This window comes from Mytilus trossulus, chromosome 6, assembly GCF_036588685.1.
Source record: "Mytilus trossulus isolate FHL-02 chromosome 6, PNRI_Mtr1.1.1.hap1, whole genome shotgun sequence".
Lineage (NCBI taxonomy): Eukaryota > Metazoa > Mollusca > Bivalvia > Mytilida > Mytilidae > Mytilus > Mytilus trossulus.
In genome coordinates this window covers 57,475,597-57,619,775 of record NC_086378.1, presented here as the reverse complement: position 1 = coordinate 57,619,775, position 144,179 = coordinate 57,475,597, and the positions used below count along the sequence as shown (strand labels likewise).

The following is a 144,179-nucleotide window of genomic DNA, read 5'->3' as shown; positions in this document are numbered from 1 at the left end:
ACAGGTGTGATTCATTCTTTGAACAAATACTGGTATGGTGTCGTTTATTACAATTTTTACAAGTTTTATCGGATTTGCAATCGGCAACTCTGTGATTTCCTAAGCAATTGAAACATGCCTGTTTCTCCTTAACAATGCGTTTTCGAGCTTCAATTTCCGTAACAGTTTTACAAGCTAATGGGGCGTGAACTCCTTGACAAAAGATGCACGGCTTCTTGGTTATGTCTCTTTTCCCTTTCTGATTTGTGTAGTTGCGATTGTACCCGTAAAGAATGCTGATGTGGGTGTGTAATTTGGCTCTATATCATCACCGTTTACCGACTGACCCGCTTCCTTAATCGTTATATCATGTTGAATAGCTTGCCGTAACGACGGCAAGTTCCAGTGGTCCCCTCCGTGGGCACGTACCATGTTTTCTCGTATATTCCCGGGTAGTTTATTTAATATTATGGGCACTAAAAGGCTTCCGAATGACTCGTGAGACTCCCCTATACTTTCAAGGCCACGGATGTAGTTTTCCATGCTGTCGTAGAATTTTTTCAAATGTGTAATATTTGACGTTGGACTAGGAAGGCTGATTAAACTCTGCCTGTATGTTTGTACTATCTTGTGTGGTTGACCGAATCTTTGTTTCAGTACATGTAATGCTTATCCGTAATTTGTGTTAGTTATTTGTAGACCTGCTATGCATTGGGTGGCTTCTCCGAACAGTTGAGAATTCAAGTAATTAAATTTCTGTACATCGTTTAAAGACAGGTTATCGTGTACGGCAGCACTAAACGAATCCCAAAAGGGTTGCCATTCTAACATATTCCCACCGAACGTTGGTAAGTTTAATTTGGGAAGTTTGTGGTACATGCTGGAGTTTGAAAAAACGGACGCTGATGTATTTGCGTGCATGAAACTGGACTGATTTTCTTGATGATTTGTATAATTAATAAACTCGTGTGCATTTGGGTTAAGCAATGACTTACTTGACTCTTTGACTGTGATTTCCGATTCCTTAATGATTTTTGAAAGTTTAGTTACACTCATTTCTATGTCATATGTGTATCTGTCGGCTTCCTCTATTTCTTCGCTCACTTCCTCTTCCGATAGTTCCTCCACAATCTTCTCGTTCAGTTGGTCGATCATTTCCTGCTTCTTCACAATAAGTCCTCGAATAGTTGAAAGTTCACTAACGTCATATTCCTGCAAAAGTTCCTCGGAACTCGGTTCCACTTTCTTCAGTAATTTTGTAAGAACTCCCCGATGTCCAGCTCGTCTGGTCTTCATCTTCGCGGTACTCATCTTTCTTCTGTTTTTGTCACGGCACCAATGTTTTGACGTTTCGATAATAGTAAACACAAAAGCGTCTTCAATGTTTCGTATGCTTTACTAGTCTATGATATACAAGAGTGACGTCGCCAAGTGACGACGTTGCGGGCCTATAGTTACGTAAATGGCGGTAAAACGTTAAACAAATAAATGAGTATAAAGAAACTATAACTAATTCACAACAGTGTGCATTGTAAAATTGTTAATTCGAAACTATTAAGTGAGAAAGGTCACTTTATCTGCGTAACTCAAAAGAACTAAATAGTATATTCTGTTGTATGTTAGATAAACCAAAGTTTGCTGTAATTCTCTTTATTATATCTAAAGGAATTGGTTCTTTCTTGTTAACTGATTTTGATAATAGGTTCAATCCTCTTTCTACAACTCTTGACCATAATTTAATGAATCAAGTCATCATAGATACCATGATCAAACATTTATATTTACGTCAGACGCACGTAGCGTTTACAAAAGACTCGTCAATGACGCTCAGATCAAAGAGTGTTATAAAGGTCAAATATAGAACAAAGTTGAAGATTAGTACTTTACAATTGTACCATAATTCAATGAGAACACATTAATATACAGCTGGTTTTAATTAATCATATCCCCATTTTATACCATATAGTGCTCGATTTTAAACAATATTATGCTGACAATTTCAATTGTACCAAACGTGATGAAAAAGACAGTTGTCATTGAAGCTAGCAGAGGACATCAATGGTATTTAGAACACCAAAACTAAATCATTTAAAATCATAACTGTACCTGTGTAATTGCCATTGCATTTCTGTTATTCTTGACAGTTTACTTTCAATGTCTCGTAATGACAGATTTTGGACTGCTTGTGACTATTCTCAACAAGACATTGAATCATCTGAAAATATATTACAAAACGTTTTACACAAACGTTAAAACAGGAATAAAACGAAAGAGGTGCGACAAAAAAATAGTATTTCAAAACCTAAAAGGTCTTACTTAAACAGTAAATTTCAGCAAAAATAAATGTATTCAAAAATAAATAAAACTAACAGGCAAATTTACTATTTCAATTTAGACACCTACACATCTCAGGAAAATAGACCTGATCACAGTGACAAAACTTATAAATATAGATTCCACAACTGGAACAAGTGTGTTACGATATTTCTCCACTCGAGACAGTTAAATTTTGATATTTCAAGCGCGAGGCTTTGGCTAGATTTTTTAAAAGTTAAAATTTAACTGTCGAGAATGGAGCAATATCATAATACACGAGTTATAGTGGTGGAATCTGTTTCTCTAATGACTTTATCCTTCTTTTTCAAGGATTCGAAGAAAGTTGTGTACATTTATGTGACGTCATCAGGCATGGTCGCCTTTTATCATGACGTCACAATAGGAAAATTCAGAAGAAACAAAGAAAATTAAACGTAACAATATAATTTCGACCCATCTTTGCTGAGAACAAATTTTTCACTAGAGATTAGAAATATTTTTCGCTGCAAATGTTTGCACCTGTCCTAAGTCAGGAATCTGATGTACAGTAGTTGTCGTTTGTTTATGTAATATTTACGTGTTTCTCGTTTCTCGTTTTGTTTATATAGATTAGACCGTTGGTTTTCCCGTTTGAATGGTTTTACACTAGTAATTTTGGGGCCCTTTATAGCTTGTTGTTCGGTGTGAGCCAAGGCTCCATGTTGAAGGCCGTACTTTAACCTATAATGGTTTCATTTTTAAATTGTTATTTGGATGGAGAGTTGTCTCATTGGCACTCACACCACATCTTCCTATATCTATTCTCACACCGGTCAGGAAATGTGAAAATAGCATGAAAATTAGAGAAATATAAACCCATCACGGGATACAAATAATTTGCTGATCTCAACACACGAAATTAGATTTCTTTAGGTGCACAATCTTAGACTATACGTAAGGCCTTCTTTCAGAACCATATACAGGAACACCTATAACGGGTAAATCAGGAATACAATGTCTATCCTTTCACGGGCAAACTAATCACATGATTCACATCTCAAATACCAAGAACAGGACCGGTGTAACTTCTGGTCTCTGTCACTATGGTAAGAACTGAACCCTATTACCTAGGTTAATCTAAATTTGACACAAGAACATTTAAGGCCAAACGATCAGCTTCAAAAATATTTTAAGAATCTGATATTTCATGAAATAAGCCACTTGTTTGTTTGCAATCGATGATTGTTTTGACAAATACACCAACAGGGTTTTTCTTTTACATAGATATCAGAAGATGTCGCATACGTGCCAATGACACATCTCTCAATCGAAGTCACAGTGTGTAAAAGTAAACAATTAAAGGTCAAAATACGGAGCATTGTCTGACACCGAACAGCAAGCTATAAAGGGCCCTAATCATGACAAGTGTAGACAATCCAAACACGCAAACCAACAGTCTTATCTATAACAAAAAACGAGAAACTCTAATGAACCACATCAACAAACGACAACCACTAAACAAACACTTTATGATTGGCAAAAAACACCTAATGATGTCCTCTCTTGTACAATCAATACAACTTTCCTTTGGCACTTTTTTTAAATGCACTGTTTACTTACTAATCAATCTAAAATCGTTACAATCATATCTATTTATATTAAGACAAGTAATATGCGGAAACGTCTATACCTCCCAATCCGGGATGCCAATGAGAAAAAAACTTGAGTAATTATTCTGATTTGTATCCACGAATACATCACAAGGAATTGAAAACTGTAAACTGTATTATATCTACTAATGATTATCTAAAATGTCCAAATCAACGAAGTCAAAATGATAGAAATGAAGTCATATATTTGGTTTTGGTCTCTTCCAACCGATTTGACTTCTATTGAAACAGCGTTGACACACGTGAATCATACTTTTTTATTGCTAAAGTTAAAATTCAGCCTATAACTCCAAGCTTAAATAATCTTGATGACATTATTATTGTCTGTATAAATTTTAATGAAATGACCATGAAAGTCTTGTATCAAAACATAATTGTTATCAAAACATTCTCTATAGCTTAAACTCTTTTGCTTTTCATCAGTTGTCTACAGTTTGTGAACAACTTTCGTAAATATTATAACTGCATAACTTATTGATGCAAATCTACTGGCATCAGTGAAAACCATTTTATATGGCAACACGGTATTTGAAAAGAGTTTTTTGGGATATAATAAATCACAATTATTGTGCCAAAAATATATAACAAATTGCGTGGGATGCTTCCACATTTTTTTGGTATCAAAATACCGGCTTGTAGGTATTTTAAAACATTTGTATATATATTTGGTAATTTTTTAGCAAATATTTCCTTGACATAAATAAAAATAGATTTTATCAGTAATTGTAAGTTGTTTTCTGACTGAAGTTAAAACAATGCAATGTACGTCAAGTTTTTGCAAAATTTATTTTTTTATCACTTATGACTGACCTTATACCGATATAACAACATAACTGTAGACCTAGCTTTGTAGTCCATCAGCTAGATCTCAAAAGCGCGTTAGTTAAGGAGTTTGTGTTACACCCCAGGGTACCGCGATTTTTTTTTTATATAATTTAACTTCATTATCTTATTGATAAAATACAAGGTGTTAGACTAAAGAAAAAGTGTCCAAAAGAGGTTTAAAAACGTCCCTTTCAATAGTCCCCTCATTTAGCAATCACGACTAAGTAATTTTTAATTTAATTTTTTAATATAAAGCGATCAAAAAAAAAATAAAGTCTAGGTTTAAACAACTAAAACAGATACAAAACTATGATATTAAATGTAACTTGGAAGATTTTTGTTTTAACAAAAATGTTTTTTGCATTACAAACAATCTGATTTTTTGGCTTCAAATTAAGGCATATTTTCTCCTTTCATAAAGAAATTCGTTATACAATTACCCGTTTTAGTTAATTAAACTTGAGAATTAATCATTATGCAATGTTTAAATCATTTGCAGTTTTTATCTATCGTCTGAAATATGAATTATTTGATAACATATAAGTACGTGCAAATACTCGTGAAATACCGGAAATCATCAAATTACCGTCTTTGATTCAGTATATAACATGTACAATGTATTCACACATAAGCATTATCAAATTGCAACTAAAAACAAAAATTTATTTGTCGCTTTATGATGTTTTTGTGAGACAACTTATTTTATAAAGTGAATGTGTAACGAAATATTTATGGGAAAATACAAATTAATGTGATTTTTTTGGCGTTCGGAAAAGGTGCACTCTATTGAACTCAATAAAGGTGTGCTTGATAACATTTTGTGTTTTAGCTATGTAGTGTTTGGCTTAATTAAGATTGTTAAGTCATACAATCGACAAGCATCGCTTTGAACGAACGTCAAATAGTCCGTTGTGGGATTTGGCAATACTTTTTACTGTCTTATGTTTCTTAGAGATACAAAATAAAAATGGCTTTGTTAGTTTAAGTTTCAATAAATATTCTGATAAACGTTGGTTGCTAAATGCACATGAAAGAGCTTAAATATTCTCAAAATGTCAAGATTTGGTAGGAATGGATAACCCTGAAACATCCGCCCAAAGAGAACTCTGAAAAACTCAAATAATGTGAGACGAAACTGATCTTTTGAAATTGTTTCAGACACTACAAAGCTGGCCAAATCAATTTAAAAAATCTCAACAGTTACATGGCTTGTTCTCAAGTTATGTTGCTTCTTTGGAATTAACGTGAGACCTTCTAAACGCGTATGGAAAGGTAGAATTTGCTTCAGAAATTTTCATTACGCAACGGCCTATCAAAAAGTCAACCAATATCTTCAAAACACTTAAAAGAAAATCATTTCTTACATTTTTAAAAAAGGAAATAAAAAGCAAGCTGTTAATGGCTGATTAGAACAACAAAACATTGAGAGCAGATAGAAAAAATGTCGCCAGCTTGTCATAGCCCAGACAAGATAGTTGGTTATGCGATAGGTTCTCCAGTTTGAATAAGGTCCTCTTTTAATGTCTCTTGCAAACTTTGATGGTACACATGTAATGAAAAAATCAAATCTGTCCTGGATGGTCTTTTAGAAAAAGGTCATTCCTTAGGAAAGCATGTGGATATTTGATGACTTGGCAGTTATTTAATCCATTATTAGGATACCAAGCATCTTTTTCGATTTGCCAATTATTATTTTAAAAACCATCCGTTTAGTTTCGAAAAGAGGTCCCGCATTGATTTTGTCACTGATTAGTTTCCCACATTATTCATAAAGAAATTAGTACGGCAGGTTCTTGGGAGGGCAAATCGTTACGATAAGTTCTAGACCATCACAATCGTGTTCTTGGGAATGACAGAAATGTTTGTTAGTTGGGGGAAACAAAGTTGCTCTTGTTGATTTTTTTGGTTTGGAAAAGAGTAAACAATCCTATAGATTTACACTTGAAGGTATTGATTTATTTGTATCCTATGGAAGTATGTGCCACAAAATATATGTTGAAAATGAAATAGCGTAGAATGGTTTTAGCTTATAATCAAACGGGAAGAAGCTGATTAAAAAATGTTTCTAAATGCAAAAAACATGCAGCTGACAAAAGTTACGACTCCATTGTTAAAAAACCTTCTGACACTGATGTGGAAGTATTGGCCTATTATTTTCACAGTTGCATATCAATTCTAACATTGTTAGACGGGAAGATACATCTTCCAAATGCAGATTATTAAATGTGCAATCAATGTGTGCGAAATTTGGTAAGCATGTTTGTAGAAAACTGCCAGGATTTCACACCAATACAGGTTGTGATTCAGTTAGTGTTTTGTCTGGTAAAGAAAAAAACAAAGCATTCGGCTTTTTGACGCGTTTTTGGGGAGTTTTCAGAAGGTCTATTCCATATTAGTGAAACCTTTGAAGAGGTTGGCGAAAAGTTGTCAAAACACTCGAGAGTTTTTTGTGTTATATGGCTACGAAATTAAAAATATCGATGAATAAAAATCAGAATAAAGATTGAAATGCAAAAGATGCAATGTTAAAGCACATTAAACTAGCCAACTTTCAGACGAAGATTGGGAAATCTGCTCTTAAACACAACACTGGTCTGTTGCCAAACAACTATGGTTGGATTGTTTAGAACGCTTTGATCAATATCAATTGGCTCGACCAACCACCATCGTTAGATGCTTTGATAATTCTGATGTGCTGTTTATGTAAAGCTGGTTGTGTCAACAAAAGATGTGCATGTGTTCAACAAGGTTTATTCTGAACAGATAGCTGAATGTTGATGCTCGAAAGCGTGTAGATATAAGGATTATCAAATCGTTGATATTGCTAACAATGACGACGAAGATGATGGAAATGATGATAATGATAATTCGGTAGATGCAGGTGACCAAACTGATGATGATTCTATGGATTGACCTTCTGCGTGACCTTAAAATGTGGTGATTCGGTTGTTAATTTTTTTTTTAAATAGAGATCTAGAAACCCTGAGTTTTGTGTGTTTTAATATGTGAGTTATTTCATGAATGTGATGTATAAATTTGTGACAGAATCGTGCGTTTCTGATTGCTTATGTTTGTGTTTGTCGTTGATTCCATGTTTTTGTTTCTTTCCTTTTAATGTTTTTTCAACTGCCTTTAGTTACTTTATGCTCTATGTTTCAATGTAAAATGAAATACCATTTTATCAAGAAAGTTAGTACGTATGCTTCTTTTTATTCAAAATCATGATATTTGGAACGACCCTCCCCCTTTTTTTCTTGGTCCTCTACGATTTAAAAAAAAAAAAGAAAATAAGCCTGTGTTTTAATAAGATATGATGTGTTCCATTTAATAAAAAGAATAGTACTGAATACTTGGTTATTTTTACATTTTTCTGTAAATATGTGCAAAACATAAAACATTAAATAAGTCCCTTTTAACCCCTTTTGGACACTTTTTCAAAAGTCTAACACCTCTTAAAATATTCTTCCGATATAACTCTTTAAATTTATACAAAAAAAATTGCGGTACCCTGGGGTGTAACACGGAATTGAAATTTTGCCCTACCAGCTGATGGACTATTGACGTTTTCTCGATAATAAAATAAAGTCGCTTGACGACTTGTATTAAGGTCTAAAACAGAATTACTTCTTATTATGTAAAGGAATAAAGTTTTAAAGATGATGATTAGATTAGACATGTCATTATTATAGCATATATCATTTGTTGATTGCTTTTGGGACGATCTTTAAATCTTCTTATGCAAATACATATATCAGTCATCGCGTAAATTACTTGGTGATAAAGATGAAGGCCTTTATATTTTCTGTGGGAAAGACCGATTGCATGTCTTCTGATAATTTTTCGCGCAAAACCATTTTCTTGCGGTATATAGTTTTGCAAGATGTTGCTTAGAAATTTTGGATATTATATTTAACAGTTATTACGCTTTTAAAACTCATATTGTGTATCCGAAGACATTTTTATAGTAAGAATTGTCTCCCAAAACACAACGTGTTTGTGTATTTCCACCATAAATAACAATCAATTCTCTTTCATATTTGTTCGTTACATAATTATTTGCTGATTTTAATAGAAGCGACCCGGTAAATTTTATAGAAGTTATTTTCCCGAATGTCGTCATCCGTATAAGAGCATTTCATACAAACTCTAATTGAGCGGATGTTTGATGTGTATGTATTTCTATAATGAGTATTAGTATTTTATATAGAAGTAACAAAGTTACAAAACGTCAAATAAGTTATTACAGAATCACAAAGAGATGTGTTAGTGTGATTTCCATTTACATAGCCATTGCCAAAATGACAATCCTGTCTGTTTTCAATATGTTAAGGTCAAGGAACATTTAATAGGCTATGTCGCAGATGTTGCTATAATTTAACATATAACCGTGGCTCGTTGAACTACTAGTACCACTGAAAATCGAAGAAAAATAATGCATTTATCTCTGTTATAACTTGAAATGTTGCAGATTGATTTCTTTGGATTTGGAGGAACATTGTCCGTTTATAAATTTTTAAATTATTAAACAATTAAGTTTTTAAAACTGCTCTTAAAAAACGTTTTCATGGACGTAATAAACATCACAATCAAACAAAATTTCGGACCAACCATACAAATATTTCGGACCTACTTTCTATTTCAAAAAACAACGACAGCCGTTATCTGTTAACCAAGCTCTGTTCTTTACCTATAAATAAAACTTTAGAGGATTGCAACACAATTTCATATTGCAGTCCTAAGTATGAAATCGTTCAAATTATAATGGCATATTGTTTTTCTTAACTGTTTCCTAAAATTGATCGCCCTGAAGATTATAAAAACAATTCATTAAAATAAAGTATGTCAATCGCTCGAATCCAAAAAAGTTAAAAAGGCCAAATAAAGTACGAAGTTAAAGAGCATTGAGGGCCAACATTTTAAAAAGTTTTGCCAAATATAGCTAAAGTAATCTATGCCTGAGGTAGAAAAGCCTTAGTTTTTTTCAAAAAAATCAAAAATTTGTAGTAAAGAGTAAATTTATAAATATAACCATATTAATGACTATTCATGTCAGCATAACAAGTGCTGACTACTGGGCTTGTGATACCCTCGGGGAAATAAATATCCACCAGCAGTGGCATCGACAATTACTCCGTGTCATGTAAATGCAGTAATTCTGAATATACTCTGAATATACTTATGGCCCTTCCCAAGTCGTAATAGGAGACATAAACATCGTATGCGACCGAGAGAGCAAATCATTCTTCAGTAAAGGACCTAAACATCGTCCCGCGTCAATTATTAATTGGAATGAGTGTCGTGATATTATCCACAACTCACTCCGTACTTACGGTTTGAAATGTGTAAAACGGGAAAAAGCTGACAAAAAATCTTTCGACTCTTTTTTTTAATTCAGTAATAAAGATAGTTGATATTCGTATACAACACTTTAAAGAACATTTTACTCTTAAAAACAACAATAAAACCATATTTCGCGTATCTAACATAAACTAAAAGAACTAGCAAAGGAATTCGTTGAAGTCCCGGCAGATAAAGCTGCCAATAATATCATTATTTTTATCGTAAATTTTACATTGAGGTTCTACAAAAGGAATTCACTCATTCGCCAACATTTCAACTGACTGCATTTTCAAAAAAACGACATCTGTAACTAAAAGGTAAAATCACAAAAATACAGAACTTACAGGAAAATCTAATCGGAAAGTCCATCATCACATGGCAAAATCAAATAGCAAAGCACACCAAAAACAAATGGACAAGAACTGTCATATTTCTGACTTGGTACAGGCATTTTCAAATGTAGAAAAACACAATCTTAAAGCTTTATCTTTACAAGCAGAACCAAATACATATTCAATGAACTATATGTACTGGCTTCCGAAGCTACTCATAACACCTTACAAATATAGATTTATTTCATCTTCAAGCCATTGTTCCACTACTAAATTGTCTATTCTACTTACTAGTACACATGGTACAATCACAAACCGGATAATAAATTGTTCTACCCTATATACCACTTTGCCTCATATTCTTATTAAGAAAAAACTCACATCCCTAATAAATTGGGCATTTAAAAAGTCATAATGCCAATACAAGTGTTCAAACTCTTTTATGTCAAACTTTAGTAGCAACAAACAATATAACTATGTCAATTGGACATGCTTTGATACTACCATGACTATATTTGCTCTTGAATTTTTACTTGATAACATTTTTGGTTTGCTTTGACGATTGGAATTCCAATGGGGAATAACTGTGTGCCACTTACTGCGGACCTGTTTTTGTATTGTTATGAGTTACAATTTATGAATTTCATCAGCAAACCCCATCAAAACAACATTTGATACAAAAATTTAACAAGACTTTAAGATATTTGGAAGATGTATTTGCTCTCAATAATGACGACTTCAGAATGTATACTAAAGAAATTTACCCTGTTGAATTTACTTTAAATAAAGCTAATACTAACAATGACCGCTGACTTTTCATCGATCTTGATATCTTTATCATTAACAGGAAGCTTGATACAAACATTTATGATAAAAGAGATGATTTTTCCTATCGTTAAATATCCATTTTTAGATGGCGGCGTTCCCTTATCACCATCTTATTGTATTTATATATCTTAGCGTTTACGATTCGCTCGTGTATGTAACAACGTATTAGATTTGAGCGAGAGAAATTTATGAATTACTGAAAAATTATTACACCAGGGTTTTCGATATCATAAACTAGGCAAAACATTTACTAAATCTTATCAATGGTAATAAAAGCTAACAAAACAGACTTATTAGAAGGGATATAGTAACGATACTGTTGTCAAGTCATTAAAGATTGCAGATGTTGGCTTTAATATTGATTCACTTACAGGGTCTTTGCATTGGAATTAAACAAATTCATTCTAAAACCAGTTATTGGAATTACACGGGTTATGTTCTTCTCATGTATTTCATGATGGTATAATACTTAACCCCTAACAGGAAGGATTGTGCTTGATATTCATATGATGAAGACACAATCTTCCAATCAGTTTACGAGTCTTACGCTGGCATGTCAGTAAGTGCTAGTAGTTTGTTGTTATTTATCATGTTTATGTACTATTGGTATTTTGTTTATTTTCTGTTGTTTCATATTCCTTCATCAGACTCGGACTTCTTTAAACTGAGTTTTACTGACGTATTGTTTTGCCTCTGTTTTTCTACATTGGCTAGAGGTACAAGGGGAGGGTTGAGATCTAAAAAAAAAGTTTTACCCCGTCCCTAGTTAGGAGCCTCCCGCCTATGTTAGTCTGGTATGCTTTTTAATTTTAGTTTCTTGTTTATAATTCGGAGTTTAGCATGACGTCCATTATCAATGAACTAGTATTCATTCTTGTTTATGGGCCAGCTAAAGGACGCTTCTGGGTGCGGGAGTTTCTCGTTACACTAAAAATCTATTGGTGGCCATCCGCTGTTGTCTGCTATAAGGTAGGATTTTTGTCTTTTGACACATTCCCCCATTTCAATTTTCAATTTTATTATGGAAGGTCAAAGACATTGTGTTCTTTTAATTTGTAATTTTTATCATATTTTTATAACGACAGAAGACTTCCTGATAGGATAACATTTTTCGGACTTGCATAATGTCGTCAGTGCTTAATTATTATTACCGTTTATATTGTGAAAACCAAACCTGTTACAAGGATATAAACTGAACCTACATTAAAATCCCATTAACATGTCTTATATTTAGCTGTAGTTGATAACCTTAATCGTGTTAAACCTAAGAACTTAAATATAAGGAAGTAAAGTCACAGCTTAGTCTTTTATTTAATGATTGTATTTGTATGTATAGACCTAAATATCTGTGTCAATAAACAGTTTAGGTTAAAATGGGATGTAAAAAAAAATAAGTAACTTAATATACATAATCAACTGGAGATGGTTTTCTAGCCTGAACGAAAATCCACATTAACAAAGTACTTAAGCTGTATTTAACAACACTTTCAAGAATTTTGGTACTCAATGCTCTTCAACTATGTACTTCATTTGGCCGTTTTAACCTTTTTGGATCCGAGCGCCACTCGTGAATCTTTTTTTTGACGAAACGCGCGTCGGGCGTGAATACAGAATTCAATCCTGGTGTCTATGATGGGTTTATTCTGTAGGTATAACTTTCTCGTATATTTAATGAAGTATAGAATATTAATAATTTATCACAATACATGAAGTAGTTTAAGTTTACCAGAATGAACACTTTCTCATCTAATCTAGCATTATATAATGATTCTAATTCAGCAAATATCTAATACCGTATTGCGGGTTATTTTCGCGGGTGTAAAATTTCGCGATTTTCATTGAACAAGGTATACGAAATATTTTAGCGGTTATTATTTTGGCGGATGAAAACTTTTATTAATACCTTTGCATGTACACCGTTAATTTGGCTGAATTTATTTTGGCGATTTTCTTCTATCCGCGAAAATAAGCGAAAATTTACATCCCGCGAAAATAACCCGCTATAGGGTATTTATATCATGCATATCTGCTGTTTTAAAGTAACACCACACTATATTTTACCTTCGGATTTTTTGTGTTTCAGATACCTGGTATCTATAATGAGTCGGGCCACTGGGCCGATTCCACTGCTTGTGGAGATTTCTTTCCCCGAGGTTTTGTGCTGACATGAATTGTCATTGATATGGTTATATTTATAAATTTACTGTTTACAATTTTTTTATTTTTTTTAAATACTTTTCTACCTCAGGCATAGATTACCTCAGCTGTATCTGGCAAAACTTTTAGTAATTTTGGTCCTCAATGCTCTTCAACTTGTACTTCATTTGGCCTTTTTTATTTTTGGATTCGAGCGTCACTGATGAGTCTTTTGCAGACGAAACGCGCGTAAGCTGGCGTATATACAAAATTAAGTCCTGGTATATATGATGAGTTCATCTACTTCTCTCGATACACATCTAGAACTCGAAAAAACATTGTTTAGTCACACTTTACCGAAAACAACGCCTCGCATTTCAGAGCAGCAGATATATGAATGTATTTTTGAGATGGGTATCTCATAAATAGACACATATAGTCAAAATTGAGACATTAATTATGATGTGTTGTAAACGATCGAATCATTATTCCGAACCTATATAGGAAGATGTGGTGTGAGTGCCAATGAGACAACTCTCCATCCAAATAACAATTTAAAAAGTAAACCATTATAGGTTAAAGTACGGCATTCAACACGGAGCCTTGGCTCACACCGAACAACAAGCTATAAAGGGCCCCAAAATTACTAGTATAAAACCATTCAAACGGGAAAACCAACGGTCTAATCTATATAAACAAAACGAGAAACGAGAAACACGTGTATATTACATAGACAAACGACAACTACTGTACATCAGATTCCTGAATTAGGACAGGTGCAAACATTTGTATGTGTCTCTATACATCTCGCCTCAAAAGATAATGAAATTTAGTTATGTTTTAATTTGCTAATGACAAAATCAATATTAGTGCCAATGTGAACTATATTCAGAGATCTAATTACAATATTGGTACGATTACCCTTACTTATAAGTTTGTTTAAAGGTTCGATGAGTTTACAAGGATCACATAGTGATTTCCTCGCTTTAAGTACAATATTACCATAAAATTTAGGATGTGAAATACCATTTTTAATAAGCTTTCTACACAGACTTGCAAAAATAATATGTTTTGCTTTTAATAAACTCCAAAGTTTGATGGATATGTAGATATAATCATTCTCAACGTCTCCCATCAAGCAGTTATTCCATGAAATTGAGCGTCTGTTCGTTGAGCTGTGCAAATTGTATGATTACGCATCCAAGTCCGATCAGAATAGGATCGAGCAATCTGTTGACTCCTAAACGTTGAGTTTTGCATTATCTACAAATTAAAGGAATCTTTTAACAAATCTTTTTAGAGACTGACGATGACAAGGTGATTGAAAATAATTTGGCTCTTTTTTATCTCCATTTGCATTCGAAATTCCAGCCGTTTATTCTAGTTTCCAATTCTGTTTCACTAGATAAAGGAAACAAAGATAAAAAATATCGAAATAAGAATCTAAGTACGCCACAGTGATGGAATACGTCATTTGCTTATAAGTATTCGCCTGAATGTAAACAATCTTATTAATATGATCATGCAAATCATGCAGTTATTTAAATATTTGAACTAAATGAAAACAACATCAATTAAGTTTCAGAAAAAGACCAAGTGATATATCAAAGTGTGGAGTAAATTGAAAATTCTCATTTTTTTTTTTTATTTCTTCAGGTACACAATTAATGAAATTGATGTATATTTGGATTGGGCATGAAAATTACCAGATTATTTCATTATGAACACGAATGAACATTGTATTATTCTTTCGGGTGTACTTTCACCCTCCAGTTTTTTTTTAATTGTTTGCTTACTGGGACGAATGCATCTAAACGTTTAGGGATATATTTTAAAGACAAGAAATCAATTTGTTACACTTATATTATTCAAACCAAGTAGTATAATAGTTTTAATACGGAATTTATATTTGATCTGATCATATAGTTCAATAACTCTGCAATGAGCATCTGTTACACTGTCGACCTATATAACCCAGGATTTGCCTACAAAAAGGTGATCTTCATCAATGGAACTTGAAGAGGTGCTCAATTAACAGTCACAAACATTTAGGTAAAAGAATATAGGCGTACCAAGTCGACACACACAGAACACTTGGTAAGAATATATATGTATTACTTCTTTGAAAATATATTGTATGTTTACAGCTATAATTTAAAGTTAATGAAAATAGTTCAAAATATTTAATTTAAATTCACGATAATGTCTTCTATGTTCTTTATTATATGTTTTTTTTTCTCAATACCTTTACTGCGTGAACATGAAACTAAAACCAAGTAATGAACATATACATCATATATGTTTATAATTAATGAAGTATAAATATTACAAAGTATATATGACTTTAAGTTATTATGTGTTTATCTAACTATCGCTTTTAAACATTTTGTAAAGTAAAATAAAAATAGCATTTTGTTTTCTTCGCTTATTATTTTTAAGCAAAGACCTCAATGTATATAATACTAACGGCAAATTAGTGTAGTTAATGTAGTAAGATTATTTTCAGAAGCTAATACCTTTTCATTGACAAAACGGTACATATTTGATGAAAAAATAATTCCCATATAGATATAACGTTTATATTTCCCCTTACGTATTTATGCTGCTACGAAACCACTCAGTTGACTATGAAATGTCCATCATTTTGTTCTTTCTTTTTTATTGTGCTGTAAATAAATATCCATTTCCATGTTATTGAAAACAGTTTGGGAAGGGATTTTAACATCTTTTATCATTTTGCCATGTGAATCTGTTGTATCTTAGAGGGAAAAAAAATCTCTACATTTTATATATTTTTGATATGCACCCCACATATATATGTTACAGTGAATTTGTATAATCAGGGATTATGTAGAATCCCTGATTTTTCAGGGAATATGTAGAATCACTAAAATCATTAGTAATTATATATAATCCCTAAAAATGGCCAGTGATTTTACATAATCACTGAACATTTTAATAATTATTTTACAAATTCCCTAATATGATTTCAGGGATTATAAATAATTTAATTGTCCTTTGTTTGATAAACAAAATTAATATAGACAAATTACGATTTGAAGTTTCTTTCATTTTCCTTGCCAGATGAAATAATTTTGCCTTTAAACACAGAGGATGATCTAAAAGATATAACCAACGCAAGGTTTCAAGATATAATTGAAGACTTCAAAATTAATAATATTAACCTTCCCATTATACCGATAGCTTTACATGTATTGGTTGTTTATTAAAAGCCAGCGTCAAATGGATATTCATGCTCTATTTGTAAATCCACAAGCATATTATGTGTGATACATGTAAAGGAAATGGTGAAGTAGATTATGGAACAACTATTTTGTGTGGTTTTTTTTTGGTTCAAAGAACAATTTGCAAGAAATTCAAACTGTGTGAGAACTTAGGCATCTAAATGTATAGAAAAACAGGCAGAACTTGGGATTGACAAATAGAACAAACTTAAAGAGGAAGCTTGCATATTCTCATAGCAATTCGACAGGATAAAAAAGAAAAGGAAAACCCAAAAAACGTAATGGCAATTGTTTAAAAAAAAAAAAAGGTCTGAAGAAGGATATTGCCTGACCACAAAACAATAGTATCTTTCTTGCTCGAACCTGTTCAAGGTTGCAAATTCCTATTTTTTTTTATGGGGGGAAAGGGGGGGGGGGGTACCTTCAGATATTTTTACTGAACTTTTTATTTTTCTTAGGCCAGTTGTTAAAATCTGATTCATTACGTGTAGGAAAAAGATTTTTTTAAATGTGGATATTGTAGTAAAAACCGATGTGAAGCATTTCATTTTAATGTGTTGTGTTTAACATTTAATATAGTGTGCCTAACTTTTAAAAATATTGGGTTGATAATTTTGATATATTGTGCTTAACATTTTACAAGTTTTGTTACTTTATTATGATGTTTTTATGTGATTTTATAGAATAGATTATTCTACTTTTATTAATTTTTTTATAAATAAAACTATTTTTTCATTTCAGTTATTATGTAGAATCCCTGACATTTTTTCTAGTGATTATACATAATCACTAAACTAGCCAGTGATTCTACATAATCCCTGAAAAATTCAGGGATTCTACATAATCACTGATTATACAAATTCACTGTAACATATCTACGTTTAAAACTTTATTAAACCAATATGGTCGTATTTCACTACCTGCATGTTAGTTTCCTTACTGTTTATAAGTTATTTTGATTTGCTAAATGTATGTTTTGTTCTGAGTCTCATAACCCGGGGACATTTCAACACGAGGTCTTGAATTAATATAAAACTTGATATTGAAATTTTAAAAATTGTTTTGGAATCTGTTGCTTCAAAATCATTGAGGATTATCTACATGTTGAAAAGAATGTCATTACTTTTTATTTGCCTTTGACATTGCAAAAATTACGAAATTTTAGTGTAAAAAATTCAAACAAGCAATACTGTCGTCTACTGAGGTTCGTTCAACTAACTATACCGTTATTAAGGAGATTTGCTACTCTGTTTTTTTTACATTTTGTCAGATTTTCGTAATCCTCTGTTCTTATCCATCAAATTGCCTCTAAACAATGTCCCTATCAACCTCATAAAACCTTTGTTATTTGTTCATAGCTTTTTAAAAGAAGTAGTGGCCAATGTTAAATGAATGAAAAGTCTAGAGATAATTTTTCCTGCCACACTTTCAATGGCCTATAGCCCAAAAGCAAGCACACGCACCAATAATTGTTTCAGCTTTTTTGGTTTCTCTATTTAGGTTCTATATATATATACCTATTTATAACAATCATTTCCCGTTTGAATGGTTTTACACTAGTAATTTTTGGGCCCTTTATAGCTTGTTGTTCAGTGTGAGCCAAGGCTCCGTGTTGAAGGCCGTACTTTAACCTATAATGGTTTACTTTTTAAATTGTTATTTGGATGGAGAGTTGTCTCATTGGCACTCACACCACATCTTCTTATATCTATTTGAAATCCTTGTTATTTTGAACATTTTGGAATTAAGTAGTCAACCTCCTTAACTGATGATTGTCCAATCATCGACTTAGTAGTTTATAACTGAGGCTTGTCAAGCCATGCAACTCTACAGCTCTAAAAAAAAACTAAAAAAAACATGTTGAATAATTATATGCGTGAAACGCGGTATTCCAGATTAACCTTCATCAGGAAAATTCAAAGCCGAAAATCTGAATGTGAAATGAAATCTGCATCTCTTCTTTTTTTCAGATATCAAAATGTTCTTCTTAAATATTGTTAAGGTAAGTTTAAATTTTAAAGAAGGAGGTTGTCGTAGAAAACCAAATTAAAATTACAAGAATTGCAACTATTATAGCTGATAAACATGATAAACGTACATGTCATACATTGTCTTCTAGAAATAAAATCTTGTGAATTTTACAAGAAAACATAATGACATTAGGTCTTTGTTTTATAGATAAAAATGTCATGAGTCTTAATCGAGATTTAATTGCAAAAAATTGGCTACCATATTTCCTTCACCAACTTGGTTTGCAACACTGGCCCCAGCTTGTTAAAAGGTTTGAGATCATAGTTGTGGTTTTAAAAACATCATTCTCCTAAAATTGTTCTAAATAGGGGATGTCATTCAAAATTTGATGAAAGTTTGTTTTTGTTTCAACTTTTCTATGTTTGAATTTAATATATCTCTGTTCAGAAATACGTCATCGTTCAACGCAATATCAACATTACAAACAAACAAGTACGTAGAAGTTGGCAAAAGACAATTATAGAAAGGGTCGTTTTACCTTATCAGTCGAGTCTCTTATATGCAACAGGTCTGAAATAAATTGGTTTTATTTATATTGGTGTTTTCTTTATTATTAGTGTTTAGTTTATATCTTTTATCTTCGCAATCCAAGGGTTTCGATCAACTTCCCTCCTCTTTACCCTTGGCATAATTTGGGAGACACAATGTAATGATTTTCATTGGTTGCAGTCGTACCTGGCTGCATCCAATCAAAAAGCATGATCATGATATACAACATGATAAAAAAATTGTGTAAAAATTGATAATGTAGGTAAACAATTGTCACGTACTGATTGTGCAACAAGTCTTTTCATCCCAAAACATTCGACGACATTTAATGACAATTTAAATGTTTTCAATCGATAATAGAAGTTCCTGTGTATGTTTCTTACACAAATGTTGAAATGTCAACGTAGGCCTTTTTGTTCCTGCTTCACCAACTTTGTAGGTCTAAACGCTATCGTGTTTTTACCTCCACACCGAAAAGAGTTCAAGTATACTATTGGAAAATAATAATGTGTTCATAGCGTGTGGGCGTGACTTTAACCAACCGACAGATGGCGTAACATTGCTATCACAAATGTTGGCTGAAGCTGCCAAGGATTGAAAGGAGGGAATTTGAACGTAACCCTTGGCTAGCGAAAATGTATATGTATATGCTGCACAGCTCAAGTAAACAACCAATTCAATTAAACAAAATTGACATAAACTAAAGCACCATCACAATTATGTTTGTCGTAGAGCTAACGTTTCTATTTTAAATACGTAACTTTTTTCAAATAATTGAAATAAGCCAAACTTAAATGTTGAGTTTTGACTTCTTAGCAAAACGCATTTTAAACCCAGAACTAAACAATTGTTTTCAAAATCTACTAAAAAAAGTCAAGGCCAAATAGGTAAACTTATTAGATGTTTTACGTTCTAAACTTTTTTATGACAAATTTAGACTTTACAGTTCATTGACTTTTATCTAATGAAATCACAATTTTCGCAACCAAAAACAAAATTTCATTTTAAACACGTGATTTGATTGCAATGTTAAGAGTGCATTGTTCTATGGTTTTGCTATTTGTTTTGCAACTACTATGTATAGGAGATAAATTGTGCGATATTTGTGTGCTTGGGTATAATTAAGTGATATTTACTTGCAAAGTTTACTGATACTTTTAATGCTGACTATGATTTTCAAGATTTTATTCATAACATCAGACACATACTTGTGTACAAGAGGACAATATATACATACATATTAAGATAAAACATAGCGAGACAGGACAAACGGAACACAAATACATAGTATATTTTAAAAGACAATTGGTATAATTAAATAAAGTATTTTATGATTTTCTTCACAAAAATTGATAAATTCCTTTGAACTTGTACGTTACAAATAGACAACAAGCCAGTGAACTTGTTCTTGCTTGGATTCATTACATAGTAATTTGGTATAAACTTTGATCTAAGAGCAGAAACATCAGCATTTTTACAGGTAAACAATATATGAAACTCATCCCCTATTCCCTCATTACATGATGTGCATATTCTATTTTCCCTAGCAATCCCCGCCCATCTACCCGTCTCAATAGGTAACTTCAAATTCGAGCATCGAAGTTTAGATATTGTGATATTGGTTTGGCTCATTGTTGAAGGACTTTAGAAACGTATGTTTGATAAACCCTACGTCAGTTAATGAATAGTACATACTTGTATAATTGTCAATCAAACCACATCTTCTTATCTTATATAAACTACAATATGTATTATAACAGCTTCGAGAAATGAAAATATCTTTGATTTTACTTATCTTATAGGTGTTTGTTATACTTGTCGCAGTCGAAGCACATTACTATTACAAACACAAGAAATCAGGTAATATCAGAATTTTTGATCTTGATTTATAATTTAATCTTAATTATATGTCAGCTTAAATGAGAGGCAACATATACCAGGGGGTCTTTAACTGAAATATCAAACATAAACCGACAATTCCATGGCTGACAATGACAAACAACAGTACACAAGATACAACATAGAATGATAAAGACTAAAAGCATAAATAACCCCTGTAAAAAATTGTGGTGATCTCATTTGCTCCAGAAGGGTTAGCAGATCCTGCGCCATATGTGGCACCCATCTTGTTGTTCATGTTATTACACATCCTAGTTAATAGTCTCATTCGGTAGTTCACATTCGTGAAAAGGGAACGGGATGATAATTATCCTTAGAATATTAATACATTTATTTCATTATCAATTGATTACGCTTGAGCATTCGAAATAATTACTGTTAAGAAAAAAAGCTATACACACTCATTAATTTTGTACATTGTACGGTATGATAGCGTTAATTTGTGGTAGTGTTACAGTAGACATCAATACGGTGGCCTAATATTTTTGATTTTTACGGTAAACTTCAAATTTCCAAGGACATTGCTTGAAAGCTAAAAAAAACATTCTGTGAACCAACGAATAGGAAAATTTTGAGAAGGTGAACATTATCTGCTGATTTTTAAGATATTTTATTTATCCTTTTTATTTTTGGCGTACCATACAGTTTGTATCTGAATAATGAAAACGGTTCCCCCTTTTTTATTTTATTTTCTGATGTATCAAGATTCCACACGTAAAATTTAAGAATGTTCTGTAGAGTAGTTAAGGACAATAGTAAAAAAAAGATGTGGTATGATTGCAAATGAGACAAATCGCCACAAGAGACCAGAATAACTCAGGAATTAACACTTTATCTAAGCCGTTTTCATTGCCACATAAACAAAAATCACAGGAAAGTGCACTACCTCTTTTCTTCTTCTTCTTTTAAAGAAAACAGCAATTTTGTCTGCCATACTTTGAACGAAATAAAAACAGGTAAAAAAACAAATTATATATTTTTAGACGAAAAACCGAAATGTGATACATGTGATGCAGTTGCAGACATAATTTTTGTATACGATAAAAGTGGAAGTATAGCCGTTAACCAAACGAATTTTGTACTGATGCAACAATTCATGATAGCTATTGTGGATTCGTTTAACCCAGTAGGAGCCACTGGAACCCAGTTTGCAGCTCTGTGTTTTGATCATAATCCACAAACACATTTCTATTTGAATGAAAATAACAATGCACCTGATCCTAAACAGGCAACAATAGATGCCATCAATACTTTCTCAACTGATCAAAATGGTGGTACAAATATCGGATCTGCTTTACAAGTATGAAATTAAATTATAGTGAATATTTATAACAATTCATTAAGTACATATGTTATTCAGGTCTCAGACAGGGTATATACTGTGACATTCCCGGCTTAGAGTTTATTTCCCCTGAGCCGAACATATACATTACCAACAAAAGAAGAATGGCATACATGAACATCAGATCTATCTAACTTTCTTATCTTCTCTATGCAATGCAATGTAATACCCGACTGTACTTATATCCTTAAAACTTCATTTACAGATGAGTATACAATACCCTTTGATCATTGACGTTAGTTGTTTTCATGTAGAATATTTGTTGACTTGTCTGATTTATCTCAGTAAACTTTTTGCATTTACAATTGTGCCTTTATTCTGATTATTACTGGTATAACATTTCAGGAAGTGAGGATTGAATTCTTAAAAACAGAGAATGGAATAGGCAGGCCTTGTGCTCAGTGCTTTGTTATTTTGATGACGGATGGTAAATCGGGAAACAACCCTGATCCCGTAGACGAAGCTAATATGCTAAGGGCAGAGAACTGCATTGTCTACGTAGTACCAATCGGACTAAATACAAATAGTGCTCAAATAGAGGCAATAGCCGGAGGTCCAGATAACGTCTTCAGTGTTCAAAATTTTGATCTGTTTAGTACCATTGTACAAGGAATTGTGCGAGCTGCTTGCAATAGTTCGGCATGTAGTAAGTTTTACGATCTCATGAATATAAAGATCAAAATAAGTAACGATTAGCGTCAATTGTGAATTATGAACTACAGCTAGATTGCGTTGTTTTTTCATATGAAAAATATAACAACATCTTCTAACAAAATAACACAGGCGGCAATAATGGTGTAGGTGATAAAGTTAGTCAATGTTGAAAAGAAGAGAAAAGAAGGGTGAACAATGAAAAAAAATCCCTTCTCAAAGAACGCATTTTTGTCAGACAATGCTTCTTACTGACATGAAAACACAATGAAATACTTAAGTACGTTTAAGTGAATTTAAAATGGGATACATTTTATTTGCGATACGAGATAATATAACTTGCGCTATACGTTATAAATTCATGTTTGACAAAAAAATACTACTTTTGTATAAGTTGCATATATTGACATGTAAAGCTATTTGTTGCAGTCCTGACTTCAGTATACAAGGGGGCAAACGATACCAGAGGGAGGGTCAAACAATTAGATCGAAAATAAACTGTCAACTCAATGGCTAAAAAATAAAAGACAAACAGACAAAATATAATACACAAGGCACAGCATAGAAAAATAAAAACTAAGCAATACGAACCCAACAAAAAACTGGGGAGTAATCTCAGGTGCCCCGAAATAGTACGCAGATTCTGCTCCACAGTTGTAGATGTTTACCTAATAACATCGAAGTGGATTTTAAGTCAAAGTGACCTGCACATTCGATGTAAATAACTACTATTCAGGACACTATTTAAGAAAAAACGGTATCATGGATCCTAATGATATTTTGGAACAGAGGAGTTGTTTTTGTTTTTGGTTATTTTGTCTGTTCTTAAATATTTATTTTTAGCTGCTTTGCCTGATCTAGATGATGTCAATTACGTTTCTTTTGAACATGACATACATGTATGATTCTGACACATATTGTACGTACTTGGCATGTATAACATGTAGACTTCTTTTTGTGTTTTTGTATGTTGTATTATATTTGATAGATGTTTTCATAATGTAACACACACACACCATTTTCCCACTTTTTGTTCACATACTCATCTCTTTTTTTCATTCTTATGTCAGGTCAACATTTCTTTGTTGTGTTTTTAAGCATCTGGAACTGATAATAATGATGGATACAGTAACAACTACAAGAAGAGTTACTCCTATGGAGGAGGTTTGTATTATTTGTTATTTATCTTTATTTCATTCTTAAATAATCATACCATGCATACAGATTAATTGGTCTCTCACATTGATTAAAAAGTAAAATCACAAAAATACCGAATTCCGAAGAAGATTCAAAACGGAAAGTCCCTAATCAAATGGCAAATTCAAATCTCAAACACATCAAACGAATGGATAACAACTGTCAATTTCCTGACATGGTACAGGCATTACAATTATTGTATCCTTATATTGCCAGGTAATGCGAGTCATTTGAATTTTCTTTAATTCATCTGTATTCAGATATTATAATAGAATTCGTAAAATAAAGGGCGATGCATGATTGGAATAAACATGATAAAAGGAATAATAATTGCCAACCCAACGCCAGAAATCAATTCCCTAATGATAAGAATATTTATCAAATCAATTATTATACTGTTTGCTGTTTGGTCGTTTCATCCTTGACATAAAATCGATAATGGAAATGGGCAATGTATCAAAGAAATATCAACCCGACCATAAAACAAAAAAAAAACAACAACAGCAGGAGGTCACCAACAGGTCTTCAATATAACGAGAAATTCCCGGAGGCGTCCTTCGACTGGCCCCTAAACAAATCTATAATATTAAAATTACGAGGTCCAATATGTTAGCCGCCATCACGTAAAAACGATGAATCGAAGAATTCAACTTTATATATATCTAATATAGTACAAAGGTGTAGATTAAAAATTACACCACTCCAGGCCTTTTTGTTTCCCACGTAATTAATACTGCCAATAATTAAGAAGTTCCGGGTCGAGTCCGATACCGATACCAATAGTATATTCACCTGTTACCTATTACCTTATATGTACGTTCCACATCTGACAGGCGCACCACTAAACGGTGTATTCAGGATTAATATGTTATATACATGTATCATAATCACAGGGTTGACACTACTAAATTGTCAAATTGTTACCTATTGTAGTATTTCAATCAGTAAGACTTTCTAAGATAACAATACGAATACTAAAAATCCGGACTAAAAATAAGGAGTATAGGTACAGTTTTCAATTTGTTAGCAGGCATAACGTAAAACAGCGAATCAAAGAATTTAACTTAATTTATAACTACTATAGGACAATGCTCCATTCCAGGACCTTTTGTTTTCCAAATAATTAATATTACCAATAATTGATAAGTTCCATTTCGACGGGTTCAAACAGAAAGATTTGAACGCAGAGAAAACTGTGTATCTTATAATCGGCATGACTTTTGCAGATAAAAAAAATAATACTAAAATAAGGCTCGCGCATAGTTATATACTTTAATTCAGTCACGGACCTGCGATATCACGGGTGTGTTCTAGTATATACCAGTTTTGTGATAATGAACGCCATACTAATTTCCAAATTGTACACAAGAAACTACAATTAAAATAATACAAGACTAACAAAGACCAGAGGCTCCTGACTTGGGACAGGCGCAAAAATGTGGCGGGGTTAAACATGTTTATGAGATCTCAACCATCCCCCTATACCTCTAGCCAATGTAGAAAAGTACACGCATAACAATACGTACATTTAAAATTCAATTCAAGAGAAGTCCGAGTCTGATGTCAGAAGATGTAACCAAAGAAAACAAACAAAATGACAATTTTACATAGATAACAACAGACTAATAGCAGTTAACTGACATGCCAGCTCCAGACTTCAATTAAACTGATTGAAAGATTATGATTTCATCATATGAATATCAGGCCCAAAGCTTCCCGTTAGGGGTTTAGTATCATACCATCATAACATATATGAGAAGAACATAACCCGTGTCATGCCAACAACTGATTTTTGAATAAATGTGTTTAGTTCCGATGCAAAGAGCCTATAAGTGAATCAATATTAATGCCAAAATATGCAATCTTTAATTACCTGACAACAGTATCGGAACTATATCCCTTCTTAATAAGTCTATTTAAAGGTTTTTTTTAGTTTACTACCTCCATCACTTATAATTATGCCAGACATTTGTTGTTTGTATTTTAGCAACTTACCCTAGTCATAATAGTGGATATCGCAACAATTACGAAAAGAGTTACTTTGTATACTACGTTATTTTTAAATAATTTATTTCACAAACGATTTAAGTTGACAATTAAATTCAGATGTTTCATTTTTCTTTCCCCCTTGCATTGTTTTTGTATATCATATATATATATATTTGTTTGACATGCACACGTATAAAAACTGCGGTTTTTATCCAACGCAGTCATAGGTTTGAACGTAGTTTTCAATTTAGACTCGTTTATATTTTTTGTTTGGGCATGTATCATATTTTCCCTCCGGTTTATATGATCCGTTCATCCTATATATTGACTCTTAAAATTCAAGAGTTAATCTAAAAATGAGGGTACTTTCTCTAAAAATGAGGGTACTTTTTATATGGCCTTCCAAATACCGTTTCGATCCCTAACATCACTGAAGAGACATTTATTGTCGAAATCCGGATATGGTGTACTAAAGAAATATTGACACCGAATGTTTGTGGCACAACATCCTGTCCACAAGTTAACAATTTTTTTTTCTGTGACGTATTAAATTTATATTAGGATCCATTTTGTTACATCTTGTGATCAATTTTATTTGGCAATCGCCAATGGCAGTCAGCAGGGTTAAAGAACATCAGTTGTTCGACCTGTTAGTCAAATGCGTTTTGTTTAAATATACTTTTTCACTCTTTTGGTCTTTTGGAAAATGTTGTTTGTGCTGTTTTTAGACCCTTCTACAACGAAATTTGTTTGACATGCACACGTATAAAAACTGCGGTTTTTATCCAACGCAGTCATAGGTTTGAACGAAGTTTTCAATTTAGACTCGTTTATATATATATATATATATATATAAACATCAACCCAACAATGTTAGATCTGTAAATTAGCTTTTGCAAATTTTTTGTTCTTCCCTCGCCGGGATTCGAACCCCTTCTACTAAGATATCGTGACACCAAACCGCCTGCACTGTAGCCGTCCCGCTAGACCACACGACCACCTGGGCTTCATATAAATGAAGCTTTTGGTGGCCGGGTATTACCTTTCCACGTCAAATTTAATCTAGCGTCGTACTACAGTACATAATATATAGGTATGAAGATGTTATTCTTACAGATCAGATAAATTATCTATAGTTACGGTCTTACAAATTGATATAAGATACTGTCACAGAAAATAATTATATTTATAAGAACGTCTAAGCGGGAGATAACTCTACAACATATTTATCCATCGGATCACCAGCAGTGATGGTGATACATAGCTGTGTACATTATGTATATACAACTCGTCTAAACATCAACCACACAATGTTAGATCTGTAAATTTGCTTTCGCAAATTTTTCTTTTTGTAGTGTTGCTTTATTTTCATTTTTATAGATGGTATTCGTCCATAAAGGAATTTGTTATTGATGAAAGCTGCATGGTAACCTCTGTTATATTTTTTCACTTTCAATTCTGATCTATACTGAGCTTGGCATATGCTACTGACAGTTATTAAAGACTTCAAGTCTAACTAAAAGAAATACTGTTTGTTCATTACATTGTTTGATGTTTCATTGTTTTGTTCTTGATGTTACCCCTTTTTTATACACATGCACACACATTTCTTTACTTTCTTTCTTATATCATGTCAAACATTTATTGTTTGTACTTTAAGATACCAAACCTAATTACAATGGTGGCTATAGCAATAACAACCGAAAGAGTTACTCAAATGGAGGAGGTAGATATTATCTGTTATTCATATTTTATTTCATACTTTAAAATCAAACTGATAAATTCTTACATTCATAAAAACTTTTAATCTGAGTTCAGTAATTTCAAGAATGTATTTAACGTATGAAGCTATTATGATAAAAATCGTTATAAACAAGCACAGAAAGAGTTTCGTTATAAAAGAAGAATGATAACATTTATAATAAGACAACACTACCCGACAGACCAAATACTTAAATTTATCATAAGTTTATCTACTATGTTAATTCAAATTATAACTATATATGTATAGAAGAAATATCAACCAGTGTTTTATTCGATGAAAATATAAGGGATTTGCATACAAATATATATTTAAGCTTTTACGAACGCCTATCTTGTTGGCATGTATTAATCACGAGCGCGTAGCAGAGTTGATATTTCGTAATTATAAATAAAATGAAGGAAAGGTGAGGGAGTAACAATGAATGTGATTCAACAAAGGGATACATTAATTATTACTTTAACACAAATATTATAGGAATGTTCATTTATGTAAGATTTTTCTGAAAAGTATTCAATGTATTGTGAAGACTGCTTGCATTAATTCGGGATCTAGAAAATGGAAACCCTCAATTTACATTCATTCTCATCAATATATAGGGTGAATAAGGACTAACAGGAGTTTATTACCGACATTTGAATAGTGTTTCTTTTTTAATTAGAAATATTAAAGCTTAATGAAACACCATTAAAATGAAGACAGGAGGAAAACATGTTAATGTCCATTTAGTAACAGGAGAGGGGAATGGTGGCAATTGTGCCAGATCTAATGTAGGGAATAAAAACAATTGTAATACATTGCTTTCAGACAAAACGTTAAATGCAACATATTTTGTCGATTTTTTTTGTCATGACGTTATCAGTTTATTTTAGACTTATAGGTATGAATGTTCCTCCGAAATAGTTTACCTCTCTTTAATATGTATTACCATTGTTTACCCTTAGCCTACGTTGGGTCTATATATCTAAAAATATAATAAGGAATACAAGAGCTATTAAGGATGTACTTAGGTAAGGTTTTGAAATATGTGACAGATGTTCGAATTCGGACCCCTTGTGTTTTCACCATACGATACAAGCTAAAATATGTTGCCCCAAAACACCCATTTATCTTTTGATATAAGACTTAATAGCGCATAAAAGGTCATGTGCTAAAATTTAAGCAGATTCTTGATTTTATTTTATTTTGATTCTAGACTCAAATAATACCAATGCATATACTACTTTAAGGGAAAATCCGAGTCATTCCTTTTTTCTTATGACTAAGTTCTATTTTAATCTATTTTTTTTAATTTCACTTAGTAAGTCCATCCTTAAATCAACAATTTCTGTACTTTCCTTGTATTAAAATGATTATCATGATGTACCCAATCAAGGAGAGAGTTATATATACCGTTGGTCTTGATGTTTGTTTGTGAAATTATTTTTTGTCAACTTTTCTGTTGAGAAGACTAATTTTTCAACAAATTATTATAAGTATTAATAACTTTTTATTCAAGCTTTTTCGGATAAAAAGAAGGCGGTTCAGTGCCAATGTAGAATAATATCTTCACAACTTCTTCTTCCAACTACAATCCAGGGTTTTTAACTAACGTTTGCATGTGCGTCTTTCAGTTTAGTCATCCCGCAGTGTACGTTGTAATTTATATTTTGTGTTCGTCCATAAAGGAATGTGTTATTGAAAACATTTCTTTGATGATCTCTCCAAACTGCATTCCCGTTCAATTTCTACCGACTCAATGACCTTGCTATATAATACTGGCATTTATTGAAGACTGCATGAGTAACCTCTTGACACATTTTTAGCGCACCTGTACCGAAGGGCCAAGTGAGCTTTTCTCATCACTTGGCGTCCGTCGTCGTCGTTGTTATTTTTTTACATTTTGAGCTTCTACTAGAGAACCACTGAATGGAATGAAACCAAACATATCATGAATGGTCCTGATGAGGTGTTGACAAAGTGTTGTTACTTTGTAGCCGATCCGTCACCCAAGATGGCCGCCAGCGGGGAACTTAGTTTAACATAGGACCCTTAGGGAAATGCATTCAAATGACTTCTTTTAGAGAACCAACGAATGGAATGAAACTAAACATAGCATGAATATCCCTTATGAGGTGCTGACCAAGTGTTGTTACTTTGTAGCCGATCCATCAGCCAAGATGGCCACCAATAAGAGACTTAGTTTAACATTGTACCCTATGGAAAATGCATACGAATGACTTCTTTTAGAGAACCACTGAATGGAATGAAACCAAACATAGCATGAATGTTCATTATGATGTGCTGACCAAGTGTTGTTTCTTTGTAGCCTGTCCATCATCTAAGATGGCTACAAGTTGGGGACTTAGTTTAACATAGAACCCTACGGGAAATGCATACAAATGACTTCTTTTAGAGAACCACTGAATGGAATAAAACCAAACATAGCATGAATGTTCATTATGATGTGCTGACCAAGTATTGTTACTTTGTAGCTGATCCATCATCCAATATGGCCGCCAACAGGGGACTTAATTAAACATAGGACCCTATGGGAAATGCATGCAAATGACTTCTTTAAGAGAACCACTAAATGGAATGAAACAAAACATAGCATGAATGTTCCTTATGAAGTGCTGATCAAGTATTGTTACTTTGTAGCCGATCCATCATTCAAGATGGCTGCCAATTGGGGACTTAGTTTTACATAGGACCCTATGGGAAGTGCATACAAATTACTTCTTTAAGAGAACCACAATGGAATGAAACCAAACATAGCATGAATGTTTCTAATGGGGTGCTGACTAAATGTTGTTACTTTGTAGCCAATCCATCATCCAAGATTGTCGCCAGCGGGGGACTTAGTTTAATATCAGATCCTATGGAAAATACATACAAATTTCTTCTATTAAAGAACTACTGAATTGAATGAAACTAAACATGTTCCTTTTGAGGTGCTGGCAAAGTGTTGTAACTTTGAAGCCAAATTTTATCTTTTTTTTATATGATTTCAAAACCCCAAGCAAAGTCAGGTGAGCGATACAGGCTCTTGAGAGCCTCTAGTTGTTTTAGAATGTTGTTTGGTGTTAGATTACTTTGTTCTTTGTCCACAACACTCCTTTTGCTTTCTTATATAATGCAAAATATTTATCTTGTTTAATGATTGTATTTTAAGAAACTTATCCCAGTTACAAAGGTGGAAATAGCAACAATTACGGGAAGAGTTACTCACATGGAGGAGGTAGATCTTATCTGTTATTCATGTTTTATCTTATATTTTAAAATACTTACAGGTTTCTTAATCTAATGCAAAGCATTTTATCATAAGGTAACTGGACAATGCAAAACTACTCGTAATTATAAACAACCAAATAAAAGGTAATACATTATGAAAAAGATTGATAACGAGACAACTCTTCGCCACGGACCAAATGCTTTAATGATGAAGTCATCTACCAAATTAGTCAAAGTTAGAACCAACAATATATGAAAGAAATATCAAATAATTGCTCAAACGGTAAAAGAGTATAGGGTATGACGTGACATATCTAAGCTCTTACAAACCCATGTCTTATTGGTATATAATACAGACCACTTGACTGCGACGATGATTCGTAATGGTTAATAACAAAAGTGAAAAGGGCAGATGGTGTATTAATGTATTTTGAAAAACAAAAGGCTATATCTATTAATGCAACACATAAATCATCCATGTCAATGTATGAACAAATGATGTCTTCGAACTAAACCACTGACAATGGTGTAAGTTTTTTATTTGACACACGTATGCTTATATGGAAAAATAGAGATTAAAATTCAAAGTAGTATAGTTATAATGTCGGTTTGTTCTATTTTAGCGAACACCAATATAAATCCTGCACCAATGCCTAACAGGACACCAACAAGTTATCCAAAGTATTTAAATCAGAGGAATAATCTGAGAGATCTGATATCTAGATATGGATACGGATATAACAATCAACCCAAACCAAGTTATAATCACTATGTTTATCCTGGCCAATATAAGAAGTGAAGACCCATACTGCAAGGTGATGGACACGCTTATTCTTGATTGTAAAATTAGTAGTTAATAAAAAATATTTTTGACTTTACATGTATGTGTTTTTTTATTCACGCGAAGAAGTTCTTACTGAAGCAGTATACGTGGAATTTAAATTGCATAAGAATTTCAAACATATCATGTATTAGTTGTTGTTTTTGGTACGATCCATGAAACTTCTTATCAATAAAATTACTGTAGGACCGATATATCAATTATAAGTACCGAACAAACAATTTTGAATTATTGCTTTCTAAAGGAAGAGATGTTGTTGTCAATTTCTTTTTAAGAACATTATTTCTTGTGTTCTGTCTAGTGTGCAGCACCGTTTACTAGTTATTTCCATACTATGAATGGACAGAAAGGATTAACATCATATCATATACTAGTATATAAAAAAGAAGATGTTGTATGATTGTCAATGACACAGCTCTCCATTCGAGACCAATTGTCACTGAAATTAACAGGTAAAGCTTGCCGTACGGCCTTCAACAATGAGCAAAGCCCATACCGCATAGTCAGCTATAAGATCCCGAAATTACAAATTTAAAACAGTTCAATTGAGAAAACTAAAGAACGGCCTAGTTTATGAACAATAGAAAAAATCGAAATGCAAAAATGTAACACATCAACAAACGACAACCACTGAATTACAGGTTGCTGGTTTGGGACATACAGAATGTTGCTTTTAATTTACTGATAGAAAAAATCAATATTAATACCAATAAAAAACAATATGCAGTGATCTAATTATAGTGTTTAATAACTGCAAGCTTATTTCATTCAATGAAACGACAAAGTGAAAGTAAATATAGCAGTATTTGGCAGACAAAAAAATATTGATTTACGTCTGAAATTGTAATCCTACAATTTACAATATTCAAATGTAGTAGGATTGCTAACAGACGGGTCCACCAACCGGACGACAAATTTCATGAAAATACATTCGTCTACATAAGACTCACCAGTGACGCTCAGATCAAAATAGTTGGAAAGCCAAACAAGTTTAGAGTTGGAGATTAGTGCTATAAAAATACTGGGTCTAAAGACATTTTTGGTGTTTTTTCCTATTACCAAAAATAAGACTTTTTCAGATATTGTCTCAGCCTTCCGATTTTCACAAATCTGATAGATCATATATAGAACTTCTTCAATACTGGTTTGATTTCGTTATAACAAAAGCATACCCTAATTTTTGGTAATATGAAAAAAAACACCAAAAAATGTCTTTAGACCCAGTATTTTTATAGCACTAATCGAGAACACACATTTTTAATATAGTTATTCTTTAAATGATTTAATTTTCAGAAAATTCATGAAACTTAAAATTTATCCAAAAAGATGCCTGAATTAAAATATAATTGCTGGTGAAAGACGGGACATGGAAATTAGACTTTTTTCAGATATTGTCTAATATAATTATGATCAAACATGTCAGACCAGATTAGCTTTCAATATTGACGTCATGAGTCTTGCATATGGAGCTTTATATGCTTCGCATTTCAGGTAAAACGTCTTAACTCTAAGATCAGGGCACTAGGATTTTTTGTAAAATTTCCCGGATATTTCTCAAAACATGAGCAAACAATTTTAGAGCAAAGTAAACTTTTGCAACTGGATTTAATTCGATCATGTCTTTCCAGAATTAAGTTGCTAGTTGAACGGTAAACTGTTTCACAATCTAGTGCCACAAATATGGCATCATCTAAACAATTCAAGTGTTTCAACGAAATGTTTTTCCGTTTCACTATTCAATTTTGAAAGTAATACAACCAAATACAAATTCAAATCAAAAGAACACTCTGAATATGCCTTGTGTTCTGCTGACAAAATCTTTTCTTTTATTGTAGAACTGTTTAATTCAATTGAAATTGTTTCCCTTTCCAAGGAGTAAAACCATTGAAAGAACAGACAATTCAAACAAGTGTAATCTTGCGTATGGATCTTTTCCTGAAAAAAAGTAAAATTATCCAAACCTCTGACACCTCTCAAATCAAAGATAATTTGACAATATAAAAAAGAAGATGTGGTATGATTGCCAATGAGACAACTATCCACAAAAGACCAAATTGACACAAACATTAACAATTATAGGTCACCGTACGGCCTTCAACAATGAGCAAAGCCCATACCGCATATAGTCAGCTATAAAAGGCCACAATAAGACAATGTAAAACAATTCAAGCGAGAAAACTAACGGCCTTATTTATGTAAAAAAAATGAACGAAAAACAAATATGTAACACATAAACAAACGACAACCACTGAATTACAGGCTCCTGACTTGGGACAGGCACATACATAAATAATGTGGCGGGGTTAAACATGTTAGCGGGATCCCAACCCTCCCCAAACCTGGGACAGTGGTATAACAGTACAACATAAGAACGAACTATAAAAATCAGTTGAAAAGGCTTAACTCATCAGATAGACAAAAAATAAAAGTGGACGTCGACGGGTACTTATACATCCCGACACAAATAGACACAATGAACAGATCTGAGAGTACTCGCAGTTATCTGACAGCTAGTTCAAAACCATTAACAACTAATAAAAAAATCATGCCTCTAAGACTAAGCAATCAATCCGTACACATCCAACATACAATGGATTTAGTGTAAAGACGTCATAGACAGTCAGAGAAAAACATGACCGTAAGCCATTTCAAACTCAGTTCAATGAAAAGTATGTTCATTAGATAAGATTTATTTCTCTATATCAAGTAATAGAATGACTGACATGTTTGATCATATATGAGACAATATCTGAAAAAGTCTATTTTCCATGTCCCGTTTTTCACCAGCAATTATATTTTTCTTCAGGCATCTTTTTGGAAAAATTTTAAGTTTCATTATTAACTTTTAATTTAGTATATATTGCACCAACTGCACCCAATTAAACATTCTTTGAATATCTCTTCTAATAAAATATTATAATTTAAATGGTCAACAATTGGGGTGGGGGGGGGCAAAAAATATCATGTTGTCCCCTTTTATTTTCTGAAAATGAAATCATTCAAAGAATATCTATATTAAGTATGTGTGTTCTTTGATTAGTGCTATAAAAAATACATGTCTGAAGACATTTTTTTTGTTTTTTTCCTAATGCCAAAAATTAAGACTGTTATTGTCTCAGCCTTCCGATTTTCACAAATCTGATAGATTATTTAAAGAACTTCTTCAATACTGGTCTGATTTCGTTATAACTAAAGCATGTAAGAAAATTTTGCATCTTTAAAGGTCTTTTAAACGCAGGGGTGTTAAGGTCGTTTCAAGAAAATTTCCATTTTTATACACTAGAAAAATCATATTGAACTCAGAGTGAGTTTTCTCTGTCTAAAAGCCAAAATACACGTCATATGAGTAATCGGGGGGAAAAGGGTTTATCCTTGTTTATATTACAAACTTTTATTTTTAGAAAAATATAAATACACTAGTGTCACGTGACTTCAAACTGAAAGTAAAGACATTTCCCAAAAAAGTCAAAAGTGCAGGTGCAAGATGAAATCGGATCGCCCTGATTTTGGGCTCGTTGTAATTAGGATAACTTGTTTTACTGGAAAAGTGCTGCCACTTAATTTTCATTAGAGGTTTTGTAATTAAAAAACAATAAAACATGGAGAATTTAATCGATTTATTGATGTTTTGGGACTCCGGGTTGTGAAATTTCTTTTACACGAACGCTATATAACTAGTAGCAGCACTTTTCGAAAAGTTTGAAATGTGGCCTTTCTACCAATACTAGAATGAAGTGGGTTGGTATAGCTCTTGCACCTGCACTTTTCAATTATTCTAACATGTAGTAGCATAATCGCTCTAAAATGCACGAAAAAAGCGTTTGAATGACCCTCTAGTAGTCGGATCGGCTGACGGGAAAACTACGTGTATATTTTGTTTTCACCGGCGTTTCATTTAATAATATGTTTGTGCGAAGTTTGAAACAACTATTCTCTTATTGCTATTTAAATTATTGAAGGCAAAAAAAACATAATTATTCAGGTCATTAGTAAACACCCCAAACGTGGGTTACATGCATGTAGTGTTGGGGCATGCAGCCTTCCCCCCTTTTTTGTTCAAATCCGGAATCGCATCTCGGGTGCTTGTATAGTTCTTGTTCTACAAGTCAAAGTTCAATATATAAATTAATTTAATAGATAAGCCTACAAGGTCATTATTTTACACCCCATACGTGGGTTACATGCATGTAGTGTTGGGGCATGCAGCCTTCCCCCCTTTTTTTGTTCAAATCCGGAATCGCATCTCGTGTGCTTGTATATATAGTTCTCGTTCTGCAAGTAAAAGTTCATTATTTAAATTTTAATAGATTAGCCTACTAGGTCTCTTCTAGTGTTTGTGTATTGTGAATCATTAAAATTTTAATGAAAAAAGCTGCATTTATAAAGAAGTTGGGTGTGTCATTGGTAATGTTTAAATTATAAATATACTTAACTCCTACCTGCGTCACATCAATAGATCGAGATTTTATTTGTTGAATATCTCCTGCTTATCAAGTGTGACTGGTATCAATTGTAAATCATGATTTGTCACTTTTAGATTCATTCTGGTGATTCTTTTGCATCTATTTTCACCAGCTGCTATGCTAGTTTTTTTGTGTCTTGCTTTTTTTTTATTATGCCGGACTCCATAGTTATTTCCTGCGTCTTATTACACAGAATATTCCCTTTCAACCAATCTGGAGCAGTATTTGACTTATTCTAGTATCCTTACAGTTACTTGGTAAAATTATTCTGCCCTACTTTTACTGATTTTATTATTTTTGTAATTCAAAGGCATACATTTTAAAATTTGTACACCAGCATTAACATTGGGGATATAATTCCTTTGTTCATAGAAGGTGTGAGTTTCAATATTTGCACAAACTACCTTTTCGAGTAAAGATTCAAAGATAAGACATTGAGTACCCCAAATTTAAAAAAAAACTTTGTGCTCTATAATTTATGCTTCCACTACATGTATATATATATATATATATAAAGTGAAATACCAGTTTGAAAAATTATTTCAAATGCATACATTGTATATGACTTATTTTAATCTCATCTGATTTGTTTCAGATTTAGGTACATGTACAGTGTATATTTTTTGTACCTATGTATATCATCTTAATTTCTCAACCTCAAAAGACATCAAAGAATACAATTCTATCATGAAGTTGGAAATAGTGACCTATTTTTTACTGCCGCTCATTTCATATTAAATTCCTGCCTTCTGTGCAGTGTCCACAAATACAAATGGACAGCAAAGAAATAGTCGTATGTGCTTATGTGACATTCAGCACAATCAATCAATTGTGTTTTCATTATTAAGTGCCATAATATTTTAATTCAGGTTCATCATGTTCATCTTAAAGATGTTAAAATCAGAAAACTTATTTCCTATCACCTGCTGAGATTGGAGTCAACTGAAATGGTATTTCTTTTCTGTTCTAATAGAAGAAATTTTATGTACCAGAATATACATCTAAATACAGAAATAACTAACTTAATATAAATTATACACAACCACAATCCTGAAGTGTCAGATCAATCAGAATGAATCGATTTCCATGATATAGGGTAAAGGACAAAATAGTCAGATGGAAACTCATAAAATGATACAATGTATGTACGGGTTAACCATGTTAACGCTTATAGAACTACACTGTACTGCCTACCAAAAATCATGGGTTAATCTTTACCTGACCCAATCACAAAAAATAACACAACTTAATTGTTAATCAAAACTTCATTGGCAATTATACCACATCATCCTTTTTTTAATCAAATTCTAGCTGTACTACGTAATGACATGTACATGATGTAAGATACATTCAAATTTAAAATATATAGAAGGTAATTTCTGTCTGTGTGTTGGGAATGCTGTCTCATTGCCATACAACTGTACAAATGTACATGTAAAATGTTTTATGTATGCATATGGTAATATAATGCAGTACATGTATATCTAACATCATTTGCTAATCTTGCTAGACATAAGAATTTTTTATACTGTGGAAATATTCAATCACAAGTTTCCAAGTATACCATGTATACCAGTAGAAAATTAAATACATATGAACATGTATGTAAATGTACATACATGTATGTACAAAAGAGCAGCTACATGATAAATGCAAGCAAAGAAAAATATCCAACATTTTTTGGTTCAAACATTCTGTGGTCACAGTGGATGTTACATTTGTACATTTGTACAGAGGTCTCGCTCAGTATTGAAGGCCAACATCAATATGACCAACAACTGCAATCAAAACACTTTATAATGCTTTTGAACATTTTGTAAACCTGTATAGCGAGTCTGTGTTTTGAAATGAGATTGAAATATAAACCATGAAAAAATTTGATTTGCTTGTTCTCTGCAGCTGGTGGCTAATACATGTATATGACTAGTTGTTCTCTGATTGAGAGTTGTTTCATTGGCAATCAAGTACAACAACAACAACAACAATACTTTATTTTAAGAGGGTTACACAGTTAGCTATATAACTAATCTTCCCTGAGGCCCTCGTAATGAAAAATCAAACAAAACACAAACATATACTAGTACATTGCATACATACATTAGCATAAAAAGTCAAGTGTGATAATAATGTTCAATACAACTTGATAAAATGTGATGAAAAAATAAACATGATGACATGATCAGTTTTTTATATTATTTATACAGCTAGGTTGATTTCAATAAATGATCTGTTATTTTGTATTTGAAAGAATTAATATTTGTAATATTTCTTAACGGTATTGGCAAATTATTCCACAAGAATGGTCCAGAATACATAAAAGATTTTTTGAATAATTCTGTTTTTGGTTTAGGGAGTATGAGGTTTCCTTGAACAGCATTTCTCAAGGGGTACGGATTTCTGTCTGAAACGTAATGAAACTTGTTAGTAAGATATGATGGGGCATCATTATTAATACACTTAAATGTCATCACTAACTTATGATATTTTATTCTCTGTTCAACTGTCATCCAGTTTAAGTGTTTGAATAAGGGTGCAGAAGGAGCGAATGGGTCTGTTTCTAGTATTAATCTAGCAGCCCTCTTTTGTAATTTTAATATCCTTTTTAAACCCTCACTGCTACAACTACTCCACACTATACAACAATAATCAATAAGTGGCAAGATATAACCATTATAGAATAATTTTCTGCAGTCTAGATTTAGAAATTTTTTAATCTTTAATAGTAGATATAGTCTAGATGATATTTTTGAGCAGATCAAGTCAATTTGGGTTGTCCATGTGAGGGAAGGGTCAATTTTAATGCCTAAAAGACTTTCGCATGTGGAAGATTGTATCACTTGATTGTTAATAGTTAAACAACTCTCATTGTAATGTGGCATTGCTCTTTGCTTCGTTCCAATAATCATATATTTTGTTTTATTTTTATTGATGAACATATTGTTATCATTGCACCATGCCTCTACACCATGTAAATCTTCTTGTACCTTTGACTGAAGAGTTTGATAACAATTACCAGAAAGATGTAAGGTTGAATCATCGGCATATAAATCAGTGCAACAATTTTTCATATAAATAGGAAGGTCGTTGATGTATAATATAAACAGAAGGGGGCCTAATATGGAGCCTTGGGGAACACCATACTTGATATGAAGTTTTTCAGAATGAGCATTACATAGGTGGTGCATCAGTGAATTACATGCTTACATTTGTACATGTAATTTGTATATGTCTGAAATGTACATATGATATCTGTAGGTTTTCTGGTAGGATTAATATCTATATTGAATTACTTTTTACATCGGTTTCCTGTAATTGCCATAAAAATAACAAAACACTCATAGAAGTCTTATAAATAAATATTTCAAAATTCCCCTTTACCATGTTTACAGTTCAACTGAATATCATATGTCTATCTGTAGATCTCTCACTCGTCTTGGTTAGATATTGCAGTTTTTTTTTAAAACATTTCATGAAAGAGACATAGAATTACATTTCTGACATCCGTGAAATACAATATTTACACTGAAATCCTTTTTGAAACTCCTATTTTAAGAATATTCACAAATCTCCAAACTGCCTTTATTATGTATATTTGCATTGGTATTCCTTTTAACTGAAGTAAAAACTCTTTAAGATGGTATACATCAACTTCAATAATGATGAAAAAGCAGTTAAATTGTCCAATTAATAATATTCCTCTCTCTTTCAGCATCAATACACTAAATTCCAATTCATTTGATTTTGAAACAGTCAATGCTTCTGCTTAGTACGGTGCATAATGTAGAATTGCTGTCATTTTTCTATTTTTCATGGACATATTTGGTGGCTTTCTAAACAAATTTTAATCAGATCTTCCATAATGGCCATGATGAGTAATAAGTAACTTTTAACTGGTGTCTGACTGCAGGTCTTCATCCCTGAAATATGAAAATGCAAATATAATACAAGTACAATGTATATATCGAATGAAATTTTCAATATGAGAAAAGTAATCAAAAGTTAGTGCAAACATACTTCTTCAAAAAAGTACTGTTAAAATGCTAACAAAATAATTCTTGTCCTTTTTTACCAGTAGGAATGTCTTCATTCAACATTTGAACAAAAAAATAAATTTTCCAAACACATTTCAATAAGGCGCACTATGTAATAAATATTTAAATAGTATGTTGAACTTCATTATTTTGTATCTCCTTTTCCAAATGTGAACAATGACAGGAATACTTCAATATCAACATGATCAATATCAGTTATCCACAAGAAATTTTAGCTACATGTACATGTAGCAAGTTCAGTATATTATTATTATCATGATTATAGGAGTATCTGTCATGTCTGTGTAAATAAATATTATTGCTGGTACATATATATACAGACACTTCATTTTGAATTCAGAAATTGATCATGATTTATATTAAGTACATTAATTATTGTATTGCAATTTTTGAAGAATGGAAAAAAAAAGTGAATTTGTAGGATACTTATACAAGTGAATCTTACATGTATTTACTTGTATAGGTAAACAAAAAATTGGCATAGTTATGTCCCTTACACATTCAGAATGTTTTACATTGTACTTGTTTTACTTGTACAAATGTATATATGTAAAAAAAAATTAAATCATCCTTTTTTCTTTCTTGTATTCTTGAGATTTCTTTGCTCTAATCGAATTTTAAATTGTGCACTCTCTGCAGATGTCTTTATCAATCATTTAAGTGTAATTTCATAGACAATGAAAATCCCATCTGTCTGTTATCTTCACAACACTGCTCATTTACAAGCCTCAAAGGAGCAATTTTTGAAGGCCTTGCACAAATATACAAGATCTTTGCTCAATCAGTTTCTTTGATGGATTTAATTTATACATGTATAATGAGATGAAACATTGAACTTAAAATAAAAAAAACTTGAGCCAAACTTGAAAAAATCATTAAAGGCATGATTCACATCTCAAAACTTGAGGATTTTTTTAGGATTGAAAGAAATGTTTACATGGTTTACTTGTACAAGAAAATTTTTGAGAAAATTAAGGCTAGATTATTCAAACATTATCTATTTACTTATACGTGTTATATATGTATTTTTTTTTACTTCTTCAAGTAAATAAAATAAACTTGTACAAGTACATGTAGTACCCCTGACTATGTATGTGTCTGTAATATTTAATTGAGCACTTGTTGTTTGTTTGTTCATTCACATTTTTCTCACATAAATAAGGCTATTAGTTTTCTCCTTTAACAGGTTTATTAATATTATGATTTGGCGCCTTTTAGAAGGACAATGTGGCAGAATGTGTTTTTCTCATTGTTGAAGGCCATAAGGCCTAAATGATGACATATAGTTTTTAATTTCTGTTTAACTTGGGACCCTTCAGGAGAGCCGTCCCATTGTACATGTACAATAGTTAGATAATTGCAGGATAAAACAATTTACCTGTCTATAATACATGTAATGAAGCTCTCCAAATTCAAACCATTACTTTATATTTCATCACAGCTTGAATGGTATACTGTAACCTCAATCCTGTTATTGTCAGGTGACCTAAAAAAAAAAGAGAATGTAATCATACTTTTTTTTTTAATAAAGGAGCATGAAAAATTGAAAACAACACGTTCAATAATTTCATGTGTCCATAGCACTTTTCTGGCCGAGTCTGGATTTACCTTCATCAGGAACGCTCAAAGCCAAACATTTAAAATCCAAAGATGTACAAGTAGTGAAAAAAATTACAGAGCTATATGTCATGTATGTCAAAAATAGTATGAACCTGTGTATACATTGTAACATGTATAATCATGATAATGAATCATATATTTTTTAAAATAAAGAAATCACTTTTGCCATACAATAGAAATACAATGTAGGAAGATGTGGTGTGAGTGCCAATGAGACAACTCTCTATCATGTCCATCCAAATAACAATTTATAAAAGTAAACTATTATACATGTAGGTCAATGAATGGCCTTCAACACGGAGCCTTGGCTCACATCAATAAACAAGCTATATAGGGCCCCAAAATTACAAGTGTAAAACCATTCTAACAGGAAAACATACGGTCTAATCTATATAAAAAACAAGAAACGAGAGACACTTATAAATTACATAAACAAACAACAACTACTGTACATCAGATTCCTGACTTAGAACAGGTGCAAACATTTGCAGCGGGATTAAACGTTTTAATGTTTATATAATTAATGCAAATTAAATTAACCCAGGATATGCATGTTGCTAATTTTTGCTCGTCTTAATGTAATTTTTATGATTAACTAGAAGTGCTGAGAACACTGCTCACAATAGCCAGCCCCCTCCCCCACAAAAAATATAAAATAATATAAAACAAACAAGTGAATCTGTGAGCTACTGATCACTTTTGATACCCCCATACACTTTAAGAATTTTAAGGTACACAGGAATTTGTTGAGTGGTGAATATGAAAAAGCATCACACGGTATTATATAAACCCTCAAACCAAATTTTAGAAGTCCTTGTTATTTTCCTGAGAAAGATGCGACAAAAAAATATTCAATTCTGGAACAGACAGACAGACTGACTTTAATACACCGTCAAAATTGACCGTTTCTAAACAGGCTGTGGCCTTTTCCATTTAATAAATGATATGATTTGCATCCGTTCATGCTTGTACATACTTGTCTGTTACAACAGAATACACAGCTATATTACAAGTGGTTTTTTTCCTGCCTCTTGGACATGAGGTCTCGCAATGAAAATTTTACAAATACCATTATGGCTCGATTCTGTTTACTGGGGATATATATAGCTGAACACTGAACAGGGACACAGTTCAGATATTTGATATCATTCATGTACTCTAATTTAAGAGGGAAAGTGAATGCAGTGACTATTCAATTTTAATACTGATAATAATTATTATATATATAAAAATAATATGTCATGTACATGATGTATGTCAAAAGCACGAGAAATTAAAGAGTATGACAGGAAACATGGAAAATAAATAAGGGGAAAAATGAAGCACACATCAAGTCATCCTACTAAACGCGAAACATAGAAGATAAAACGTCTGAACTCGAAAACAAGTTGGTGACCTTCTGCTAATATCTGTTCTATGGTTGGGTTGCTGTCTCTTTGACACATTTCCAATTTCAATTCTAATCATTTTAATACAAGGGACACCGAACATATGTTCTCATAGTTTATGACTTTATTCATTATAGGTTGAAAAATACAGGCAAAGTTTAGATGTTTATGAAGTGTCCTATATTTTGACTTTAGTGGAACCTTAATCTAATCTCTTAGTCTTATAGAGCACAAGCCATGTCCTCTGCATTTTAGTATCATGTATATATCTCTAGATTGTGATACCTGAAAGCGATAAATTACACATTTATAAACTGTCTTGTTTTTTCCTGACATTGGATCATATTGAATACATTTTCCATTTGTTGTCATCAGTTTCTTCAACCAGGTCGTTATAATCTCAACTGACAAGTGCACGGCTACTTCAGTTCAGTTATTTTCAATTAACCAACTTGCAAACTGCAAGCTTCGCAACTACATTGATTTTCCAAATAAGGTAAACAGGTGGGCGGAGCTTAAACTCCGCTTGCTATTTTTCTTTGATAAATACAGCTTTCACTCAAATTATTTCCATTTCTTGATGTTAAAATACATTATAATATGAAAAAAGACACCATATGACATATATTTCATTATTCATGCGATACGCGTTCCTTACCTATTGCTACATTTGTTACTGTGTCTGCAACGTCCAAGTCGCCCGCCATTACACATTCAGATCTAGATAGGGGAAATAACTCCTGCACTATTTTTTTATTCGGTTTTGCGGGAAAACCACCTTAATGTCGCTGCGAAATGTTGTCCCTAGGGGTAATTTCACTCCTGTTACCGCTGGGTTTTTTTTCCACCTGTGGACACGTTTGAAAGACCAAAAATTTATTTCTTGTAATGCAGTGTAAAGAGCATCATTTCCTGAATGTATGACTCCATATATTTAGGTGAACAGCAACCATGCAGTTTGAAAAATCTTAACTCCCCAAAGATCAGAATTTGGAAAAAAATAATGTTGTCGTTCTCTCCTATTATAGCCTTTTTGAGTACCTTCTGAGAATATTTCATTGTCTGTTCATTATAACTGTGCATGTGTTTTTATAGTATCTTATCAAATTGATATGCACATGTAGATGGAAGTAAACTTCTACACAATTTGAGTAAATGAACAAAAAGTACCGCGTAATTCCTTTCTGTTACGTTCTGTCATGTTACCTTATAAAAATTAACAGGATAACCATAATCAGTAACAGGAAGTATGTTCAAGATGAATCAAAACCTTAATCTATTATATGCCAACTATTTCATTTAATATAAGTTATCATCACCATATCAAATAAATTTCAAAATAATATACACTGTCTGTATATTGAACAAATACATGTTTTTTGTGATTTTGATAACAGCAGAAAACATTGTGCAAGTCTAATATAGTAGGTAGTAACAGAAAGGAATTTGTTTTAGAATTTTTCATTACCTAGACATAATTTTCATCTTGCAAATACAGTTTCAAAGGATAAATGAAATTGTTTGCTGTTATCTTCCATGCAATTATTACCATTAATGTGAAATGATGTATTTTTTTTAAACTATAATAGAATAAATTATTGTTGTTGAGAAAAAATCCTTTCTGTTACCAACTCTGTCCTGTTTAGTGCAGTGACAAAATAGGAAAAAGTCGATTATTAAAGGTGTTTAATTTCACTTCATGGTACACGGCTAAAAGTTGGCACAGTCCTAGAAAAATGATTTTACTTAAATTTAAGATTGGTCGTCAAAAAGTCGTATGGTGCAGTTTTTTTTTATTTCAGCTTTTAGTCAGCAAATTTGACATCAAATGCAGATCATAAGTGGATGCAGTTTTGCTTTTTATTCAAAAGCTGCCATCGCATATCTTTCTTTTATGATTTATTTAAACGTGAAACATAATGTTCTATGCATTAGGCAAAAGAGGTAATCCTCAAAGCCTTTTGATGACAAATTATGAAGGTAAAAACTACTGTTAACGGAAAAATATTGTGTTTTACCCGATTCCAACATCATACAACAAAGCGCTGATAAATGGATTATATCGTATCTACTATAAAGTAATTAAAATACAATTTTTCTTTTCATGTACATATGTTTTTATGAGGTCATATTGTTTAAAACGATATTTTTTTTAATTTCAAAAATCTCTTTACTTAAAAATATTCCGGATAGTTGTGTCCCGTCCATGATTGGGCTGGGACATAGTTTTCCTGTAATATTTGGACTTGATATTACTTGTTTTTGTTGATGTTTTATTGTTTCGTTGAATTATTTTGGTGTCCGTAATTCTTTTTTATGGTTGTTGTGTTATTTTGATTTTATTCATGTAAAAGGCGAAATAAGTTTTTCAATGGTTTATTTAAGAAATAGAGATCCGACAAAATCCCCAAAAGATAACAAAACTAGAAAGTCCGTTGAAACTTTGCGTTATCATTTCAAAGAAGCAAACATTCATTTTAATACCTTAAATAGTGTTATTTTATTGAATGCAGAAGTATAATAATTGATTTATTTTTACAAACGTACAGTAAATTGAGGTATTTTGACACAGTTGATTGGTGTAATGATAAAATATACAATATACCCAAGATTGCGCATATAATTGTGACTTTTATTCATAGATGTACATCTATCATCGGGTTCATTCTATTCGCTTGAAAATTGTATATAATAAAAATGGATACGAATGATGCATAAGTCTACATGACATAGTGTTATCTACAGTTCGCAATGCAATTTGAAATGCAGAACCTTTTAAAGACCTAAAGTACACCTTTTTGCTTAGTTCTATGATTTCAAAATTCAGATATATAGAAGATTACCTTTTAACCTACATTTTAGTCAGTCAGTACTTACATTTCCCAGTTAGCTTGTGATAAAGGATACTACAGAAATTAGAATGTTCGTTTCATATCTTGGCCTTTTTCTTTGATATTGAGACGGATTGACGACTACAAACAAAAATCTATGACAAACTTTAGAGGGCGATTTTATCTTTCCAAATGTCAATTCCCCAGCTAAATGTAGGTCTCAATGTACTACACTCTTCTGCGCCATCGTATAATGTGCACATATCTCAAATTATACCCTATGCTGGTGCTTGTTGAGTCAATACAGTCTTCTTGGACAGGGGTGTACCCCTGACTACTTAAAACATGCCGCAGAATTTTAAGGGATATTCAAACATATTAGTCGACGACAATATCAAAACGGCATGGTAAAATTAAGAGAACGACGTAAATGACAAACAAAATTCTGCAAAACTCTACATAGACCACCAAAGATTAACACGAAACATACTTAAAACAAGGTTATCTCGTGTGCCCCCGGAGAGTTTAGAAGATTCTAGCTGTTTCAATTGTAACACATGAGTGTCGAACGTGGAAATTTAATTTTGGTGTCATGACCTTGACCTTAATTATGAAGAACTTGCGACTGAAATAGACACAAAATAGGTTTTTATATTACCGTATCACGAATAATGATATATAAGCTCTGTCATGGCCCAACTCACTAGCATGTCTTTTTGCGGTTTACAATTTTTCAGAGATACTAAGTGTCAGATCAGATCTGAAAATTTGCTATTAATTTGTGTTCCATTCCTGTTTGTAATATAATGATACTTTTGATTCGCATGCCACGGGTAACATCTTGTTGACACAACCAAACTGAACTATTTTTTGTTTTTCCTGGAATTCTCCTAGCTTTGTTTTAAACATAACCATCGGTAACTTACGTACTGTTGCCTGTGTTTCTTTGAGACATACAGACAAAATGGCAGCCGGCTCAAGTCAAGAAACCAAAGTCACGGCTATCAAAGGTTGTTATATGTGTACTATTGTTTGTCTGTGGGTTTTTTCTTCATTTTTTTGCCATGGCGTTGTCAGCTTATTTCGACTAATGACTTTTAATGTCCCTTTGGTATCTTTTGTCTCTCTTTCATATGCTTGCATCTATTGTAGAGAAAACTACAACCAGGACGATGAATTTCATTCCCTAAAACAGAACATTTAAGTAAAGGTTGTTTTATGCTAATTTGTCATATAGCCACTATAAACCTTTACTAGGAGTCAAACTGTTGTATTCTAAATTACAAGATCATTCACAGAAGAAAGTTGTTTTTACCATTAGCAGTGTGATATAAATGCTATCCCTAGTTCAGATATCAAATCACTTATACAGACGACCAGAATGTAGGGCATAACGACCACGACAATCGGAAACATTGCACAAACTACAGTCATGTGATCATGGCTAGTGTATAATGTCGATGCGGATCACAGATGGTTTTTTTCTTGGCTTTTGTTTAGAGATATTTTGAGTTTCAAGCAGCAGGACAAGACGTTTCTTTTAATACAGGGTTCTTTTGACATTTGTCCTAGAGGTGCACTGATGTTTCAATTGTTTTATGTCCCCCATAAAATAGATTGACATGATCAAAGTGTTTTTAGCAATGACGATGATGTCCAATGGTGATGGATAAAAGCTCGCAATATGTGGTCCACAAACATTTGACCACCACTCTATTGCAAGGCACAACACGTTAAATGTCCGAAGTTTAACATTGATATTCGCAATATCATTATAGGATTCGTGGCTTAAGAATTTTGTCGTGTTCTTTAAACACTACGGACCAATACTGACATTCGAGATTTGCTAAAACTTCCACTTGCGAACATACGTATTCCAGCCAATGGTCAGAACGGCGTGATAATGTCCTCACATTACAAAAGTCATTTGAGGTCTGAATTACTGATTAAAGTTTGGTATATTTAGTGCTATGTCAATATATCCCGCATAAAAAAAATATGATCTTGCGTCACTTAGTTTGGGATTGAATAACCGAAACGTTCTTCATTTTCAATTGAATAAAAGGTTATTCTTTCATAAAATTTACCTTTTTAAAGTTGAAAGTTTATCTTAAATGATTTATTTTCCTATTGATAGGAATTTATTTCATAAAATCGTCATGACATTGTCAAAACTCAATTATAAGTATGTTCTGAAATAATTTGTGTTGTCTGTTTTGCATGAACCGAGTTCAAAGTATATGGCAAAAACTTAAGTTTTCACTTTCATTGATGTATACTAGATGGTTACATGAATAAAGACACATTTTTCCATAATTTTCTATATATTTTGTTAAGTTTTGACAGACGTTGTTCTTATTATTTGAAAAAAATACATCATGTAAAACTGAAAACTACCCCCCTTTTTGTACAGTCGCATACGTGTGTTCGGAAATCTCATATAATAATGGATTTTCACTTGTTGGATGAAAAATTGAATAAGAAAGAAAATAGATTTAAGTTTTCAATCATTCTACTGTAAAAAGGGTATTTAAATTGGAGTTACATATTAAATTTTAATTTCCTTGAAAACGACATATGACCTTTGATCAAGATTTCTGAAAAACTGCACCATATTTTCATTTGACGACCAGAAGAATATCAAAGTACACATATTTCCGAATCCAATGATATATGATATAGCCGTGTACCATTTTTGACGATTAAAATTTTATAAATCCAACTTTGGTCACCGGCCTAGTTACAGTTGTCCTGTTACTCAAAATTCTTTCATGTTACCGACATATCTAACTATATTTTAGTATATTTCTAAACCTTTTGTATTGCAAATGCTAAAATCAATAATTGACATTTGTTAAACTATTGCAGGATATACTAGTAAACCACAAATAGTGTCTTACACTTATTCTATTTTCCCATTAGAAACTTTTTAAAATTGATTCACCTAGGTAACAGGAAAGAACTGGATTTTTTTTGGTACCATTTTTAAAACTCCCATTTTTACCACATTAAACAATTTGTTTGAATTGATTTACAGACAACAGTTCCTAAATCCTAAATGTGTGTTCTTTGATTTGTGCTATAAAAATACTGGGTCTAAAGACATTTTTTTTGTGTTTTTCCTATTGCCAAAAATTATACTTTTTTCAGATATTGTTTTAAATGCATTTATTTTAGTATATTATGAGGTGTACTGTCCAATAAAGTATCCAGAGATACAAACGATGGTAACAGTAAATGTTATATATTCTTATTATTATTTCTTACTTCGTTTACTTTAATTTGCAATATCAATCAATTAAATCATTGTCTATCATATTGACGCAACGTTAGATATTGCTACTACAACCAAAAATAGCGATAAGCAAACATTTGACCGGAACATTTTATTTGTTATGCTAAAATAATATTTCAAATTATGTATGAAAATAAAGATTGCTTCTTAAATTTTCACATTACGATAGAGAAAGCTTAAGAATACAAATATAATATACATAGGCTTCGGAAGACGCAGATTATCAGAAAAAAACTTTACTTAGCGCCCGTGTAACAAACTCGAAGCACAAAACTCGAGCTACTCTTCGACAATTTGCATGAACGGTCTATGACGTGATATATTTCAGCATTTGTTTACATGGCTGTCTCCATTTAATATGTGCACAGATATTTTGAAAAGAATATGATGTACGGAATGTCTAAGGGAAAATTTAGTTTGGAAACTAGAAACATTTCAGTTAAAAAAATAAAAATTTTGACAGATAATTTATCAAATTGTACATTTGTAAGCAAGATCGCTTTATACCAAATGTAAGCTCCAAAACTGAACTGAAATTAATAAATGAATTGAGCTATATATTCAATTAAAACAATAGGTTTGCAATGTCTTGTTGAAATGTCCGAGTTAAACGTTCATGCCTTCACAAAACGTTTACGGCCAAAAAAACAGAGATTTGATTTCATGAAGTTTTTTTTCGGTACTATATATGCTATACCAAAACAAAAAGTACTTTATTGTAGTTGAATTAGTAGGCCTACACCAATTTGTATTACATATATATTGTTATAGGGTTATCTATAAAAAGTATGGATTAATTAAGGAGGCTCGAGGGTATAAAAATTTCAGAAAAAATTAAACATTTGTTTTTCATTACAAATTTTATCTATAATTACCTTTTGTAGTTGTTACTTTATCATGTGGTACAAAAATATTTAAAGCAATAAATTTGGGTTGGCCCCAGATGACTTTCAAAATATAAATATCATTGAAAAAGTTCCAAATTATCTACCTTTGGTGGAAAAATGCAATTTTTTGGCTTTAATATTGAAATATCTCTTTTAACTCATCGGTGACCTATATTTTTTAATATAACTTTGATATATGCTGTACTTAAACTAAATTGTTGTAAAAGGAGTAGGTCCGGTAAGACCCCTTTTTGGCCCCAAAAAATAACAGTTTTACAAAATTGTTAAAATGTAAACTTTTAGTTATTTATTGGGCAGTTAAATGGTTCTGCTACATAAATATGGGCAGTTTTTGACAAGACAATACACATATATCGGGTTGTAGCACTATTAAGGCATGCTAAATAACGGAAAACTTCAAAATTCTATCATTTTAGTTAAATTTTAGACGGTTTCCGTGTAAAACGAAAGTGGCCGCATTCGTGTTCATCCTTAATATTGAAATGTAAGTTGTATTTCATGATAATACATAACATATATAAAGGTTGTGGATGAACACGGATGCGGCCACTTTCGTTTTTGACAAAGACTATCTGAAAAGTGTCGTTTTTTGGCAGATTTGAGAGATTTTTCATATTTGAGCTTGAATCGGACCGTTTTTAATGACTAAATCAGTTAAAATATTTCACATAAATTAATTGAATCAAGTGAAATAGACACTTAAGTGTTTAAAAAGTGGTCAAAATCTTTCGTCAGATGAAACTGAAATTTGAGGCCAAAATGAGTCCTTACCGGACCTACTCCTTTGAGCGATTTCTGTAATAAATTTCTTGCAAGCTTGTCCGTTGACATTATTTGACGTCGCCACAAGCGTGATATATGTCGTGGACGGCATGAACTGCATTTGCGTGTTCCTACCTCTTCTTAATGTTAATGTCCTGCTTTCAAAAAACTAAATAATGCACATTTACAAAAATACACATCTATAAGACGACCAAACGGAAGAAATAAAACTTCAGTTTCATAACTCACTGTCGCGTGTACCACTGCTTGAATACAATTATACTTGGATTGACTATTATTTAAAATACAGTGCTCAGTATTTCCCCCTCCAAAAAAAAAACCCACACATAATCATGCACTAGCAGTAAAATAAGTGTTATCCTATGTAAATCATAAAATCACATTTGATTGGAATCTCACAGCATTTCTTCTTTTGTATTATACTTTGCATTTACACAACAAGAAAAGCAGGAAAAATAATTGCGCGTAAAGTATTGTTTTCTGTTACGCTAAATAGTAGCATCAATTCTGACGTTGCGTCGTTATGTACTTTGTTTTTTAATTCTAAATTATAATTATGTGTTCCTTTATTTTTAGACGAAAAATGCATAAAACTGAACTGAACTGAATATCTCTACATGTGAAAACATATGATACCGTTTTCAAACTGAAAAATAAATATTCTGTATGTATACGTTAAAGACACCAAATCTGGCTTTTACCCAACGGGATATCAGTTATAAATACTTTTATTTATGTCCTTTCTTGTGATATGTTATACTTGATGTTTCAAATGTTATTGGATATTCCATTTAAAGCGTTTTATTGACAGCGATCACCGGTTATTCAGCGCGAGCCTGTTAATTTACTCAGCAACATGACAGCCAGATACGACAGAGCAATTACAGTTTTTTCGCCCGATGGGCACTTATTTCAAGTTGAATATGCACAAGAAGCAGTCAAGAAAGGCTCCATGGCTGTAGGAAAATATTTTAATATCCATATTTAGCCTATGTCAAAGTATTTTAGTCCTTCGAAACAGTAGACCATCTACATTTTTGCATTGTCATCTTCCATTTTGCATGCACTTTATCAAGTTGAAATCCAATGATATGTTAGAACTAGCAAAAGACATGCCAGATTTTAAAAGAAAGGCACTAATCATATCTGCAAATAAAAGTCTTCTTATAGACCAAAGGTTTTAAATAGTTAAACAAATGAAAATGTATTGTCTATTCCCAATACACCTTATCGGCTAAACCCAGGTGACCGAGAATTTGTCTCGCTTGAACTATTGACGTCATACAAAAGTCACTTTTTCATTGTGGCGTCAGATATTTTATATTGTGTTGTCAAAACTTGTTGGGAACCTAAGTGATATCCAGAAAGACTGACACATGACTAAGGCAGGACAAATACTAATATGGGGACGAAGTCCCCAATTACGGTAGAAAAATCAATATAAAAAATAAAATTAAAAAAAACGGGGAAATTTTCCGAATTTTTCATTCTACTAATGAACTCAAAATCGTTAACTTCTTTTTCCAGATCTACTTCCTGTTCCGGTTTCCCAGCATTCGCGCAGATAACTGTTTTGTTTGCATGAGACTTTGAATTATTTTTTATTTATCAGTCTAGTAAAATATAACATTGGATCTCAATACAAATTCAATTTTAATAATTGTTTGATATGAAAAAAACGTTACCTGATGAACATGATGAAAGCGTTTCTTTTGTTTACATCGAATATGACGTCATAACTTAAAGAACGTCACAGCTTATTCCCTAACAACAGAACCAAAATCGGGAACGTTACGCACAGTATTCTGTTTTCTTTTATCAACATTTTGAATTAAAAAAATAATTCATACAGACTTCGTCCCCATTCACAGGTTATGCCTGCCTCATATTAACCATAAGCCTAAGGTGTATGATGAGATCTTTTTTATTTTTTGCTTCAAGCCTTACTGAGATGTCATTGTAAGAGCTTATTTGTCCTGGTGAAATATGTCTGGACAGACACATGTTACCAGTAGACAGGTGGAAAAGCTCTATGGTTATAATATTAAACAGTATTTTTAGTCCGATGTTAATAATTTGGGTACAAATGAAATCAGCACCTGATTAAATCTGCATCTCATTAAATTGGCACTTATTCATGCTATTGAAAGTCAATTCAGCATTCAATGATTTTTCTAATTGAAATAATATGTTTGAATAACTCTAAAAAATTAGTAATTTTTGTCACCCAGACAAATTTTCCTATGATTTCAAGTGTCCATGTCCTTTTTTACAGGAAAATATTTCCATGAAAAAGTCCAGTCAGTTGGTCGGTAAAGACAATAAAAAAAAAATCTTTCAAAATAGAGAGAATATGCCAAAAAAATTAATTTCACCTTTCTAACATTGTCTAAATTAATAGACATTATGTTTGGTATGCTATTTTGTCATCATTTCTAAAAATTTTAATTCAATGAAATATTATTGCTCAGCTATTATAAACATCGTATGTGACATTGTCTAATAACTTCCTGTGAAAAAGGGGGGTTGTGTCCACGGTTAAAAACAAAATTAAATTGTCCTTTCTCAAAACAGAAAAAAAGCAGTTTTGCGTACATGTAGCTCTTAATCAATTTCAGGAAACTGGGTGAATAATGAGCTTTAAGCACAAAAACCCTGAAAACTGATAAAAAAAATTGTACAAAAATAAGTTTCAACACACATGTCAAAATCATAACAGACTCGTCCACTGGAAAAACGAGGATATCAGGTTCATCAGATGTCATGCATTCTTACCTTTTATATCCAAATGGATAATATTTTTTTTATTATCTATGCATGTAGGGTTGGCAGGAATAAAAAAGCATGAAAAAATAATTTAATTTTTTCTGCAAATAGGCAAAATAGGGTTGGTAGATCAGTAAACCAACAAATTAAAAAACCTTGGCCTTAATTGTGACTGACCAGGAAAATCAAGATTTATAAAATAACTACAGACTAATAAGGTCACCCATTAAATGAAATAAATCAGAGGCGGATTTAGGGGGGGTCAGGCCCCCCCCCCCCTTTGGAAAAAAATTTGGTTGCTTACATAGGGAATCACTGAAGCATGACTGGAGCGGGCCCCCTCTTAGGTCAGTAAGTGGGCCCCCACTTATGAAAATTTCTGGATCCACCACTGTTAATGTCACCTTGAGTTTGATCAACCTTGGATATATACATTTTGTAACATGTATAACATTCAAATCTAATAAAACTTGAAACTAAGCAACTATCATGACTATTTTAGTTATTGTTTACATAGTATTTGTAATGAGGATTTAATGTAAAATTACTCTGACTTTAGTTTAATGTATCATATATATTAATTTGTTAGGTTGGTGTTAGAGGTAAAAACATTGTTGTCCTTGGGGTAGAGAAGAAAGCTGTAGCTAAACTACAAGAAGACAGAACTGTCAGAAAAATAGCATTATTGGATGATCATGTTGCTTTAGCTTTTGCAGGTAAGTTTAAAATGCATTAAATGTCTAAAGATAAGACAAACATGACAATAGCACTTGAACATGTACATCATGTACATTGTAGTTCTAAAAAGGTGTTTCAGAACATGATTTAAAATTACTCTTGTCATGCTTTTTATACATGTTAAAATGGGTTAAAATGTTTGTGTCATTTTGGTCTTTTGTGGGTAGTTGTCTCATTGAAAATCATACCACATCTTCTTTTTTATAAAACTCTTTTTTTTGGGTTGTTGTCTCTGACCATTGCTAACACATTCCCTATTTCCATTCTTAATTTTATTTATTAAAATTTTAACATACAGGTATATATGGCTATTGCACAGGAGGTGTTTATTACACTGGGACAACTGTCCGACCAGTCCGACATCTAGACGGATTAAGACATCCATAAAAATAAGTCCATACCCATACTGTACATTATATAAATTTAAAGTGACATATTTGACAATCACTAGGGGAGTCATTATTTGATTACTAATTGACCACATGTACATGATGTACAATGATGTACATCAAGTTTTTTTGCATTTATTTTTAAGATCATACAAAGAATCTAAGATGAATACATGTATATATTTTCAGAGGAGGTATTCAAATTGCATTTTGAGTATCTCAGAAAATCTTGATTTGAGAGTTTTTCAATATTTCTTAATTATTCATGAACAAGATACATGTAAAAAAGAAGATATGGTATGCAAAATGGTATGATTGCCAATGAGACAACTATACACAAGAGACTATGTACATGTATACATAATTGCATAACTGAAAAAAAATGAGTAAGACAAGATTAACTGCTATCCATCATATTTTCTCATTTGTAGTATTGACCAAAGCAAAATAACATTACAGAATTTTTCTTTTAAGACGAGAGCTTGAGGCTAAAGACAAGAAAAGGATACATTTTGAGACAAACGTGTCAGTCAAAAACAAACTTGCAAGTGACAAAAAGAAAAAAACACCTATCAACAAAAAAAATACACAAAACACTACATAGAAAACTATGTTATTCGTTGAACATTTGAATTCGTGGTTCACCTGTACCCACGAAAATTGATATCCAATGATTAATAATGAATCCACAGTATATATGTTTTTATTTTATAAACTTCTTTTACCTGTGCCATTCTGTAAGTTATGTAAGGGAACATTTGAATATAAAGTCCTTTTAAGTAACAATTAAAGTCCTGTTGGGCAACTTTTGACTTTACACTGAAGTTTGAACCAAATATGTATTTATCACCCCTTCTAATTTTGTGTAATTTCTTGTTAACTCATGTATTTGTGAAAATTTGAATAAGGTTGTAAACAAATATCAACCTTTGTCATCTTAATACACATTGATATATTTCCCCATTGTTAATGATAGGTTTGACAGCTGATGCTAGAATTCTGATAAACCGAGGCCGTATTGAATGTCAGAGCCATAAGTTGACAGTGGAGGATCCTGTAACATTAGAGTATATAACCAGACATATAGCACAGTTAAAACAGGTAGACCAACTTATACATGATACACATTTAGCAATTATTAAATTGTACAATGTCTTTCTTGGCAATAGAAAGGGGTAGTATACATGAGTATTGATTTAAAAGAATTCAAAGAGAGAATAGAATGTGTAAATTTATTCATATTTATAAGGTTAAACTTACTGAGAAGTGAAATTATATAACTATTTACCAAAACAGCTAGAGAAAGACTAGGAATATTTATTCAGTGTGCATTACATAATGAATAACACCATGAACACAAGAGTTTCATACTTTCAGGTTGATGTTTGGTTTTTGTCAAAGCAAAGAACAGCAAATTTAAAAATAAGTCTTCAATTTGGCTTTCCTGAGTCCTGATGAATAAAAGAGCTGAATTCAGCCATTTTCTGTACCTGAAAAAATTTGAAATTACTTAAAAAAAGGCTTTAGTTGAACTTCCCTGATCTAAAATGACCTTACACAGGGTTTTTTGTCCCACCTAGCTATAGAGAGAGAGAGAGGCATTAATTTATTTTTTGGTCTTCAATTCAAATTCAATTCAAAGCTTTATTTATAGTCGGCATGTCATATAACAAATAAAGTCTGTGCATCCATCTGTTCATCTGTCTGTCCTGCTTCAAGTTCAAGTTCTTGGGTCAAGGTAGATTTGATGAAGTCAAATTCCAATCAACTTAAATTTTAGTACGCATGTTCTTTATACATGTTATAAAATGATTTGATTTTCCTAATTTTTATGCCAAATTAGAGTTTTTACCCTAATTTCACAGTCTACTGAACATTGGAAATGAAAGTGCAAGTGAGGCATCTGTTTACTTTGGAAACATTCTTGTTCTTTTAGATTTTTGGGTAGGACATCATAAATATGTTTATATATACATTTTAAAATGTTATGAACTTCTCTTTCAGAAATATACACAGAGTAATGGACGGCGACCATTTGGGTTGTCAGCATTGATTATAGGTTTTGATTTTGATGGCACACCAAGATTATATCAGACAGACCCCTCAGGAACATACCATGAATGGAAAGTAGGTATTTTGTATCAGAGGCATATATATTGTATATGATTTTGGTTGTTATGTAAGTTGTTTAGTCATTTAATACATGAGGACCAGTTACAAGGATAACTGTTCTCATGTCTTTGTTTGGTATTCAACAATTAGAAATGTTTGCCATTGATTCTATACATATTTTCAAACATTACATGTATGCATCTTTTGCTATTCAGGTACCATACATTGATTGAAATTTATACTTTTAATATATATTTTGTCGAGCTCTCAAATATACTCCAATTGTAGAATGGAAGAAAAATGCATATAAATTCAGTATGTACAATGTACATACTGTTATACTGTTATTTGAAGGGTTGGAACATTGAAAAAAACAACACTTTGATGTCACAATCTCTAATTTTAATTTTATCATCAAAATCAAACAATACATAAGTTTTTATTGTCACTTAGTCATTTTTGAAAGTGAAAATAAAATGATAACCTTGCAAATTTATATTAGACAGTAAATATTTTCGTCCCCTTCATTGACATAATTGCAAGCTATTATTTCATTAGATTTTGATACAGAGCACTTACAATTGCATTTACGTGTGAACTCAATAAGATATAGATCATATTGATAAACTTCTCCATACCGCATGTAGCCCTTATTGGATTTCTAGGTTATAAGAGTAGTTTTTGCTTCCTTAATTTGGGGGGGGGGGGTATTTCTTTTTAGCTTTAATTTATTTTTTATTAGTTTTTTATTTGGTCTGACACTAAAATAGACAGGACCTGAATTTCATGTATTACAACATCACACAGAGGAAGTAGCAGCTGGAGTTTACCAACTACTTTTGAAAGCCCTGTGTTATACACACATTCCCAGTGGAAACACAACTTGGCCTGATTCTGAATGTTATGAAGGCATACATTGATGTAACAGTTCTCTACCTATCATGATGATGTCATTATGTGAAGAAATATGAAAATTTTGTCATTTTATAAGCAATATTGTTTTGGCTCTTAAATTATAATAGAACTCTTCATTGTGTGCATTAATTATTGCGATTTTGGAAAACAGAGCAAAAAAAATGAGATTGATTTTTACCATTTCATGAAAATATGGAATCTTTTGCATAATCCAGAATGCAAGTTCTCATTATTGCAATGCTCACCCAGTAGTATTATTCACATTCATGACATTAATAAAAAACCTCACAATTATGTCTGAATTTACTGTAATTCAAATTTAATTTTTACAGGAATAAATGTTTGCTATTAACCACCTTTAATTATACCCCACGCAACAAGTTGCGGAGGGTATAATGTTTTTGACCCGTCCGTCTGTCCGTCCGTCAGTCCTGTTTCTTGTCATCGCAACTCCTCTCAAACCACACAACAGAATTTCACGAAACCTTTTCAGATAGTAAGGACATACTATCAACGGGAAATTGCGATTCAATTTTTTTTCTAGGAGTTACGCCCCTTTGAACTTATTTACTATAATGTACTACTGCAACAGTTTGTCATCGCAACTCCACTCAAACCACACAACAGAATTTCACGAAACCTTTTCAGATAATAAGGACATACTATGTAGTTGTGCATATCAACGGGAAATTTTGATTCAATTTTTTTTCTAGGAGTTACGCCCCTTTGAACTTATTTGCTTTAATGTACTACTGCAACAGTTTGTCATCGCAACTCCTCTCAAACCACAAAACAGAATTTCACGAAACCTTTTCAGATAATAAGGACATACTATGTAGTTGTGCATATCGACGGGAAATTGCGATTCAATTTTTTTTCTAGGAGTTACGCCCCTTTGAACTTATTTGCTTCAATGTACTACTGCAACAGTTTGTCATCGCAACTCCTCTCAAACCACACAACAGAATTTTATGAAACCTTTTCAGATAATAAGGACATACTATGTAGTTGTGCATATCGACGGGAAATTGCGATTCAATTTTTTTTCTAGGAGTTACGCCCCTTTGAACTTATTTACTATAATGAACTACTGCAACAGTTTGTCATCGCAACTCCTCTCAAACCACACAACAGAATTTCGTGAAACCTTTTCAGATAGTAAGGACATAGTCACATACTATGTAGTTGTGCATATCGACAGGAAATTGCGATTCAATTTTTTTTCTAGGAGTTACGCCCTTTGAACTTATTTACTTTAATGTACTACTGCAACAGTTTGTCATCGCAACTCCTCTCAAACCACACAACAGAATTTTATGAAACCTTTTCAGATAATAAGGACATACTATGTAGTTGTGCATATCGATGGGAAATTGCGATTCAATTTTTTTCTAGGAGTTACGCCCCTTTGAACTTATTTACTATAATGAACTACTGCAACAGTTTGTCATCGCAACTCCTCTCAAACCACACAACAGAATTTCATGAAACCTTTTCAGATAGTAAGGACATACTATGTTGTTGTGCATATCGACAGGAAATTGCGATTCAATTTTTTTTCTAGGAGTTACGCCCTTTGAACTTATTTACTTTAATGTACTACTGCAACAGTTTGTCATCGCAACTCCTCTCAAACCACACAACAGAATTTCTTGAAATTTTGTAGATAATAAGGACATACTATTTAGATGTGCATATTGGCAGGAAATTAATTTTTCTTATACAATTTTTTTTTCTTTCACTTATTTAATTTCTCCAATGACAATGAGGGGACATGGGGTATGTGAGCGTGCTCACTAAGGTTCTTTAATTATTGACAAATTTATTTTAGGCTAATGCAATTGGAAGAAGTGCAAAGACTGTTCGTGAATTTTTAGAGAAACATTACACAGAGGAAGTAGCAGCGAATGATAAGGAATGCATCAAACTGGCACTGAAAGCTCTGTTAGAGGTGGTACAGTCTGGAGGAAAGAATGTAGAGTTAGCTATAATGAGAGAGAAACAACCTTTAAAGGTAAAACAGGGAACTAAATGATTTATTTTTGTCTTTGGGGTTTTGTTGATTAAGAATAACATATTGATGAATTTATTTTTTTTTAGATTTTAAAAGTACAGTAGTTCTGATAGTTGAAATAAAAGGGAATTTTTTTTTTTTAATGTTTAGGTCACACCAATTTGATTTTAGTTCTATGGATTTTCCCCCTCCTGTTTTTTCGAAATCAAGTTTTCAACAAACAAAAAACTACTTTTTTTTTAACCTGCATGCCGCTTTGAAATTAGTATTGCCTTGAATTTTATTTTTTTCTCACCAGTGCTTTTTCCCCCTATATAATCAAAGCTGGGTAGGTTCAAAGGCACCTGTGATCAATTAATAAAAAATGAAAGGAAATATAAAAATCATAATGTCAAGCCATCAGTTGTTGTGGTGTTGGCTCAATGCCAAGGACAGGCAATCATTAAACAAACAGCTATCCATTTGTTCATCATCATTTACATATCTTTTATGCAGCCAAAAGGGTAAAGTCTGTCAATATTTTGATATCAAACACATACAAATTCGTCAACATCCGTCGGTATCACCTCTCATAGTCCGAGATTACTCTGACGTACAACGGCTCTTTTGCCAGAAAAGCTGGGGCTTGTCTGACAAAACAGCCATTTGATGTCAGAGTTATTTCGGACTACACCTATCAATGTTGGCACTGACATGGATATTTCTGTGTTGGGATAGATAAACTGTAAATTTGTGAATTTTGAAACAATTTATTTGACCTTGGTGGGGTCAAATAAATATAATGTGCCTTCCTTCCCTCTCCCCCCCCCCCCCCCCCCTAATTACATTTATTTTTGGAACAGCCCTTGATGGAATTTAACCTTAAACATTAAAAAAGGCTATTGATCAAAAAGTTACAAACTGAAAGTTTAATAAGTGTCATGTGATTTGCATGCTCTTTACATTTTTGAAGGTCATTGGTATTGCCATTTCTAAGTCACATTTAAGAGATTTTTTTCAAATATTTGCTTCTGCAAGGTGAAAGAGTCTACAGTTGTTTTAGTCAGAATAAAGTATTCAAATGGGATAACAGGCCTTATGCATCAAAACATCAGTGTTTTTCCTTCTTATTCTGTTTGATAAAACTAGCATACATGTAACAATTTAAAAAAAAAAGATATTGCTCGCTCCTCTTGCAGACCACTCACTCGCCTGTCGAAAAACTCATTTTCAAGAATTTAAAAAAAAATTAAAAATTCGCTCCATATTTTTTAGAGCAAATGTCCGAAGAACTTTTTATCAAATTGGTGTGGCCTTAGGTATGGAATTTCAAATTGTTAAATCTAGTTTTTCAAACTAGATTGTGCATTGAACTCTTCATATTGTGTACTTGTTGGATTTTCTTTTCTTTTCATCATGTGTTCATGTATAATTCCAAGGAACTCTCTTTGATGGATGGATGCAATCCCCATTTAAAAGTCAACACTAACAAATGTTTTTTTTTTCTCTCTAAAAATCCTATAGTGTTATTCCCTTGACTGATGACTGTACCGTCAAAATAAATATCTATATCCAAAGTTAATTATTGAAAGAATTAATCTTGTAATTAATATGCATAAGCAATAATAATCTCTTTATATACATTTAATAACATGTTCCTGTCATTAAGGATAGGGATTTCCTTGGATGATATTATCATATTGAATATGATTACTTATAGATCTTCAGACCTAGAATAAATAGATTTATCTAAAATGAGAAAAATAAGTTTTATTGAACAATTGGAGTTATCCCTCTTTAAATTGATTTTCTCCTTCCATGTATATAGTCCTAAAAAAGTGTTTTATGGTTGTTCTTTCATTTTGAATTTTCGTGGTTATTTTTTTTTGAGGGGTGGGAGGCGGGAAGAAATCATAGGTTCCCTCTCTTTATCTCGTGAAACACAACCTTAGGCAAACCTATACTAACTTTGGTGTGAAGAAGTCTTTCAGGTCCATTCATTTAGAACACAAGACATGACAGTTGTCTGTTAAAGGCTCGTTAAAATAACAAAATGTTATATAGATGCTTGCAAAACTAATAAAAAGCATTCACAAGATCCTTCATTTCTACATAATTCTGAAGCGTGTTGACCCTGAGTAAACCATAGTTTATGGCAATTATTATATACATGGCAAAATGATTGTAATTGATAAACTTATCTGTCCATAAGATACATTGCTAGTTTAAATAACTCTTTTTCTTCATTAAATCAGCTTTTAACTGTTTTAAAGGTTCTAATCTATAACTTGATTTCCATTTCAGATGTTAGAATTAGATGAAATAGAAAAATACATTGCTGAAATTGAAAAAGAAAAGGAGGAAGAAGCAGAAAAGAAGAAACAAAAGAAATAATAATAGTGCTATTAATCTGACTTATCATATTACAGGAGTTGTTCTCATTGTCATTGTTATCATAATAAAGTAATGATTTCCTTCTGTGTGTTGTACTCTACAAGGTCTCACATTTTAAGACATTGCAAATGCATGTTACAATAAAATCAGACATTCCTAAAGCATTTTGATTACTGCATAATTTGTTATTATTGAACACTGATGTAGATTAAGTACTGTAAATCCAGAAATAATTGGGAAGTTTTTATTATTGTTTAAAATGAGACTGGGACAAAATCACAATAATTAAAACTCACATTTTGAAATTTTTTATATGACTCCAACAGGATTTTCTGAATATTGCAAAATTTACAGTAGCATTTAAGTCTAAAATGACAAAGTCGCAATAATTTCTGAATTTACAGTAATAAACTTCCTTTTTGTGGACCTCTCAGGAACAATTGGATTGATTCTTCTCTCATTCCAAAGTTTAAAGACAATGTTATAATTTTTTAAGGAAATGGAAAAAACAAAGTGAATTTGTTGTTGACAAATCTTTGTCTTTTAATTATAGATTTGCAGGATTAATTGATATATCACTAAACAATATTGTATTGTATTAGCCTTTGCATATAGGATTTAATTGTGTCTTCAAAAATATGAAAAAGCTTTGAACTTTGTTCGTCATTCTAGGTCGGGAAATGCTAAGTCAAATTTTGTCAACATTTTTTTAATCGTCTTTAATTTTTTGATGGGGAAGAATTTTCTTGCCATGATGCCACCAAAGGTTGGATGTTTCCTAGCAGTAAACCTGAACTATGTTGGTAAATTGATAAATTTTGTGATTAGGTAAATTTAAAGGGAACCACCATAATTGTAATCACTGCTCTATATGGATTATTTAGCCATTTACCCTCAATCTTAGTGTGTTTAATTTAGTGTGTTTAATTTGAAACTAGTGATCAGGTCAGTTGAAGTTGAAGTGAATGATCTTTTGGCAGGCAGGTGTTTTATCATATCTTATTTCAATTGCTATTAAATGGCTCGTAGCTATCAATCACAGTTCATTGACTTTAAAACTTTCACATAGTTTACATGTTAAATTGGTTGGTTTTTTTAATACATTATTGTGTATTATCAAAATTTGATACAGGTGAGGCACATATTGGTATCCATATTTCATTTACCTGTATGTCTTTTGTTTTTGCTGCTCATTGATGAATATAAAAAATAAGATGTGGTATGATTGCCAATGAGACAACTCTCCACAAGAGACCAAAATGACACAGAAATTAACAAGTATAGGTCACTGTATGGCCTTAAACAATGAGCAAAGCCCATAACGCACAGTTGGCTATAAAAGGCCCTGAAATAACAATGTAAAACAATTCAAAAGAGAAACTTAAAATGGGAAAAAAGACACCAGAGGGACAGTCAAACTTGTAAATCGAAAACAAACTGATAACGCCATGATGGCTAAAAATGAAAAAGACAAAAAATGAAGGTTGCTACAGTCATAAAATTTGAATTATTATTGGGATAGAGCAGTTTGATGTGCGATTTTCTTGGATGTATTATTAGTCTAGTCAAAATAGATGAAAAATGTGGCCAACCTAAAAAAAAATCCAATAGAAATATTTTTAAATTCTTTCAATTCTAAAAAGGCATTCTTTGTAATATACTGATAGTGTACCAAGAGATTTAAGTGTGAAAATGGACTGTTAACGTTCAACTTGTAAAATAGAAAAAATGTTAAAAAATTGTGAAAAATGGCAAAAGCTTGTAAAACATTTATTTTCGAAGATAAGCATTTCAAAGCAAAATATTTTTTCAACAGTTTATACTATGTTTTTGAAATTAAATAATAAAGAAAAAAATAATTTAGGTGGAAATATCAGATTTTTGTTGGAATTTGAGATTCACAAAGAGTGAATTGATCAAGTTTATTTTATTTTTAAAAAAATGATCAAAACTATATTATAATCATTTCAAAACTTAACAGTTATTCTTAAATGGGTAACTGATGATTTTCAGTGAAATAAAACAAAATCATCGATAAACCGGTCTGTCCCTCCATCTATCTACACTTTGCACAATATCTCAAAAACACTTCCCCTTTTCATGAAACGTTGGTGAAATGTCAAAATCTATCAACCCTTTCAAGTTTTTGATAGAATGTTTCCAAGTTTTAATCTAGCAGGGTACTACAGTACATGATATATAAGGCATGGAGATGTTATTGTAACAGATCAGCTTGATATATATATAATTATATGAATTTCTGATAATGCATCACTTCCCTTTCGGTTTTAAAAACATCTGGTTTTGGAGTTTTTTGGACTCTAAGCACGAAAAAGAGGAGGTGATTTTCTAGTTTCGGCAATTTTTCAAAATGCTTTCAATAGTTTTCATGAAACTTTGATGGATTGTTTATGTCTTATATGGGTTTTTTTTGGAAAAAAAAGTTTGTTTCCAGGCTTTGGTGAAAAAAATAATTTGCTTTGGACCCTGAGAAAAAAAATTGTTTGTTTCACCCTCGACTGCCACTATATAAGTAATGCTAAAATTGAAAGAAAAAAATTGTTTTCGGTTTGTCACTAAAAAAATAGATTGTTCTTCACCAAAGTCGAAAAAAAGCTTGCACAGAAAAAAAAAACATAGCCCCTCCCCCCTCCCAGAAAATCAAATGGTTGCTGCTAATCTGTATAACGTCATTTCAAACCTCCTTATGTGAATGACGTCATGTCACATTAAAAACATCCAATTGAGGTATTTGTATATTATAAATTGTATATACTATGGCTTTTTCAATATCACACACCGTATCAACCCTCAACACATATAATCCCTCGAGCAGAGCTCTTGGGATAATATTGGTGTCTCGGATTCATACGAATGTGATATTGAAAGCGCCATATGATATTCTCTATGTATGGACCCTTTTAAAGATGTGCGTATAAAGCTAATTCATACATTTTTTCGGGTTGATTTTCAATACTTTCTCGAACTGTTTCTATATTTTATATAAATAAAGGCAACAGTAGTATACCGCTGTTCAAAACTCATAAATCCATGGACAAAAAACAGAATCGGGGTAACAAACTAAAACCGAAGGAAACGCATTAAATATAAGAGGAGAACAAGGACACAACACAAAAATGTAACAAACACAGAAACGGACCAAGCATCAGACAAAATCCCACGAGAATAACAAATATAACATCAAAACCAAATACATGAATTTGGGATAGACAAGTACCGTAACACGTCTTATCGCAATATGAATTTACACTCAAAAATAAGAGAAAACAAACGACGCAACGTTAAGGTTCATCATAACCTTTTGACTAAAATGGCCGTATTTACACCCCAAATTTTACTCTGAGTACAGACTAACCTATACACCTGCAACAGTTTTAAGGGATGGCAGGAACTAGATATATAAATTTTAAATGCATTTTATGTTTCAGAAAATTATTAACTTTTCTAGATTTTGCTATCCATTTTTTTTCGTTCCTGCAGAAGGTGCAAAAATTAACTAAGTAGTGAAAACGATTGAGAAGCTCCCCTCATATAATCAATGTTGTGAGTAGTATTGATTTAAATGGACAATAGATGGACAATAGACACCTGTAAACAATAGGTGATTTAACAGGTTTAAACTGTGTAACTGAGTGGACCGTATCAAATGAAACTCGGGTGTTTGTTTATTTTGCTATCTTCTGCAGACTGGAAAAAAATGCACATCAAAATGCAGGTAAGTTTTTCATTTTCTGAAAGGTAGACTTCATATAACTTTTGTATATCTAGTTCCTGCCATGCCTTAAAACTTTCATAAATGTACCAGTTTGTCTGTACTCATAGTAATTTTTGAGGTGTAAACACGGCCATATTTTTCAATTCCTTATGATGAACCTTAAAATGTAACACACACAGAAACGAACAATAATATTACAATGGCCATATTCTTGACTTGGTACAGGACATTTTTAAAGGAAAACATGGTGGGTTGAACCTGGTTTTGTGGCATGCTAAACCTCGCACTTTAATGGCAATGTTAAATATAACATTGAAATGACAACATAATATTACAGGACTACAATACAAGTAAATAGGAGAACGTATTAGACAAAGAAACACATGATATATAGTTAACAAAAAGCATCAGGTTTAAAATTCAATACGTCAAAAACGCACCTCGTCCACACCAGACTCACCAGTGACGCCCAGCTGCAGATATAAAAGATCGAAAGTGGAAAAAAGTACAAAGTTGTACAGCACTGAAGATCAAAAGTTGAAAAAGGTTGTGTCAAATACGGCTATGTTTTTATGCTGGGGATAAGAATATCCTTATTATTTAGAACAATTAATGCTATTGCAAACAGTACAACAAATGGAAGTTTTTAACGACCTTGTCTGGCTATACAGCCCTTGCACGGTCGGTAGAAAACAGTAAATTTTATCAAAGGAATATAAAAGATATACATAAATAACTAATTACAGAAAACAAAACCCGAATACATAATGCAAAGACCAGCACAGAATAGACACACCCGAATCAGTCATTTAATTATACGTCATTCATTTAAACTGTGAAACAATATATTCTAATACCTTTTAAAGTGTTAAATACTTAAAGAAAATCTTGATACTTAAAGGTCAAATGTGAACACTTAAATAATAAATGACTTGATTTTTAAATTTTGATTGTTAACAGTTCTTGGTTGAATTAAATTGTAAAGCTTCGTTTTAACTTTCAAACTTACAATTTCAATATGATATTTGATCAGTACAATACATAGTATATGCGATTGAATCAAATATTTTCTACGTGTACTATTGTATACATATTTTTTTTTATACTATTTTATGTAAGATTCACATTTTTACAAAGACATGTTTCTACCGACTCCTCCGGAATGGTACACGCGTCCAAACTGGGTTGTTGGCGTTTCTTGCTTTTCCGTACTTTCTGCAATACTTCATGTTATTGCTGTGGTAGCACCGTACTGGGGAGTGTTTAGTATTTCTTCCCTCGGAATAACAACATCAGTTTATTATGGACTATGGTCGAAATGTACTGCAATGAACATTGGAAATACAGTTTGTCTTGATTGGACTCCTAGCACAAGTTCAGGTAGGTTTATCAATGTGTTTTATTTGTTGGTATGGCTATTTTCTTTCAGCTGAAATTCTGTTAACTAGTCTCTAATTTTACATTATAAGCAAAGGGGTGCATTAACTCCAAGAAACATTCAGCACATGTGTCATGCACATTGCAACGTGTGAATAACTTCATTTGAGAGGGGTCTTAACTAATACTATAATGGATATTCATCTCATTTTCTTCCGGACTAGTTTACAGAACAGACTTTTAATTTCCTCTATGTATGAGAAATATTTTGTTTAAAGAAAATTGTGTTTACTGATAAAAATGGGCTCACCAATGGCTCTGAAATAAAAAAAAAAAGTGAAAAAGGGCCAACAAAATGTACGAAGTTGAAGAGCATTGGGGACACTGAAATGTTTTGCCAAATACAGATAAGGCAACCAATTTCTAGAAAATTCTTAGTAACACTTAGTATTTAAATAAATGTCAAAGTTCTGTTAATAGTTGATATATGCATTATCCATGTTATCATTACCATATCAATGATAATTCACAATAGTGTTGGTGAAAACCTCGGAGAAGAAACCCCTACCAGCATTGGTTTCGACCTTAATGTTGTAAACAAATTTATCAACTACAAAGATTATAGTTTCGTACCCCAGACGCGTGTTTTGCCTTTAAAATACTCATTAATGACGCACGAACCAACATTGTAAAGAAATACCAATTAAAGTACGAATTTGAAGAGCTTTGAGGACTCAACATTTCAAAAAGTTATGCCAAATTCAGGTAAGGCAATCTTTTCCTTGGGTAGAACATCCTAAGTATTTCGAGAAAAAAAAATCAAATAAATTACTGTGGATTCATTATTATTCGTTGGATCTCAATTGTCGTGGATTTCGTGGGTAAAAGTTAACCACGGAGTTAAATGTTTAAAGATAAAAAATCTTCTTATTGCCTTGTATGCAGACCTCTGAAAAACCACAAAATGAAACATTAATGAGCATTTCAGTTCTCCTTAATCCACGAAAATAAATAAATCCACAGTATTCTTAACGAACATATTACTAATACATTTTAGGTGTACTGAAAGCGACACAAACTTTCGGAATGATTGGAGTATTAACCGCCATGGCTGGTAGTTTCATATTTGTTTTAATGGCATTAAAGAATCTGATGTCTAAACCTGCCATAATTGTCAACATTATAGCATTCTTTGTCTCGGGTAAGGTACTATTTACCGACAGTGAATTAAGTTTCGAACAGCCCTTTACTGCAATAGTAATTAAGGTATAGCGTTTCTTAAAATTAACACAATTTTGAATAAAGAATTATGAAAAGCTACCAGTTTCCCTTCACGATATACAATATACCAAAATTTGGTTTGAAATTTTACAAATATTATTTCATTGAAAAAAATAATCATATATTTATATTCGTATAGGAGTATAGATTACATGCACCTTCAATGCTTGTTGGTATTACATAGATACAGGAAGATGTGGTGTGAGTGCCAATGAGACAACTCTCCATCCAAATAACAATTTAAAAAGTAAACCATTATAGGTTAAAGTACGGCCTTCAACACGGAACCTTGGCTCACACCAAACAACAAGCTATAAAGGGCCCCAGAATTACTAGTGTAAAACCATTCAAACGGGAAAACCAGCGGTCTTATCTATATAAAGATATATGCATGACTGTTTCTTTTTATAATACAGTTTTCGATGGGCTACGTGTATTGTTTCGAACTTGTTCAATGAATTATATATAAATATGAATGTTATACAATTATATAATGCAATAAGTGCACAAGCCATAGCCCCTAGATCTAAATTTCAAACTATACTAAACTTTTCCATTTGAATAACCGTAAATAGTTATCAAAGGTACCAGGGTTATAATTTAGTACGCCAGACGCGCGTTTCGTCTACATAAGATTCATCAGTGACGCTCAAATCAATAATATTTATAAACCCAAACAAGTACAAAACTTATTTTGCAACAGGCCTTTTTTTATTATTTTTCAGCTGCTTCCAGTTTCCTAGCAATAATTACATTCATTGTTACATTTGTTATGACCCCAGATTCCGATAGTCCTTCATGGTGTTTCATACTGCTATTTTTCCCTACAGTAATTACTGGTTTGACTGGAGGTTATCTGCTCTTGTTCGCTAAAAAGAAAGGTATATTATTTCAAAAGCCACGAGAACCTATTGAGTATATAAAACCGCCAGTTTCAGCAGGCTTACCTACGAAGTCAAAGATCAAAATCAGGACTATCAATGAACCACAAAATGTAGACGAGGAAGAAGCTAAAAAGAACAAAGAATTAATTGACAACAAAATCATATGAACTTTTTTTTTTTTATTGTATTCAACATTGTTAGACAAACCCAATTCAAATACATGTACTTTTTTCACGATTTTTTGTTGTCTTGAAAGTGACCAATTCAATTTAAAATTTTGATGAAGATGATATCAAAAATCAATTATTGATATCTAAGACGTAACTTGATTATTCTAAAAAAAATTAATATAAAAACCAAAAGAACTACGTCAAATAAAATACATAAAATCACTTATTGTTGGTGTTTAATGACACTTTCAACACACGCACTTGACTACATCATGACGGCCATTGTTTACGAAATAATATCCCGAGGAGGAATCGAATTTAATATCACTGAGTTGACAGGCTGGTGATTAACTGTCGTTATTAATTTAAGTTGAATAAGAGAGGCGAAAGATACCAAAGTTGCATTCAAACATGAGTCGAAAACACACTGACAACGCAATAGAAAAATCTAAAAACGCCCAATAATAAACAAAATTACACAAAACACAACACAGAAAACTAAAGTCTAAGTAACACGAACCATATTACAAACTGGAGGTGATACTAGGGGATCTGGAAGTACACTGCATAAGATTATTCTGCTGCGCACGTGGCACCTATTGAGTAAGATTTTTCTTGACATATTTTAAATTTGGTTATCTTTTTTCATGGACAGTTATTTTCTGTGGTCATTATCTGTAAGTCTAATATGATTTAACTATTTAACTGATACAAGTTAATAGCATATCTAGCGTTATTATTCATTTTCATGTGTAATTGCTTCCTTTACACTGAGATCCTATTATATTCGTTGTTTGAAATAAGTTTTTGGTTTATAAATACATAATATTAAACCTTTTAATTTCATATAAATTACAATTGATTTGTTCACTATCTATCATTTTATATCCTTATACTGACAACTTTAAAATCGTCTAATTTCTTTTTTACAGAATGTTTTTATTGGGAAATCACACAATATAATATCATAAGTTATATTGATATAAACATCAGGTGATTATTGTAAAATGAAGACTCATACCTTTATCTATGTAACGGGAAACCACCGCAACAAATACCAAAGCCCCCAGAAACTTTTGGCATGTGTATACTGACAACACGATTAAATTAACACTTTTGTTGTTTTACTTTCCTTTTATACATTTTATCTCATGAGCTATATCGAATATCCGTATTATAATTACAAGAAACAACAATATAAATTATAGGCGATTTCAGTATGCAATATGAAATGAAGGACTAGAAGTAAATAGATAAGGATCAGAGATTTACCAAAACTTTTTTCATATTCAAAATGTGACATATTCTTTATCAGTAATTCGAGCTTCCGTCCATTTCTGCGGGGGAACTAACGTTCACCAGGCAATCTAATTCCTGAAATTTGAAACCTGTAAAATAACAGGGGGCCAGTAAAACAAATGGTCATGGAAAGATTACACGTCAAGTTAATTTCACTCCAGGATATCGTAAATGGGCTATGTCACGGAATTTTGCAAAACAAAATGTATGTTTCCGACTTTGGGTCGTTTAACAAAAACTGAAAATCGGCAAAAACGTTTTGAAAATTATTCATAAATAAAAAAAAATCGCAAATAACGCTAGCAAGCGCATAATTTTATATTGTTCTTAAAAATTGTTATACTGTAACAGTTACTATTATATTTTCCCTGTCTATGACGAAATAACACCAAAAATGCACACTGAATAACCAGCGTATGTTATTTCGATTAGACAGACAAAATATAACAGTCATTTCTTATAATTTAATTCTTTATCCCATTTTAAGACGGAGTAAATAAAAAAAACCGTTGAAGTCGCATGCAAAAGTTATGTCTATGAGCTAAAAGACAAAGTTATAATAATAATGGATTTCTTAAAGTGCAAGTAGTTTTCAATATTTTGGTGTTAAGGATAAATTAAACCAATAGTAACTTTACGTTACTAGTTTGGTCTAAATTTGAAAGAGTCTTTTCTTTTTGATAAAATAGTTACATAACATTTATCTTTAAAGGAATACTTTACAAATTAAAACAAAGAATCAATATATCTTAATAAAGAATGTTTTTCACCTTTAAGGTTTTGCGAATTATAATTTGATTTCATGAATATAAAAAATAACAATAAAGTAAACTCATAAGTCAAAATCGAACTGACAACGCCATTACAAAAACGACAAACAACAGTACTAAAAAGAAATGAATATAGAAACTGATGACTAATTAACACGAACATAACCACAAAGCTAGAGTGATTGCAAGTATTCCACAAGGATGGGCAGATACTGCTGCACGTATGGCAACAGTCGTGTTCAATATTTCTTTACTTCTTGTAATATTTAAAAACAAAAACAAATATTAATGGCAACTTTATTTCAATTATCCCCATATGTTGTTCTAGTATGCAATTAATACTATAATTCAGAAGAGAAATAGTTAGGGACCAGGATAAGCTACAACATATTCTTAGATTATGGAAATCCATTTCGAGATATCTTATTTATTTAAATGGCGGGAAAGGCTGACTGAAACGTTACCTGATGTATACATACCACTATCATTATTTGAATCCTAAATCACAAGGAATAAAATTGAAAACCTGTTTTAAAACTGGCAATGGAATTTTATTAGAAAATCTCACTGTTAATTAGATATTGGAGCCTTCTCTGTTTTCCATTGAAATGAAAAGTGGGTGATATAGAGGAAATTATTTTACTTGGTATCGTAGGAAAACCTTAGGGAGTCCAAACAACTGACAAAAAAATTCTTAACTCGAAATGACTACACCCTTATACATATAATTTCTTGTTTTTTTTTTATAAATATAAATACATGTTTGGATAACCTATTGAATAAATAAATTTGGTCATGTTTTTAATCTGTCTCAGTTTATCATTTTCCATACTTATAAAATTAAGAAAGAAAATAGGGAATGTGTCAAAGCGACAACAACCCGACCATAGAGCAGACAATTATATTGACAACTTTAGAAATCGTCTTTTTTTTCCATTTGAATTATCAGAAAAGTAAAAATAAGCCTCGAATAAAGAATCAAAACTTTATATACGTAGCAGGAAATGACAGATATTGTCACATAAGTTAACGCCCGAGAAATTTCAGACAACATAATAGTATAAACACATTTGTTGATATATTTACCTTTTTGCATTTGTCCTGCACAGATGTACCGACTCATTCAGGTAAGCATAATTAAAGTAATAATTAATAATAGCAATATAACATGTAAATATGAAGATTTGTGGATGTAATAATACATTGAATAACTAAACGTAAATTAATAAGTATCAGAGAAGAACGAAAAACAATTAAGTTTGACATTTTCGAGAAAACAAAATGGCATTCTTTTTATATTGACTGATCACTTGATTAGCTATATGAGAATACATAAGAAATGTGGTATGCGTGCTAATGATACAACTCTACATGCAGGTCACAATGTGTGAAAAGAAAACAATTACAGTTCAAAGTACGCTTTTGTTATGGTAGAAAATAGGATAACACGCAATTTAATTGAAAACCGTGTAGTGGTGAAAGGTCGAATATACTAAAGAAATATGAACGTTTAAATTCTCTCTCAATTTCATTAACCAAGATGTTTTATCAATATTAAAGAATAGAATTTTGTTATTATTCTAACTGAAATTATTTAGCAATATTCACCCCGAAAGCAAAAAAAAAATGATATATGACACATTTTACAAACAAAATAAAAACATAAATGTAAGTTTCCCTAACTTGAATAATCTAATGACATTAGATTACATAAGCACGGTAAAGCAGTTATATATCTTATAAAATGTTAAACTGAAAATAGTGAGAATGTTTATATTCGGTATGTGTTGAACATATTTTTTCTGTTTATTAGAAAACGACTTTACCTACAAAGCAAAATAAGAACGTCATATTAGAATGTTTCACCTGTAATATGTATCAACTTGTACACACATTTTTAATAAATCAAAAAAATATATGTGTGACCAAATTAATTAGTTGGTGTGTAACAGATAAATCAAGACGTAATTTATTGTTAACATTTTAGACAGCAGTTTGGTCTTGTATCGATCTCTCACCGAATAACACATGTGATAAAAAGAAAGAAAAATGAATAGAAAACCCCAATCATTTTTTCATACTAAGATGTACAAAAAAGAATTTATTATGATTAGATTATGAAAAAATACTTAAAAAACTAAGATCACAGTAATTAATAATCAATAATGTGTCCATAGGAAACGGACGCCCCATCGACACTATCATTTTCTATGTTCAGTGGACCGTGCAACTGGGTTAAAATCTCTTATTTGACATTACAATACGAAATATCATATCATAGTGAAGATGTGTACTAAGTGTAAAGCTGATTGGATTTCAACTTCATCAAAAACGACCTCGACCAAAAACTTTAACCTGGAGCGGGACAGACAGACGGACGAACGGACGAACGGACGAATGAACGAACAAACAGACGCATATACCAGAAAACAATATGCCCATAAATGAGGCATAACAAAAAAGACAACCTAGCTAGCGCTATTTGATTTTAACTTTTTTTAGGAAATAGAAAACTATGATGACTAGAATATGTTACAACGCGTGTATTATTTTCAGCTTTTATCATGTTTCCGGAAGCATTTATTCAACTCAGTGCATGTTTATCCTTAATCATGACATCCTTTATCATATGTATTTTTAGGTGTGTTGTTAAACACTTCTGATTTTATATTCGAGACAGAAAACGGCAAACATAAATTAACAATCTGAGAAATTTGATTCTCTGCTTTATACAGACAACATGATATGATGCACACATTTAGTGTTATATTTATCGTTTTATATCTTGTCTCAACAGCCGTATCGAATAATTCAGGTAAGCATAAATACATTTAAGTTCAATATCATATGTGTTTATAGGGGATTTCTGTTTTGAATGAAGGGCAAAAAGTAAATGAATAAAGTTAAGAGATTAATAAACAAATAGACCTTTTATATAATGTTTATATGGTTTCATGTTTTTTATATTTTAATGTTGTTAAGATCTTTCCACTAAATAATTAGGTTTGAGATTTGTTGCACTTTAGTGTTCTTTTTAAATACTTTGTTTCCCTCTTATAGTTGATATATTTCCCTCGGGTTTAGTTTGTTAACCGAATTTGTTCTCTCTCCATCGATTTATTAACACCAGTATATACTACTGTTGCCTTTTTTCAACACAAAATTTGCATCTTTTAATTGTTACAGTTCTGATCATGTGTCGGAACATTCGTTTTGTATTCTAGCTAGTGTTGTCAAATCTTACACTTTTGACTAACCGGTTACTCGGATAATCGTTCGACCGATTAACCGGTTAACCGGTAGTTTAAGTTGGATTTTGATAGACGGATCAATAGTACCCTACACATAGATATAAGTTATGGTATGGGTGTCAATTTGACAACCTTTCATCCAAGTCATAAATTTACGCTTTTAGAATGGAAGTTTGTTCTTTGGTATCATTTAAAGCTTGCCTGTTAGGATTCCTTGTCGAATTTTGACTTTTTATTATCAAATACACCGTATCAACTATTATAGAGTTTGTACCAACTTCAGATTGAAAAATAAAAAAAAAAACTTCTTGATCTCGTAGAATTGAATATGTCTGAAACCGATTATTCTTTCCTTTTCTCTTGTTGTCTCCGAAAATAACGTGGAGTGTTTCAATTTGAAATGAATGATTATAAAACGAAGATGTGGTATGATTGCCAATGAGACAAATATCCACAAGAGATCAAAATGACACAGACATTAACAACAATAGATCACCGTACGACCTGTTTCTATGCTTTGTTTGCTTATTTCTTTAAGCATGTTACTCGTACTATCACGTATACAATGAGTACATTCACGTTGGTTTGCATTTCACAAGTTTTGAGTTAGTATTTCGTTTAAGTTAAGACTAAGTCTTGCACTACGGAGGTTGAACATTTAGATGTAGGTGTACACCATATTAGATCAACAATGAAATAATGAAGTAATTAGTAAAATTTAATCGCATTACTGATTTTAAGTTACTGTTAAAAAAACATGTCTACTAATTATGTTTCTTGAAGATCTTGACCGAGCTCTAATTAATTTTATGTTTTTAAGATTAACAATAACAATCAATAAACTGGACAATTCATCTGTCAAATTAATTACCACGATGACAATTTTCAAATGAAACATAACTATTTGATGATTTCAAGATAAATTTATTTCAAATCTACCAAAATTGAAAAAAGTCCGGTTAACCGGTTAGCGTTTTTGGTATTCGGTATTCGGTCGTTCGACCCAGTTAACCGGTTAACCGTTGACAACACTAATTCTAACCTATCCTGTAGAGTTACAGGGGCAGCTATTTAACAACTCAACAAACCACAAAAAAACTGTTCATCAGATTTAATCACACGCTTTCATTTTGATTTCACTTTACAGTCAAGGTTTCTGTTTATTTGTTGTTGTTGAATTAACAGATTGTGAAGGACAAAGTATTTAAACACAAAACCTGTATACATGCATTTTTATCATCAGATAACAACATTCGTTTTTGAAATCCAGTTGCCGAAAGTATTATGCTGGTTTATACCAAAATCACAATATTATGATATGCTACTGATATCAATTATATGTATTTCGGTAACAACCACCATACTTATGTTGGTAATACTACTGAATCATTTACCTCCAACTTGTTTGTCATCAGCTATCGATGACAGTAATTTTACTCTCATTCTGTTTATCAGAGACCTTCCTGTGGGGATTTAAATTAAAATAAAAATAGAGCTCATGTCGAGGAAAAATAATGTTTTAATTATTCAACATTAAAATCAACACACGAAGTTTAGTCCTCTGCTAGTTATGCGAATTATTTGACCATGTACGACCCCACACTTTTAATGTCTATAGCAATAACGATGTGATAATTCAGCGTTAAAAAGGGACGTACACCTAATCTGACCCAGCCAATTGATAATCTGAGCGCGCCAAGAAATCCTTTCGTCCACACTGTTACACAGGCAAAATTGCAACACATGTAAACGCATGTTTACCAGGAATTTACCGTACGTTTCAAAACATGTCAGAAACGCATGTTTGGAGCACCGTACGTTAAACGCATGTTTGGAGAACGTATTGTTTACATGCGTTTATGGAAAACATGCGTTTGAAAACACATGGTAAACGGATGTTTATGTGAAACATGCGTTTGAAAACACATGATAAACGCATGTTCATGGTAACCATATGTTTGAGAACATATGGTTAACAGATGATCATAAACCGTATGGTAAACATATGTGTGGATGATGGTTGCTTTACTTCCAGTTGCAGATCAGATGCATATTCAGGCTATGAGATCATGATAATCAGAAATGAGCTCCAACCCTAATTTGTATAAGACTGACACCCTAACTCACAAAGTAACAGTTTGCAGGAAGATATGTCTCCCTACCTGACACAAAATTCTGACTATGTGTTGATTCAGTCTGTTCTTACTTCTGAATGCTTTTTGCCTAGCAAAGCAGCTTATACCAGTTTTCAAGTCTTTGCATTGACTCGGTCCCTGTTTGAACCTTTAATAACCTCTTGCACTCAAGGCAATCAATTTCAGAATAACTGAGGGGTTCTAATAACATGATAAATATATGAACAAAACATGTCATCATGTGAATTATTCATTTGAAATAAAACTTTCATGGTATCAATTCTATTGCATCATATGAGCCATTTCGTCTGAATGCATATGTTTTAATCAATAAAGAATCTACAGCTTTACAGTTTGCACTTTGACATGGTTTTTGTTTAAGGATTTTTAAGAACACTTACAAATTGTATCATTTAGATGAGAACCCCTTAACCATCCCATCAGCTAAAAATTAAACCAATTTCTATACATGCATGTTTTCTTAAAATGGCATGATTGATAATAAATTCTCATCTTTGGTAACAGAATATATTTTAAAAATTTGTTTATATAGTATAATAAAATGTACATATGTAACACAAGTTAAAGTCTATTTCTTCATTTTTTTTTCTTCTTTTAACAGTTTCTTTCCATGGCAGATTCTGAAATAAACGCAAGATGTAAATTTTATAATAACAGCAACTAACTATCAATATATCTTGATTTTAAAACAAGCAAAATAATCAAATTAAGGTTAATATTATTATTACTTACAGTGATACATGAACATCTGTATTTTTACAAGCATTCTGTCACTATTGCATTACAATTTATCGGAACGCAGCTGAATTATCACGTTGTGATTGGTTAAACGCCGTCACGTGGTGACCCCCTATGAGACCGTTTGGGGTTAGTAAGTTTCATAAGAGGTTCATGACAAGTTAATGGTGACATCATCTATTAATGTTGTTTTGTTTCATTGTTAATTTTTTCAACAGAACGCAGCAGAAAAAGTCTGGTGTCCGATAAATTCATTATACGGTTAACTACTGACCCCCTACAGATCCATAGAGGGTGAATAAAATTCAAAGGGGATTTGGCCTCCGGCCTCACCCCTATGGATTTTACTAACCCTCTATGGATCTGTAGGGGTCAGTAGCCAACCATATAACTTATAATATAGTCCCCTACCAGTTAAATTTATTGTATTGGAACAAATTTCTAACTTTATATACTGTGGATTCATTATTATTCGTTGGTTACCAATTTTCTTGGATTTCGTTGAACCACGAAATTAAAAGTTCAAGGAATGACAATTTTTCCTATGGCTTGTATACAGACTTCAGCAAAACCACAAAATTAAATATCTACGAACCTGTAAGTTTTCCTCAATCCACGAAAATTGGTACCCACGAAAATATATGAAACCACAGTATAACTTGTCATGGTGTAACATGTGTAAACTATATAACAAATATCAAATCAAAGTGTTGTAAACTAATTATTTAAGTAAATTTTGTAAGACCAAGGACCATTATTATGCTCAAAATCATTAGACCAGAAAAAAAAATTAAACTGGATCTGTTACTTGTCATGATAAAACAATATCATATCAATATCTTCAAGCATGAAGAAACAAGAATGTGTCCATAGACTAGTTCATGGATGCCCCACTTGCACTATCATTTTATTTGTTCAGTGACCATGAAATTGGGAACAAAACTCTAATTTGGCATTAAATTTAGACAAATTATATCATTGGACTTCAACTTCATCAAAAACTACTTTGACCAAAATTTTAACTTGAGGAAAGAGAGACAGAGAAACCAATGCATAAACCGAGAAATAAAATGCCCATACATATAAAAGTGGCATAAAAAAAGTGTGGAAAACTGGATGGACAGACCACAGAAAGCTTAAGGGAACTAAAAAGTTAAAACCATTGAAAATCACATATACAATGTATATCAGAATACCTATTTAAACAGTAATTTTTTTTCCTTCTCAAATAACTCATTATAACTAATAAAGGAAACAATTTCTGTTTGCATCCTCAACTGTCACCTTCCTCTAGTTTTAATTGTTTGATATAAATGTACTTTTAATTACATGTCATTTTTAAAGCATAAAGGTACATGTTAATGTGTTTTGTCTAACTAATATAAACTTTCTCATAATCAAAATTGCAAAATAATTATGTTTTACTACTTTTTTGTTGTTGAGGGCAAAGAAATTCAAAAGTAACATTGTAATCCCACATGCAGGATTCTGCACCACGAATGTCATGCTGATGTGCAATGGGTTAACGCAGTATCGCAAATTTTGATTAATTCGAAGTGCGATGATGGCATTGTGACACTTTTTTATCGATAGCTTTGCTGGATTGCTAAGGTGGTAATTTGAATTTGTTTTTATCATATTTTCTATGTTATTTTTTAATGTTTACATGTGAATTTGGTCAAGGAAATTCCTGTTTACCACCCACTCCATTTAGTGGTGATTTAATTTGATTGGTTGAGGTCACAAGTTAATAAAACATTCATAAATATATATATATTCTATATAACATAATACCTTGTCTTAACTTGCTCATGCTGGTGTCCATGTACTGTGTCTGTAATATTTTCCCCTTTTCTTTACTTTTCTTCACTTATATATGTTCCATTTTTCCCAAAAGTCCAAAAAAACTCAACTTCATCAGGCCCATTGACTGTATTAGCTTGTTTTTGTGGAAAAATGACCTCTGAAATTAAAACAATTAAAATATTGATTTTATTACAATTTACTGATTTAAGGATTATATACCCATCTTATGTACATGTACCTATGTTTAGTAAACCAGATGCTCCGCAGTGCACAGCTTTATAAGATTGCAGAGGTCAAACCCTGAGGCCACACTTAAAAATATTTTGGTTTGCCCAAACCCTACCCAAAGGTTGAGACAGTGGGTAGGTGGTTAGACATTTCCTTTTTTTTTTTCAAAAAAAGAAAATGAAGTATCAGATGTTTATTATTCTTCATGCCTATTTGATTAAAAAATACTTCTTCAAATCAGGACAATAAAAGAATTTGAGTAGGCAGCTTTTTTCAGGGTAGGTAGCGTTTGGGCAAACAAACCTATTATTTATTATGGCCTGAACATGTGGAGCAATTATGACACAACATTTAAGCTTGATACAGCTCTGAATTTGGATTGTGATTAAATACTTGACACAACATAGGTTTCTGACACAGAATAAATGTGGTCTAAGAGCTTAAACTTAAAAACTTAAAAATTTTAAATTGGACCTTTATCTATTATGGTCCAATATCCAAAATCTAAATACATGGTTAGATTCAGCATATCATAGAACCCCAAGAATTCAATTTTTGATGAAATCAAATGAAATCAAATAATGTTCAATTTTAGACCCTTGAGACCTCAATGTGAACCAAATTTGATAACCATGGCCTAAATATTAAATATCTCAATACATGGTTAGATTCAGCATATTGACGAACCCCATATATTCAATCTTTGTTAAAATCAAACAAAGTTTAATTTTGGACCCCGATCTGAAACTTGAAAACTTGGCCCATAATCAAAAATCTAAGTACATGTTTAGATTCAGCATATCAAAGAACCCAAAGAAATCATTTTTTGTTAAAATCAAACTAAGTTTAATTTTGGACCTTTTGGACCTTGATGTAGACCAATTTCATTATTTGAAAACAGGACCAAAAATTCAGAATCTAAATAAACGGTTAGATTTGGCATATCAAAGAACCCCAATAATTCATTTTTTTATGAAATCAAACAAAGTTTCATTTTGGACCCTTCCGAATCCTTATTCCTAAACTGTTGGGACCAAAACTCCCAAAATCAATCCCAACCTTTCTTTTGTGGTCATAAACCTTGTGTTAAAATTTTATAGATTTCAACTTACTAATGCTAAAGTTATTGTGCAAAAACCAAGAAAAATGCTTATTTGGGACCTTTTTTTTGGCCCCTTATTCCAAAACTGTTTGGACCAAAACTCCCAAAATCAATCCTAACCTTCTTTTGTGGTCCTAAACCTTATGTTCATAGAAATTTTAAAGATTTCTGTTGACTTATTCTAAAGTAATTGTGCGAAAAATAAAAAAAATCTTTTAAAAATTTGAGCCCTTTTTGGCCCCTTATTCCTAAACTGTTAGGACCAAAACTCCCAAAATCAATCCCAACCTTCCTTTTATGGTCATTAAACTTGTGTTTAAATTTCTTAGATTTCTATACTTGATTGTAAAGAGAGCTTCCAATTAAAATAAATAGTATGTTACTGCTAACATGGTTAATTTTCAAACTAACCCAAGAATAAATGTCACCTCTATGTACTCAACATTTACTTGTACATGTACATGTACGTACATTGTACATGTAAGGGACAACATCAAAAGATCGATGTAGGATAAAAAAAAAAAAATCAAAGGGGTGGGAAGGGGGTTAAAATTCTGCAAGTTTTGTATATCTAAAATCGATATTTACATATCCCTATTGGTAAATCAATTTTTCCCAAATTAAGTTAAGAGGGGGGGGGGGGGGGGGGGGGGGGAGGGGTCAGTGAAAAAACTATGTGAAGTAAGTTTTTTTTATCCTACATTGAACTTTTGATGTCGTCCCTAAGTCATATAAGTCTGAAAACAAAAAAATATTTAAACAACTTAAACATAACTTTCATGACATACCTCTGATCACACATTTGCAATGTTTCATTGGCTGCTGCTCCTTATTTGCACATGAATCAATACAGCACTTTTCAAATTCACTACTAGTCTAGATACATGTATAAATATAAAAAGCATCGCCTCTAATGACATCTGTTTTGCTGATTATTTTCCACTACTTCTTTTAGTGCATGTACTTTCATTAAAAAAATGCTAAAAGAAAAATGTTTAAATGCATAAACATGATAAAAGGAAGTTATGATACATGTTACTGGCACAATTGCCTCACTTTGATATTTCAAAATAAGACTAACAGATTTGCCCTAAAAAATATGACTTTATAAAAAGCATTTCATTAATTATTTTAACGTTCTTCTGCATCTTTGACAACGATTCTATGTAATTGTATACAAAACGTGACACAAAAGTTACATGTCACTTCATCAGGTAAAATTGCGTGCGCATTTAGTTTATGATGCTTCTTTCATGTTACAACAGTTTGGTCTGAAACAATGCTAAAAGACTGTCAATTATTACAAAACAATCCTTACAGTATCTAGATTAGGTTTGGCTTTTCGTGTACGTACCATGTGTTATTAGATAATGAAGTGTAAAATGTTTGAAAATGGGTTATACTTGAACTTGATATCCAAAAATTAAAAGGATAAAACAATTAAAGATGGAACAGAGATATTTAAGCTATTTGTAAATCAAGTTAACTGAACTAAACACTTACCGTGTAGTTCACATGTTAAATATTTTATTTAATTGTCATTTTGTTTTCAGATTGTCAGGGACCAAGTATTGAAACTCCAAAGTTATATGAATACATTCTTTTGTCAGATCACGGCATTTGTATTGGAAATCCAGTAACTGATAGTGTTAATTTCAAGGTTAATGCTAAGAGCGATGCACATATAGCTTTGATGTCTTCAAATAATGACCATGATCCCATTTATGAAATAATAATAGGTGGTTGGGCTAATTCAAGGTCTATCATCCGTGACAGCAAAGAAGGGATACCGTTGGCAATGCATCATGGACCAACACTCAAACAAAATGTGTATAGAACATTTAACATTAGCTGGAATCATGGCAATATCAGAGTTAAAGATGACCGTGAAACGAAAATCATGGAATGGACTGATACTTCAAACCCTTTAGAAATCAGAAATATTGGAATTTCTACATGGTGGGATTCAACAGGGAATTGGTCATTCCCATGTCAAGGTACCAACGTTTTGTTTTGAAGAGCTTCTTGAAAACGTGTTGGTGACAAGATTCACGTTTATGATCTTGTTGTCCTGCAGATGTATCAATAAATTTATGCCTGAAGCCTCAGTTTCTTAAATCAAAGATTAATAAAAGGATTTATATAAACCACAGTAATGTTAAGTCTCTTGCTTTTATATATTATTCTGTTTTTATTTACATTTTTTTACACCATCCGACTACTGGTTCAAAACCACGTTTATCCATTATGTTAGTTAGTTTGACAAGAAATATATTTCATAAAACAGTTTGGAAACATAAGAGCCATACAATGTAACAAAGCTTAACAGAAAGTCAATTTAAAGAATAATCTCAGTTTACTTATTTCATTTTGCAAAGAGTTGTTTTAATTTGTAAATTCATCTTAGCGTTGAACATTCAATTCCAAAACTGGTTTCGGCATATAGAAATAATAGATACCACAATATGATATCGAAATTAATTTGCAATTGTATTTAGAACTAAAACAATCATGTCATCTCTTGCAGTCAAAGATTTGCACAGACTTAGATAACTATTTCGTAATACCATATGTGGACCATTACCAATACTAGTGTACAGTGTTACTTAATGCTGTACACGTTTAATATAAGAGTTGAATGTCCACTGTACGTAAACAGCTTTCGAAGTATAAAATGTTCAAACAATTATGGCATTGAAATACATAAAATTATGTAGATATAGAAAATACATCACCATTGTTTGAACGAGAGGCAAACTATACTAAATAGACATTTGAACTCATTTAAAAACTCTAGTGTAATTCATATCTTACGGTTAATTTCCTTGATATTATAATTTTAGATTGTCAGGTAAAAGAAAAAAAGTATCAGAAAAATACGGAGCTCCGAGGTAAGTTTAAGAAAGTGAATTTCACAAAAAGCTGACGAAATCAAACATTGCAATCTATCTGTCAACGGTACTGTTTGAAAACTGCTGCTATAAGTCTTTTTCAAAAGAAAATGGTGGGTTGGACCTGTTTTACCTCCCTCTTATATTTCAGTTGTTTATAGTTCTGTTTTTATGACAACCCTAGGCGAGGAATCAAAACCAACAGCCAGAATTGTGTGAACATTCGTCAAAGACATACCACACAACTGACTTACACAATAAAACAATAATAACAAAATATAACAAAGACGGCAAGAAAAAAATCAATATTTATAGTTAATTTGACAGAGACGCAACCAAAAAACTGTTGTTGGTAGCTTATATGTAATGCATACATTAGTACAATAATAAGTAAAATGATTTCATTCTTGTAGATTGATTTGCTTATAATAGTGGTAATCGTTTTATGTAAACATTGGCTGTCTCATGTTCTTCATCGGCTGTCGAGGAGTAAAGTATGTATGTAACGGTTCTAATCGAAATAGATTTTACAAAATATAAAGGTGGTAAAAAACAAATACTTCGACAGAGCAAAATCATTGGCATTGCTACCAGGAATAACTAATCTGCATTTTAATTATTTCGGGAAGGTTTACTAAAAAATACTTTCATTATCCACATGTATGGTTTTATTTAATTGTCGTTATAATTTCAGAATGTCAAGGACCAAGTATTGAAACCCCAAACCTGTATAAGTACATACTTTTGTCAGACTATGGCATTCTTATTGAAAATCTAGTAAACGATAGTATCAATTTCAAAGTTAAGGCTAGCAGAAATGTACATGTAGCTTTAATGTCTTCAAATACAGATCAGGATCCTCTTTATGAAATAGTATTGGGTGGCTGGGTTAACTCAAAGTCTGTCATCCGTGACAGCAAACAAGGGGTAGCATTGGCAACGCATAAAGGACAAGTACTTAAACCAACTGAATATAGGACATTTTACATTAGCTGGCGAGATGGGCGTATTAGAGTAGAAAATGGAAGTAAAGAGAACATCATGGAATGGACTGATACTTCAAGCCCCTTAAAAATCAGAAATATAGGAATTTCTACAAGAGGGGGTTCAACAGGGAATTGGACATTTCCATGTCAAGGTACGAACGTTATATTATTAATAAGTGGGTTTTTTAAAGGTGGTGATAATATCAAGTATGATGTTCTCTGTTAACACAATAAAACAAACATGAAACTATATCTAACAAAGACGGCAAAAAATAAATAAGTAATTGATAGGTATTTTGACAAAGACGCACACACAAAAATTGTTGGTAGTTTATATGTAGTACAATATTAAGTAAAATATATACACAAGAATATAGAGAAAAAAACATAGTAATATCCTCTTTCGTCTAATTTTTACACCTTAATTTACCTGCATCAGGAACGCACAACGCCTAAAACTCGTCAGCTTGCTTGACAAAACTTTGAATTTGTAAAATACTAAGGCTTTGCTACCTCAAGAATAGATTACCTTGGCTGTATTTAGCAAAACTTCTAGGAACTTTTGGTCCTCAATGCTATTCAACTTCGTACTTTATTTTGCCTTGTTATCATTATTTTTATTTGAGCGTCACTGATGAGTCTTTTGTAGACGAATGGCGCGTCTGGCGTAAATTTAAAATTTCAATCCTGATATCTATGATGAGTTTATTGATAAATACCGAGCTATGCCTAGTTTCACAAATCACAAAAGAAATTATTAGCTTAAAGATAAGAAATTGTCAATAGCACAACACATTATCAGAGACCTAGTGATATAGGCATTAACACCCATAGATCTAGATCACCATTCGTCCTTCAAGAATAAGGAAAAACTATACCGCATGGTCAGCTATAGGAGGCCCCAATATGACAATTGTAAAGCATTTAAAACGAGGAAACTAATGGCCTGATTGATTTACAAACGAAAAACATTAAAAACAAGAGTGCACACGCTGAAATGTCTCGCCTTCTTTACTAATCATTGATATTATGTTGATAGACCTAAATATAAAGCTTTATTACATCTGTCACTTAAACTCAACATTAACCAAGAAAACGAAACATTGATCAAAGAACCATGAAAATGAGGTCAAGGTCAGATGAACCATGCCAGGCAGACATGTACAGCTAACAAATCTTCAATACAACAAATATAGTTGACTGATTGCTTATAAATTAAGAAAAACACAAACACTTAACACTTAGCAATGGACCGTGAAAATGAGGTCAAGGTCAAATAAAACCTGCGTAACAGACATATAGATAATAAAATATTTCCCTACACCAAATATAGTTGAACTAATGCATACAGTATTAGAAAAATAGACCAAAACTCAAAAACTTAACTTTGACCACTGATCCATTTAATAAGATCAAGGTCAGATGACACCTGCCAGCTAGACATGCACACCTTACAATCATTCCATACACCACTGATAGTAGACCTATTGCATATAGTATAAGAAAAACAGACCAAAACACAAAAACTTAACTATAAGCACTGAACCATGAAAATGAGGTCAAGGTCAGATGACACCTGCCAGTCCTTCCATACACCAAATATACTAGACCTATTGCTTATAGTATCTGAGATATGGACTTGACCACCCAAACTTAAGCTTGTTCACTGATCCATGAAATGAGGTCGAGGTTAAGTGAAAACTGTCTGACGGGCATGAGGACCTTGCAAGGTACGCATATACCAAATATAGTTATCCAATTACTTATAATAAGAGAGAATTCAACATTACAAAAAAAAATAACTTTTTTTCAAGTATTCACTGAACCATGAAAATGAGGTCAAGGACATTGGACATGTGACCGACGGAGAGTTCGTAACATTAGGCATCTATATACAAAGAATGAAGCTTCCAGGTCTTCTACCGTCTAACATATAAAGCTTTTAAGAAGTTACCTAACGCCGGATCACTATCCCTATGTCGAGCTTTCTGCAACAAAAGTTGCAGACTCGACAAAAAATTAGGATATACAATAACATGACAATCTTGTATAATTATTTGTCCACACTGAATATATAGTACTATATTAGAAAATGATGACGTTGCAAAGTTAACAGCTGCAAGCGGTCGAATAGAATATGAGTCGAAAACGTATACTCCACTCGCGGATGAAATTGGTCTATCGTTGTAAAGAAGCGGGAAAATACATGACTTTAAAATCAAAATAGATTCGTTTATCACATATCATACTAGTAGTACTTAGATGACAACTGCAGATAATTTAGAGGTATATGACATAGGATGATGTTGTATAAGTGCCAATAGGACAACATGTCTACAAATGAGGAGAGGGAAGCCGTATCAGTATTTTTTTAATCTCTATTTCAGATATATATTTTAATCGGACAGACACCGAAAAGCTTGGATTTTTAATAGAAAGTGATTTTGCTAAGGATAGCGGTAAGCGTTTTTTAAGGCTTGACAGTGCAATTTGTTGAATCAGATATCGAAGTTTGAAATATTTTAGAATGGCTTTTCTTGAAATTAATATTAAAACATGGAAAGATGGAAATAAATAAATACCATTTAGATGGTTCAAACATTATATCTCTATTGCTAAAAGAAATTCCAATCAAGTTTCCTAAACACTTTCCGTGTGATTCACATCATATAAATTGTGTTATATAAATGCTTGATTTCATTGTTCCTTTTAATTTCAGATTGCCAGGGACAGAGCATTGAAACTCCAAACCTGTATAAATACATTATGTTGTCGAACAACGGCTTTTGTATCGGAAATCCATTAACAAATTATATTAGTTTCATGGTTAAGGCTAAGAGTGATGCACATATAGCTTTAATGTCTTCAAATAATGAACAAGATCCTCTTTATGAAATAATTTTGGGTGGTTGGGCTAACTTAAAGTCTATCATCCGTTACAGCAAAGTAGGGCTACCGTTGGCAATACATTGGGGACCAGTACTCAATCAAAATGTATATAGGACATTCTATATCAAATGGAACAATGGACATATCAGAGTAGAAAATGGAAGTAAAGCGACAATAATGGAATGGACTGACTCTTCAAGCTCATTTGAAATCAAAAATATTGGAATTTCAACAGGATGGGGTTCAATCGGGAATTGGTCTTTCCCATGTCGAGGTACACACATTTTATTATGTAGTTTTCTTTCGAAAAGAGGCAAAGATATGTATTTTTCGACGTCAGTTTAAAAAAAATAAAATAACAAGAATTTGATACTTTTTTTCAAATAACAAAATTGTCTGTCAAACTACTTCAACCTTATAATTAGTCCGGTCTGTTTTATTTTGTTTGATGTTTTCTGTTTTGTATCGATCTGATCAGTTAATTCATTTTCCACCGACTTTTATAGTTTGTTCTCATGTTGTACTGTTAAACTACCATCCCAGGTAAGAGGAGGATTGGCGCCTTCAAACATGTTCAACCCCAAAAAATCATTTGGTGTCTTTTCCCAGCCAGGAGCTTGTAGTTTCGTGCTTGTCAGTGGTTCACACCTGCACTATTTTGTCATAAGCAAGACGACGGTGCCACATGTGAGCAGAATTTGCTTACCCTTCCGGAACACCTGAGATCCCCAATTGTTTGTTGGAGTTCGTGTTGCTTGTTCTTTAGTTGTCAGTTTAATTTCTGTTTATGAGTTTGACTGTCTCTCTGGTATCTTTCGCCCATTTTTGTCGATAAATTGTTTTTTAATTCTGTAAACCCTGCCGGTTTTTTTCAATTGAACACTGTCAAATTTTTCATTTCAGGGCCTTGTAATGCCGACTTTATACGTTTTCGTATCGCTGAACACTGAACGGTTGTCTATAACCGTTTACATCTTCGTTGTGCCATTAGCAATATTAATTATACACATCACCTTATTTTTACTCTGATCGTACAATGCCGTTTGGTCTGTTTTATATTTACCATAATGATTACAACTAATTGTTTAATAATAATAATGTATGTTTATCCTGCATAAGTTATATATTTTGTATATGATAGTTATGATTGTCTCTAAACTTGTTTATGCACAAACATAACCATAAAACGTCGATAATTGATGATTTGAAAAAAAGGTAAAAAACATTGTTTAATTGAAACTTAGGAAAACGGTCGTATTACTGACTTGACACAGACATTTTCCTAAATAAACGGTGGTTAAGCCGGAATTTCTCGCTTAAACTTCCAATTTTATAACGAGTTTTGAATGATCCGTTATATTGCCAAAGTAAGTGATAAAACCAAGCAGACATACTTTGTTAGCATGGTCATAACTTAGATCAAGCAGCTAATATCAAACTGTGTGAACATACATCACAGACATACAACAGACACAATTCAACGTTTATATCTCACAATTAAACCAATTCGTTTGTCCTTGGTTTAATCTGGCGCGCATCTTGTTGAAACATCTTGCATTAAATCGACAAATCCGCCAGCGAAAAAAGTTTTTGTAGTAAGTATAGTAAATCATAATGATCATGGCATAATCAATTTTTCGATGAAATAAAATAATAATTGAAATATAAAAACAAAGGTCAACGAAATGAAAATCATACTTTGAAAATCTCATGCGACCGAATGATATCTCTAGACGAGGCCCAACAGCACAAGGAACATCTAAAGCCAAACACATGAAAGCTGAATGCATATATTCCGAATCACGTCAAAAGTCATACGACCATAAGGAAAATAATGGTACACAGACAATTTTTTTTTATCAAATTTACTAAAAACAACCTGTGTTATTCACATCATTGTTTAATTTAATTGTTGTTATAATTTCAGATTGTCAGGAAAGCGACAAACATATTCAGAAAAATACCACACTCCAAGGTAAATACAAGAAAGGAGATCATGAAAATTCACACCAACTGATATATTCCTCACTTGGTATAAGCATTTTATGAAAATAGATGGAAACACATGGTTTTATATATATCTAGCTTAAGCTTTCACCTTTATGAAAGTAGTATAGCTTCTTTATAATGACCAAACTAGGTGTGAAACACAATATGACGTCCATTGCAGAGTAGAAGATATAAGTAAAGCAAAATCTGTGAAATGAAAGATTATTTCACTATAAAAATAAGGAGACAGCTTGTAGATTTGATTGCGAATAAGATAACTCTCAACTGGAGACCAAATGAAATAGAAGATAACTGTAAGTCATCGTAATGTCTTTAACTCAGCTATAAAAGGCTCAAAAACGGCAAGTGAGATTTGCAATTTGTTAGTTCAAGGCTAAAATAAATTAGAAATATTAGAATTTCTACCGGATGGGATTCAACACGGAATTGGTCATTCCAATGTTATAGTACAAATGTGGGTCTAATATAAAACTGAGAAGATATTTAATGATTCTTATATCACAACCTTCCACCAGAGATTTAATGACACAGAAGATACGTAATGACAAATGAAAATCCATTTTGTTATCGTTGAAAGGTGACGAACAAATGCATGTGCCGATCGTTTGTGCACAATATAACTATGACATTTCGTCCTCTTTCTACATCTTGGACCGAATAACTCTGGTGAACTATTCCCCATTCCACAACGATTCTCGCAGTGTCTAAGAAATTCATTCTTGTATTATGATTTGCTTATTATAGTGGTAATCGTTTTATGTAAGGATTGACTGCCCCATGTTCTTCATCAGCTGTCGAGGAGTAATTTATATAACGATTATAATAGAAATTGATTTTACAAAATAAAAGATTGGTAAAAAAAAATATTTCGATAGAGCAAAACGATAGTCATTTCTAACAGGAATAACTAATCTGCATTTTAATTATTTCGGGAAAGGTTTACTAAAAATACTTTCATTATCCACATGTTATGCTTTATATAATTGTCGTTATAATTTCAGAATGTCAAGGACCAAGTATTGAAACCCCAAACCTGTATAAGTACATACTTTTGTCAGACCATGGCATTGGTATTGCAAACGATAGTATTAATTTTAAAGTTAAGGCTGGCAGAAATGTACAGGTAGCATTAATGTCTTCAAATACAGATCAGGGTCCTCTTTATGAGATAGTATTGGGTGGTTGGGTTAACTCAAAGTCGGTTATCCGTGAGGGCAAAGAAGGGGTAGCATTGGTGACGCATGGAGGACAAGTACTTAATCAAACTGAATATAGGAAATTTTACATTAGCTGGCGAGATGGGCGTATTAGAGTAGAAAATGGAAGTAAAGCGACCATCATGGAATGGACTGATACTTCAAGTCCATTAAAAATCAGAAATATAGGAATTTCAACCAGTGGGGGTTCAACAGGGAAGTGGACATTTCCATGTCAAGGTACGAACGTTTTATTATAAATAAGTGTTTGTTAACAGTAGTGATCATTGGTAGTCCATTGTGGTAACCTTTGATATTTTGTAGATCGGTCAATACGTTCATTCTTTAAGACCTATTTTTTTTAGATGTCAATAACGATGTTTGAGATTTATCAAACACTATTTTTTTAACCACAATACTAAGCTATTTGTTGTTGGTGTCAAATTTATATATTTACACTTTTTTTCTTATTTCACTCGACCAGAGTACTAGCATATAATGAAAAACAAATTATACTGGTATGTTTGAGCAAAATATTTATAAAACAGTTCGGAAACTTACTTTGTAACTATCATTACTTCATGCAGCATAGCTCGTATTTTGAACTAACTTTTCGAGGCAATTCCATACTGACGAAGTATATCCATTTCTATAGCAACACACATGATTTATACGTATGACTCGAAGTGTTTTGTTTATTCATACCAATTTCTTGGACCTCATACTATTGGTAAAAAGATACCTCTTAAAAATCACGACTTAATCCAATATTTTTTGTATTGCCAAAAGCTCGAGGTCAAAAGTTATTTCACACAAGTATGCTTAAAAATGTTACCAAGACAAATGGTTTTGTTTGTTTTGCAGGAATTCAAGAACAGGAGAACATTATATCGAGCAAGAAAACAGAAATTATGTTCATCTTATTAACGGCGATATTATTTGTCATTGTGACTTTCATTTTGGGATGTCTTTTTATTCGACACTATAAAAGAAATCGGGTAAGATCACCATCATCTGAAGACGATGTTGATAGAGGAAATATAAATGAAGTATATGACGAAATCGATATAGCCTTGGAAATAAATGTCAACAACAGTGTATATTTAACGCCGCCAGGAGATAATCAAATTGGACTAAATGGAATGCGTGATGCAGAACAAATATCGACGTCGACCTGTAAACAAACAATACAAAATATTGTAGAACAAAAGATGCGTGATATTTCGATGCGACATCGGATAAGATCGCCATCACCTAGAGATCACACTGATACAGGAAGTACTACCAATGAAGTATATAAAGAAATTGATATAGCTTTGGAAATAAATGTCAATAATAGTGTACACATATCGTCTTCGGGAAATGATCAAATTGAAAATCGTGGAATGCGCGATGCCGAACAAATATCAATGCCGACCTTAATACAAACGATACAAGGAATTACAGAACACACGATGAGTGATATTTCAATTCCAGTACATCCGGAAACGACAAAACACGTGCCACTGGTTAGTGAGACAGTACAAGTAGCAAGTGAGGATAACCTTTCGGAAGTTAACAGTAGACGCTCTTCCTTAAGCAGTGAAAGTGAATATGACAAATGTTTCAATAGTATATCAAGTTATAATTATGTCGGACCTAAGAAAAGCTACGAATACACCTAATAGAGCATTAAGCTAATTATCAAAGAGCTGCCATCAACGGTAACTCTTTTCATGGAAAAAACAAATACATTCATAAAGTATTTTACTGTAAGAAGGTAGATAAAGAATTTAAAATTCATATTCTAAATAAAGTGAAGAAAGATTTTGAATATAGACCTATAATTATTTCATTTATATCTCAAACTAAAATCAGTGCATATTGAACTTCTGATATACAATCTATTTTACCTTTTACCAAACAGAATAAAATTCGATATGTAACATTTGTTCGCATATTGTATAAGTAATAACAATAATCCGTCTGCATATTGATTGTTTCTTTCAGTACCGTATTATATCTAGATTTTTCTTTAAATCAAAATTTAAGAAGAAACTGTGAGCAAGCCCTTTTAAGATTATTATAGATTAACTGAATGTAGATTGCTTAACGTCCAGACAATGACATTTAATAATTGAGGTTTTGTGAATGGTATGATGCAATTGGTCATGATAAGTTACCTGACAAACATTTTGGAATATACATTCTATTTATTATGAAAAGGAATAAGTGTCATGCAGATGAAGATAGATAAATGTTTGATCATATTGATGTTCATCGGGAAATTACATCCATTTTGATAACCAATAACATAAAAATGTGAAATGAACACAAAGCCTTGTTTAAAAGACTGTTACATTCATCCTGATTGTTTGAAAGTTGAAACCAAATCCAATAAGATTTAATGACATAGATTACTAACACTTTCACGGGTATGTGATTTGTGTGGTTGGGTAAGTGGGTAAGGTGGGGTCCAAAATAAACAAAAATGTAAAATTCATCATTTAAACTTTTAATTTTATTTGGTGTTAAATCACGAAACATCGTATTGTCTGTGTTCATTGCAATGCATTTCAAACAAAATCCATATAATATCATGATCTTGGTATTACAAAAGAGGAGTAATTTGCTGTTAAGGTGGTACCTAACACTACAGGGAGCTAACTCTGTAATATCAGCTAAACGTTTTAACTACCTTGCATTGTGAAGGCAATGTAAAGCTTCTCATTGATCAAAATTAGTGTTTGTCAAACTGCTATATAACCAGTGTAATTTTTCTGATAAAACGCTTGGTTCAAATTTTTTAAATTTTTTATATTTTTGTAAAAGGGTCAAAGTAAATACTTTGTCAAAATTTTATGAAAATTAAACGAGCCAAATTAATTTTAGGGAAAGTGTTGGGTACCACCTTAAAGCGAAGTAACAGACAAAAGGGTAATAAGCTAAATGTTTTCAGACACTCGAGATGTGTATTATCATTATCCAATAGTCTTAACACTTGAATCATTTGTCTGCAGTATGAAATAATCGTCAACCCTTGTAGGAAATCGACTTTTTATATTTTCTTTGTTTTGTTTTCGTCTATTATGTTGAAGACTAGAAAAAATAGATACAAACTTTGAATAACAAAAACGATCAAAAAATATGAGATCTACAAAAAGGTCATTTTTTCCAAAATCGTAAATAGACTCTTTATAGAAGTAATTGCACTTAAATAATGCATGTGTAACCCTCTTTTGTGTTTTTGTGGAAAACTAAAGAAAATATACTAAAATTGTAAACCGAAAAAAGTTATTAATGCAAGATAAAAAAAAAGGATGTTGTCTACAATGTCAGAGATTTCCATTGTCGAAGATGAAAACAGACCTAAATGATTTGCACATGCTCTTTAAAACCTCTATATTTGAGATTAGCTGTTATGTATTTCCAAAACTGTCTCCCAGTCTATTTTCAAAGTTGTTGCATGCTTTTGTTATTTAAATCTTAATTGATTTGAGTATTCTCCCCATTTTTATTCTCAAATACTTCTGTTCATTTCCGTTACCGTATCTAAGTACGTTCGTGCCGTTAAAAACACACAGTTTTAAGAAGGTGAAAGCAATTAATATTAATATACTAGTATATCATTTTCATATCCTTATACTGACAACTCGAAACACTGCCTTGATTTATTTTCTGAATTATTTCATTAATCTTAAGTAATATTTTATAACACTTCAAATATATACATATATTTATAACTATAATGTACTTTCTAAGATAATTTTTTTTGTCTTTATATACGGTGCAGGTAACGTCCACATGTACATGTAATACATAGGTGGAAATCCAAGAAATATGTTCCCAATTTTAAACAGACAATTAAAACGATAAAATGTACACATTTGCTGTTATGTTTTCCTTTTGTCGTTTAATCTCATCAACTGTACCAAATTATGAAGGTAAGCGAAGTTACATTTAACAGTCAAATTAATTTTCACCTAAAAGAATACTTTTTCAATTATGTGCAATGCAAAAACGATGACTGTTTGATTACTTTACACCACTAAAATGAAATTCAATCGGTCGTATAAAAATTCAAAAAAAAAGAACTCTTAGGAAAATTCAAAACAGAAAGTCTCTAATCAAATGGCATATCAAAAATAGCTCACATACATCAAACGAATGGATAACAACTGGCATATTCTTGACTTGGTACAAGCATTTATTTTCTCTTGTTGTACATGGTGGATTAAACCTGGTTTTAGAGCTAATCAAACCTCAGCCTTGTATGACAGTCGCAAAATTTAATTATATTGAAAATGATGTTTGAATAAAACCAACAGACATACGTAACCATATTAAAGTTTAAAGTACTTTTTGTTTGGGAAATGATTTGTAGCGACTAAAAGCATCTCAAATTATCAACGTAGAATTAAAATTGTTACCCGTACAGGAAATTGAAAACGTCTCTAGCATTTGACAAATAAAAAAAATATTTGGGATAAGTTCCAGTGAGACAACAATCTACCAGAGACCTAATGATGTTGGTGTAAGTGACTCAAATCTCATACCTACTAAAATGTTGCTGTTTTTTTATTGTTATCTTTACAGATTGTCAGATACCAAGTATTGAAACCCCAAACCTGTATAAATACATTCTTTTACCAGACCATGGCATTGATATTGGAAATTCAGTAAGAGATAGTATTAGATTCAAGGTTAAGGCCAGCAATGATGCTCATTTAGCTTTAATGTCATCAAATACTGTACACGATCCTCTTTATGAGATAGTATTAGGCGGTTGGGCTAACTCAAAATCGGTCATACGCGACAGAAAACAAGGTAGAGCACTGGCAACACACTATGGACACGTTCTAAACCAAAACGAATATAAAACATTTTATATTAAATGGAGCAATGGACATATCAGAGTTGAAAATGAATGGAATGAGAAAATCATGGAATGGAATGATACCTCAAACCCATTAAATGTTACAAATATTGGAGTTTCTACAGGATGGGGTTCAACTGGATATTGGTCATTCGGATGTCTAGGTACCTATTTTTTTCATTCAATTTGTACTTCTAAGAAAAATCGCAGTCATACTCCATTGTTCGTGGACGTTCATTCACGTAAACGTAATGCCGTAAAATCATTAAAAATGTTCGTACAATAGAAACATGCATAAGTAAAGACGAAAAACAATAATTGGCATTTGCTATTCACACAATCTATTAACACCGTACTATGGTTGTTGTCATCAATCATGTGGTTATTGGGTATAGAAACAATCCAATAGTTAAACAAAGTTTCACAAATTTGATATGTTCTTTTTGACTTCTAATTGATATTTAAGGATACACCCATGTAAGAAACGTCACTGATGGCCAACAAAATAGAACACTCTTTTGTCTTTGTTTTTGAAGTGAAAAAAATAGGACAGAGATATTTACTTAATTCCTCCCTCTTAAGAGTTTCTACTGTCAAATTTCCTGTTTACGGTCACCTATATTTGAAGACCAGACAGAATATTAGAAAACCACAAATATAAACATACAGTTAAATCTAATAATGGTTAATTATATATATCATGTGGTTAAGCCCGGAACATATTAAAATCTAAACAAATAGCTTTAAGAGAAGAAAAAGGAAACAAATCAAAGCGTTATGAAAACTAGACCGATAGGGATATACATTTTCCATTTGGAAAATATTGTTATTGCGGCTGCGACCGACATGCATTGCTGAACATTAAGAAATGCCTAGACAACTCAATTCATTTTGTTTACTAGGTTCATTCGGAATTAAACACTGATGACAGCCTTTCAAAGTATGCACTCGCGATATATGTGTGCTAAAGTTAAATCGAATAGGTTCACAATCATCTGTTTGCAAAAGGTTTATGTTTAAAAAAAACATCCAGTGTTAAATGAACAGGTTCTCTTCGTTCATTGGTATAATGTTGTCTTCGCAATTTTTCAATCTTGGTTTAACATTTGTTTGGCCTAAATGCATTTAGAGGTTGTTTTAGGCGTTATGTGTCATTAAAATACCGTTATACCACTTTGCCATCACTTAGGATTTATTCATATATATTTCATAACAGACATTTCTTTTTAAAGTATACGTTGATATTTTACTGGCCACATGTTGTGTGTATTTATTGCAGGGATTCAAGAACAAGAAAATATCATATTTAGCAAAATAACAGAAATTATATTGATCTCGTTAACAGTGATATTACTTGTGATAGTTACCCTTAGTTTGCGTTATCTTTTTCTCCAATGCTATCGAAGAAATCAAATGAGTTCACCTTCATATACAAATAAAGTGGATACAGTAAATACCATTGATCACTATGAAGAAATCAATATGGCTATCGAAATAGATATCGACGATGGTGTATCGCAGTCGCCGGAAAATGATCAATTTGAATACCATGAAATGCGCGATATCGAACAAATGTCGATGCCGACGTCAATACAAATGATACAAGAACAGGTAGAACAAACGATGCATCAAAATACGGACACAACTTTAAGCGTTAACCATATGTAGGACATACACCAAATATTATTCCACTGATGTCTTATTTTTATTCTGAAAAAAAACAATATCTGAATTGTAACTAAGTCTTTGTATATAGACATTTGACCATGTAAATAAACTCATCATATATACCAGGACTAAATTTTACATATACGCCATACGCGCGTTTCGTCTACAAAAGACTCATCAGTGACGCTCGAATCCAAAAAAAGTTAAAAGGCCAAATAAAGTACGAAGTTGAAGAGCAATTAAAATCAAGTCGATGTAAATGTGAATATATTGGCTTATCAAACTAAAATCTACAAGGAACGGTTTGATTTCATTGGAGTTATTTTGTATATGATAGTCTCCATAACCTTCTAGTTATCTATACTATTAAACGAGAAGACCTCATTTTGGGTGTCGCTTCTCTTCTTTCCACAATAAATTAATCATCATGCCTCTGTGTCCTATGGGTACAGTACATAATCACATTTGTCATCCATTCATATAATTATTCAGATTGAGTTATTTTGGGTGAAAAACGAGAAAAGAGACGTCCGGATATGTTTCCGTCATTGGGCGAAATTTTAAGTCAGATTAGACTTCCGGTTTGCGTTTTTCTGTATACTTAGAACATACATTAATATAATACTACGAGTACAGTGTATTTTCTGTCTTATATCCGTCATTGGACGAAATTTAAGTCGGATTAGACCTCCGGTGTGCGTTTTTCTTTTTACTTTGAAACAAATACATATACTACGAATAAAGTGTATTTTCTGTCTGATATCATTTTCAAGTTTACTATCCACGGCAGTCACAGGGTTTATTTAATAGAGAGGGTCGGTATAATATATCAATGACCGCCGTGGATCGATTATTAAGCTGAGAATTGACTGGAAAAAGAAAATACACTTTCGTGACGTCTTGAACGGGTGTTATTAAGATCGAAATTTCAGGATTGATCATTTCGGGATCCGGGATTTCTTTTTTCGAATTTCGGGATGACGAGATATTTAATTTGTATAATAAATTCAGAACCCCGGGATTTCATGTTTTAAAATTCAGAACCTCAGGATTTCATGTTATATTAGCCCGGGATATTGGGATCAGGGCCCCTCCGCAGTGGCGGATTCAGAAATTTTCATACGCAGGCGCCCGTTGATTGCCTAAGAGGGTCCCGCTCCGGTCATGCTTCAGTGATTCCCTATATATGCAACCAATTATTTTCATGAAAAAAGGGGGGGGCCTAAATCCGCCTCTGCCCCGACCCCTTTTAATGAATGTTCATAATATACAGATAAGCGCTAAAATTATTCATGTGTCATTAAAATAAATAGAGAACAAACAAACAAACAAACAAAAAAGATTTTTTTTGTTTGTTCTCTTTTGTATTGTGGAAAAAGGAGGAGCCGGGCTAGAAAAACAATTATCCTGTCCCAAATTACCTATGACTTTTGATACCTTTTCTGAAATTCTCAAGTCACTAAATGTTTTACAAAAAAGAGAAGATGTGGTATATATGAATGCAAATGAGACAGCTCTCCACAAGAGACCAAAATGACACCGAAATTTACATTTAAAGGTCACCTTACGGCCTTCAACAATAAGCAAATGCCGATACTGCATAGTCTGATATAAAAGGTCCCGAAATGACAATGTAAAACAATTCAAATGAGAAAACTAACAGCCTTATTTATGTACAAGAAATGAACGAAAAACAAATATCACTGAACCACTGAATTACAGGCTCCTGACTAGAATGTTCATAATACATGTACACTAAATGTATGTTCATAATGAAATTAATAGAAAACAAACCAGATGCTCCGCAGGGCGTAGCTTTATACGACCGCAGAGATTGAACCCTGAACGGTTGGGGCAAGTATGGACACAACATTCAAGCTGGATTCCGCTCTAAATTTGGACTGTGATTAAATAGTTGACACAGCATAGGTTTCTGACACAGAATGAATGTATTCAAATGAACTTAAAATTTTTGTTTTCTCTTAGAGCAATTCACTATGCTGTTGAATATTAATCCTCTCAAAAAAATGTTTGAAGAAATTTTCTTTTTATTTATGAAATTTCAAATGAGAAAAATTTAACCCAATTTTTTATTCACATCCCCCTTTCCCTTATTCCAAAACTAATTTCAATTAAAATATTCTAATGGAGTTTGCAACAATTACTACTCATTTAAATACATGATGTAAAAAAACTGCTTGTTATCACTGAATGGTAAAGATTATTTAAATTTATCAGTTGGTAGTAAAAAGTGAATATACATTGTATATTGTATATAACAAAGATTTAAGTTGATTCTGGACAAAGAAAGATAACTCCAATTAAAAAAAATTCTTGCAGATATTTTTTGCTTACTATACTGGACAAAGAAAGATAACTCTTAATTAAAAAAAAATTTGCTATTTCACAATATTGTGAAATTAGATATTTCTTGCCATTGCACAATACTGTGCAATTGAAAAGACTTGCTATTGCACAATACTTAATATAATAATTTTAGATCCTGATTTGGACCAACTTGAAAACTGGGCCCATAATCAAAAATCTAAGTACATGTTTAGATTCAGCATATCAAAGAGGCCCAAGAATTTATTTTTTGTTAAAATCAAACTTAGTTTAATTTTGGACCCTTTGCACTTTAATTTAGACCAATTTTAAAACTGGACCAAAAATTAAGAATCTACATACACAGTTAGATTTGGCATATCAAAGAACCCCAATTATTCAATTTTTGATGAAATCAAACAATGTTTAATTTTGGACCCCGATTTGGGCCAACTTGAAAACTGGGCCAATAATCAAAAATCTAAGTACATTTTTAGATTCAGCATATCAAAGAACCCCAAGGTTTCAATTTTTGTTAAAATCAAACTAAGTTTTATTTTGGACCCTTTGGACCTTAATGTAGACCAATTTGAAAACGGGACCAAAAATTAAGAATCTACATACACAGTTAGATTCGGCATATTAAAGAACCCCAATTATTCAATTTTGATGAAATCAAACAAAGTTTTCTTTTGGACCCTTTGGGCCCCTTTTTCCTTAACTGTTGGGACCAAAACTTCCAAAATCAATACCAACCTTCCTTTCATAGTCATAAACCTTGTGTTTAAATTTCATAGATTTCTATTTACTTATACTAACGCTATGGTGCGAAAACCAAGAAAAATGCTTATTTGGGTCCCTTTTTGGTCCCTAATTCCTAAACTGTTGGGACCGAAACTCCCAAAATCAATACCAACCTTCCTTTTGTGGTCATAAACATTGTGTTTAAATTTCATTGATTTCTATTTACTTTAACTAAAGTTATTGTGCGAAAACCAAGAATAATGCTTATTTGGGCCCTTTTTTGGCCCCTAATTCCTAAACTGTTGAAAATAAAACTCCCAAAATCAATCCCAACCTTTATTTTGTGGTTATAAACCTTGTGTCAAAATTTCATAGATTTCTATTAACTTAAACTAAAGTTATAATGCGAAAACCAAGAAAATGCTTATTTGGGCCCTTTTTGGCCCCTAATTCCTAAAATGTTGGGACCAAAACTCCCAAAATCAATACCAGCCTTCCTTTTATGGTCATAAACCTTGTGTTAAAATTTCATAGATTTCTATTCACTTTTACTAAAGTTAGAGTGCGAAAACTAAAAGTATTCGGACGACGACGACGACGACGACGACGACGCCAACGTGATAGCAATATACGACGAAATTTTTTTCAAAATTTGCGGTCGTATAAAAATGGGAATTTTGGAAATAAAGGAGTAGTGTTAAAAAAACATTTCCTATCCCCAAGTACAAAATGTACCTATGACTTTTGATACTTTTCCTGAAATTCTCAAGTCTTTTACAAAATTCTTCCTACAACACTTTACATCCTTTCAAAAACGCTATGAATGCCCGCGATTTCGCGGGTGTGTTCTAGTTCTTATAGAAACTATTAGATGCAAATAATTAATTAGTTTACATAATAAAAAAATATATATATTTTCTTTCATAATATTAACCACACTTGAAAATGTAAGATTATCAAACGATCAAAATTAAACATTGCTTATTATTTTTTTCGGAAAGTATGACATTACGTGAAATAGTGTTTAAAAAAGTGGAACAACATCAAAAATGTGGTCATTGCTTCATATAAAGACTTCTATTCCAATTTGTGGAACAACAACACCATGTGGTCATTACTTCACATAAAACTTCTATTCCAATATAAAAAGAAGATGTGATATAATTGCTGATGAGACAACTCTCCAAAAGAAATCATATGACACATACATTAACAGCTATAGGTTGTCGTAGAGCCTTAACAATGCACAAAGCCCATTCCACAAAATATATATATATGTTTCTGACACAAAATGAATGTGGTCAAAGAATTTACAAATCTATTTTGCAATACTGTTCTATTGAGCATTTCTTCTTTCTTTATGCAACTTTTCAAAAATTGGAAATTTGAAATAAGTATGAAAAAAAATAATGAACTCCTTAAAAAGATTGGACTCCCTCCCACCTTTTTTTAATCCCTCCTTAGAGCAATTACCTCCAAATTCAATCCCAGCCTTTCCTTTGTGATATGGAAACTTGTGGTACAATGTCAGAGAGATCCATACACTCACATACAAGTTTTCGTCCCAAAACTTTCTAAACTATTGGCACCATAACCCCAAAATGAATCCTCACCTTCAACTTGTGGTATTAAAATTTGTGGTACAATGTCAGAGCAATCAAAATACTTATACACAAGTAATCGTTCAGAAACTACAATTTTTTTAATTTTTTTTGCACTTTATTTCTAAACTATTGGCACCATAACCCAAAAATAAATTCTAACCTTCTACTTGTGGTATTCAAAATTGTGGTACAATATCAGAGCAATCAAAATACTTATACATGTTCCGGACCATATGAGTATTTGGATCATACGCGTATGGTCATGACCATATGGGTATATACTCATATGCTCCGACCATACGCGTATGGTCAGGGTTATGGTTACAGTTTACTTTTAATAGTTCTAAACTTTTCATATGGTATGACCATTCATTAAAAAGACGCTATCATATTAAACAAGAGTGCACACACTGAAATGTCTCGCCTTCTTTACTAATCATTGTTATTATGTTGATATTCCTAAGTATAAAGCTTTATTACAACTGTCACATAAACTTAACATAAACCATGACAGCTAAACAAAGACCAATGAACCATGAAAATGAGGTCAATGTCAGATGAGCCATGTCAGACAGACATGTACAGCTAACAATGCTTCCATACAACAAATATAGTTGACCTATTACTTATAGTTTAAGAAATATAGACCAAAACACAAAAACTTAACACTGTGCAATGAACCGTGAAATTAAGATCATGGTCAAATTAAACCTGCGGGACTGACATTTAGATCATAATATATTTCCATACACCAAATATAGTTGACCTTTGGCATATAATATAAGTTAAAAAGACCAAAACTTAAAAACTTAACTTTGACCACTGAACCATGAAAATGAGGTCAAGGTCAGGTGACATTTGCCCACTAGACATGTACACCTTACAATCATTCCATTCAACAAATATACTAGACCCATTGCATAGTGAATGAGAAAAACAGACCAAAAACACAAAAACTTAACTATAACCACTGAACCATGAAAATAAGGTCAAGGTCAGATGACACCTGCCAGTTGGACATGTACACCTTACAGTCCTTCCATACACCAAATATTCTAGCTATATTGCTTATAGTATCTGAGATATGGACTTGACCACCAAAACTTAACCTTGTTCACTTATACATGAAATGAGGTCGAGGTCAAATGAAAACTGTCTGACGGGCATGAGGACCTTGCAAGGTACGCACATATTAAATATAGTTATCCTATTACTCATAATAAGAGAGAATTCAACATTACAAAAATTCAGAACTTTTTTTTCTAGTAGTCACTGAACCATGAAAATTAGGTCAAGGACATTGGACATGTGACTGACGGAAACTTCGTAACATGAGGCATCTATATACAAAGTATATGAAGCATCCAGGTCTTTCACCTTCCAAAATATAAACCTTTTAAGAAGTTAGCTAACGCCGCCGCCGTCGTCGCCGGATCACTATCCCTATGTCGCGCTTTCTGCAACAAAAGTTGCAGGCTCGACAATAAAAATTAAAAGTTTCACACTGTTAATTTTACTTACTTGCCAAAACTATAATAAACGATGGTCATTACGGATTTGTTATTACGAGCTGTAAGCGGCAATGTGTCGACTTCAAAAAATAAATTCGAAACATTTCTTAATGAACTGTTACACAAGAAGTCACTGGAAAGTAACATAGCTTATTTAAGTTATCTTGTGAGTATGGTGTATTGCAGTCATGCTACGATATTTGAGATCTAGAGCGTCTTTAAAACACCGTAGACATATCGGAAATGGCCCAAGACCTCCGTATCACTGTACGCAGCTACAAATTAGGCTAGCTTTTCATTCGCAAACAAATATAAAGTAAATATCACCTCAAGTCTACATGCAATAATGTAATTAGCGATGAAAACTAACTATGACATCAATATTTAAATTTTACGTTGTATTTAAATTATAAAAATACATTGTCATGTAACCATCATTGTTTTTAAGATGTATACGGTTTTTGTATTATTGAAAATGTAATTAAAAAAAATATATACCGATATGGTCCAAATACTCAAATGGTACGGCCCGTTGATAGCCAAACGAGTATTATACTCATATGGTCCAACCATACGCGTACGGTCGGACCATATGAGTATACGCATATGGTCCAAATACTCATATGGTCTGGAACATACACAAGTTATTATCATGAAACTGGAAAGGTTGTTTAGGCCCCTTATTCCTAAACGGTTTCGACTATCATCCCCAACCTACCTACAAAATTTCATAGTGACCCATACACTTAAAAACTAAAGGTATTGTCCGGAAACCAAATCAGTCTTTGACAAGACACCGAAAACGACGAAATCATACCATTATACGACCCAAAATAATTTTTTGCGGTCGTATAAAAAACTTCAAATTTGTCTTTGTTGACCTATATATTGTAGATCTTTTTTGTTGCTTTTTCTGTTAATGAAAAGGAATCTTCATAAAAATTCAGCTGACAATTACGCCAATATGTTTTAATTGCAGGTCTTATTTTGCTCATCATATTTACAGCTTTCAGTTTTTAACTACACTTACATGTTTTGATGTTTTTGCATATATTATATATATTATGTGTCTGAAATCATCATTTAACATATATGCATGTTAAAGGGCCGACACTTCTATAAGAGAAGTCTTCTGTACACTTGACTACTTTGTACATCTAGTCCTGTTGATAATTTTGTTCAATTAACATACATGGTGAACAGTTTTTGCTTTGTCTACATTTCTGTACTCTTGTTTTGACCACTAATGCATCATTTAGGGAGATAGATGTCTATTTTTATTCTGCAGTTACATGTTGTCATGTACTACATTATATTATTTATTAATGGATTTCTCTGTACTGAGAGTTCTTGTGTTTGTTTGTACTGTATTCCTGTCACTTAGTGTTGTCATTTTAACAATATTTTAAGCATTGCAATATAAGCAGGAGGTTGGGATAGCAATAAAACCAGGTCTCAACATGTTCAACCCACCACCACCATTAGAATTTTTTAACTGAGACATGCGAGATAAGCCAGATTAATCCCGACCACTGTTCCATACGTTGAATGTACTAGGGTGAGGTTTTCAAATTTGTGTCAGATGTTTGGACAACTTGGCCTTCTACCATACAATACAAGGTAAAATATTTTGCCCCATAACACCCTTTTATCTTTTCATATAAGACTTAATAGATCATAAAGGGGCTTGGGGCCATTTGTCAAAATTTATGCAAATTCTTGAGGTTTTTTTTAAAATTTGAGACCCAAATAGTACCGATGCAAACATTACGTAAAAGTCTGAGTCAGCCTTTTCCCACCATATCTTAAAAATGAAATATCTCGGAAAGGAGCTCTATGACCTATCAATATTTTATTCTTAATTTGTTCCCTAACTAATGCTCTTCTGACTTAAAGTATCAATTTTAAATTCTTGACTTTTTTCACCTAATAACTTGTACATGACATCCTCAATGTTCAGAAATGCAAAACTATAACCTTCACAAGGTATTTCAAATTTAATATCATAAAACAAATACAATGTTAATTTGATCATCAATTGTTATCTGTCGTGCACACCAAATGCCTCGGAGAACAATAATATCTGTCCATACCATATTGGAATTCTATCAATCTGTGAACTGATCTGACAATGCAGTATTAGAGGATTATTTTCATCTTCCCAGCTCTCTGAATATAACCCGTCACCCCATTTACTTGTTTGGAGGTATAACAAATTAAATTTCTTGATATGAAATTCATGAAAGTTTCTTTGAATATTTCTGTAAAACTGTTTGTTTGAGGCAATGCTGGCATTTTCAATAAAATACTGAAAGTAAGAAGCACAGCGAGTTTTATGCCTGATGTCAGTATCACTTAACGGGACGGAAAATTCATTATAGAATGTGTCTGTTGGCTTTTCTTGAGGATTTATGAACGCAGCTCGATGATTTTTATCTTCATCAGCATTTTCCTTTATCTCATAACGTTTTCTCCACCATTCAGGTATTTGTTCCACGCTATTTTCATTAACATTGATAATTGTATGGATATTTTTACAGGAAACTGATGGTTTCATTTTCCCGCCACAACAAAGTTCTACAACTGTAGTAAATGAGGTATTTCCGACCCGTTTCAATTTGCAACTCACTTCCACTGGAGCTTTTGGAGTAATAACTTCATAAAAGTCCTTCTTAATATCAACTGAGCAAGCTTTGGTGATGGTTGAGTAGTTTTGTTTCAGTAAGGTATTATAGTCAAGGAATGACTCTTGATTATATAATGCTGCTGTCTCTACAGTATTCATCATGTCGAATACCCTCCATATGTCTGGTTGACCTGTATGGAAAGAAGGTACACAAATTATACAAGATAAAGAGTATGTAATAATGTTACATGTATGTAAATAAGTCTTTTAGTAGACAAACACATATAACAGATGTACATTGAAATTAAAATATGAACGTATCCATAGTACAAATGTACATGGATGCCTCACTCTCACTATAATTTTCTATGTTCATGATCAGTGGACCCTGAAATTAGGGTCAAAACTTTAATTTGTCATTGAAATAAGAAAGATCATATCAAAGAGAACATGTAAACTAAGTTCCAAGTTGAATGAACTTCCAACTTAATCAAAAACTACCTTGATAAAAAAATAACTTCAACCTGAAGTACATGTAGGTCAGACGGACAAACAGAAGGACGAACAGATGCACAGACCAAAAACATAATGCCCCTAGGTTAAAAAGTTCAGAAAAACATATCTTACAAGTGCAGGTTCTAGTAAAATTTACTTACAATTAAGGTACATGTATATATATACATGTATAAACATGACCTGAGATTGAGTACTTTATCATGTTTATTGACTGCGTTTTTAATAATACAAGAATGTCATCTTTTCACTATCACTGTATGTTTTTCCTTTTCATTTTTATGTGGTTGGTTGGTACATGGAGTCATGGACACACATATTTGTTATCTCTTGTTTATGTACAACTACTTAACATATGTATAAACAATTGTGGAACTAATGCCAAATGTAATATTTTGATGAATACACTGGACACTTGAATTACTAGCTAAATGGTGAACTCTTAATGTTGTTTTTTTTGGTAAACTTTCTTTTTACAGAATCTAGGTTTACATTTTGTCTTCTGTCAAGAATTTTCAAACATGTATACATTTCATCTGACTTACCAAAATGATCAATATCATCATATCTTAACCCTGGTAACACAATATCTACTTCATTTTGCTTGCTATTCACATTTAACCTCAAATTCAGTGATGGATATGCCCTGTCAATCATAAAAAAAATCATTATATTCTAATTTGCAGATCTAGAGTACATGTACATGTAGATCTTTAAGACTTGCTAAATAGTCATCATAAACTTTGGAGCCATTTGTTGAAATTGTTTCTATTTGTTTTATATGAATTTAATAAAAAAAAATCAAAGCGCTGTAAGCGCTGAAGGCAGTTAACCAAAAACCAAGGCAAATGTAATCATGAAAATTGTGGCAATGTTGCTTCAACATTAATCATTCATTTATAGTAAATTTATGTTTATAATCTAATGAGTTTATTTTTAAGGCAAATACTTTATATGCAGTGTTCCAGCTAGGCCGTTTTCAGAGGGCGAGGCGTCCGCCCTTTTCCGAGTGGCGCCCTGTGCCCTTTTTACAGTTTCCAGGACGCCCTGCCTTTTTTGAAGATCGATTGCATATTAATTTGTTCGTATTAATATGATACGCTAATTACTAAATTTTACCTGGGGAAAAGTTTATGACTTTGTTTACGACCCCAAGCTAATCAATGGTTACAGCTGGTGTCATAATCTGTTGTAATAGGTAATCCGTTTATCGGTTGGGTCATTAATGATCATCCACATTAATTCATTCAAATAGAATCGGACAGTCGGCAATTATCTTTGAAGAAATGTGCATACAACAACTTGGGCACAATTTGCGATGTTTACCGTAGTTCAATGGAGGAAACGAAATGACAGACAGTTGGAAAACCATAATAAACTCGTTGAAGACATTGTCTTACTTGTTTTCCGTATAATAAACAGAAAATTCAGACGTATTTGTCATTGACTGCCTTCATTTTTGATACAAAATAACAAAATCGGCCGCCATATTGTGATCATATTCACATCATATTTACCAGTCAGGGGAGTTACTTGTACAAGTGATCTTTAAAATCACTTTCTCAAGTGATTTTTTCAACAAAACAAGAGTTAATTCCCTTTCATTACTTTTTAAAAATCACTTCTACCAGTGATAAGAAATATATTTTTAAATCACTCATTCAAGTGATTATTATTGTTTGGAAAATTTTCAATAAGAAACCAGGATTATCCCTCTCTTTCAAAGAACAACATCACAACAGGGGTCTTCTTGACATTAGATAACTATAAAAAAGGTAAAAATAAATAAATAAAATATACAAGACCATTAATCAAAAACAATTATAGCTGAGTTTGGCGGTAATATAAGCATTGTCTATATATGTTTCATAACATTTGGTTGAGGCAAATTTAAGTTAGAGAACAGAAACACATTTTTGGACATACAGACAACATGGACAAGGCTAAAATTTAATGGCCCTACGTAGACTACAAATGGGCATAAAAAGGAACAGCAAGAACAATAATAAACTGAAAATGCTTTGACCAAAAACAAACGCAAACATTTTAACCAACATTTGTAGAAAACTAAAGACCTGAGCAGTGATAAAATAAGATTTTGCAGGTCATAATTATAATTTCTAGTGAAGTAAATGGAATACAATCATTCATAGTATTGATCACTCTTATAAATAAAAATAAAACACTTCAAAGGGTGTCTTTCACATACATTTTGAAATAATGTAAATCACTGGTACACATGATTTTAAATCACAGCACAGAGTGATTTCCATTCAATTAGAAAGTACTTGTTGAAATGATTTTAAATCACTTGTAGAAATGATTTAAAATCACTTGTGCAAATGATTTAAAATCACTTGTGCAAATGATTTAAAATCACTGCACAGAGTGAATTAAAATTGGTGTTTATTTCTGATACCAGCAGTATTTTCAATTAATTTCTAGATGGTGAAAAACAGATATATAAAAAAAAAATTAATTTGAATTTAAAAAAAATTACTTTATATTTATCAATCAAATCAAATGTTTGTAAATTGTATAATTTCAGTGCTGAAACAAAATGTGTTTGTTTGTTGATGGATCAAAACTTCTGATACAACTTATGAACTAGATACCTTATTGACCATTTATTTAAAGTTTGAAGGTATTTGGCCCAGTAGTTTCAGAGGATAGGTTTTTGAAATAGTTTATGACGACAGACGCAAAGTGATGACAAAAGTTCACATGGTGCACTTCTGCCTCAGTCACTTAAAAAGGGGGGATGAATGGAGTGACTTTTATTTAATGTTCCTTCAGAGTGATTTCAATAGAACACTGGTAGAAGTGATTTCTGATTAGAAACCCCTCCCCTGTTAGAAATCCAATATCAGAATATTAATCTTTATTTAATGACAAGGACTTATCATTGATTCAACTCTGTAACATACTTTAGTCTTTTTGAGGGTTGAAACAGAATGCAGAGGTCCTAAAAGTTGTCAAATTTTGCAGGCCTAGAGCATTTCAATCTTTTTGTCAGAATATAACTATTTCAACAAATTCAAATTCAGATAACTTTTTTGTTGTAATCAGGTTCAGCAAGGGGTCCTGCTGTCCAGCACAAGATCATTTATGAAGCAAAATATATCAATCAGATCAAATCTATATTTTTTATGGCCCACCTACAATAGTAGAGGGTCATGATGTTTTCTGGTCTGTGCATCTGTCCATCTGTCTGTTCCGCCATTCGTCTTTATGTCTGTTTGTACGTTCATCCCGCTACAGGTTAAAGTTTTTGGTCAAGGTATTTTTTGATGAAGCTGAAGTCTAATCAACTTAAAACTTAGTGCTTCTTACCATTTATAGCACACAAGGTATTTATAGCCAATTGACCTTGTCAGTGATCATGGTGATATTTACCAACAAATCCAAACACTTTTACAGTGATGATAATGACTTCTTTTTTCCCTGAATTTAAATGATGAATCTGGAAAATGCATCACTGGGTATACAAGTAGCTGACTTATATAAACCCTAAAACCCTAAAACCAAATCCTTGGCAAGTAGTTTCTGACAAAAATGCAATGCAATTATTCATGGTACAGACAGACTAATGGATGGACAGACAGAGGTAAAACAGTTTACCCCCCAAGTTTTTAAAGCAATATTCAAAGCTATAGCTAGGGTTTAAAATAATAAAAATCACTTGTACTCATAATGGTTTTATCATTGCACAGTATGTGACTTTCATTATTGTCAAATCCTATGTTTTTGTACTGCTATGCATGCTTTTTCAATAAAAAATTGACATCACAATGCATTTTTTAGCTCACCTGGCCCGAAGGGCCAAGTGAGCTTTTCTCATCACTTGGCGTCCGTCGTCGTCCGTCGTCGTCCGTCGTCGTTAACTTTTACAAAAATCTTCTTCTCAGAAACTACTGGGCCAAATCAAACCAAACTTGGCCACAATCATCATTGGGGTATCTAGTTTAAAAAATGTGTGGGGTGACCCGGTCAACCAACCGAGATGGCCGCCACAGCTAAAAATAGAACATAGGGGTAAAATGCAGTTTTTGGCTTATAACTCAAAAACCAAAGCATTTAGAGCAAATCTGACATGGGGTAAAAAAATTTATCAGGTCAAGATCTATCTGCCCTGAAATTTTCAGATGAATCGGTCAATCGGTTGTTGGGTTGCTGCCCCTGAATTGGTAATTTTGAAGAAATTTTGCTGTTTTTGGTTATTATCTTGAATATTATTATAGTTAGAGATAAACTGTAAACAGCAATAATGTTCAGCAAAGTAAGATCTACAAATAAGTCAACATGACCAAAATGGTCAGTTAACCCGTTTAGGAGTTATTGCCCTTTATAGTCAATTTTTAACCATTTTTCGTTAATTAAAGTAATCTTTTACAAAAATCTTCTCCTCTGAAACTACTTGGCCAAATTAATCCAAACTTGGCCACAATCATCTTTGGGGTATCTAGTTTAAAAAATGTGTGGCGTGACCTGGTCAACCAACCAAGATGGCCGCCACCGCTAAAAATAGAACATAGGGGTAAAATGCAGTTTTTGGCTTATAACTCAAAAACCAAAGCATTTTGAGGAAATCTGACATGGGATAAAAATGTTTATCAGGTCAAGAACTATCTGCCCTGAAATTTTCAGATGAATCGGTCAATCGGTTGTTGTGTTGCTGCCCCTGAATTGGTAATTTTGAGGAAATTTTGCTGTTTTTGGTTATTATCTTGAATATTATTATAGATAGTTATTGTAAACAGCAATAATCATGATAATGTTCAGCAAAGTAAGATCTACAAATAAGTCAACATGACCAAAATGGTCAGTTGACCCCTTTAGGAGTTATTGCCCTTTATAGTCAATCTTTAACCATTTTTCATAAATCTAAGTAATCTTTTACAAAATCTCCACTGAAACTACTAGGCCACAATCATCTTTGGGGTATCTAGTTTGAAAAATGTGTCCGATGACCTGGCCATTCAACCAAGATGGCCGCCACGGCTAAAAATAGAACATAGGGGTAAAATGCAGTTTTTTGCTTATAACTATGAAACCAAAGCATCTAGAGCAAGTCAATATCTATCTGCCCTGAATTTTTTTTGCAATGATTGCAGTTGTTCTACTAATGGTAGTTAACATTGGTTTAAGTTGACTGCTAGTAGTACAAGTTGAAGTCTGACTGACTGGCCCATATTAAATGTAAATGATTTGTTATTTTGTCCCATACATGAATATATATGGTTTAGGGGTGGGGATCTCATCGGTTTCCAAGTTCTCAAACAGGAGGGGGTCGGGTGACTCTAGGGACTCCCCCTTTATTTCATTCAATAAGCTATATTGGCACAGACGTTAATTATATTGTTTTACAGTTTGGATCTCAACTGTTTCCAAGTTTTCAAACAGAAGAGGTGGGGTCACCACAGGGACTTCCCCTATATTTCATTTGATTTGTTATATTGTCCCATTCATGAGTATATATGGTTTAGGGTGAGGATTCTTGACCATTTCTAAGTTCTCAAACATGAGGGTATATCCTGACCCCAGGGACTCCCCCTTTATTTCATCTGATTTGTTATATTGTCCCATACATGAATATATATGGTTCAGGGTTGGAGACCTGGGCCGTTTTTAAATTCTAAAACAGGAGGGGTGGGGTGACCCCAGCGGCTCTCTCTATATTTCATTTGATTTTTAATATTGTCACAAACATGAATACATATGATTAAGGGGTGGGGATCTCAACCGTTTCCAAGTTCTCAATCAGATTCAACTACGTCATCAGCGTGTTAACTTATTTTGTACAAGTTTTAAAATAGAACAAATAACTCTGAATGGATCCCGAACTTTCAATATTGATGTATCAGTACATCAATTCAGGCTTTTTATGCAACCTGATTGCACCTTCTTCAGAATAATTTATTGCAACATAAATGTGAATCCTTTTCGACAGCAGAAACCTGACTTTTGTCAGATATAACTTTTGAAACATGTGCACTTGTAATGGACGCAATTTTGTTATTGTTTACATACTGTCAAGATGCTTTCAGAACCATGATCTAAACATTAACAGTCTATGAAAACATAAATAAAGGCAACAGAAGTATACCGCTGTTCAAAACTCATAAATAATAATAAAATCGGGGTAATAAACTAAAACCGAGGGAAACACATTAAATATAAGAGAACAACTACACAAGCATGACAAGACTGAAATGTAACACACACAGAAACGGACCAAGCACCATACAAATATAACATCAAAACTAAATACATGAATTGGGGATAGACAAGTACCGTGATACGTATTATCGCAATATGAATTTACACTAAAAAATAAGAGAAAACAAACGACGCAACGTTAAAATGTAACACAAACAGAAACGAACAAAAATAAAACAATGGCCATCTTCCTGACTTGGTACAAGACATTTTTAAAGGAAAACATAGTGGGTTGAACCTGGTTTTTGTGGCATGCCAAACCTCGCACTCTAATGGCAATATTAAATATAACATTGAAATGACAACATAATATAACAGGACTACAATACAAAAAAATAGGAGTACAATACAAATAAATAGGAGAACATATTAGACAAAGAAACACATGATTGATAGATAACTAAATAGCATCAGGTTAAACTTGATGCAATAAATTTTCATCAATCATGATAATCTTCATTGATGTTCAAATGAATTCGATTTTTAAAGAAATATTTTTTTTTAACAAATACAATTTCAGTTCAGTTAAAAGACCGTGCTCAGGGTAATCTATTTATAGCCCACAATTAGCTTACCTGTGATGAATGTAAATATGGACATTACTGTACTTCGTTTAAAAAATAATCATAAAAGACCAAAGCTATTGATGGTGATATTATTCACAGAAATATTTTTGGTCAGAATTTTATAAACTGATAATGAGCATTACATAATTAAGCAGCTGATAATTCTGTTAACCAAACGCGATAATGTATCTGGTAAAAACCCTCCAATCCTTTATAATTATATACCCATGTATAGCAGTGGTGAAGACTTGCAATTGTATATTGTCGGGATTTGGGCAACTCATTATTACAGAATATTCAGTGAATATTCAATTGTCAATTAATTGAATATATCTGCTAATGCCAGTGATTGGATAGTTTTTGCCAAGTTTTGGGTATCCAATTTGCACAAATCTACTGTACAATGGATAATAATTGTCAATTGTATATAGTTCATTGATATTGCAGCAAACTCTGAATTTGTGAGGCATACTAGGGCTAGCAGGTCAGTTTTGCTGGGCTAGTAGTTCTTCCAACAGGGCTGGTAAAATCATGCTACCAATTAGCCCGGGGCTAGTGAGCTAATACAAAATTTCTTAACCCCTGGGGTGGGTGACTCCAGTCCAGGGACAACTCCTATATTTTATTTTATTTATTATATTGTCCTAAACTTGAATACCGGAATATGGTTTAGGGGTAGGGATCTCGATCATTCAAACAAGAGAGGGAAGATTGGCCTTAAGGACGCCACTTATATATCATATGATTTGCTTGCATTTAGGTATATATAATATAGTTGCATTATTTGTGAAAATAAAGTAAGAAACTTCCAGCTACTTTAATTGACCCTACAAAATTGAGAAAAAAATACCCCTTTAAAATTGCAGTAATTTGTTTACACTTTAAAAGCATCTCACATGCATTATCATCATTTATCACTGATAAAGAAAATTTATACTGTAGTGTGACCATGAATATATATATATTGTTAGATACACTGTTCCCAGCTGTCACATTGTATTGGATTTTGACATTAAAATTTGTCAAAAAGTATTAGTTTTGAGTGTCTGTATAAAATATTTTCTGCTGAACATTTCTTTCTTTAACATATATCTTTTGCTTTTCGATTCTAGTGTTTATATTCATTTACTATGCATAGATGTATTTTGTCACCTGTCTGGATTTTTTTGTAGTTGACCGTCAAACCTGGAATTACCCTTATCCACTTCCGGAATCGGATCCGATATTGTAAAATGTTGTCTTCACGGCAGCCATTTTATTGTATTTACAATGTCGTTTTTGTCAATCAGATACGATTTTAGTCGAATTTAAACACTATTTCTCTGCGATTTTCTGTAAAAAGGTAGCGGTTGAACAAAATAAACATCGCTGTCATGAATTATAATGATGAAAATAAGTTTTTAGATCGTTTATTTGGAGACTGTTGTGAAAAGGTTTGCAAAGTTATTTCTTATTTTCTTTACAGTAAGTGGAAGGTAACTCCGTCGGGCATACATATACATGTAGCTAGAAACCAAGTCGAATTTTCGCGTGCAAAAGTGGAAGGTCATGGACCTCGGACCACCGCTAATTTGAACCCCTGCCTAGAAATTGAAAAGATATAAAAATTTCGTCTTCTAATTTAAAATTGCCGCCAACAGCATGAACAGTTGAACTTATTACATAATAGACTACTGACGTTGTACTACGTATTGATGACAAACAATATTCCTACGACTTTTGCAATTTGGGAAATCTTAACTACTTGTCTTTAGAGATTTTCGGCGATAAAATATTACATACATTTGTTCTTTGACATCTTAGCCAAAAGCTCAGGGGATAATAAACTACACAAGGATTTCTTATGTGCTCTACTTCCAATGTGCAACATCAAAACTTTTGGGAAAATCGACGATCATTTAAGGTTTTTCTGGTCATATTTTTTTTAATCCAGAATGTAAAGTATGAAAAAACAGTCCAGTAAGTTATAAATAACATAGTATCCAGCTAGATGATAACAAAGGCACGTATTTCAGCATTTATTGGGTAGGACACAAATCCAAGGTGCTCGCATAAGGCAGCTTAACTGCCTAAAAATAGTTTTTAACCTCATTTTTGCATTTCATTTCAATACATGTATCATCTAAATGTACATACAATTTTTTATTTTTTTTATTTTTGTGTCTTTATTCATGTTAGTCATGTTAGTTTTTTACCTGAACTATTGCCTGAAATTTTCTGGATTAGCTTTCATTTTATTTACATGTATTCATGGTATTGAGATTTAATCAATTTAAATTTTACTTTTATCTTCTAGAGAAGTAAATAATTTATTTACACTGTAGATTATTATCTGCAAATATTTGAACAAAAGGTTGAGTCCTTCAAATTTAAAAAAAATGTCATTTTACATGTTTAAAGAAATATTAATTAATGACATTATCATGATTATAGAACCTTTTGACACCCCTTTGAACATTAATTTACAGGTGCTGGAATTAAAACCTACTTTAACCCATTCTGTTCTATCATAAATAAATTACAAGATATAGGTCATCAATGAGTTAAAAACATGTAAAATAGACATTTCAATTTTAATGCCAAAATTGACATTTTTTTTCACCAAAGGGAGATAATTTGAAGCTTTTTTTAATGATATAAACGGTTTAAAAGTCATCATGGTCATCTACGGCCAAAACGAAATTGATTTATATGGTTGATTTTTTTGTACCATATTATAAAGTAACAACTAATAGTGTAATAAATAAATTTTTTAATGAAAAAAAAAAGTTAAAAATTTGCTGAATGTTTTATCCTTGAGCATGCCAAGCCTCCTTAAGAGAAGATATAGGCACAATAGGATTTTAATTTTATAGCAGATGGAGATTCTGAGGTAGACAATCAGAACAAAAATGACAAATCAATAAATATTGTTCATGTTGTTCAAGTTGCTGATATATATATTTATTTATATGTAAAGCCTTTCAACCAGTCTTAAATTATTTTAAATAAAGCTATTTAATAATGGCATGGTCCTTATCCATTTTCAAAAAGCTGACAGGGAAATGTGAACAAATTAGTTAAAAAAAGTTTGTTTATCATTTGTTTTTAATCAATGGCAAAATATACTTATTAATAAGATGTGGTATGAATGCCAAAGAGACAAATCCCCATCCAAGTCATAATGTAAAAATAATTATGTCAAAGTACTGCAGCCTTCTTTTACCTTTTGGTCCCAACCCTTAAAGAGCTCTACTGAACTATTCTTAACCCTAAACCTTACCCTAGCCCATACCTGCCAACTTTTTAAAATGCACATGGGGGTTTTGCGTTCAAGATGGCTCTCATAGTCCTACACAACCTTTAAGGGGGCCTTCAAATATATTTTAATGTTATTTTTTTGGCTTCTTTATACTTTTACAAGCCTATAGCCATGGTAAAATTAATTGTTTTGTATAAATTGTGGACAATTGCTCTTTTAAAATTTCCATTTGGGAGCTTCCATGGGGGAAATCCCCCACAAATAGTGGCAGTTGGCAGGTATACTTAAACTTAACACTAGCACTAACCCTGAAACCTAACGGTAAACCCTAACCTTAAACATCCCCTTATCTAACATGTCTAACTATAACCATGAATGAACCTAAACTCTAAAGTATAGGGACTCTTAAAGTAAAAGAAGGCCATACAGCCTTCAACACAGAAGCTTGACTCACACTGAACAGCAAGCTGTAACATGAATAAACATGATGAACAACAGGCTCATAACTTAGAACATGTGCATGATATGCCGCAGATTAAAACTAGTAATTTAAGGTGCTGAAATCTCCCCCTTAACCTGGGACAGTGGTGCAAACAGTGAGGGGGAACTGGGGGTCCTATTCCTAAAATCCTGGGCTTAAAAACATGGGATTCCAAATCCCGAATTTAAATATATAGTAAATCCCGACATCCCGAAATCTGAAAAAAAAATTCCCGGATCCCGAAAGGGTCAATTCCTACCGTAAAAACACCAATCCTGGTGTCCCGATAATGGAACACACTATACAAACTATAGACCTGTGGCAAGGTATCTTGAAATATTTATTTTCAAATTGAAATCTATAAAGACTATCATGTATGTTGAATGTGTACACAGTTGTAAATTTTGTTTGCTTATTTTGATTTCGTTATGTTTTGTTGTGTCACATTCTATAAATGTATGATTTAATGGAAATGAAGATTTCAATTGAATTTAAAATAAGCTATTTTCTTTAAAATTCTACCTGATAAGTTTTCTTATCGAATGTCTCAATGTTGTCATGATTTGTAAGCAAGATCTGGTCACTGCGAAATTGAGAAACAGGGCACCAGTAAGAAATGAAATACATGGTGAGATTGTTTTTTATCGAAATAAAGAAAAAGTTAAACTATTACCAATTTAATAAATTTAAAAACTAAACCTGCAATGAACCATAAATTTATATTTTTCGATATATATATTTTACAGTGAATTTGTATAATCAGTGATAATGTGGAATCAAGGATTTGTATAGTTAGCAAGGATTTTTATAGTTATACAAATCATTGTGGAATCCCTGAAGTTTTAGAATCACTGGCCAGTCAGTTAGGAATTATATAGTCTGATCACTTAAAATTTCAGGGATTATGTATAATCACTAGAAAAAAAACCGTCAAGGATTATACATAATAACTGAAATGAAAAAATAGTTTGATTTATAAAGAAAATGAATAAAAGTCAAATAATATATACTGTAAAATCATATTAAAACAGCGTGACACTGTATTATAAACATAAATTGTAAAATGTTTAGCACAACATATCAAAATGATTATCCTAATTTATTTTCAATGTAAGGGCCTAGGCACAACATATTAAAATGTTAAACACAAAATATTAAGATAACATGCTTCACATCTGTTTTTACCACAATATCCACATTTAAGAAAACATTTTCCTTCACATATCGAATCAGACAGAAATAAAGTGTTTAGTAAAAACATCTGAAAGTACCCCCAAAAAAGGGAATTAGCAATCTCGAACTTGTTCGAGCAAGATACCATTGTTTTTTTTAATCAGGCGATATCCTTTTTCAGACTTTTGCTAAACAATTACCATTATGTTTTTTTTTGGTTTTTTTTTTTATTCCCTTTCCTTTTTTACCCTGTGGAATTGCTTTGAGAATATAATGTTCACCAAATGCCAGCTCCATCTAACATTTAGTTCTAATTCGGTCAATCCTTAGTTTTTATACATTATGATGCGTAAGTTCCAGGGCCGTAACTAGCCTCCTTTTAAAGTGAGGGCAAAATAGATTCTGGTGAGGGGTCTAGGGGCCGCTTAATGCCCCCAGAAACTCTTTGAAAAATAACGCAAAATCGTGCATATGATTCTGAGAGTTTCCCAGACTCTTTCTTGCATTGAAACGGCTTAACTAATTTTTAGTTATTTTTTCGACAATCAGGTTCCTAAGCAAACAACAAAGATTTATTGTAATTAAGACTTTTAGGTATTAAAGACAACATTAAAAGACCGATATGTAGGATAAAGCAAAAATCGTAGTTCTCATAATACATGTAATAATTAATACCATATCCGTCTGTCTGTTCTTGTCTTGTATTGTGTTTAGACTTTGATTTTGTATGACTAGATTTAAATATAGTGACATTGCAGTATTATGATTTAAGTGCTAGTATTGATAAAGTCCACACAAAGGACAGTCAATATAATACTTCCATGGATTATACAGATGAAACAATTTTCAAAGATCTAATCACATGCTGCCTGAGTTGGAAACTTTCTAATTTATTTTTCCAAATTTACCGGGATCGTTTCCGGACTCAAGAGTACAACAGGATCGTAGAAATAAGAACATCCTATCCCGTTTGTAATATTCCTTCTGCAGGTACAACTAAACATCCAAACAATTGTATCAACGGAGGAATGTAGAAAAGGTTTTGAATAATTTGTGATGGAGAAAAGCCTTGACTCAATAATATACCAGTTTAAAATATGTCACGAATTACGTTTATTGAAATTCGAACCGTCACAAAAGACATGTACACTGTCAAAGCAGAATAATTTGGATAAATAAACACCGTGAGATGGTGCAAAAGCAACATCACCGTCCATTTTTTTTTATTTATATAAATGGTGAATTGCCGACAAAATGTCATATAGATAGGGGTTAATTTTGTTAAATTTATCAATACAATGAAATGTAGAATGAACTTTACTTCGTTTTGGCACATCTTCTTACTTTTTAGCTCCCCTGGCCCGAAGGGAAAATATGTTGTGGATAACATTGTTCACTAGGTCAAGATCTATCTGCCCTGAAATTTTCAGACCAATCGGGCAACTTGTTGTTGGACTGCTGCCACTGAATTGGTAATTTTAAGAAAATGTTGCAGCTTTTGGTTATTACCTTGAATATTATTATACAGAGATAAACTGTAAAAAGCGATAATGTACAGCAAAGTAAGATCTACAAATTATTCAACTTGACCAAAGTGGTCAATTGACCCCTTAAGGAGTTATTGTCCTTTATAGTCTTTTTTAACAATTTTCATAATTTTTTACAAATATTTTCCACTGTCACTTCTGGGCTAATTTCACTATAGATAGAGATAATTGTATCAACAAGAGTTCAATAAAGTAAGATCTACAAACACATCACCAACACGAAAACACAATTTTGTCATGAATCCATCTGTGTCCTTGCTTTTAAAATATGTACATAGACCAAGGTGAGCGACAGTTTGAAGACTGTGCAACACGCTCTCCACAATAAAAAATGACGAAGAAGCAACTAAAAATCACGTATGTATATTAAAAAAGAAGATGTGGTATGATTGCCAATAAGACAACTATCCACAAAAGATCGAAATGACACAAACATTAACAATTATAGGTCACCGTACGGCCTTCAATAATGAGCAAAGCCCATACCGCGTATAGTCAGCTATAAAAGGCCCCGATAAGACAATGTAAAACAATTCAAGCGAGAAAACTAACGGCCTTATTTATGTAAACAAATTAACGAAAAACAAATATGTAACACATAAATTGTATACTTATTGACTGGTTTTGAGTGGAATGGCAAGTTTATTGTTCCAGCAGTGCAACTATAATTGCCCTGAGGCGTAGCCGAGGTCAATATAGCTGTATCAGAGATGATAATAAATTTACTATTTTTTTTCTTTATCGAAAAAGACAACAGAAAATAAATGGCGGGGATATATATTAACTAATCGTATTATAAAAAAAAGATTTTTTATAAAGAAAATGATAATCGAGGCATATTAAATAAATATATACAAACTAGAGATGGGATTCAAACAGATAATCATGCATGTTTAATCTCGATCATCTGAATTTTATATTTTATTTCATGCCATAGATATTTTAAGCAACTACTTTTTTTTTATACGGGTGTGTCATTTATAAATGTGGATTTTTGTTTGACCTCTCCAGTTGGTTTTGTTGTCTGATTTTTCAGCTTGACCGTGAATAGTAATTTATAGATTTGTTTTGGGTGGTTGCTGTCTCATTGGCAGGCCTCCTCAACTTCTTGTATCCGTTGTATCAATAAGACTAGTGTTTTAGTCTCATGCTCTGTATGGTTACTTTTCACTTTTATATTGAAAGATGACGGTGGCGATGGTAGAAGTTGAAGTAGTAGTATAAGTGGGGTTTTTTTTCTCTCAAAAAGATTGATGATTCAAAATCTCTTGAAAAAAGAATAAAGTACTTCAGGAAAAAAAAGTCTGTTTATATCTTAAATGAGTGTAACTGAAAATATATGCCACATTCAATTTGTTTCGGAGGTAGATATGTTGTTCCTGTACGTTGTTTAAACATTGATTGCTTACTAATATTTAAAGTAGAAAATATTTGTTTGTCCACGTTAAACCCAAACATCCTACCAACGTAAAGAACTTATAGGAAATAATTCATAGACTCCTGGAAGAGTTTGGCAATTCAAACATATTTTAAACACATAACAACATGTGATTTCAAGATTTATTTTACAAAAATGAAATGATCTTAAAAAATAGAAATCAATAATATATATACACATATCCTCATCATTTAGTTTTTTTGTGGATGGCTGCCGTATATGCAATCATATCGCATCTACTTAGTCCTATATTGAAAAGTGAACAAAATTATGTTTTTAAATCTAAGTTGCTAAGGACCCAATCGATTATCATTTTGTATATGTGCTTAGTCTAGTCTATTGATATAATAAGTATGTGTTGTATGGAACAATGCCATTTATGAAACAGGAATTAATAATTTCTAATATACAATTGCAATGTACAACCTTCATATTCACGCGAGCTTTTGAAATGTAAGAGATGAAGGTAACAATTCATAAAGACAACATTTAAAAGCATTTTAATAACAAATTAGGAAGTCAGATCTATGTTTAGAGTTTTTGGGTTCTAATGCTCATTTGACGAAATAAATTATTGATGAATAAATGCTTCAGAAAAAAATCTATGATGAAAATTATTAACAAAATAGTATATAAAAAATTGAGGAAATATAATTGTTTATTTGTGTTGTCTCCGATTGACTTGTCAGCTCTTCAAGGGGTAAGTTCCACACTGGCTCGTCCACAAGCAAACAATACGTTTTTGTCGTTCGTTATCTTCACCTCTATCGTGTAATTTCCCTGCAAAAAATAAAGATGTCCATTCAGATGTGATCATGAAAAAGAAATACAACTTTCAAAGGTACATGTTTCACATGTTCATGCATTTAGTAAATAGATTGGCAATATGTACGCTAAAGCACAGTGGTGAATCCAGAATTTTTTTTAATGAAGGGGGCCACTGATTGCCACGAGAGGGGACCTGCTACAATCATGATTCAGTGATTTCTTCTATAATCAACCAATTTTTCCCCATGCAAAGTAAATATCACGGTAGATACAAGGCTTAAGTTAGACTAAACATGACATCGCAACGACACGTTTTAGTTACATGTATGTATACAATGGATTAGCGCGGAAAGTAATTTTAATGGGACAGTAAATCAACAGGGAATTGGACACAAAACAGACAGCCATCAAGTCAACAACATAGGATCAACATATTCCAAGCAAAGATATTTTAAATTCGATTCTAAACAAAGTCGTTAATTAATTCAACACAGATTAATACCAAAACAATGTTATCGTCATAAAATCAGTGTAGCCTCGAGCTCGGGAAAAAGTAAAAAAGTCCTTCCTCAAATTATTCTTGAATAGTATTTTTAAATAAATACGGAAATATACTTGATGCAAACAATTATTTTTAAAATCAATATAACAATGTGATCACTAACGTTGACAGAGCAGGTTTTCTTCGTTATAAAAGGAAAGAGGAAACATGTGCAGCCTAAAGTTATAAATACGTACTATAGTCACGTCCGAACTACATCAAATAAACACACTGATCTAGTGAATGGGACTACCTCGCATATCAATTGACCAAGCAACAAATTTCTCGATGGGTCTAAAGATAACCGACTATGCAATTTGCGACCTTATCCAGTGCAGTCATATCTTTTTATTAAATGGCAATGAAAACATCAAACCTGTACCTGTTCACGCAACTTAAAGAGTTTGACCCGAAATAATGTAAGTTTATACTAGTTGTTCTGAACATGCATGGCACTATCAAAATTGCCCAATTCGACGCTAGCAACCACCTGATCTGAGTGCATACCATACTATATATGCATTTTGTAAAAGTTCAAAGACGCTTCAATGCTTTGCTATACGTTGCTATACGCTGTTTCCCTTCTATACGAAGAACAATACTTTTCCGATTTGCAGGACGTTGCAACTACATGTAATACAAGTTAAACTAAAGAAAAGTGACTAAAATATACATACGGTTGGCAATCTTGTCAAATCACTGGCAGTCAACTGACCCTTTATCTCAGCTGAAACATTAATAACACACAATTAACTTGTTTGGTCGAAAGTTTTAAATTGTAACTTATCTGAACAAGGTTGTGCTTTAAGTTCATATTTTATACAGTAAATATCTATATAATTTTACCCTTTTGCGAATTATCAACGTATACATGTATGCAAAGGAGATACTGGTTTCAGACTGATAGGTATACTTATAATCTTTATCATTATAACTGTGTATTATAGAGTTACATCTTCGATCTATATGTGTTGGGATTGAAATCCATAACAGAGTATGTTTATATAATATACAATACTTGTTTTAAACTACATATATGGAAAACATATTTAAAGATCAAGGAAAAGAATAAGATCATCATTTAACACCTACCATCCTTCTTTATGGGACATGTTAAATTCGGTACTGTCTTTTTTATATCCCCGCATGTACCTTTTTGGTCCAGGGAAAATATTGGGCTGTCTGGAATTTCAGGGAGATACACATCAATATGTGCATTTCCGCTGTCCATATCACATGCTGAAAACATATTTAGTTTTAATGTCGAAGACGGCGAAGAAGATGATGATGACAATAATGATAATAAAATAAGGAATACAGCAATTTGCATGTATAAATTCACACAATTGCGTGAAGCGCTCTATTGACCTCGAAGTATTAATTTTCCTCTGTGCATATCATAGGCAGAAAATAGTCAATTTTATAGTTAAAAGGTCGATGACGACGCATATTATGTATTTGTTTTTGATGTTATAAAATCTATTTATAAGGCCCTTTAATTAGTTATCTCATTGGCAATCATCCTTTAATAGCTGTCCATGTGGTATGAGTTTTGCTCATTATTGAAGGTCGTATTGTGACTTTCTGTTAATTTCTATGTCAAATGGTCTCGTGCGAAGAGGTGTTTTATTGGCAATGATACCACATCTTCTCTTTATGTACATATTTTTGTACCTTATAAATATATCAATTGTTTAATATGTTTAATGTACACGCTATATTTGATAGTAATGTGCACAGTCATGTAGAATCGGTAAAAGTAATATGTAGTCGTGTTTTTCATTTAATATATTTTATTATCAATATACATCACACTTTAATATTTGCTGCCGCTGTATTTTAATATTACGTCGTTCACTTATTTATATGACAAACACAAGAAAAAAAAACTTACGAGCTACAAGATCCCAATACACAGTGGCGACACCTTGTGTATTTAAAATTTTTGGCTCCCACTGGATAGAAAATTTGTTCTTTTTATCACCTGAAACAATAGATCCTTATAAATATTATAATTATACAATCATTTATGACCCATTTATTTATTATACATGTTATAGAATGATGTTTTGTTCCCCTGCTTCATATCTTTTCTACCGTAGTTCTTATTTATTTCTCGTAAATATTATCGTCGTTATATCCCAAATTATGAATTTGTTATATTTTTATCTACAGCAGTAATTATACTTAGAGGACAATTCTATAAATTTTATACATGCATTACACATAATTTATAATGGCAATTGTCATGTATCAGCCATCCCTGTTCACCATTTGCTTGATAACCACACCAATAATGTTGTGCAGGCTTGATCAAACCTCAATAGGCATAAACATCCATTTAAAGTATAGTAGTAGTTGGCTCTTTTACTGAATTTTAAATATGACACACCGTGTCATCATTACAATATAATCGCACGAGAAGAGCTTTCGGGATAAAGTTTAGAACGAAAACAAACACGTTAACTTATGAGCTATAACATGTATAATGATGACTGCTCACTTTAAAATATGAGACCTCGCTAGAAGTAATCGGTAAACAGAAACTTGATCGAAAATAAAAACATACAAAATGTTTTTGCATGCCTAAACACAATTACTTTATAAAGGATTAAAAGTCTTGATGTAGTATGTTATGTTTGATTATCTGTTTAATGACTTAACCTTTGTATACTAGTATATTATAATCAAAATCCTTTAAAATAAATTAAGCTGTCTGTAAATTATACAACTTCAATGATTAAAATGATGATTGTGTGAATCCAAGCTATTTGCCTCGTTGGACATAACAATCCAGTTGTTCTTATTCTTTACAACGAAACAGTTGAACATCTCTATATGACAAACAGGATCAAACTGTATTTAAATACATCATGACGTTGCCTCTCAGAGTCTATGGCCCTGTGAGACATTGATTAAAATAATGCATAATTGATTTACTTTGATTTGATTTTAATTGATATGCATATGCTTGATAGACGGCTGATACCATTTTATAACCTTGGTTGACATTATTGATTAATGTAAATGATCGTTAGTGATTCTTTGTATGCAAAAAAAAGTCATCATATATACCAGGATTAAAGTTTAGTATTTGCGCCAGACGCGCGTTTCGTCTACAAAAGACTCATCAGTGACGATCGAATCTTAAGCTGGGGTCACACATTCACGATTTTTACTACCGTTCTTGAAAGGACCATTCCCGATTAAAATTTATTAAAAGTCTGATCAAGATCCTGTGAATCGTGGATGGAAATTCAAACTTAAATTAAAATTTGTAAAAAAAATAATTTGATCACGACAACAATCAGATAGTATTCAGGAAGCACCGATATTCAACCGTTTCTAAGCGAATTAGTCCCGATAATACCGTTCTGAATCCGCTTCTAATCCGATTTGTATTTTTCGCCAGGTAAAATTCGACCGAGTCTGTCACGACTGCGTCCCGACTCTACCGAATGTTATCCGACTGAGATCAGACAGTGACCGGACAGTGAACCGACGCTGACGGAAGTTATCCGTTCGAAAACTGTCGGCATATTCGGGATGATCAAGTACTGTCGGAACGTAATCCTATCATAGTCCGCTCTATCGCATTGCAAACGGCTTTAACTGGTCTCAGTCGTATTGTATTCTGTAATTGTCGGGACTCTGACGTGGGTATCATTGACGAATTTCGTATTAATAACGGGACTGTTTCGGAACGGTTTCGACAAAAAACGGTTCGCAATCGACAAGTTCTGGATGCAATCTGGACTCAATCGGCAGAAAAACAACTATGAAAAATTACTCCGGATCATTCCCGTTCCACAGGACACCGTCCAGAATACACAAGACATTGTTCGGAATTCGATCCGATACAGCAGAATCTGTCACGACATAGCCACGATTGTAATCCGACTAGACAAAATCGGCTGAGTTGCCCCGAATGTTACGGGACGCACCTAACTGTCGGGATGCTTTGCCGAACTATTCGGACCCTTCCCGATCCGTAGGAATCTGTTACGAACTAAAACGAATGCGTTCAGACAATGATAGGACATTCCAGATAATTGAGGATACTAATCCGACTTTTCACTTTTCGTGTCGTATTACTGTCTGATCTCAATCGGGAGCAATAATCGGCAATGTGTGAACCCCGCATAAGAAAGTTTAAAAGGCATAATATTATAAAGTTCGAAGTGGAAAAGCATTGAGGCCCAAAAATTCTTAAAGTTTTGCCAATTACATCTAAGGCAATCGATTCCTTAGGAAGAAAAATCTTAGTATATCAAAAATGTAAATTTTTGTAAAACTATACAGTTTATTTATAATTATGACCATATCAATGATAATTCATGTCAGCACATAAGTGCTTATTACTGGGCTAATGATACCGTCGGGGATAAAAACTCCACCAGTAGTGGCTTCGAAAATATGAAAATACACTCTTCATAGATACCAGGATAAAAATAGTGTATTTACGCCAGACGCGCGTATCGTTAACAAAAGACTCACCAGCAAAATATATTATATAATGTTTGACTTTTCAAATACAAGTTTTACAGAAAATGCGGAAATACGTCATGTATAATTATTTCCTCAATAAAGTAGATCTAAGTATAAAAAACCGGATATTTTACATGGGAAATGATCAAGTCCTTAGAGTATCTCTAACTTATGCACCAAATATCCTGTGTCTATACATGAAAGTGCATATAAATTGTTCCTGATATATGAATATTTTAAAAGCTGTTATAATTTAAACATATTAATGTATAGTGGATTGGGAAACAAGTTATTGCAACTTATATTACTCCCTTTCTACTTTGTGGGTGCGAGTGCTGCCTTGTAGCGGCATTAGCCTGTTCTTTTTTTTTTTCGAAATCTACAATGGTGTCTTTTATATGCAAGATATATGTCTCTTTCTTAAAAGCTGTTATATAAGGACTTACCACAGTTTGTTAGATTTCCTCTTTGTTGGAGGGACTTCCTCTTCCCAAGTAATGAGAACGGATTACTGTCCATTTCAAATTCTCGAACCTCTACCTTTTCTGTCTTTTCCATTTTATAATATTTGAAATGCCCGGATGCAGTCGCCATAGCAACACATACCATAAGTATCAAAATTATGTATTCCATCTACAGAATAATAAGATATTATCAAGAATTATTCATGGCCTGTTGCCATATACAGCTTTTCATCTATTTTAACCCATCACAAAACGGAGTGTGTAAAAAAAACTCAGCATATTTTGTAGGTTAATTTATTTTGTTCAACCAAAACTTTTTGTGCATCATCATGTGGATTATTAGTCTGTTGTCAAATTGTATATGTACTTTTAATTGCTCCGCCCTTCGTTTTATCTTAATTTTCTTCTTCTTATTTTTTAAATGGAAAGTTTAGATTTTTAAAGAAATCTTATTCTAAACTAAATACCACATGACTTGTATGTTTATATTTCTCTTGTCAACCGTTCTAATATTACAACCCTGGACCACAATGACATTTATTTTAATTTTTCATGCAGTTGAATTAAGTTATCTCCTGTAAAATATTCCACTTTAAATGATCGACCATAAATTAGAAATCTTAACTCTAAATACATATGCATGTATACTATCACACCAACATATCTTATAGTGACCTTCCCATTAGATAAGTTTCCTCCTTAGATAATCTTAAGGTTATATACTTTTCTAAAAATCTATACTAAAATCTAGAAATTAAGTTGGCTTACCTTTGAGACTGAAGTTGGAAAGCAGATGTATGCACGGTGCTTAAACTGATAATGCAATACAATTGTGCGATGACAGAACGACAAGGAAATTATTAAATGGGACAATCTTCAAGTCCAAACTTCCTCTTTCGATTTTTACAAAATATCACATGTTTAAATACCTACTCGAAATATTTCTATTTATAGTAAAGGTTTATGGTTAGAATATTATGACTGAAATTTAATAAATGCAAACTTCCGCATTTATAACTGTGTACATAGTAATACTAGTTCGAAAAAAAAATCAATTCATGCGTATGCTATCGCGACGTGACTATGAACGGTATTTTTATATTTGAGTAAATAATCTTTTAAAGAATAAAAGGGTTACATGTACATACTATATAAAAAAAAAGATGTGGTATGATTGCCAATGAGACAACTATTCACAAAAGACCAAAATGACACAAAAATTAACAACTATAGGTCACCTTACGGCCTTCAACAATGAGCAAAGCCAATACCGCATAGTCAGCTATAAAAGGCCCCGATAAGACCATGTAAAACAATTCAAACGAGAAAACTAACGGCCTTTTTTATGTAAAAAAAAATGAACGAAAAACAAATATATAACACATAAACAAACGACAACCACTGAGTTACAGACTCCTGATATATAGTAAGCTTTGATGGTTTTGTGAGCCTTTCCAAATTGTTCACGTGAGTTCCTTCTGAAAGTTATTATAGAAAGACTTCAACTTATCATGCACCGAATGTTTGCCATGTATTTGTACAATAAAGACAGACGGACATCCAACTCTATAATTTTAAAAGAAAATAACAGATATCTATGTCTTTAGATATAAGAAGATATGGTATGAGTGCCTATGAGACAACTCTCCATCCGAGTCACAATTTTTAAAAGGAAATCATTATATGCCACAGTACTGACTTTAACACGGAGCCTTGGATAAATGAACAGCAAGCAATACAGGGCCCCAAAAATGATTATCGTAAAACCATTCAATCAGGAAAACCAACGGTCTAATCTATATAAAAAAAAACGAAAAACAAGAAATTCTTTTCAATCACATCACAAACGACAACCACGGAACATCAGATTCCTGACTAAGGACAGTTGCAAACAAATGCAGCGGGTTTAAACGTTTTAATAGGAACCAACCTTCATTCTTATCTGAAATTATAGTGTAACATCTCAACATAGAATATTATGACTGAATTTTGTACACACTTATAAAATGGCTTAACTCAATTAATAGACATATCAACACATGTGTAGATACACTGAACAATTGATCTTTGACACAATGCTCTGCTTACTAAGAAAAGACCTTCAATATTGGAAATACATTTACAAAATGTTTTAATATAATGAAACAAGTGCTACATGAGGATCTGCCGAAAGTTATTCAAAAGTTTGTTTTTAGCAAGAAGAATTTTAATGATAATGTTACTTCTCATCTATCTTTTCGGCAAACAGCTGATTTAAATACTCAATGTTGGTGTTATCACAGACTCATATTTACGGGGTACGGAGGATATTTTGGACCCCCTTTGTTGATTATAAGATACCCGTGATGGTTAAAGTAGAACTTTTACCAATTCCACTCACAATTTTGTCTGGTGTGGAGACTCTCCCTCAAAATCCTGATTTATTTGCGAGAAAAGTCAATGTTTGTAAACCGATATGATTCCACTTCGAATCATACTTGATACAGAGGTAGAACTTATATAAATACATTTTTGACTCCTTTATATTTCCCTGTTGTATACCATATCGTTCAAACACCAAGCTCATTATTGTCATGAATAAGATCATAATCATGTACTAGACAAAAAAGAAAAGATACGTACATTTGATCTCTAACGCATCATACAGTTGAATTAATAGGAACATCTGTTAAACTTTCCAATGAAAAATTCTAAAACTCTTACAATGCCTGAAAGTGAGAAAATATCATCTTAAGGAACAAAGAGAAGAACACCCAATAACACATTGTGTCCTCGGTACATTGTATCAAATGCCATTTATATAATTGGTCATTTTTTTTAAATGTTAAAATGACCAATTTGTTGTATATTTTTCATCCAAATAGTATTTTTTTTCATTAAAAATATGCAGTTGTAAGTGTTTGATTGACAGATTATAACAACAATGAGTGGGGGGGGATCATAAATAAACAGGATTTTGATTTAAACACATTTTAGTCCGACATTTGCGTTATATATGTTCTTACAATGTCAGGGTAACAGTTTTCAAATGATCGTTTCCTTTATTTCCTATTTGTTGTGATATATACAAGATATATGTTACATATAGCATAAAAGAACGAAAGTCTTTTGGTATTAAGAACAGGAAATGCTATGAAAAATATAAGATTGAAACTCAACACATATTACCACTTTATAAATTTTAATCGAACATCATTACGATATGCCTCGACATGAACAAAACTTATATAAATTTAAAAGTTGGAACTGTTCTGGCTTTACACAATAATTGTCTACTTGTATATTGTTTTATTTTTACCTATTTGGTGTATTAGATTCTTTTTAATATTCAAAGTTGCCTTTTTTGAAACCTCCAAGAAATACAAATAAATGAATTTAGATGCTGTTAAGGGGCTGTGTTGCTCACCTTGGTTTATGTGCATATTAAACAAATTACACAGATGGATTCATGACAAAATTGTGTTTTGGTGATGGTGATGTTTTGGAGATCTTTATTTACTGAAATTCTTGCTACTTACAATTTTCTCGATTTATAATAAACTTGGTCCTTTCGTTACAGAGGAAAATATTTTGTAAAAGATAATTGTGGCCAAGTTTGGTTAAATTTGACCCAGTGGTTTCAGAGGAGAAGATTTTTGTAAAAGTTAACAGACGACGACGACGACGGAAGCAAAGTGATGAGAAAAGCTCACTTGGCCCTTAGCGGCAGGTGAGCTAAAAAGGGAATACATATTAATTCCTAAGGCTGAGTATATCAATATCTCGAAAATATGACAGATATGAGTATATTGTGTCAAATACAGTCAATTTGTTTAATCTGTTCAAGGGATCAGTTCCATACTGGCTCGTCCACAAAGAAAGACTTCATTTTTGGCGTTCGTTATCTTGAACTCGATATCGAACTTTCCCTGAAAAAATAGATACATATCTCAATAATAATCATGCAGGTATTTACAAATGAGTAAACATTAATTAAATAAGGTATGTATGTATCTATCTCACTAGAGGTTTCCAGATTTGCTACGTATCAGGTACGGTTGGTACGTAACACAACCGTTGGTGTTGTTTGGGAGGTTTCATTGAATGCATGAGATTATTGTATGTATCATGATGAAAATAAAGAAACGAAATTGCTTATCAGTGATAAAAACCTTATTTTTTTTATTTTATTACGATTTCTCTGCTTCTAGAAAACCTTGCACGTGATTTAATACGATAAAATTTATTTTGTGCACAAGAGAATGAATCAAACAGTCCTTACTGGAACTGAGTTGCCTCGACCTTTATATTCTAAAAATAGATTTGCGTTTCTGTATTGCTATGTTTTTGTTTTCTGTATATATTAAGAAAAGGATAAGAATAAAGAATGTTTTCTAATACTCAAATATAAATTGGAATAATTAGAAATTACTTATTAATAATATCTTACTTGTACCTTAGTGGTGTCGTTAATGACTACATAGACGGATCCAGGGGGAGGGGGATTGGGGCCAGCCCCCCCTTTCGTGGCAACATTTGGTTGACTATAATATAGGGAATCACTGAAGCATGGTTCCCCCCCTTTTATGAAAAGTTGTGGATGCGTCACTAAGCTAGTACACGTACTTTAATGGCAAAATTGAGTTCAAAATTGTGTTGATTTCTCATTAAAATATTTGTTTATTGATTAAGCTATCTTTTCGATCATTGGAGCAACATTTTTTCATAAAACGCAACACACATTGTAAAACCATCGATCTATCTTTGTCCTTATATTTTGTCACTGAACTTTTAAGAAAAATTGTTGATTACATTAATGATCATTAATTACTTACAGAACAAATATAAATTTTATGACACTAACGAAAACCATTTTTTGAGTCGAGATATTAATTTATCGTCACGATGTTACCTCATCGTGTTCGCTTATTATTATTATTTCACTAGATATTGTTATTACATTAATATTTGTAAATATTGTCGCGAGTAAAATTGTGTATTGCACGTGTCTGGGAGTAGTATAATATAATCTACGAGGGGTAATGTTAAACCAACATCCATCCATTAATCCTTTTGTCGTACAGCATTCATTTGCCAAAAAAACTTCATACAACACAGCGTATTTTGTTCACTGATAACGGCAATAATTTGACACTATATTTACACTAAGTCTAATGCAATATGAATATGTCTTTCTAACTCTTCGTAATGTTGCACGGAAAATACTATGTTGCTATATAATGTCTTTTGCACCATTTACAACTGATTTATGGACTCTACATTAAGGATCATTTTCATCGGTTTGTAAATGTTCCAATGTAGTTTGTTCAGGGTTATTTGACTAGTATCATGAATACGATACTACTTAAAATAGTTAACTCCAGTTTTTCTGAGTTTTCTCTCTCGGCTTACTGCGAAAAAGATATATGAGCAGTTGTGTTAATAAAAAGGGCATGTTTCTAAAATTTATAGAGCATATTGATTTTATGAGGGTTTTTTTATGAAGAAAAACTTTAAGCCCGACGGTGAAGATTATTGTCCGAAAAGGAAAGATGTCAAGTAAATACGATATCAGCCATATCTCTATGCATAATTGTTCAAATTGAAGATGTAAACAACCTTGTATTTTTTTTAATCTTTATTTTAATTCTTCAACATATATATACAACAGATATAATACATATAACACAAAATTATCACAAGGCAATGTTGTTTAAAAGTATAATGACATACATAATCAGTACAATAATTAGAAATCAGACGTTTTGACACCTTCGGATTTTTGTAACAGAGTATTAATTTTTATATAGTATGTCTCCCTGGACTTTTTTGTATCATCGACAAGGGTTTTAAATCACACGCGGACAGACTGAGAAACGATTTGGTTTTATATTAGTTTTGTCATTTTTCATTTGTTATTAAGGTCAATTTATTTTGTTCAAATTCATTTTATTTGATCATGTTTTCTAAAAACTTACCAAAATAAATACAAAACTTTAACATTTTACAATGATACATAAAGTTATTACAAACCAAATTTATAAAGTTTTAAATTTGTTTTGTAATTTAGCTTATTTGTATCTATGTAGTTTCACGGGGAAATAACTCTTAATTATAAACCTTTCGTACCAACGGTTACTTGCAACGGTTGGTTGAAAGCATAATCGAGTGCACACACTATTGTTTCCTACGAATACAAGAAGAAACCACATGAAATTAGTCCCAAATTACAGCTAAAAATTCTCAAAACTGTTCTGCATATGATTCCTAAAACATGTGTTGATATAAAGCGTATGCATCAATAATTTTCAAAAGTTAAATGACGGCTCCCACTTCGTACTACGGTTGGTACGGTAGCAAATCTGGAAACCTCTAATAGGAAATAAAGGCAACAGCGTAGTATACCGTTGTTCGAAAGTCATAAATTGATTTAAAGAAAACAATCTGGGTTACAAACTAAAACCGAGGGAAACACGTCACCTATAAGAGGAAAACAACGAAACAACAGAAACACTAAAGTGCAACAAAAAAACAACGGCAATGTAACACACACAGAAACGAACTATAAGATAACAACTGCCATTTTCCTGACTTGATACAGGACATTTTAAGAAAAAGGTGGGTTGAACCTAGGCCTGTTGGTGTGGTTCACCGAACCTCGGTCACTAATGAGTCTTTTGTAGTCGAAATGCGCGTCTGGCGTAAATACACAATTAATCCTGGTATCTATGATGAGTTTATTTTTAATCAATGGGTCGATGCCACTGCTGGTGGAGTTTAAATTCTCCGATTCGGGACATCATAAATAAACAAGATTGTCCCCCTTTATTTTCTATTTACTTTATACTAATATTTGGCACATGTATCATCACAGAACGAAAGTTAAAACAGTAAATGCAATGAAAAATGTAAGATTGAAACTCAACACATATTACTACTTTATAGATTTGAATCTAACATATATATGCATCATACGATGTTGTTGTTTCAATGACTATAGATGCATATCTACATCTTTTTTTTGTTAATAAAAAATCCAGAAAACTTAATACATTAATATTCTTTTGTCTTACTTTGTTCAATTTGGAACACATTAAACAAGAATCAACCAACCAGTCAACGTAGACCAACTCGCCTAACTACTACACAAGATACGGAAATTGGTATAGGACGGGTGTAATTGCACATACAATTTAAACTAACAGATACTCAAAAGGAAATATTACAGAACGTTTGAAATAAAAATACAAAGCTAACGGTGCAATGTATACCAATACTCATCACAGATACTAAACGTATAATTTAAAATCACTTGGAAGATTAAAACTAGAATAAGTTGAAGACCTCAAAATGTATAAATAGAAAATCCAACCTAAAAATAAAGCAAAATGGGGTAGAAAACAAATAAATTTACAGAAAATTAACTTATTAATGATCATGAATTCATATCATTGACAACATAAACTTATTCAGTTGACTAGTGATTTGGTGATATCATCCGGGACACAACATCATCCAGCAGTTGCATCGACCCACTGCCTGATTGTAAAATCTCATAAAAATTAGTACATCAGATATACGTTTTCGTAATGAGATATAATATAACACAATACAACAATTTTCTAGACTAAGTGTTCAAACTAATACAAACAAAGAAAGGTTAAATAAATATACGTACTGTTGGGAGTCTTCTTAAATCACTGAAGGTAAAATGATTTTTGGATACATCTGAAATATTAGAATCATTTACATTGAGTAGACAAATTTTACTTTATTGTCTTATTTTATCCCGCAATGTTTTTAATTGGTGGTTGCTAATCACTTGAATGCAATGACAGCAAATTTCGTTTTTACTCAAAAACTAACTACCAATCAAAATTAATAGTGACATTCTGAAAACACTCACCTGCGTAGATGATTGATATTTGTGTTCAGTCTTTGAGATCACGATTTTAAAAATACAGGTATAACAAAAACTGAATAGCCGCACAGAAGACCACTGAAAAAGGTCAAGGCAAGATATGCCCTGTTTTATATTATTTTTGGCCTACAAAATCTCTTTCTAAACCATTTACATTACTTTTATCAGCAATTAATGCAGAGCTTCAAGGTCATTGTGACATTACCTATTCGAAAGGTGGCGTAATTCAGATCTAGATACTAAAAAAATCCAAAGATATTTTAGAGCACATCCAATTAAGTCTCATTCATGTTTCAAAAGTATAAAACTATTTGACTTCTCTATACTTTATTCAAGTATTCCTCATATAACTAAAAGACAAATTGAAAGAGTTTGTCCCACTTCGTATCTGAAAAGAATGGTTAACCTAGAAAAAATAAGCATTTCTAAGAGAGAGACAAATTATACTTAAAAAGAAGGAAAAAAAGTTATAATTATCCTTTCAATTTACTTTCCGATATAAAAATGATGTTCTCTCACTGAATAATTCATCATTCGGAAACTATTTCGAACATGCCAATCCAATCGAACTTGTGATAAAGGTTACAACTTATGTAAATAACTTATCCTACTAATTTGACGTATGTCTAAACATGTACTGAGTATATATCTTTTAGTAGATACGATATGCTGAGCCTTGTATTTCCTATCATGATTTTATTGAGGGGTGCAGCACATTAATGCTATTAAACCAATAGTTCCAATTGGTGAAGTTGAAGTCATCTCTTTGTGAATTTTACGGACGCCATCGCGACTAAGCTGACCGTTATGAAATATCGTTTTCACAGATGACCGTGGATTATGTTTGAATTGTTGTAACTACAATCCCGTATCTTTCCCCTAAATGTTACCAAACGAATAAGTTTTCAAACAGGGGTTGTACTTATATGCGTAACACGAAGGGTGCCACATGTTGAGCAACATCTGCTTACCCTTCCGGAACATGATATCAGCCCGTGCTTTTGGTTGGGTTGTTGTTGCACTGTCTTGAGTTTAACATGTTGTGTTTCGAGTACTGTTGTTTGTCTGTTGGTCTTTCTTGTTTAGCCATGCCATTTCAGTGTATTTTCGACTTATGTGTATAATATTAATATTAATTAGATTGGTCACTTTGGTAGTTTTCGCCGCTTTTGTATATAGTATCAAGTCATCTCGACAGGTTGTCATCAATCTAAAACACACTGTTCAGCACTTACAAAGAATTAAAAAAAAAAACGAAGCACATTTTGGTGTTTGTTTAATGCTCCAGTAAGCTAACGTATGGTTAAATACTACCATTCAAGAAAACAAAAATTGCAACACTCCTAACCGGTTCCGAGTAGTCAAAATCTGCAGTATTTTATTTTAAACAGTTATAGCGTTAATCTATAACCGGAATGATCTTCCAAAAAACACAATATATTTTAAAATATATTCAAAAAGTAACAAAATGAACACTTACCATTCTTCTTTATGGGACAAGTTAATGTCCGTATCATACTTTTTAAGTCCCCACATGTACCTTTTTGGCCAATGTTCAATATTGGGGTGTCCGGTTGTCCTGGGAGCCACGCAACGAGTTCTACATTTCCACTGTCGAAATCATATGCTGAAAACAGTTTCAAAAAGTAACGACGATGATGATTGCGACGATCACCGTTAAAAGACAAACAAATGTGTCGAAATTTTACTAAAAAACGTACCTAATAAGACCAAGGCGTCAATCGACATAATAAAAAAATATAATAACTTCCACTTGTCATCATAAAAATCCAATTGAAAAATTTAAGTTAAAATGTTTAGACTTATATAATTAGGTGTACATCGATTCTTTGCGTGAATGAAACAAACTATATTTAATTAGATGCATGCATGTATATGTCGTGTACATGTTATTATTTTGTACAGGTTATTACTTGTACACAATTTTCATACAAGTAATTATTTGTATGATGCCATCATCATTATTACTTGTATAAACATAATTTTACAAGTAATAACCTGTACAAATTTTGTGGAGGAAAAGATAATAACTTGTACAACTCATTATTTTACCTTATCCTATTTGAAGTTCACAATAAATTGTTTCCCTTTTAACATATAATTCATTACTTTGCCTAAAGGTATACACTCTCAATATGGGAGTATATTTAATAATAATAAATATATGAGCGATACTGTTCATTTAAATAGTCAAGACTAAAGGGTTAAGTATAGAAAAGAAATTTTATTATGAAATAATTAAATAGTGTGATGACAATAAATCTTCTTATAATTCAATATTCACACGTGAAAGATACAGAGAGACTATTAGGAATGTAAAGGAAGCAAAATTAAGTGCCAAAAAGACTGCTATTCAAAGATATTTATTAAGACAATATGATGTTTTGAGTGTAGCAGGGATTGAAAAACTCATTTGCAGAGGTGACTATTTTTTTTACTATTATACAGTAGATGAACTTTATCCGTGGATTAGAACTGCACATTCTGGAGTTGGCCATGGAGGCATCCTAAAGACATATAAGGAGTTAAAAATCAATTTGCCAATATCAGCAGAGAAATTTTCAGAATTTTCATTCAGTTGTGTGAAAAGTGTATTTTGAAGAAAAGTCGTACTGAAACCAAAAAAATAGTTGTTTGTCCTGTCACACCTACAGACTTTAATTCCCATTGTCAAGTAGACCTTGTTGACTATCAGTCATGTCCAGATGAAGAATACAAGTGGATCATGCATTACCAGGACCACTTAAACAAATTCAGTGTACTGTGCCCTTTAAAGACAAAAAGAGAAGCTGCAGTGGCTTACCAACTCACTGGCATTTTTCTTATTGGACATACCAGAGAACACAAAGGTTAATGTCAGAAAATCAGTACAATTGTTTTCTTTTAAGTGGTGAGCAAGGTAATGTTCACTGCAGCAGTCGGGGGGCTGTAATACAGGCAAATGTAAATGCAAAAAATGAACTTATTGTGTAATTCAAAATGCCACAATTCCAGGTCTTGTGGAAACAAATAGGTATCTTAATCCATTAGACTTGACGTATATTTCCAATGTATGATATTATGTATGCAATTTGTTGTCATGATGTATGTTTGAAGATAAATGAATAAAGGGCACCAATTTATTTTTGCTTTTAACGACCAAGTCACTTTGCACCATAAGTCCGTATTTACGTGGCATCTAGCTGTTTATCTAAATTTGTCATAAGGTGTCACGTTAGCTTTTTTTATCACTTTGCGTCCTTGTACAATTATATTTATACAATTAATAACCTGTATGATGGCATCATACAAGTAATAACTTGTACAAAGTTTTTGTACAAGTAATAACCTGTACAAAATAATAAAATGTACACGACATATACACAGACACAAACGCTCGCTTACAATGTAAATTTAAAAGCTTAATTTAAAAACTCAAATTCGTTATCTAAATCAGCATGTTTTTTTTCTGTCGTATTTAGTAGATTGATAATGTAATAAATTTTCAGTAAAATTCGTCTTTTAAAAGCATTTTCGAAGTTTCGATTTGTCATCATATTTCATTGAGAATAATGCGATGTTAAAATGGTTTCCATATCTGAAATATTAATATTCTGCGTTGTCTCAGTGGTTCAATTATTCTCTTTTTAAAATTGATAAACATTACTGATAAAAAGGATTCGAATGTAACGAAATGCCGGTAAAATAAATTCCTAATATATATATTACTAGTATATAATATGCTTCATGCATATATTGACGAATTAGTCTATGTATAGTCATTTGCAGCACTTCGGGTTCTGTTAAAAAAAAACATGTTATTTTGTATGTGTTCTTTGTTGACATTTTATCTGTATGACAACATAACGATTATAAAAAGAAAATACTTACGAGCTACGAGATCCCAGTACACAGTGGCGACACCTTGTGTATTCAAAATCTTGGGCTCCCACTGGAGGGAAAATTTATCTTTTTTATCACCTGGAAATGACAATCAGAACACAATTTAAAGTAGCTGTTTTGTTCTAACAGGGGTGTTCTGAGCCGGATCACCCCTACCAGATCACCCAAGCTTCAGTTTCTTTGTTTTGCATGCTTTTTTTTGTTCTGCGACATTTTGGCGAGGTATCCCACTCGGACTTGGTGTGTTAGTGTTAGGTCACCCTCTAGCCTCCGGCCATTGGGGTGATCTTACACTGACTCACCAAGTCCGAGTGGGATAACTATTACCCACACAACTGCTTGTGACCACAACATCATTTCCTTTTGTAATTTGTCTAAATCCGTCATGCATCACCAAAAAGTCACAAAAATATTGAACTCCGAGGAAAATATGCAAAACGAAAAGTCCCTAATTAGGTTACTAGCTCATTATATTACTAATATTGTTTTACCATAGAATAGAATTTCTGTCGATGCGTCGAGCAAAAAAAGACAACAGTGCGACATTTACTTCAGTGGCAATAAGTAAATGTGTTCAGTCACGAAGCATGTCTTTAATTCGTTAAAATGTTCGCCAACGTGCACGATAGTTTTGAACGACTAGCCACAAATACCAATATTTCAATTTATTGTGCATTTCAAAAAATTACATCAATTATACATGTATACGTAGGAATGAAATCTGAATAGTATAAAATTTATTGGTCTGTGATGGGTTCCCTTTCTATTTCTATATACATATTTAATATTATAAATAAAGAACCTACCACACGTTGTGAAATTGCCTCGTTGCTGGAGGACACCCCTCTTCCCAAGTGATTTGAAAGGATTGCGGTCCATTTCAAATTCTGGAACCTCTTCTTTTTCCATCTTTACCTTTTTATAAAATTCAAAATGCCCGGATGCCTTCGCTAAGCCAACGCTTAGGCAAAGTATCAAAATAAAATTGGCCATCTACAGAAGAAAACCATGCAACATATTATGTTTGGGGGTAGATTGTAGTAGCTCTGATAATTCCAAATCTTGTTGTTTTTGAGTTTTTTTGTTTTTGTGATACCAATTATCTATGACAAAATGCACGTTTTGTACTTGTTAGGCACTATCCAAGATTGGAAAAACCGATGTTGCCTGGAAAAAGTGAATTATCACCGGTATATTGTCTACCCCTATGTGTTGCTCAGCTAGATGACTTTTTGTTTTGAGTTTTGCTTTTGAGTTGCTGTCTCATAAATTGATATAATACGTCACCATTTATTCAAATACACAATACACATCTATGAACAACTTAGAATTTTCACAAAATTCTTATTTGAAACCGGACCTGAATGACTAAACATGTGCTTCATTCTGTTTTAGAAGAGCCAATAGAACAAGTCTTATTGTGGTTTGTTTATATAACACATTAAATGTGGTTTGATAGCTAATATGAAAACTCTTTACAAGAGATCAAATGTCACAGAATATATATTTCACCGTAAAGTGTTAAACAATATAAAGCAACTTTAACTGTTTTGGATTCGAGCGTCACTGATGAGTCTTTTGCAGACGAAACGCGCGTCTGGCGTATATACTAAATTTAGTCCTGATATCTATGATGAGTTTATTTACAACCACTGGGTCGATGCCACTGCTGGTGTAGATTATTTCCCCGAGGGTATCACAAACCCAGTAGTCAGCACTTTTTGTGCTGACATGAATTGTCATAGTTATGGTTATATTTATAAATTTACTGTTTACAAATTTTTGAATTTTTTGAAATACTAAGGATTTTCTACCTCAGGCATATATTACCTTAGCTGAATTTGGCAAAACTTTTAGGAATTTTGGTCCTCAATGCTCTTCAACTTCGTACTTTATTTGGCCTTTTTAACTGTTTTGGATTCGAGCGTCACTGATGAGTCTTTTGTAGACGAAACGCGCGTCTGGCGTATATACTAAATTAAGTCCTGATATCTATGATGAGTTTATTTCCATACACCATAATCAGCCATAAAAGACCCCAAAATGACATTTACATTCAGCCATAAAAGACCCCAAAATGACAAATGAAAAACATAGGAAACAAGAAAACAAACAACCTAATTAATGTACAAGAAAAATGAACATAAACAAATTTTGCGATACAGCATCAAACGATAATCACTGAATTACAGGCTCCTAACTTAGGAGAGGTACATTCATTTAGAATGTGGCAGGGTTAAACATATTCACTTGTTCAATCATTAATGTATGTGCATTGTTTATAAAATTAATGTTGCCGTTGAGTTGTCTAAATGTTTTCGTCTCCTAAATCCTAACCTCCAAACAAAGCAAAACAATGTCAACCAAAAGATGTTTTACCCCGTAACATGTATACAATGTGTTAATCATGATGAAGCTTTTATCCAATTTTCATAAAAAGAAATTCGAGACCATCTCAGGCTTGTAGCCTTAACTTATTCTATAATAAATACTTATAAAATATGCAGCTGGTCTTCTAATACTTTACAGTTAAGTATTTGTTTAAACATTAATACTTTCCTTTTCCATAGGATAAAGGTTAATGACATTTTATATATTCATGTAATCAAATCTATGCGAGTGGGATTCCCATGCAAAACTTTGCAATTGAAATAACTACACATGATGTTTAGGCTGGTCCTCTCCCTTGCAACATACGGGTATCACGGAAAAAGTAGATGGTTGGTCATTACATATACCTGATCCTTATATCTGTCAAAGCCAAACAGATAAAGGACAGAGAACCAGTCTATATGACGTTTATGACAATGCATGGTAAATAATCATTGACAATCTTTAAAATTACATACGGTTCGATCTTTACCCAAGTCGAAATATAAAAGTAACGTTGACTTACCCCCGAAGAAGCTTGAGCAAGTTGCAGCTGCATCAACAATACCGTATGATAATGTGTTGAAAATGAACAAGTTAAATATAATAGATTAGAATAATTTTAAAACATAAACTTCCTTTTTCAATAGTAACAATACACAATCTTTAATAATTGTTACATTATTTACATTAACAGCTCTTGTTTGAATCATATGATTGGACTTACCTGTAACATCACAAACAAACTTCCTCCTTTGAAATAGGGTATGTGGGGAATATAATATGTCAATTTATAGTGTAATATTGAGACTATAACTAGAATTGTCAAATACTGTATTACTTTCTAAAAAAATATAATCAAGGTTGGACAATTCTTTTCCCAACATTTACCTGTGTTTGTCTTTTTATGGTATTAAGCCTTTTATACTTATGTTTTCAATTTTTAGGTGTCGAAATATATCCAGTTGCAAGAAATATGTGTTGCGTATAAACGCATTGAAATTGACACCATACACGTTTTGTCAAGCAGACCTTGGCAATTTTCTTTTCATAATTAAGTCATCATAAGAAATCCTGCATTCGCCTAATCCTGTTACAGAGTTTAGGCGTGCTTCAAGCGACAGAAATCATTCTCTGCTCTCTAGAATATTTGTTTTTAAACATACTCTTGCATTGTTGTTATCTGAACAATAATGACACCCTTTTACTAATTATAATAGATAGTAAAATTAACTCGGGAAGACAAGAATAATACTGACATAAAACAACAAATATTAGAGATTTCCAATAAAGTGACAAACGTACTAACATTGACATCATTAGTACATGATCGAAATCTTCAGTCGATTCCTTATAGAGTTAAAGCCCTTTGGTGAAGAATTTCACAATGCTAGGTGTGTTTGACTTATATTTCAAAAATTGAAAAAGATAGATAGGAACTTAAATAAGCAAAAATAATCAACAAGACAAGATCGAAAATACAACTCCCTAATGGTGTTATTATCTTTCAATGAAGTTTAATAAATTTCCTTCTCATAAATGGCAACAATTTTAAGTTAGATTTTTAGGTCTAAATCTGGGGTGAATCGAGCTTACTTAATTTTTAAAAGAATCATAGTTTGATACTATTTGTAATGCTTTTTTTTTAATTTAATGGTTACTGTTTCAGGGTTATATCTGGTCGATATACAAGTTTGGTATTACTATACTTCGTACTACGAACATCAAAACTATTTATTTTGTAAATATATTT

At 32.2% G+C, this 144,179-nt stretch overlaps 8 protein-coding genes and 2 long non-coding RNA genes across 10 annotated transcripts in view; 4 read left to right on the top strand and 6 right to left on the bottom strand.

Annotated features, from left to right (window-relative positions):
• Nucleotides 1–1,275, bottom strand: part of LOC134722839 (uncharacterized) — a 3,239-nt gene extending 1,964 nt beyond the window's left edge. Inside the window, exon 1 of the mRNA XM_063586470.1 lies at nucleotides 975–1,275. Coding sequence (XP_063442540.1) covers nucleotides 975–1,275 — 301 coding nt within the window. The remainder of the gene's footprint in view (nucleotides 1–974) is intronic.
• Nucleotides 1,276–39,867: 38,592 nt separating this feature from the next.
• On the bottom strand, nucleotides 39,868–44,303 carry LOC134723581 (uncharacterized). The gene is made up of 3 exons (XR_010108119.1): nucleotides 44,246–44,303; nucleotides 41,958–42,065; nucleotides 39,868–40,444 (listed from the first exon to the last, which is right to left on the bottom strand). It is a non-coding gene; the product is annotated as an uncharacterized LOC134723581 (long non-coding RNA).
• A 7,899-nt stretch (nucleotides 44,304–52,202) lies between these two features.
• Nucleotides 52,203–62,795, top strand: LOC134721593 (proteasome subunit alpha type-7). The gene is made up of 6 exons (XM_063584692.1): nucleotides 52,203–52,362; nucleotides 54,760–54,886; nucleotides 56,274–56,398; nucleotides 57,302–57,424; nucleotides 60,156–60,338; nucleotides 62,622–62,795. The coding sequence occupies exons 1-6, from the start codon at nucleotides 52,261–52,263 to the stop codon at nucleotides 62,709–62,711; spliced, it is 750 nt and encodes a 249-aa protein (XP_063440762.1). The 5' UTR covers nucleotides 52,203–52,260; the 3' UTR covers nucleotides 62,712–62,795.
• A 6,087-nt stretch (nucleotides 62,796–68,882) lies between these two features.
• On the top strand, nucleotides 68,883–70,301 carry LOC134723580 (uncharacterized). The gene is made up of 2 exons (XM_063587154.1): nucleotides 68,883–69,025; nucleotides 69,831–70,301. Exons 1-2 carry the CDS (start codon nucleotides 68,911–68,913, stop codon nucleotides 70,154–70,156), a joined length of 441 nt encoding a protein of 146 aa, XP_063443224.1. The 5' UTR covers nucleotides 68,883–68,910; the 3' UTR covers nucleotides 70,157–70,301.
• A 2,960-nt stretch (nucleotides 70,302–73,261) lies between these two features.
• LOC134721592 (uncharacterized) lies at nucleotides 73,262–93,408 on the top strand. Its single transcript, XM_063584691.1, has 10 exons — nucleotides 73,262–73,355; nucleotides 74,870–75,043; nucleotides 83,063–83,506; nucleotides 84,353–84,400; nucleotides 85,095–85,538; nucleotides 87,774–87,845; nucleotides 88,106–88,549; nucleotides 90,203–90,250; nucleotides 91,287–91,721; nucleotides 92,346–93,408. The coding sequence occupies exons 2-10, from the start codon at nucleotides 74,974–74,976 to the stop codon at nucleotides 93,143–93,145; spliced, it is 2,805 nt and encodes a 934-aa protein (XP_063440761.1). The 5' UTR covers nucleotides 73,262–73,355; nucleotides 74,870–74,973; the 3' UTR covers nucleotides 93,146–93,408.
• On the bottom strand, nucleotides 78,209–82,479 carry LOC134723579 (uncharacterized). Its single transcript, XR_010108118.1, has 3 exons — nucleotides 82,298–82,479; nucleotides 80,168–80,336; nucleotides 78,209–78,255 (listed from the first exon to the last, which is right to left on the bottom strand). It is a non-coding gene; the product is annotated as an uncharacterized LOC134723579 (long non-coding RNA).
• Nucleotides 93,409–94,378: 970 nt separating the features above from the next.
• Nucleotides 94,379–98,004, top strand: LOC134722838 (uncharacterized). The gene is made up of 3 exons (XM_063586469.1): nucleotides 94,379–95,404; nucleotides 96,057–96,500; nucleotides 97,616–98,004. Exons 1-3 carry the CDS (start codon nucleotides 95,338–95,340, stop codon nucleotides 98,002–98,004), a joined length of 900 nt encoding a protein of 299 aa, XP_063442539.1. The 5' UTR covers nucleotides 94,379–95,337.
• Nucleotides 98,005–106,170: 8,166 nt separating this feature from the next.
• Nucleotides 106,171–118,467, bottom strand: LOC134721591 (uncharacterized). The gene is made up of 3 exons (XM_063584690.1): nucleotides 118,357–118,467; nucleotides 107,873–107,973; nucleotides 106,171–107,005 (listed from the first exon to the last, which is right to left on the bottom strand). Exons 1-3 carry the CDS (start codon nucleotides 118,392–118,394, stop codon nucleotides 106,230–106,232), a joined length of 915 nt encoding a protein of 304 aa, XP_063440760.1. The 5' UTR covers nucleotides 118,395–118,467; the 3' UTR covers nucleotides 106,171–106,229.
• A 3,635-nt stretch (nucleotides 118,468–122,102) lies between these two features.
• LOC134721590 (uncharacterized) lies at nucleotides 122,103–129,209 on the bottom strand. The gene is made up of 6 exons (XM_063584689.1): nucleotides 129,022–129,209; nucleotides 128,236–128,422; nucleotides 125,196–125,285; nucleotides 124,394–124,540; nucleotides 123,979–124,028; nucleotides 122,103–122,772 (listed from the first exon to the last, which is right to left on the bottom strand). Exons 2-6 carry the CDS (start codon nucleotides 128,420–128,422, stop codon nucleotides 122,686–122,688), a joined length of 561 nt encoding a protein of 186 aa, XP_063440759.1. The 5' UTR covers nucleotides 129,022–129,209; the 3' UTR covers nucleotides 122,103–122,685.
• A 2,217-nt stretch (nucleotides 129,210–131,426) lies between these two features.
• Nucleotides 131,427–143,248, bottom strand: LOC134723578 (uncharacterized). Its single transcript, XM_063587153.1, has 6 exons — nucleotides 142,953–143,248; nucleotides 140,863–141,049; nucleotides 140,045–140,134; nucleotides 137,634–137,780; nucleotides 135,911–135,960; nucleotides 131,427–132,161 (listed from the first exon to the last, which is right to left on the bottom strand). The coding sequence occupies exons 1-6, from the start codon at nucleotides 142,983–142,985 to the stop codon at nucleotides 132,075–132,077; spliced, it is 594 nt and encodes a 197-aa protein (XP_063443223.1). The 5' UTR covers nucleotides 142,986–143,248; the 3' UTR covers nucleotides 131,427–132,074.
• Between the last annotated feature and the right edge of the window lie 931 nt (nucleotides 143,249–144,179).

Excerpts from the sequence above, each read along its gene's own strand:
- LOC134723578 (XM_063587153.1), bottom strand. The coding sequence starts at position 142,985 with ATGCAGCTGCAACTTGCTCAAGCTTCTTCGGGG. Across the intron at positions 137,781-140,044 it reads GTACTGGGATCTCGTAGCTC|CATATGATTTCGACAGTGGA; the intron begins GTAAGTATTTTC and ends AACTGTTTTCAG. Across the intron at positions 135,961-137,633 it reads TTGTCCCATAAAGAAGAATG|ATGTATCCAAAAATCATTTT; the intron begins GTAAGTGTTCAT and ends CTAATATTTCAG.
- LOC134721590 (XM_063584689.1), bottom strand. The coding sequence starts at position 128,422 with ATGGAATACATAATTTTGATACTTATGGTATGTGTTGCTATGGCGACT. Across the intron at positions 125,286-128,235 it reads AGGAAATCTAACAAACTGTG|GTGATAAAAAGAACAAATTT; the intron begins GTAAGTCCTTAT and ends CTATTGTTTCAG. Across the intron at positions 122,773-123,978 it reads ATTTGACAAGATTGCCAACC|GGAAATTACACGATAGAGGT; the intron begins GTATGTATATTT and ends TATTTTTTGCAG.
- LOC134721592 (XM_063584691.1), top strand. The coding sequence starts at position 74,974 with ATGATGCACACATTTAGTGTTATATTTATCGTTTTATATCTTGTCTCA. Across the intron at positions 75,044-83,062 it reads AGCCGTATCGAATAATTCAG|ATTGTCAGGGACCAAGTATT; the intron begins GTAAGCATAAAT and ends TTTTGTTTTCAG. Across the intron at positions 84,401-85,094 it reads GAAAAATACGGAGCTCCGAG|AATGTCAAGGACCAAGTATT; the intron begins GTAAGTTTAAGA and ends TTATAATTTCAG.
- LOC134723580 (XM_063587154.1), top strand. The coding sequence starts at position 68,911 with ATGATTGGAGTATTAACCGCCATGGCTGGTAGTTTCATATTTGTTTTA. Across the intron at positions 69,026-69,830 it reads TATAGCATTCTTTGTCTCGG|CTGCTTCCAGTTTCCTAGCA; the intron begins GTAAGGTACTAT and ends ATTATTTTTCAG.
- LOC134721593 (XM_063584692.1), top strand. The coding sequence starts at position 52,261 with ATGACAGCCAGATACGACAGAGCAATTACAGTTTTTTCGCCCGATGGG. Across the intron at positions 54,887-56,273 it reads TGTTGCTTTAGCTTTTGCAG|GTTTGACAGCTGATGCTAGA; the intron begins GTAAGTTTAAAA and ends TGTTAATGATAG. Across the intron at positions 56,399-57,301 it reads ATATAGCACAGTTAAAACAG|AAATATACACAGAGTAATGG; the intron begins GTAGACCAACTT and ends CTTCTCTTTCAG.
- LOC134722838 (XM_063586469.1), top strand. The coding sequence starts at position 95,338 with ATGTACACATTTGCTGTTATGTTTTCCTTTTGTCGTTTAATCTCATCA. Across the intron at positions 95,405-96,056 it reads AACTGTACCAAATTATGAAG|ATTGTCAGATACCAAGTATT; the intron begins GTAAGCGAAGTT and ends TTATCTTTACAG. Across the intron at positions 96,501-97,615 it reads TTGGTCATTCGGATGTCTAG|GGATTCAAGAACAAGAAAAT; the intron begins GTACCTATTTTT and ends TATTTATTGCAG.
- LOC134721591 (XM_063584690.1), bottom strand. The coding sequence starts at position 118,394 with ATGACAACATTGAGACATTCGATAAGAAAACTTATCAG. Across the intron at positions 107,974-118,356 it reads TCGATAAGAAAACTTATCAG|GGCATATCCATCACTGAATT; the intron begins GTAGAATTTTAA and ends TATGATTGACAG. Across the intron at positions 107,006-107,872 it reads TGATGATATTGATCATTTTG|GTCAACCAGACATATGGAGG; the intron begins GTAAGTCAGATG and ends CTTTCCATACAG.